At 35.5% G+C, this 144,179-nt stretch overlaps 1 protein-coding gene across 1 annotated transcript; it reads right to left on the reverse strand.

Moving 5' to 3' along the window:
- Positions 1–24,662: 24,662 nt before the first annotated feature.
- On the reverse strand, positions 24,663–114,381 carry PCDH11X (protocadherin 11 X-linked). The gene is given in 5 exon segments (XM_081794158.1): positions 24,663–26,210; positions 30,226–32,479; positions 32,481–32,734; positions 100,513–101,096; positions 114,289–114,381. Coding segments are annotated over 4 exon segments (3,093 nt in total). The 5' UTR covers positions 101,053–101,096; positions 114,289–114,381; the 3' UTR covers positions 24,663–26,165.
- Positions 114,382–144,179: the final 29,798 nt, after the last annotated feature.

Consider the following 144,179-nt stretch of genomic DNA (forward strand, 5'->3'; position numbering starts at 1 on the left):
TATATCATGGATATTAAAATTAAATAAAGTGTCAATGCAAAATAAAGAGGATTATTTTAATGGATTTTTATATGCATATCATTAGACCAACTGAGTAGAAGTTGAATATTACTGAAGGTAAACATATTAGCATTTTTTTTGTGAAAAAGTAAAATCTATACTGGAATCTGGATAGGAAAAGAAATTAACTATTTTAAAGATTTTATTTTAATTCCAGTTATCATATAGTGTTATATTAGTATCAGGTGTAAAATATAGTAATTCAACAATTCTATAGATGACCCAGTTCTCATCACAACAAATGCACTCTTGGATTCCCATCACCTATTTCACCAATCGCCCACACACCTCCCCATTGGTAAGTATAAGTTTGTTCTATATAATTAGAGACATGTTTCTTGGTTTCTCTCTCTCTATCTCCCTCTCTATCTCTCTCTCTCTCTTCTCTCTCTGCTTTCCCTTTCCTCATTTGTTTTGTTAAATTTCTCACATTATTGAAATCATATAGTATTTGTCTTTCTTTGATTGACTTGTTTCACTTAGCATAAAACTCTCTAGCTTCATCCATGTCCTTGCAAATGGCAATATTTCATTCTTTTTTACGGATTTATATATATATGTACATATACTACATATATACATACATATGTATATATACACTATACATATATATGTGTACATATATATATATATATATATACATACACATACACTACCATATATGCACATACACTATATATGTGTGTATATATATACACACACATATATACATACATGTATATATACATACACTACTTTTTCTTTATTCATCTATCAGTGTAAACTTGAACTGCTTCCATAATTTGGCTATTGAAAATAATGCTGCTATAAACATAAGGATTACTGTTCTTGTGTTCTTTGGGAAAATACCCAGTCGTGCAATCACTGGATCATAAGGTAGTTATTTTTAACTTTTAGGGAAAATTCCCTACTCTTTTCCATAATGGCAGCATCAATGTGAATTCCCAACAAAAGTGCTTACTCTTTTCTCCACATCCTCAACACCTGTTGTTTCTTGTGTGGTTGATTTTAGCCATTTTGACAGATGAGAGGTGATATCTCATGGTAGTTTTGATTTGTATTTCCCTGATAATGAGTGATGTTGAGCATCTTTTCATGTGTCTGTTGGTCATTTCTAAGTCTTCTTTGGAAAAATGTTCATGTGTTCTGACCATTTTTAACTGGATTATCTGTTTTTTGGGTGTTGAGTTTGTATGTTCTTTATATATTTTGGGTAATAACCTTTATCAGATATGTTATATGCAAATATTTTCCCCCGTTGCATAGGCTATCTTTTGTTTTGTTGATTGTTTCCTTCGTTGTGCAGAAGCTTATTTTTTAAACGTAGTCCCAATAGTTTATCTTTGCTTTGGTTTCCCATGCCTCAAGAGACCTCTCTAGAAAAATGTTGCTACAGTGAATATCAGAGAAGTTACTGCCTGTGTTCTCTTCTAGGACTTCTATGGTTCAGATCTCACATTTAGGGCTTTACTATAAAGTGAATTTATTTTTATTTATGGTGTAAGAAAGTGCTCCAGATTCATTCTTTTGCTTGTTGCTGTCCACAGTTTTCCCAACACCATTTGTTGAAGAGACTATCTTTTTCCCATTGAATATCCTTTCCTGCTTTGTCAAAGATTAATTGACCATATAATTGTGGGTTTATTTCTGAGTTTTCTATTATGTTCCATTGGTCTATGTGTCTTTTTTTTTGCAAGTATCATACAATTTTGATTACCACAGCATTGTCATATCACTCGACACCTGGCATTGTATTACCCCCAGGTTTGCTTTCCATTTTCAAAATGGCTTTGGATATTTTGGGGTCTTTTGTGATTTCATACAAATTTCAGGATTGTCTTCTCTGGTCATGCAAAAAAAGTTGTTGATATTTTGATGGGTATTGCATTATGTATAGATTACTGTGGGTAGTATAGACATTTAAACAATATTTTTCTTCCAATCCATAAGCATGGTATATTTTTCCATTTCTTTGTGTCATCTATTTTTTTCATAAGTGTTTTATGGTTTTGAGAATACAGTTCTTTTATCTCTTTGATTAGGTTTATTCCTAGGTATCTTATTATTTTTGGTCCATTTGTAAATGGGACATTTCTTATTTTCCTTTTCTGTTGCATTATTATAGGAGCGTAGAAAAGCAACAGATTTTTGCACATTGATTTTGTATCCTGTGACTGTATTGCATTGGTGTATCAGTTCCAGGAATTTTTGGTGGAATCTTTGGGTTTTGGAAATATAGTATCATGCCACCTGAAAATAGTGAAATTTTTACTTTTTCCTTAATAATTTGGATGTCTTTTATTTCTTTTTGTTATTGGATTGCTGTGGCCTGGACTTCTAGTATTATGTTGAATACAAGTGGTGAGATTAGATATCCTTTGTCTTATTCCTGACCTTAGGGGAAAAGCTCTCAGGTTTTTTTTTTTTTTTTCCATTAAGGATGATGTTAGTTTTGGGTTTTTCATACATGTTTTTTTATTATGTTGAGGCATGTTAAATCTAACCTTACTTTGTTGAGGATTTTTATCATGAATTGATGTTGTACTTTTTCAAATGTTTTATCTTCATCTATGAAAATGATCAGATGGTTCTTATACTGTCTCTTATTGATGCTATGTATCATGTTGATTGATTTGTGAATATTGAACCACACTTGCAACCCAGGAATAAATTCCACTTGATTGTGGTGTATGATTTTTTTAATGTATTGTTGAATTCTGTGTGCTAGAATTTTTTGAGGATTCTTGCATCAATATTCATCAATGATATTGGTCTGTAGTTTTCTTTTTGTGTGGGGTCTGGTTTAGGTATCAAGGTAATGCTGGCCTCATAGAATTAATTTGGAAGTTGTCCTTCCTTTTCTATTTTTTAGAATACTTTGAGAATAATAGGTATTAACTCTTCTTTAAGTGTTTAGTAGAATTTTTCTATGAAGCCATACAGCATGGACTTTTGCTTTTTGGGAGTTTTTGATTACTGATTCAATTTCCCTGTGTGTAGTGGGTCTGTTAAAATTTTCTATTTCTTCACGTTTCAGCTTTGGTAGGTTATATATGTCTAGGAATTTATCCACTTCTTCTTGGTTGTCCAATTTGTTGGCATGTAGTTTTTCATAATATTCTCTTACAATTGTTTGTATTTTTGTAGTGTTGGTCTTTCCTCCTCTCTCATTTGTAATTTTATTTATTTGAGCCCTTTCTCTTTTTCTTGATAATTCAAGCTAGAGGTTTATCAATTTTATTGACTTTTGAAAGAACGAATTCCTGGTTTCATTGGTCTGTTCTATTTTTTTTTTTTTTATTTTTAGTTAGTATACCATTTATTTTGGTTCTAATCTTTATTATTTCCTTTCTTCTGCTGGTTTTATGTTTTATTTGTTCTTTTTATAGCTTCTTTAGATGTCACATTAGGCCATTTATTTGAGAGTTTTCTTGCTTCTTGAAGTAGGCCTGTATTGCTATAAGCTTCCCTCTTAGAGTTGTTTTTGCTGCACCCCAAAGGTTTGGAACCTTGTGTTTTCATTTTCATTTGTTTCCATGTACTTTTTTATTTCTTCTTTTATTTCCTTATTGAACCCTTCATTGTTTAATAGCATGTTATTTAAGTTCCAATTATTTGTGGCCTTTCCAGATTTTTTCCTTGTGGTTGATTTCTAGTTTCCTAGCACTGTGTTTGGAAAAGATGCATGGTATGCCTTTGATCTTGAATATTTTTTGAGGTCTGCCTTGTGACCTAATATGTGATCTACTCTGGACAATGTTTTGTGTGCACTTGAAAAGAATATGTATTCTGCTGTTTTTGGAGAGAATGCTCTGAACATTTTTGTTAATCCATCTGTTTCAGTGTGTCATTCAAAACCATTGTTTCCTTGTTGATTTTCTGTTTAGATGATCTGTCCATTGATGTTACTGGGGTGTTAAAGTCCCCTGCTATTATACTTTTATCATTTAGTAGTCTTATTTTTATTGTTAGCTATTTTATGTATTCGGGTTCTTCTATGTTGAGTGCACAAATATTAAAAATTGTTGTATCTTCTTGTTGGATTGTCCCCTTTATTATTATGTATTGTCCTATTTTGTTACTTGTTACACTCTTTTTTAAAGTTAGTTTGTCCAAGAGTACCTGACTGGCTCAGTAAGTAGTGCATGTGACTCTTGATCTCGGGGTTGTTAAGTTCCAGCCCCACATCGGGTGTAGAGATTATTTAAAAATACAATATAAAAAAATGAATTCTAGCTTCTCCAAAATAAGTATTGCTACTCTAGCCTTCATTTCACATCCATTTGCATTATAGATATTTCTCTATCCCTTCGTATTCAATCTGGAATTGTCTTTCAATGTAAAACGAGTATCTTGTAGGCAGCATATAGATTGGTCTTGTTTTTTAATCCATTCTGTCACCCTATATCTTTTGATTGGAGCTTTTAGTCTATCTACATTGATAGTAATTATTGACAGATAAATATTTATTACCATCTTGTAACTTGTTTTGCGACTTACATCGGAAGGTTTTCTCTGGACCTTTCTTGTCCTTCTCTCTTTTATTGTTCATTTTTTAACGGATATATGGATTTCTATCTCTTTATTCTTTGCATATTTATTACTATTTTTTCATTTATGGTTACAATTAGGTTTGTTTATACCCTGTTCTTCATACAGTAGTCTATATTTAGTTGGTGGTTGATTAAGTTTGAACCCATTCTTCACTCCTTATCCTCATGCATTTTACATATAAGTTGTCATATATTACATTTTTTTTTTGTTTTGTGAGTTCCTGGATTATTTCTTATAGAAATATTCATTTTTACTGCTTTTGTGTTTCTTACTTTCCTACTGTCACTTTTGGTGTTTCTTTTCCACTAAAAGAATCCCCTTAATATTTCTCGTGGGCCTTATTTAGTGCTCATGAACTCCTTTATATTTTGTTGTCTGGGAAACTCTTATCGTCTCTTTATGTTCTGAATGATAACACTACTAGATAGAGTATTCTTGGCTGCAGATTTTTTCCATTCAGTACTTTGAATATATCATGCCACTTCCTTCTAACTGAGAAAGATTCTGCTGCCAAATCTCCTGATAGGCTTATGTGGTTTCCCTTGTATGTTAATGTCTTTTGTCTTGCTGCTTTAATTGTTTATCAAAACATTTTGCCAATTTAATTATAATTTCTCTTGATGTGGGTCTGCTTTTGTTGATTGTTTTGGGGTTTTTATGTGCCTTTTGAATCGGTCATGTTTCCTTCTCCAGATTAGGGAAGTTCTCAGCTGTTATTTCCTCTGACCTCTTTCTCTCTTGTCTTTTTCTGGGACTCCTATAATATCAATGTTATTATGTTTGATCAAGTCACTTATCTCCTTAAATCTATTCTCGTTTTCTATAATTCTTTTTTCTTCTTTGTTCTTTTTTTTATATATATATGAAATTTATTGTCAAATTGGTTTCCATACAACACCCAGTGCTCATCCCAAAAGGTGCCCTCCTCAATACCCATCACTCACCCTCCCCTTCCTCCCACCCCCCATCAACCCTCAGTTTGTTCTCAGTTTTTAACAGTCTCTTATGCTTTGGCTCTCTCCCACTCTAACCTCTTTTTTTTTTTTCCTTCCCCTCCCCCATGGGTTTCTGTTAAGTTTCTCAGGATCCACATAAGAGTGAAACCATATGGTATCTGTCTTTCTCTGAATGGCTTATTTCACTTAGCATCACACTCTCCAGTTCCATCCACGTTACTACAAAAGGCCATATTTCATTCTTTCTCATTACCACGTGGTACTCCATTGTGTATATAAACCACAATTTCTTTATCCATTCATCAGTTGATGGACATTTAGGCTCTTTCCATAATTTGGCTATGGTTGAGAGTGCTGCTATAAACATTGGGGTACAAGTGCCCCTATGCATCAGTACTCCTGTATCCCTTGGATAAATTCCTAGCAGTGCTATTGCTGGGTCATAGGGTAGGTCTATTTTTAATTTTCTGAGGAACCTCCACACTGCTTTCCAGAGCGGCTGCACCAATTTGCATTCTCACTAACAGTGCAAGAGGGTTCCCGTTTCTCCACATCCTCTCCAGCATCTATAGTTTCCTGGTTTGTTCATTTTGGCCACTCTGACTGGCGTGAGGTGATATCTGAGTGTGGTTTTGATTTGTATTCCCCTGATAAGGAGCGACGTTGAGCATCTTTTCATGTGCCTGTTGGCCATCCGGATGTCTTCTTTAGAGAAGTGTCTATTCATGTTTTCTGCCCATTTCTTCACTGGGTTATTTGTTTTTCGGGTGTGGAGTTTGGTGAGCTCTTTATAGATTTTGGATACTAGCCCTTTGTCCGATATGTCATTTGCAAATATCTTTTCCCATTCCATTGGTTGCCTTTTAGTTTTGTTGGTTGTTTCCTTTGCTGTGCAGAAGCTTTTTATCTTCATAAGGTCCCAGTAATTCACTTTTGCTTTTAATTCCCTTGGCTTTGGGGATGTGTCGAGTAAGAGATTGCTACGGCTGAGGTCAGAGAGGTCTTTTCCTGCTTTCTCCTCTAAGGTTTTGATGGTTCTTGATATTTTCAAATACTCTGTCTTCTAGGTCATTAAGTTATTTTCCACTTCCTTTATCCTGCTGTTTATTGTTTCAAGTGTGTTGTTAATCTTGTTTATTGCTCTCTTCATCTCTTATTTGCTCTTTCTTATTTCTGTGTTAAGAGTTTCATTGATATTCTCACCTCTTTTCTCAAGTTCAGTGAATATCCTCATGATCAATGTTTTAAATATTCCATCAATCAGGTTACTTATGTCTGTTTCTATTTTCTTTCTAACCATGGCTTTGTCCTGTTCTTTCATTTGGGGCAAATTTCTCTGTCTTCTCATTTTGTCTAAGTCTGTGTGATAAGAAAATAAGTTACATTGTGGCACCTGGATTGCTCAGTCAGTTGAGTATCTGAGTCATGATTTCATCTCAGATCATGATCTTGTGGTTCACTGGTTTGAGCCCCACATCAGGCTCTGTGCTGACAGTGAACAGGCTGCTTGGGATTCTCTTTCTCCTTCTATCAAAATAAATAAACTTTAAAAAAAAATTCAGCTACATCTCCTGTTCTTGAAGGTAATGGCCTCATAAAGGAGAGATCCTTTAGTGCCCTGATGTGTAGTGTGGCCTATTTCCTTGGACCTGGCACTTAAGGGGGTATCTCCAATGTGTATTGCATGTCCTCTGCTGTTGTGCCCTGGTTGCTGTATCTTTCCAGCCAGTCATCTACAGAGGATCTCTTTGTCTGTTGTGGGCAGTGTTTGGACCATGGCCTGAATGTAGTGAGTTTTCACTACATATTCTCTGGTCTGCTTTGGAAATGAGGTCTGTCACCACTTCTGCTGTAACTGAGACTCTGCAAAACTACCGAGTCAGGAAACAAGGTGTTGGAAGGGATTTTGGCAGGTCTTCTGGGCAAGAGGGCCCACTGCTCTAGGATTGATTCAAGAGTGACTGGGAATGGTAGTTCCACAAGAGGACAGGGGAGGATTGGTGTAAGCAAATTAAGTAGGGGGTGTCAGTACTGAGCTGTTTCCCATAAGTGGCCCTGTGTTTATGCTAAAGGACAGGGGATGGAAATGGTGCCTACCAGTTCCATTGTTCCCAGAGTGATCTCTACATGAATGTTGCCTGTCTGGGACACATTCTGAGATGAGCAAATAACCTCCCCACTATGTGCCCCAGCACTTTTCAGGTCAGTTTCCACACCATATACGTCCGGGTTATTTGCCCTGCCTTCTCTCCAAGAGCAGCACAAATTCCCTCTGAGCTTTAGGCACCCAAACCTGCTGACCTTTAAAACATTGGGCTTAAGCCCTTTTGTTTGCAAAAACTCACGAAATCTGGCCCCTCTCACTTTCCAATTGGTATGGAGATTTGTCTTCCCCTGTGGTATTCTCTGTTGCTAATCTGACTCTTGCCCTTCTGTGCCACAGGGACTCCCTCCCTACCACAGCAGCCAGGATCCATTTCTCTCCCAAGCCACATTTCTGCACTTTTTACCTTTTATGATGTGGTCTATTCTCTACCTTTAATTGTGGAGTTTATTCTTCAGTCTTCAGAACAATTTCTGGGGGTAGCTAGGATGATTTGAGTGTCAGGGATAAGGCAAGCTTAAGGTCCTCCTACTCTGTTGCCATCTTCCCCCAGGTCTCATATTTGACTTTTTAATGTATAATTTAATGTTACTAGACTGATGATAATTCATAAAACAGGGAAATTTTATGAATAGAAGTACTGCAGATATATTAGAGGCAAAATAATTTGATTAAAAGTAAATAACACATGAGTACATATTCAGAATACACTGAATACAACAAAAGATTAAACAAAAGATGATGTGTAGCATGATACAAGGGATAAATGATGATTATAGTTTGGAAGTGAGACAAGAGTTTAAAAGGAGGGAGAATAGCATTGCAAATGTAGATGTATAAACTTTGAACAAGTTGTCTTTTGGTTGAAGTTTATCACATTTTTTTTCTATTAGAATTTGACAAACACAAATGTATACATTGTGTTTATACATACACTAACTCATTTTAATCTCACTATACTAGAATAACTTAAAAATCAAATTAAAATAATTTTTCCTCTAGACACACAATTAGGTACACAATTAGGTACACATTGGTATGTCTATCTTCCAATTATCACACCTAAAAGTCCTTAATTTTACATTCCTGTTTATTTCTATTGATGGTGTGTCTTTTGAAATAAATGTGTGTATAGACCTATATACAGCTAAAATATATATATATAAAGTTTAATTGTATCTCTTTGTGGAATTTTGTTATTAAATGCCATTACCCTTAATTCAGATAATTATAACTTTATATATAATGTCAAATTATTTGATCTTATGTAAAATGGAAAAATTATATTTTTCTGTAGTATTAGATAAAGTCTCTGTCTTTATGAAGTTAAATAATTTTGTCACTTATACAATAGGTTCCCAAATTTAAATTCTAATTCGCATCCAGATGTTTTGGTATCAGGTAAACAAAACCATGATATCTATCTAGAAGAGAACTGTGTGTCCTCTCTTGAATAACTGTATTTATGTAAAAAATGTTACTATTTATTATGAACAGTACAAATAATGTATACAGTTTTCTACAAAAAGTACTGAATACCTACTTCAGAAGAAAAAAATTAATAATGAACTATAATCTCTAATTTAGGAGCTTATATGTTAATTTTCCAGAGTACATGCAATTCAATTATTTCTGTTTTTCCCCCACTTTAAATATGAGACTAGCTCTGTGTTTACATACCAAAAGATTTGTTTAAAATTTAATTACCTCGGCCCTGAGGAGGAAGATGGCGGCGTAGAGGACGCTAGGTTCACCACGCTCTGCTGTTCACTTAGATTCCACCCATATCTGCCTACATAACCCAGAAAACCACTAGAAGACTAGCAGAATGGACTCTCTGGAGCCAAGCATAGACAAGAGACCTGCGGAAGAGGGTAGGAACGGTGGAGAGGTGGTGCATGCTACATGGACTGGCGGTAGGGAAACGGGTGGTGGAGGGGCAGCCCACCTGGCATGGCAGAGCCCCCGAGTCTGACTTGCAAAAGCTGAGGGGCTAGTTGGAGTGTGTTCTGACAGCCAGCAGGACTTAACATCTGGAATGTTGGAATGAATATGTCAACAGCTCTGCTCGGAGAGCGGGAGGGTGAGAAGACAATGGGAGGGAGAGGTGTTGAGCCCGGAGGACAGAGCTCAGCTCGGCGGGGAACAAAGGCACTGGGAAGCACCATATCCCTTGCCCAACCACCAGCCAAAATCCTAAAGGGAGCCAGTTTCTGTCAGGGAACTTGCTTGCACCATGCAAACACCCAACGCTGTGCTTCTGTGGATCCATCCCTGGGACTGGTCAGCCTGCCTCCCTCCCGGTGTTGCAGGGCCCCTCCCGCAGGGGACTACCAACCACAAAGCGAGTTAAGCCTGCCCCTTCTACCCCTGTGCACCTTGCAGATCCACCCTAGCTAATACGCCAGATCCCATTGAAGCAGCACCACAAGCCTGGCAGTGTGAAAGTAGCCCAGACAGGGGCCACACCACTCTCCTGCCCCTAGGAGATGGGAAGATAAGGTACACACCAGTCTGACTGTGGCCCTAGCGGTGGGCTGGGGGCAGATATCAGGTCTGACTGCAGACCCGCCCACCAACACAAGTTACTCCAGACAGCACAGGGGAAGAGCCCTGCAGTTCTGTGCCACTCCAGGGACTATCCAAAATGACAACAGAATTCTCCTCAAAAGAAACTCCAGGAAGCAGCTACAGCTAACGAACAGATCAAAAATGATTTAAGCAATGTTACAGAAAATGAATTTAAAATAATAGTCATAATTAATCGCTGGGCTTGAAAAAAGTATAGAGGACAGCAGAGAATCTCTTGCTAAAGAGATCAAGGGACTAAGAAACAGAAGAGCTAAAAAATGCTATAAATGAGCTGCAAAATAAAATGGAGGTGACCACAGCTCGGATTGAAGAAGCAGAGGAGAGAGTAGGTGAATTAGAAGATAAAATTATGGAAAAAGAGGAAGCTGAGAAAAAGAGAGATAAAAAAAAAATCCAGGAGTATGAGGGGAGAATCAGAGAACATAGTGATGCAGTCTAACGGAACAAGACATGTATCATAGGAATGCCAGAAGACGAAGAGAGAGAGAGTGTGGCTGAAGGTGTACTTGAACAAATCATAGCTGAGAACTTCCCTGATCTGGGGAAGGAAAAAGTCACTGAAATCCAAGAGGCACAGAGAACTCCCTTCAGACATAACTTGAATAGATATTCCGCATGACATATCATAGTGAAACCAGCAAAATACAAGGATAAAGAGAAAATTCTGAAAGCAGCTAGGGATAAACATGCTCTAACTTATAAAGGGAGACCAATAAGACTAGTGACGGATCTCTCTACTGAAACTTGGCAGGCCAGAAAGGAATGGCAGGAAATCTTCAATGTGATGAAGAGAAAAAAATATACAGCTGAGAATCCTTTATCCAGCAAGTCTGTAATTTAGAATAGAAGGAAAGATAAAGGTCTTCCAGAACAAACAAAAATAAGGGAATTCATCACCATGAAACGAGACCAACAAGAGAACCTAAGGGGGATTCTGTGAGTGACATGTTGCAAGGACCACAAAGTACCAGAGAGATCACTACAAGCATGAAACCTACAGACATCACAATGACTCTAAACCCATATCTTTCTAGAATAACACTGAATGTAAATGGACTACAAGCTCTGACCAAAAGACATAGGGTATCACAATGGATAAAAAAACAAGACCCATCAATTTGCTGTCTACAAGAGACTCATTTTAGACCTGAGGACAACTTCAGGTTGAAAGTGAGAGGATGGAGAAATATCTATCATGCTACTGGAAGTCAAAAGAATGCTGGAGCAGCCATACTTATATAAGACAAACTAGACTTTCAATTAAAGGCTGTAACAAAAGATGAAGAAGGGCATTATATAATAATTACAGGGTCTATCCATCAGGAAGAGCTAACAAATATAAATGTCCATGCGCCAAATACAGGAGCCCCCAAATACATAAAACAATTACTCACAAACATAAGCAACCTTATTGATAAGAATGTGGTAATTGCAGGGAACTTTAATGCTCCACTTACAACGATGGATAGATCATCTAGACACACAGTCAATAAAGAAACAAGGGCCCTGAATGATACATTGGATCAGATGGACTTGAGAGATAGATTTCGAACTCTGCATCCCAAAACAACATCCCAATATTTTCTTCTCAAATGCACATGGAACATTCTCCAAGATAGATCACATACTGGGTCACAAAACAGCCCTTCATAAGTATACAAGAATTGAAATCATACCATGCATACTTTCAGACCACAATGCTATGAAGCTTGAAATCAACCACAGGAAAAAGTCTGGAAAACCTCCAAAAGCATGGAGGTTAAAGAACACCCCACTAAAGAATGAATCAGTCAAACAGAAAATTAGAGAAGAAATTAAGAAATATATGGAAACAAATGAAAATGAAAATACAACAATCCAAACGCTTTGGGATGCAGCGGAGGCAGTCCTGAGAGGAAAATACATTGCAATCCAGGCCTATCTCAAGAAACAAGAAAAATCCCAAATACAAAATCTAACAGCCCACCTAAAGGAACTAGGAGCAGAACAGCAAAGACAGCCTAAACCCAGCAGAAGAAAAGAAATAATAAAGATCAGAGCAGAAAGAAAAAATATAAAATCTAAAAAAACCTGCAGAGCTGATCAATGAAACCAAGAGTTGATTTTTTGAAAAAAATAAACAAAATTGACAAACCTCTAGCTAGGCTTCTCAAAAAAAAAAAAAAAAAGGGAGATGTCACTAATAGATAAAATCATGAATGAAAATGAATTATGACAACCAATCCCTCAGAATTACAAGAAATTATCAGGGAATAGTATGAAAAATTATATGCCAATAAACTGGACAACCTGGAAGAAATGGACAAATCCTAAACACCCACACACTTCCAAAACTCAAACAGGAATAAATAGAAAGCTTGAGCAGACCCATAACCAGAAAAGAAATTGAGTCAGTTATCAAACATCTCCCAACAAAAAAGAGTCCAGGACCAGATGGCTTCCCAGGGGAATTCTACCAGATATTTAAAACAGAGATAGTATCTCTCCTTTTCACGCTGTCCAAAAAATAGAAAAGGAAGGAAAACTTCCAGACTCATTCGATGAAGCCAGCATTACCTTGATTCCTAAACCAGACAGAGACCCAGTAAAAAAAGAGAACTACAGGCCAATATCCCTGATGAATATGGAGCAAAAATTCTCAATAAGATACTAGCAAATCGAATTCAATAGCATATAAAAAGAATTATTCACCATGATCAAGTGGGATTCATACCTGGGCTGCAGTGCTGGTTCAACATTCACAAATCAATGTGATACATCACATTACCAAAGAAAAGATAAGAACCATATGATCCTGTCAATACATGCAGAAAAAGCATTTGACAGCATTCATCCTCCTTTCCTAATAAAAATCCTTGAGAAGTGGGGATAGAAGGAACATACTTAAAGATCGTAAAAGACAATTATGAAAAGCCCACAGCTAACATCATCCTCAACGGGGAAAAACTGAGAGCTTTTTCCCTGAGATCAGGAACACGACAGGGATGTCCACTCTCATCGCTGTTGTTTAACGTAGTGTTGGAAGTGCTAGCATCAGCAATCAGACAACAAAAGGAAATCAAAGGTATCAAGATTGGCAAAGATGAAGTTAAGCTTTCAATTTTTTGCAGATGACATGATATTATACATGGAAAATCCGATAGACTCCACCAAAATTCTGCTAGAACTGAGACATGAATTCAGCAAAGTCGCAGGATACAAAATCAATGTACAGAAATCAGTTGCATTCTTATACACTAATAATGAAGCAACAGAAAGACAAATAAAGAAACTGATCCCATTCACAATTGCACCAAGAAGCATAAAATACCTAGGAATAAGTCTAACCAAAGATGGAAAAGATCTGTATGCTGAAAACTACAGAAAGTTTATGATGGAAATTGAAGAAGATATAAAGCAACTGAAAAACATTCTCTGCTCATTGGAAGAATAAATATTGTTAAAATGTCAATACTGCCTAAAGCTACATACACATTCAATGCAATCTCAATCAAAATTGCACCAGCATACTTCTCGAAGCTAGAACAAGCAATCCTAAAATTTGTATGGAACCACAAAAGGCCCCTAAAAGCCAAAGAAATTTTTAAGAAGACCAAAGCAGGAGACATCACAATCCCAGACTTTAGCCTCTACTACAAAGCTATAATCATCAAGACAGCATAGTATTGGCACAAAAACAGACACATATTCCAATGGAATAGAATAGAAACCCCAGAACTAGACCCACAAAAGTATGGCCAACTCATCTTTGACAAAGCAGGAAAGAACATCCAATGGAAAAAAGACAGTCTCTTTAACAAATGGTGCTGAGAGATCTGGACACCAACATGCAGAAGGATGAAACTAGACCACTTTCTTACACCATTCACAAAAATAAACTCAAAATGCATAAAGGACCTGAATGTGAGACAGGAAACCATCAAAACCCTGGAGGAGAAAGCAGGAAAAAACCTCTCTGACCTCAGCAGCAACAATTTCTTACTTGACACATCTCCAAAAGCAAGGGAATTAAAAGCAAAAATGAACTATTGGGACCTTATGAAGATAAAAAGCTTCTGCACTGCAAAGGAAACAGTCAACAAAACTAAAAGGCAACCAATGGAATGGGAAAAGATATTTGCAAATGACATATCAGACAAAGGGCTAATATCCAAAATCTATAAAGAGCTCATCAATCTCCACACCTGAAAACAGATAATCCAGTGAAGAAATGGGAAGAAAACATGAATAGACATTTCTCTAATGAAGACATCCAGGTGGCCAACAGGCACATGAAAAGATGCTCGTCGCTCCTCATCAGGGAAATACAAATCAAAACCACACTCAGATATCACCTCACGCCAGTCAGAGTGGCTAAAATGAACAAATCAGGAGACTATAGATGCTGGAGAGGATGTAGAGAAACGGAACACTCTTGCAGTGTTGGTGGGAATGCAAACTGGTGCAGCCACTCTGGAAAACAGTGTGGAGGTTCCTCAAAAAATTAAAAATAGACCTACCCTATTACCCAGCAATAGCACTGCTAGGAATTTACCCAAGGGATACAGGAGTGCTGATGCATAGGAGCACTTTTACCCCAATGTGTATAGCAGCAGTTTCAACAATAACCAAATTATGGAAAGAGCCTAAATGTCTTTCAACTGACAAATGGGGAAAGAAATTTTGGTTTATATACACAATGGAATACTACATGGCAATGAGAGTGAATGAAATTTGGCCTTTTGTAGCAACGTGGGTGGAATTCAAGAGTGTCATGCTAAGTGAAATAAGTCATGTAGAGAAAGACAGATACCATATGTTTTCACTCTTATGTGGATCCTGAGAAACTTAACAGAAGACCCTGGGGGAGGGTCAGAAAAAAAAAAGCGTTTAGAGAGGGAGAGAGCCAAAGCATAAGAGACTCTTAAAACTGAGAACAACCTGAGGGTTGATGGGGTGTGGGTGATGGCTATTGAGGAGGGCGCCTTTTGGGATGAGCACCGGGTGTTGTATGGAAACCAATTTGACAATAAATTTCATATTTAAAAAAAAAGAAAAATTTTAATTACCTCAAATTTGTGACACTGAACTACTCTTTGAGCTGCATGTTTTAATTACAGAAATATTTTTGTGTAAGGAGACAGTGTTTTTAATTAATTCTGTTTATTTTTAATGTATTCTTATAATGGTAGTCTCCATTAATTTTTAAATGGAGGTTAGAATTGACATGTAATAAAACAAGTAAATACACTCTAAAATCCATTTTTTTGATTGTGGAAAATGATATTTTTCACCATAGTTGCATATTCCTTGACTTCTACCTACCACCAAATAGAGTAAAATAGTATTACTTAACCTTTTTATCTAATTGTGTAACTACTGAAAGCATTATTTTATTATCTCCTGTTTCTTTCCAAGTATTAAGACAAAAATGTGGAAGTCTTTTTTTATTAATTGTATTTCAAAAAGAATAGCATTTCTATGAACTACATCAACGAATAATAAATACAATGCTCCAGAATAAGGGTAAGAGTGCAAATAACTCTAAAATGTCCACTGAAATACTTATTTTTCATTATTACGTCATTTTGAATATCTGAAACCTAATGCAATGTTATTTTTTCACTTGACAACAAAAATTTTACTCCCACATGGATAGTACCTGTGTATATGTGTATAATAGAATATAATTAATCACTTAAAAATGGTAGTTTAAAACAATTTTAATCAATGGTCTCTAGAATATGAAAAAGGTAAGAGCTGATTATGTTGATAATTTTTGCAAGTGATTAAATAACTTGGTTAATTGTTCTAAGGGAACTTTTCGCAGAAATTTAGATGGCATTATTTTTAACTAAACTGCTTTTTCATCAAACTGAGTATTTTCAGTGAGGGGAGGTATGTCTTGTGGTGGAGATATGTAGTATGCTCTGTATTACACTATCAACTAACCAAATTGAACTAGTACGTAAATTTGTCCAGTGATGCATTTATAAAAATAAATAATATACATAATAAATAAGTCAACTGCTACTATATGTAAAAAAATCCTGCATGTATAGTTTATAATAAAAAATAAAATAATTCTGTAATTTTAAAGTGCACCACTTCCAAAGGTTATAGATCCTTTAAACAAAATTACTAAGTAAGTTATAAAGAAAAACTTATTAATATAGCTTCAAATAAAAGAAATAATTAAAAAATTATTCACTTAAACCCATCTACAATTTTCTTTTTCTATGATGAATGTGTACTCTATGTGCAATAAAAATAAAAGCTTTTGACTAACCTAGAATTTTATAAGTCTATTCCTAATTCTAAATACCGCATGAAACCACAGGAATAATGTGGAAACAACGTTAATACATGAACAAATAAATTGCACAATACTTCTTTTCTAAATATTAATTATATACAACATATACAGCTTTATATTATCACAGCACCTTTGAATATGTTAGAAACTTAAATCTAAATAATTTTTAAAATATACAAAAAATAAGCTACAAAAAATATAAGACAACTTGTCTATTACAGATGACCATCTATGTGAAGCATTTAGTGTGGGGATTAATTTAATATTATATTTCTTAATATCTATTCGTCCTGTATCATTTCTGTGGAGATCAGGCTTCATATCACACTTAGGTAGATACACAATTACAAAATCTAATTAAAATGTGTTGATTGCAGGCAACAAAATAATAAAAGGAGGCAGTATTATTTCGTATTGAAACAAAAATATTAATAGTGTACAAAATAGTGTTTTACTGGTTGAATGAATTGACATTTAGTTTTTAGAAATTATTCTGCAGTATGTACATTCACATTGATAATGTGCACAGAGCAGTCAACAGAGTAAACAAAAGATGCGTACATAAGAGATTAATTAGTTAATAGAATCTCATTATTTTCTATTTTTTAACATTTAAATCACTTAAATAAAAATAATCTAATCAATGTAGAGGCTTGAATATACTACTTATAAAAACTTATCTTTTTTATTTTTATTTTTTACTTTTAGAAAGAAAGGGTATGAGGCAAGGAGGGGCAGAGGGAGAAAGAGAGAGAATCCTAAGAAGGCTCCATGCTCAGTGTGGAATGTGACTGGGACTCAATCCCATGACTCTGGGATTATGACCTGAGCTGAAATCAAGAGTTCGATACTCAACTGAACATCCCAGGTACCCCCAAAACTTCTACATTCAAAGTAAAATGGAATGTATTTTACCATATTTTTCAATTTATCCACTATGAATTCTAATCAAAAGAAAACGATGGAGGGCAGGAAGATGGTGGTGGAGTAGGAGAACCCTAGCTTCTTCTTGTCCCGCAAACACAAATGGATATCTAAACACTCTAGAAATCGACCTGAAGGCTGACAGAACAAAGTGCACAACTAGAGAGAGAAGGCCATATTGAGGAAGGCAGAGACTTAGACAAAATGCAAAGATAGGAAATTTATGCAAAATAAAAGAACAAGATACGGCCACAGCCAGAGATCTAAGCAAAACAGATATAAGTAACATGTCTCATGGAGAATTTAAAGAAACACCATAAGGATACTCACTGGACTTGAGAAAACAATAGAAAACATCAGTGAGACCCTTACCAGAGATGAGTTAAAAAAAGAATCAATCAGAGATGAAGAATGCAATAAATGAGATTGGGAAAAGACTTGATGCAATGAAAAGCAGGGTGGAAGAGGAAGAGGAATTAATTAGTGACCTAGAAGAAAAAAAAATAATGGAACAACATGAAGCTGAACAAAACACAGAAAGAATTATGTAACATGAGAATAGACTTAGGTAACAGTGACTCAATCAAGGTAACAACATTTGTATTGTAGGAGACCCAGAAGAAGAAGAGAGAGAAAAGGGGAAGAAAATTTATTTAAAGAAGTAATGGCTCAAAACTCCCATAATCTGGAGAAGGAAACTGACATCCAGATCCGGAGAACTCTCATAAAAATCAACAAAAACAGTCAAACACTAAGATATATTGTAATTAAAAAAGTAAAATATAGTGATAAAGAAAAAAATCTTAAGAGTAGCAAGATAAAAGTAGTTGTTAACATACAAAGGAAAACCCATAAGGCTTGCTGGAGATTTCTCAATAGAAACTTGTCAAGCAGAGGAAGTGGCATGATATATTCCAAATGCTGAATGGAAAAAAAAAAAAAGCTGCCGCAAAAAATACGCTATCCAGCAAGGCTATCATTCATAATAGAAGGAGAGATACAGAGTTTCCCAAAGAAACACAAACTACAGAAATTCATGACCACTAAAACAGCCCTACAAGAAATATCAAAGAGGCTATTTGAAAGTAAGGATGTGACCAAAATAACAAAGAGAAGAAAGGATCAGAGGAAATACCCAGAAACAATGACAAAGCAAGTGATAAAATTGCACTAAATACATTATCAGTAATTACTTTGAATGTGAATGGATTAAATACTCCAATAAAAAGATAGAATGTCAGAATGGATAAAAGATGACCCATCTATACAGTCTAGCAGAGACTCATTTTACAACTAAAGACACTTGCAGATAAAAGTGAGTGGATGTCACAAGAAATCTAGAGAAACAATAATTGTATTGGACAAATAGGCTTTATTTATTTTTGAGAGAGAAAGAGAAAGCACAAGCAGGAGCAAGGCAGGGGTGGGGAGACAGAGGGTCTGAAGTAGGCTCTGTGCTGACAGCAGACTATATTGGGCAAAATAGGCTTTAAAAGAAAGACTAACAAAAGACAAAGAAGGAACTATATCATAATAAAGGGGGTAATTCAAAAAGAAGATGTAACAATTGTAAGATTTATGCACCCAATATGGAGGCAACCAAATATATAAACCATTTAATAACAAACATAAATAAACATATTGATAATAATATAATAATAACAGGAGACTTTAATACCCCACTTACATCAATGGACACATAATCTAAACAGAAAATCAGCATGAAAACAATGGCTTTGAATGACACACTGAACCAGATGGACTTAACAGATATATTCAGAACATTTCTCCCTAAAACAGCAGAACACACATTCTTTTCAAGTGCACAGGAGACAATCTCCAGAACAAATCACATACTAGGTTACAAATTAGGACTCAACAAATACAAAAAGACTGAAGTCATACCATGCACCTTTTGTAACCACAATGCTATGACAGTATAAGCCAACCACAAGAAAACATCTAGAAAGACCATGCATACCTGGAGGGTAAACAATATGTTACTAAACAATGAATGGGTTAACCAGGAAATAAAAGAAGAAATTTAAAAGTACATGAAAAGAATTAAAATGAAAACATAAGAGTCCCAAACCTTTGGGATACAACAAAAGTTGCCCTAAGAGGGAAGATTATACAAATACAAGGCTAACTCAAGAAGCAAGAAAAATCTCACATATATCCTACACATAAAAGAGTTAGGAAAACAACAGCAAACAAACCCAAAACCAAGAGAAGGAAGGAAATAATAAAGTTTAGAGCTGAAATAAGTGACATAGAAATAAACAAAAAACAATAGAACAGATCAATGAAACCAGGAGTTGGTTTTTGAAAAAAATTAATAAAATTGATAAACCCTTATCCAGACTTATCAGAAAGAAAAAAAAGGACCCAAATAAATAAAATCACAAATTAGAGGAGAAATAACATTGAACCACAGAAATAAGAAGGATTATAAGAGAATATTTTGAAAAACTACATGCCAACAAATTTGACAAACTGAATAAAATGGACCAATTCCTAGAAACATAAACTTCCAAAACTTCCTAATTCAGAAATAAATAGAATACTTTAATAGATTGATAATCAGGAAAGAAATTGAATCAGTATTCAAAAAAAAAAACTCTCAAGAAACAAAAGTCTAGGGCCAGAGGGCTTCTCAAGCAAATTCTGCCAAACATTTAAAGAATTAATGCCTTTTTTACTCAAATGATTTCAAAAACAGAAAAGGAAGTAAACTTCCAAATTCATTCTATGAGGCCAGCATTACCCTGATAACAAAACCAGATAAAGACTCCACTAATAAAGAGAACTGCAGGCCAATATCCCTGAGGAACATGGATGTAAAAGTTCTCAATAAAATACAGCAAACTGAATCCAACTTTACATTGTAAAAAATCACTCACCATGATCAAGTCAGATTCTGGGTTTGTAAGGGTGGATCAATTTTGCAAATCAACCAACATGAAAGACATGAATGAAAGAATGAATAAAAGAATGAATGAAAGAAAAAGCATTTGACAAAGTACAACATTTATTCATGTTAAAAACCCTCAACAATGTAAGTTTAGAGGGAACAAACCTGAACATAATAAAGACCATATATGAAAAACCTGTATTTAATATCATCCTGAATGGGGAAAAACTGAGAACTTTTCCTCTATGGTCAAGAAAAAGGCAGGAATGTTCACTCTCAACACTGTATTTAACAAAGCTATTGGAAGTCCTAGCCACAGTAATTAGTGAACAATAAGAAAGGGCATCCAAATTGGTATGGAAAAAGTATAACTTTCACTATTCACAGATGACATAATACTCTATATAGAAAACCCGAAAGTCTCCACCACAAAAATGCTAGAACTAATAAATGATTCAGGAAAGTTGAAGGATACAAAATCAATGTACAGAAATATGTTGTATTTCTACACACCAACAATGAAGCAGTAGGAGAAATTAATGAATCAATCCCATTTGCATTTGCACCCAAAACAATAAAATATGTAGGAATAAACCTATCCAAAGAGGTGAAAGATCTGCACTCTGAAAAATACAACACAGTCATGAAAGAAATTGAAGATAACACACACACACACACACACACACACACACACACACACACACAACCTGGAAAGACATTCCATGCTCATGGATAGGTAGAACACATTAAAATGCCTATACTCATCTGGTGGCTCAGCTGGTTAAGCGTTTGACTTCGGCTCAGGTCATGATCTCACAGTGGGCGAGTTCAAGCCCCACGTTAGGTTCTGTACTAACAGCTCAGAGCCTGGAGACTGATTCAGATTCTGTGTCTCCCTCTCTCTCTGCCCCATCTCTGCTCATGCTCTCTCTCTCTCTCTCTCTCTCGCTCTCGCTCTCGCTCTCGCTCTCTCTGTCTCTCAAAACTAAATAAACATTAAAAAAATTTAAAAAAATGCCTATACTACCCAAAACAATCCACACATTTAATGCAATCCCTATCAAAATACCAACAGCATTTTTCACAGAAATAGAAAAAAACAATCCTAAAATTTCCATGGAAACACAAAAGACGCTGAATATCCAGAGGAACCTTCAAAAATACAAACAAAACTGGAGGCATCATAATTCTTGGCTTCAAGTTATATTACAAAACTCTAGTGATCATAACAGTATTGTATTGGTACAAAAACAAACACATAGGTCAATAGAACACAATAGAAAACCCAGAAATGAATCCACAACTATATGGTCAACTAGTCTTCAAGAAAGCAGGAAAGAATATCTAAGGGGAAAGACAGTGTCTTCAGCAAATTGTGTTGGGAAAACTGGGCAGCAAGATTCAAAATAATGAACCTTGACCACTTTCTTACACCATTCACAAAAATAAATTCAAAAATGGATTAAAGACCTAAATGTGTGACCTGACACAATAAAAATGCTAGAGGAGAACACAGGCAATAACCCTTTTGACTTTGGCTCTAGCAACTTTTTCTAGATATGTCTCCTGAGGCAAGGGAAACAAAAGCAAAAACAAACTATTTGGAATTCATCAAAAAAACCCAACAAACTTCTGCATAACAGTGGAAACAATAAACAAAACTGAAAGACAACCTATGTAATGGGGGAAGATATTTTCAAATGACATATCTGATAAAGGTTAGTATCCAAAATATATAAAGAACTTATACAACTCAACCCCCCAAAACCAAATAATCCAATTAAAAAATGGGAAGAAGACATGAATAGACATATTTCCAAAGAAGACATACACATGGCCAATAGATACATGAAAAGATGCTCGACATCATGGATCATCAGGGAAATACAAATTAAAAATACAATGAGATATCACCTCATACCTGTCAGAATGGCTAACATTAACAACATAAAAATCAACAGGTGTTGGCAAGGTTGTGGAGAAAAAGGAAACTTTCTTGCACTTTTGGTGGGATGTAAACTGGTGCAGCTACTCTGGAAAACAGTATGGGGAAACCTCAGAAAGTTAAAAATACAACTACCCTATGATCCAGCAATTCCCTACAAGGTATTTATCCAAATAATGCAAAAATACTAATTCAAAAGGATACATGCACCCATTGTTTATATAGCAGCATTATCTACAATAGCCAAACTATGGAAACAGGCCAAGTGTCCATTGACTGATGAATAGATAAAAAAGAGGGGATGTATACACAACACATACACACACACACACACATACACACACACATACACACCACACACTGGAATATTACTCAGCCATAAAGAAGAATTAAATCTTACCAGTGCAATAGCATGGATAGAGCTAGAGATTATTATTCTAACCTAAATAAGTCAGTCAGGATATCATTAATATGTAGAATTTAAGAGACAAAACAAGGATTAAAGAGGAAAAAATAGTGGGATAGAGAGGCAAACAAATATACACACTCCTATCTATAGAGAACAAACTGATGGTTACCATATGAGAGGTTGGTGAAGGGATGAATTAAATAGGTGATGGGAGTTAAAGAGTGAACTTATCCTAATGATCACTGGGTGTTTTATGGACATGTTTAATCAATATATTGTACACCTGAGACTAATATTACACTGTATGTTAACTAAATGGAATTTAAATAATTTAAGGAAAATAATTATTTTTGAGTGCTTGTAGGAGTGAAGGTACATAGTACATTGTAGTCCATCAATTAGACAGTCTACTGATGATTCAATATACTAAGTTCACTAGACGTTTCTTTATGATGACCAGTCTTAAGATTTGCTTTCCTTCTTTCTCTATTTAGTGACAAAAATAAAAACCAGAAAGATCAACAAGGACATTTCACTGGGAATATTCCAAGAGTCAATTAATGCAAACCCAAGAAATGGGAAGTATCTTAGACATGATAAGCTAAAAATATAATCATAACAATAATTAAATTAAAAATGCCACCAAATCAACTGATAAAAAAAGAACCAAAATAAGGAAATACATGTTTTTGTTCTCTCTGGCTTTTGTGGAAAACTAGTTTCAATGCTGTGCATATTGTTCTAAAATGTTAATATTTTCTCAAGTATATACAAAGAGCAGGTCAAGTATAGTTAATAGTCAAAAGGAGAATTCATAATCATCTATGGCCCATGTATAAATATGGTTATGCCTCAAACATCTGGTATATATATGTTAATGTTTAAGCCTCAAAGAATAAGAAAATCAATTTAGAGTTCTTTTTTCACAAAAGTTATGTTATGAAAGTGTCAAATCACTGTATTGTACACATGAAACCAATATCACACTATGTTAACTATGTGGAATTTGAATAAAAACTTTTTAAAAAGTTGTATTCTGAGAAATGAAGTTACTTACAGCTTTAAAAATAAAATTTCTATTTTTATATTCTGCAAAGATGACATCCATAAAACTATTGAAGTAGTCTTATAGAGATTCTGGGTAACTATTTCAAGACATTTTCATCTTTGTATATACAAACGTGTGATAAAGAGTATTTCTAATTACAGTCATGAAAGAAAGGATCACTGGAGCTGAAGAAAAATGAGGTATTCTTACTTAGCTCCTTCCTTAGGTGAGACCAGGTGGTCTTGACAGAAGCATTTAAAATGTATTTATATAATAAGTACATGTGCCAATGGTCATAAAGCCACAGTTATTTATTATAGAACACTTGAAGTACTGATTCATTTTTTGGGGCACCATCGTTTTATTCAAAATTAAATCAAGACTATGAATTTTTGAAGCTCTTAATTTTAGTACACCTTGGTACCTGCAAGGCACTGACTCTAGTGCTATAAGTTGGTTCAATTTTGAAATTCTTTGAAATGATTTGAATTATATGTTTTTGTTTGCCTATTTGTATGTTTTTTAGAGAGAGAGAAAGAGAATGGGGGAGACAAGTGGGGGAGGAGAGAGAGAGAGAGAGAGAGAGAGAGAGAGAGAGAGAGAATCTTAAGTAGGCTCCATTCTCAGTGGGGACTCGACATGGGGCTCAATACCATGACCCTGGGATCATGACCTGATCCAAAATCAAGAGTCAGGCACTCAACTGACTGAGCCACCCAGACACCCCTGAATTAAATGTTTCATTCATCAGGAAGAAATGAGAGCAGAATTATAAAATGATTATATATGAATAACTTTCACAAAGGTAAGTTTTAATTTTAAGTATTTTTCTATAAGAGTTATTGATAAGTATGGAATACAATATTGTAATTTACATGACATTTTCATTACCAGTAAAATAGTTACATTCACAGTCATAAGTAATGTTTAAAAATTTAGATAATAATTATGTCAATGAGATTGACATCATTGGAGGTATAAAAGATTCTGTATTGAGTAAATAGGAACACTAGATTTTAACAGAAGCTTGTTTAAAATATTACCTATATATCAAATATCTAAGAATTGTACTAACATTAAATGCTAAATAGAGCACAAACCTCTTCTAAATGTGTTTACATCAAAAAACACTTCAAATAATACATTAATTTAATGTACATAAATAATAAACCAAATCCTACTCACACTTTGCAAGGTAAAATGACACACAAGGAAGCATTTGAATGAAAATCCAGGAAGCATCTGCTGTGTTATGATTATAAAGATCCTTTATACTCCCTTTTGTCCCAAGAAATCACTTAAAAATATGTTAAGAGCATCAGTATGTCGTAAGTAACTTAAAGAATATCACAGAAAATTGGGACATGTCATTCTTTCTTCAATAAAATTTAAGATACCCCCAATTCAAAGCAGTTAGTCCTTTGTGTAGTAAACGAATTAATTGACATACTGAGAAAAACTGGTTAATTTTAAAGGACAAATTATTCAAAGCTATGAAATGTATTCAGTAATTTAATGCCGGAGAAATAAAATAAATGTCATTGTTTAGGTGTGACTCATGTGCCTTATATTTTCCTAGGTAGTTTAACAATTGAGATAAAAACTTTTTAAATATCCTATCTAAATCTTTGTTTCTACTCTCATATGACTAGAGTTATATCAGGGAGTATAAAAAAGTTTACATTCTACTTTCAAAATATCAAGAATTAAAAATAAATTCTCCTTTTAATAAATACAAACAGAAAAAAAATTTTTCAGTATTTAAAGAAAAAGGAAACATAATTACAACAAAATAATTTTGTAATAATTAAAGTGGAACAACATGATTGCAATCAACCTAAAAACCCAATAAGATTATTTAATATCATCCAAATTTTAAGCAGAGTGATAGGTAGGTAATTATAATTATTTTTCAGCAACACTATATTAGTGAATTTTTTTAGAAAAAGTAAAGTTTTTTCTTGTTTGTTTTTGGTCTTTAAAAATTCTCTTTCCCTGGATACCTTTCCTTTCAGATAGGGCAAGTAATTCCATGTTTCATGATACATTAGCCATCAGTTTCTACAAAACAGCATTGTATTACATTATTGCTGTTGACATTTAGAGTAAGTAAATGGAGAAACACCTTGATAAAACTTTTATTACACTGCACTGTTGCTTCCACAAATTTTAAATTTTTATGACAAGATTACAGTTAAAGTAAGCATAAGGTTCATTGGAACATCATTTTTAAGATATCTTTGTTTTGCTTGCCTTTAATAATGGGAAATTCAGATTACAAAATCAATGATCTTGGCCAATTTTGAAACCATAAATTATTGGAGTTTTTTGGAAGAGGAATGGAATTATGTTGTTCCAATAAAGTTATATCTCACTGCAGATTTCAATAGTTGATATCCTGGAATCAGTCTAGGACAAGAAAAATAACAAGTTATCAAAATCAGATGGCTATGTTCTAGGAGCCTTAGTTGCCAAGCATGCTAAATACTTAAAATTCACATTAATAAAATATAGATGCATAAAATCAAAGTTATTAAATTAACAAATAGCACCAATTCTATTCCAAGCTAACTTAGACTCTTGCTATCATTTTGAATCCATGTATAATACCTACAAGTGGTTACATCCATGAATTATCTTATAACTATCTAAATCTTCCACCATTCTTTTTACATCATTCCTAAAACAGAAATTGGTTAGAATTTGTTTAATAAAGTACCTCAAGTACATGTCTAAGACAGTGACTTAAAAAATGGTATTTTAATTTTTATTCTCCTCTATTTTTCAAGTGTATATTGTCTTCACGATATTTTAATGTAATAAGTATTCTAAGCAAGGATTTCTTTTATATGACAATTATCAAAATTTATTCTAAATTGGTTATACTTAATGTTTTCTAGTCATACCAATGAAATGCTATCTGTATGCTCTGAAAGATGTTAGTTGAAGGTAAACTGTAAAATGATCTTTTAAATTTCATGTTTTTCATTTCTGCTACAATATATACAAAAATGCCTTTCAGAATATATGTAAATATTTATACTAAAGAAGAGTATCATATTTCAAAGTAATAAATGGTTTTATAAAAAAGATACATTTCTTATGAATGTTCTATAATTTTTCAGAACATCTGAGTGGAAAAATTATAGAAAATATTTTATTCCTTTTTGAAAACATGAAATTTCTGGTAAATCTCCTTATATTTTACAGTCTACTACAACCATCTCATTTCTTTACTTTCATTTTCTACTAGGGAAATAGCTAAATGTGAATATCACCCTAAAGTCTCCTTTTGAAAATATATTTTCCACTTTGTTTAAAATTAATTGGAACATTTTTGCCTTCTGCTAACAATATTTTATTTCATTGTCATAATTTCCTTAAGGAAATTGAATGAGTTCTTGTTCTTTTGGTTGACACTTTTCCCCACTTTATGTGATATTTCTTTAAAAAGAAGACATCTATTGTACTTGAAGTTTTAAATATATTAGTTCTTTTTCAGTACTTATTTAGCATTCTGCAACATCAGTAAATGCCTAACTTGGCATTAATCAGAAATTGAAGAATGTATATAGAAAGAATGAAAATTATTGCAAATTTAGCACAAAAATATAAGAATTCAAAATGTTTTAATATCATATTACTCTGCCTAAGTTCGTCAGTTAATGTCCAGCAGATATTTAGTAATTTAGTAATGTCAACCAAAGACAGAAAATATATAATTTGTCTATTTTTTAAGATGTGAAAAAATAGAATAAGCCATCAGATAATTCATTGATTGTAAGATGGTCCATTTAGTTAATAAAATCTAGTGATAAACAGGAATTAGCATTTACTTTTTGTATTTTGCCTATCTCATGAAGTTATTTGTCCTGTTAAGATCTCTTAACTAAATAAAAGAAAATGGCATTTTGGAAAAAGTTATTAATTTAACTTTTTAAGAATTACAAAATATCAAAAAATAAAAATAAAAGAAAGATGATATTTGGAAAATATTTCAATTTTTTTCTTCATCAATCATCTATCCCATTGCTTACTGCATGTTCGTATTCTCAAATAAAATAAGTCTAGCTCATAAAACATCTCTAGGCCTTCAAAAACCATTGAAACAAGAATTCACTCTTTTAACAAACTTCATGAGACAATCTATTAAAAGTGATAATCTGCAAATGTAATTCAAAAACCCCACCCTCTGTATTTACACATTTTTAAATGAGTCACAAATTTAGTTCTGGGAAAAGTGCTATTAATATACACAATACACACACACACACACACACACACACAAGATACACAACACACAATGTGTTCTTCATAAAAGATAATTTTCTGTTATTTTTGTTGAGGAGAATGTTTATAAAATACAATAATAGCAATAAAATTATAAAACAATAGCACTTTTATGCATGATTAAATAGAAACCAAAGTATACTTTGAGGAGATGTTGGGCGTCTGTTGTGTTTTTTAGTCATCTAAAATTCACCTAGGTAGGAAAAGATGGGGCTCATTTGAACTGTAGAAGTAAACACTACCAGTAAAACCAAAGCATAACAAACTCTGTACACAGAGAATAGGGTACTATTTTACTGTCTTAATATCATAATTATGGACCTATTGTAACAAAAATGCACCCACAACTGGATTAGTATCTTAGCTTCACTGTGTGATAAAGAAAGATTAATGTTATTGTGTAATTTAACTATCTGTATTCTTGAAAGACCTCGATTCTTAAAAACATTTCCTAAAGTATGGTGAATTATTATTATCTTTGTTATTTTGAATTCTGATAGTCTTCTTTATTATCTCAAACTTTGGTGAAAAGAAACCCATTTTGACTTTCAAATTACAAACATTTTATCAAGACTGAATAGGTTTTCAAAAGCCTTTATTTACTGAAACTGAGACAAAGACCTTTTTAAAAGTAGCACATAGAAGACAATAAAATCAACATGTGACATGATTTCCAAAGTAAAAAGTGTAAATTCTATGGCTTGAATTTATTAAGGAAGTAACCATACTTAAATCATTCAATTTACTTATGAATTTCTAGATACATTAGTAGTCATTTCTCACAGAGTACAGATAACTCACTGTGTAAGCTCTTGTTTTCTTAAGTTTATTGGATTTTAAATTATTATACATACTCCAATTATTATATATATGCCATTGTCTTAATAGGCCAATACTTTCCTTCAGGCCCATTAAAGAAAGCAGACATATTTCATTTTCCAAAAGTAATTATCTTTTAAGAATGTCTCCTGAAGGGCTTTCAATACCTTGTACAAATATGCAAATACTTAAATGGATATCCAAGATAGAGATCTCATATATATTCCATTTTCTGGCTTGAATATGAGAACGAGTAGCACGTCTTTATCTAATCCCATTCTTGTTACATAGTGTAAAGATTTTATGAAACAACATAATGTTTGTTTCCTAATCTAAACATAACATCCTCTTTTCATTGTGGGAGTTTGGGAGCATAGTGAATAGGGAGAATATATTGATGCTATTTTAGTATCTTGAGCACATTTTCCCAAGTGAAGCTAGGATTCCAAATACCATTAAGTACTAAGACCTTCTTATCAGATTCTAAAAAGCTTTACTGTGATGTGTCTAACACTGATTGTTCTGATCCTCATACACAAAATAGTACAGAAGACAGTGCCAGGATCCTTTATTTTAGAGTCTTTCCAGTATATTCTCTAGCATGAAGTGTCATACTCCCATTTGCAAACAATATTGTCTCTGTTATAATCATCATTCTGCCCCCACTTTCTTTTTTTAATTTTATTTTTTATCTTTTTAAAATTTACATCCAAATTAGTTAGCATATAGTGAAACAATGATTTCAGGAGTAGATTCCTTAATGCCCTTTACTCATTTAGCCCATCTCCCCTCTCACAACTCCTCCAGCAACCCTCAGTTTGTTCTCCAGATTTAGGAGTCTCTTCTGTTTTGTCCCCTTCCCTGTTTTTATATTGTTTTTGTTTCCCTTCCCTTATGTTCATCTGTCTCTTAAAGTCCTCATATTAGTGGAGTCATATGATTTTTGTCTTTGTCTGACTAATTTCACTTAGCATAATACCCTCCAGTTCCATCCATGTAGTTGCAAATGGCAAGATTTCATTCTTTTTGATTGCTGAGTAATACTCCATTGTGTGTGTGTGTGTGTGTGTGTGTGTGTGTGTGTGTGTATACACACACACACACCACATTTTCTTTATCTGCCCCCACTTTCTTACTATCAGGAGTCATTTTATCTGATTTTCTACCAAGCATAAAATGAAACTATATATCTATTTGGATACTTCTGCCAAATAATATTTTGACTGTTGGAATCAATATATTCTATTTCAAATGAAAATAATTTTAAAAATTTAAATAAAGTTAGAAAAGTTAGTTAGAAACTTGGATTAACTACCGGTCTGGTGTGTATAGACGCAGGAGTCTTGAAAGTTGTCACTGAATAGCTGTATTCAGAAACACTGTAAGGATCAGAACTGCTGGAGGAACACTTGGAGATGGAATCACAAGCCACAAAAGTGTTATCAAGAGGCAGTTCATGGATGATGTGGTGCTTCAAATTCAGGGGAGTTTCAGGCTGGATCTGGAAGGCAGGCTGTGGAGAGGCAGATTTGTAATGCCAGGCCAAATCAGGGATGTCAGGCTTGAAGGTAGTAGGTATAGTGCCCCAATTGTACTTGCCCATGGTTTGTTCTTCCAGTTGAATGGGAACGTCTAGTGTGGCACTGTTTCCATCATTCTCAGCATCATCTGCCTTAGTTTCTTCAATAGTGACAAAGTTAAGCAGCAAGTTATTAGGGGCATGCTTCCTCTTCTTCTTTTTCTTCTTCTTCTTCCTCTTCTTCTTCATCATCATCATTATCATCTGCTTGTTTTCTGGGTTTGGAGTAACCCATTCAGAATTCTGCTTGTTTTTCTGAGAAGTCTTAAGGTGTGGTGATTGGCAGCATCTTACTATAGCAGTAATGAAAATAACAATGATGACAGTTATGGTGCCAGCAATAATAGCAACCATGATCTTGACATAGTCACTGGTTGGTGAGGATGCATCAGTTGTCTTAGTATTTGGGGTCACTGGTGTTTCAATGTTTTTGTGTACCAGTTCATGAATCAGTGTAGCATTGGTCACTGACTCATTCACAAATAGATTAACAATTACAACATTGAAGAGAGAATCAGGTTGTCCTAAGTCCTTAGCTTTGACTACCAGTCTGTGTAAACCAAGGTCTGTAACAACACATTTCTCCTTCAGTGTTATGTTGCCTGTTGTTTGGTCAATTATAAATAGACCTTTTGTGTTTCCTCCTACAATATTGTAATGAAGCTCTGCATTCATGCCAGTGTCATTGTCAATAGCAACTACTGTGAAGACCACTGTGCCTGGATTAGTGGATGGTAGAACCAATTCATAGGAGTTGTTGGAAGAAGGGACAACAAAAACTGGTTTGTTGTCATTGACATCAATCACATTTATTGTCACTTTGGCAGTTGAAGAATGTGATACCTTACCACCATCCTCAGCCTTTACATAGAAAGTATAAGATTCTTGCTTTTCTCTGTCAAATGAAATATTTGGTCGGATAACACCAGTTTGTGGATCAATGGTGAAGTCATCATTCACATCTAAAATAGAGAGGGTGACTGCAGAATTTTCTCCATAATCAGGATCAGTTACAGTGATTAGTCCTACTGTGCCATGTCTTGGAAGGTTTTCTGGGACATAGAAGTTGTACTCATTGTGAGTAAAAATTGGACTGTTATCATTCTGATCAAGAATGGTCACTAAGACTGTGGCATTGGTCATGAAGGATGGTATCCCATTATCTTTTGCCAGAACTGTGAAGGAATATTTTTCTTGTTTCTCTCTATCTAGTTTCTTCCCTGCAGTTAGAATGCCTGTACGATGATCCAGGTTGAATTCAGATGGAGCATCAACACCTAGGAGATAATTGATTTCAGCATTGTGCCCACTGTCTGCATCCACTGCACTTATTTTTGTCAACTTGGTGCCAGGAGAGTTATTCTCAGCAACAGAAAGACTTATATAAGGCTGGATGAAAACTGGAGCATTGTCATTTTCATCTTTGACTTTGACAAGGAGCATGGATGATTGATTCAAAGGAGGTTTTCCAGCATCTACAGCTAGCAATTTAATGGCGTATTCTCTTGTGGACTCATAGTCAAGATATGCAGCAGTCTCCAGGAGGAACTGATTACTGAACACTGGCCTTAATCTGAAAGGGACTTCATGATCTGTGAAGCATGTCACCCTGCCATTATGGTCAGCATCTTTATCTGTCACAGTTATGAGAGCAATTTTGGTGTTAAGTGGAGCATTTTCTGAAAGAATCACAGTACCATTGATTGGATTAATGATGTATCTTATGTCAATTGATGGGACATTGTCATTGATATCTGTAACATTTACTAGAACCATTGCTCTTGCTGGCATCAATCCACCATCACTTGCCAAAACCTGTAACTTATGGTTTGGTGATTCTTCCCTATCCAGTGGTTCTTTGATTGTGATAAGTCCGGTGATGTTGTTCAGGTGAAATAGTTTCTTGGCGATGTTGGAGACTAGATTGCTGAAATAGAAGTGAATCTTGGCATTTTCACCTATGTCGGCATCTGTGACATGGAGTTGTGTTACCTACAGGAGCATTTTCTGGTATACTGATTTCAATCTCATTCTCCTTGAATACTGGGTGGTTGTCATTTGTGTCAGCAACATTTATTTGCAAAATAGCAGTACTGGATCTTTGAGGAAAGCCACCATCTTCAACCTTTACTTTCATTACATATGTATCCTTCTCTTCTCTATCTAACTTCTTTTGAACAATTAGCTGTGGCGTCTTGTCTCCTTCTGGTGTTTCAATGACATCAAGCCGAAACATACTTTGACCCTAGAAAACATACAATGAAATGTATTTAACTTATGTTATATAATGAGACCAGCTTTCAAATTATTAAAGTCACATGACATAGGATCAGCTCAGAAATAGGTGCCAGAAGACTTATATTCTAAGTCCCAACTCTGTCTATAACTAGTATTGTGACCACAAGCAAGTTGCTTAACATCTCCAGGCATTTTTAAAATTAGACAGTTGTGCTATAAGTTGTTCTGAGAGTTTTTCAGTTCATAGCATTTTATGGCAATAAATGTAATTCACTTATGTAAAGTATTAAAATCTTCAAAAGGAAAAACTATAAAAGGTTGTCAGTGTTTCACATGGTGAATGAAGTTATAAGTGAATTAATCATGGTTACTCCAAATGTTATTCCAAAAATAACAATCAAGTATAAAGTATTCATCCAAGACAAGAACATACATCTAAAAGTACAGCTAAAACCTTTGATAGAAGGAGAAAATACACAAAGTCTGATAGGAATAAAACTTTGTGTAAAATACACAATATTTCCATTTGTTTCTATAGAAACAGGTATTAAAAATAAAATGTTATTGGAAATTAACAACACAATGTTATTTAATTAACTTTATTATTTTTTAATGAGAAAGCACAATGGACTGAAAATCACGTGTCAACATTTCAATTTGGAAATTATAGCTTGGAACAGCACCTATTTTCTCTGTATGTCCATAGAGTCAGAATATGGGAACGTTTAAAAAACAGTCTTCTCTGGTTCTGGCTACCTCTTAACCTCAAAAGAGGAAATGTGAGTAATATAAAATTGTGAAATATTTAATGTGCATGACCTGTCTTAAGGGCTGCTTATCACTACATGAAGAATCTCATATTCTGAACAAGTTTTTTAAATACTCAAATATCCTAATTTTGATAAAGTCCAATTTATCAATTTTTTAAATCTCTTCCCTGAACTACAATAAAATGAGCCCTACACAGATAAATAGTTATTTTGCTAAATGATTGAGTAGTACTGCTGATTGGCTCTCAGGGGTAGTCCTATCCAGCTATTTGTAGCATTTTGACAGAAATGAGTAAGACGAAAAGGTACTGGAGGCTGTGAAGAAAAGATCAGAAGAGGACCTTAAGATTCTTATTATGTGGGTAATTTACAAATGTTTACAAACACACATACACACACACATAACTCAATATCATTTTTAATTCTTCAATAGAATTGTTTAACACAAAAGTTGCTGGCATGTGGCAGGGGTCAGTTATTGATCTTTCATTTATGTGCTCTGCAAACAAAGAACAGGTTAATATATGAGGGTTTTGTTTCATAATTTTGTCATAACAGTGTATAAAATATGATCCTAAATGTTAGAAACTAATGAATGATATTAGGTTTCCAGGGGCGACTAGAATATATAGTAAAATTATATGATTATATTTTTTAATTACCAAAGTGCTGTAATTGTCTCCATATAATTGTGTACAATACTAAATATATCTATCTTCTACCTTTTGAACTGCTTGAAGATATTTCTGCAATTTTTTTCTTTTGTGCTTAGATTTACTTACATTTTTATTCAAATACAGAAACATAATATATATTGTTGGAAGAATTAGATGTTCATTATTAAATTTAAGGTGGCCATTCAGAATTGGTATCAGTTTGGGTCCTCTTTGCTGCCATCTTTTTCTCTCTTTTATCTGCTTTAATGAATTAAAAAAATAATAGGAGGTAACTGATGTGTATTGGTCATCTTGTTTTTAATTCAAACAACTATAATGAACATTTTATTAATATTTTATTCATATAAACCAATAAACAACCTACCTTTCGTTTGAATGAAGTGTTTAACAATGGAAACATTTTTCATGTCATATCAATTTACAAGTGTGAAAATTATCAAACTGAAATCTATTCTTATACTGCATATTTTAAGAAAAAATATAATTTTATGACAATAATGTCAAATGCAAATACAATATTTACTATTATAATTTTATCTAAATAAACTCAGTTATTAAAGATAATTTTATTTTTGTAAAGGTATTTGAAAAAAATTTAAGAAGGTTCAAACCTAAAATGTGTTATTTATGAGTAGAAAAAAGTTTCTAAATTGCACGTCATAAAAATCCATGGCACTTAATACTATTTTGCTAACTATTGTCAAACTTCAATATTTAGTGGTAAATACAGTCACAACCTTCTTCTAGGCATTGGGGATATGGTAGTGAGTAATCATAGTTTATAAATGTAACAAAAATTAAGTTCTACCTAAAATGAGAAAAAAACTGATGACAATCTAAGTATTTAATGTTATTTATACTAACAGATTTATATTAACTACAGAATAATTACATTTTTAATAAAAGCTATAGAAGGAGAATATAAAGTATTATTAAAGGTTATATAAGTGAAAACTAGCATATATAATATAGAAAGAACAAGAAAACACTATGTTAGAAATAATAAATAAATACACTTAAGTTTTTTTAAATTTTTTTAATGTTTAGTTTATTTTTGAGAGACAGAGAGAGACAGCATGAGCGGGAGAGGGCAGAGAGAGAGAGAGAGAGAGAGAGGGAGACCCAGAATATGAAGCAAGCTCCAGGCTCCGAGCTGTCAGCACAGAGCCCAACTCAGGGCTGGAACTCAAGAGCCATGAGATCATGACCTGAGCCGAAGTTGGACGCTCAACCAACTGAGCCACCCAGGTGCCACTTAAGCTTTTAGTTTAAGAACCAATTATCCAATTTATGACTATAATACATCTGGGAAAAATGTACTAGTTTTAATTTTTAATTTTACATATTTACGTTTGTGCAGTGTGTGCCATTTGTTTAGAGTTTAATCTTATGCCTTGGCTTGAATTTTGAATTAACCTTTGCTTTCTCAAGCAAATGAAGGCAAAAATGTATAGGTTGAAAATCTAAGAATAACGTCTTTGTTGTCTTTTAATTATTTATATGAAGTGACAGGAATGTTAAAATATTTTTTTTTAATTTCAAGGTGATAAGAGAATATACATGCCAGGTAATGAGCAATGTCCATATTGCCCTTCTGCCTTCTACAACTATTCTTTCCAATATGGTAGTGATTAGCCAAAGTATTTATTTATTTATTTATTTTTTGAATTTCACTTTCAAATATTTTTATTTATTTTTTTTATTTACATCCAAATTAGTTAGCATATAGTGCAACGATGATTTCAAGAGTAGATTCCTTAGTGCCCCTTACCATTTAGCCCATCCCCCCTCCCACAACTCCTCCAGTAACCCTCAGTTTGTTCTCCAGATTTATGAGTCTCTTCTGTTTTGTCCCCCTCCCTGTTTTTATATTATTTTTTCCCTTTCCTTGTGTTCATCTGTTTTGTCTCTTAAAGTCCTCATATTAGTGAAGTCATATGATTTTGTCTTTCTCTGACTAATTTCACTTAGCCTAATAGCCACAAGTCTTTAAATATATTTTTTAATTAATTAATATTAGATAAAATCTAAATATCAATCCCTCAATCTCACTAGCCACATTTTAAGTTTTCATAGCCATATGTAAGTAGTGGTTACTTCATTGGACAGCACAGATATAGAAAATTTACATTATTGCATGAAGTTCTATTAGAATGTACTGTTCTAAGAAGTTATAATGTTTTTTTTTAACAAAAATTTATGCTCAGGTGATTGTATATGCATCTCCCCCAGATATTTATAGCTCTACAAATACTTTGCTGATTTACATATTTAAATTTCATGCTGTCCAAGTAATTGACAAATATTTGGCCAGATATTGAAGTTTGGTGCCAAAATATGGTGCTAATATGAGCTTACTATCATTATTGAGTGAGTATTCAAAGGCTGTTCCTCTACCTTGTCTCCTTCAGGATTAGATAATGACTAACACACGGACCCATTACTACTGCTACCTTGATGGTATTTATTGAATTGAGACTCATACCCATGTGAGCAATGAAAAAGCTGAAGACTTTCACCATATCTTAGACCATGACCTGAGAACAGTGTGATAAGTAAAAACGCCAAATAAAGATGTATAGATAATTATCGTACTAACATTAACAGAGATATATTTTATGCACAAAAAAAGTAAAAACTTTGGGATAACTTACTTGTATTATCTTGAATTCCAAACCTAATTAAAATTATTTCCCCTTGTTTACAGGGACAAATTCTCCCAAGTGTTCTCCTTTTGGTGAGAACACTAAATATCATTCATATGTGTTTTTCTCATTAATTTACTTAAAGCTTAATAAATATAAAAGAGGAGTGTCTGACTGTCTCAGGCAGTTAAGTGTCCAACTTTAGCTCAGTGAGTTAAGTGTCCAACTTCAACCATGATCACATGGCTCATGGGTTCATGCCCCACTTCGGGCTCTGTGCTGACAGCACTGAACCTTCCTGGAATTTTCTGTCTCCCTCTATCTCTGCCCCTCTACCTCCCCCTTCTCTCTCAAAATAAACAAACTTAAAATTTTTTCTTTAACACAATATAAAGAAAAAAACTGAGGCAAAATATAAAATACTCCATTAAAATTTTTTCACTATTATTTTATAAAACAACTATTTTTTTTTTCTGTTTGGGATATAATAAGCTAAAGTTTCAATCTCTGGTAAAAATTCACAAAGTATTAGTAAACCTTCATTTTCAGAAGAAATGATGACAAGTTTTGTGAGGTAAGTGTCCAGTGCATTATTTATAAAATTTAAAACTCTACATCTGTTAAACATACATATGTACAAATAATAAAAATTTAAAAACAATCGCAGAGGAGAAAACAGCATATTATATGAATTGAATGAAACACATCATATGTTGATTTGGATTTTCATATCTTTTTTTTAATGTTTTATTTATTTTTGAGACAGAGAGAGACAGAGCATGAGCAGGGGAGGGGCAGAGAGACACGGAGACACAGAACCCAAAGCAGGCTCCAGGCTCTGAGCTGTCAGCACAGAGCCCAAAGTGGGGCTCGAACTCACAAACCATGAGATCATGACCTGAGTCAAAGTCATATGCTTAACCAACTCAGCCACCCAGGCTCCCCAGATTCTCAGATCTTAAATGAAATTGAAATCAAGTACCCAAAACTGCCAATTCCAGTTCAAGTTTAAAAAAATGTGGACAAAATCCTCCAGGAGAAAACAGGCAGCAATTTCTTTGACCTAAGCTGCAGCAACTTCTTACTAGACATGACTCTGGAGGCAAGGGAAACAAAGGCAAACAAACAAACAAACTATTGCAACCTCATTAAGATAAAAAGCTTCTGCACAGGGAATGAAACAATCAGCAAAACTAAAAGTCGGCATACAGAATTGGATAAAGAGTTAGTATCTAAAATCTATAAAGGACTTATCAAACTCAACACTCCCAAAAAACAAATAATCCAGCGAAGAAATGGGCAGAAGACATGAATAGACACCTTTCCAAAGAAGACATCCAGATGGCTAACAGACATGTGAAAAGATGCTCAATATCACTCATAATAAGGGAAATACAAATCAAAACCACAATGAGTACCACCTCACACTTGTCAGAATGACCAAAATTAACAACTCAGGATATAACAGATGTTGGCAAGGATGCAGAGAAAGGGGAAGCCTTTTTCACTGTTGGTGGGAATGCAAACTGGTGCAATCACTCTGGAAAGGTAGAGGTTCTTCAAAAAATTAAAAATAAAACTACTCTAAGAATCAGCAATTGCACTAGTAGGTATTTATCCAAAGGATACAAAAATGATGATTCAAAAGTGCACATTCACCACAATGTTTATATCAGCTTTATCAACAGTAGCCAAAGTCTGGAAATACCCAAAATGTCCATCAACTGATGAATGGATAAAGAAAATGTGGTATATATACACAATGGAATATGACTCGTGATCAAAAACAATGAAATCTTGCCATTTGCAACAACATGGATTGAACTAGAGCATGGTATGCTAAGCAATATAAGTATGTCAGAGAAAGACAAATATAGAATTTCACTCATATGTGTAATTTAAGAAGGAAAACAGATGAACATAGCAGAAGGGAAGAAAAAAATAGGTAAAAACAGAAAGGAAGGTAAACCATAAAAGACTCTTAAATACAGATAACAAACTGAGGGTTGCTGGAGGGGAGGTGGGGGGGATGGGCTAAATGGCGATGGGCATTAAGAAGGGCACTTGTCCAGATGAGCACTGAGTGTTACATGTAAGTGATGAATCACTGCGTTCTACTTTTGAAACCAATAGTACATGGTATGTTAACTAATTTGAATTTAAATAACTATTTTTTTAATTAAGGACTTTTTAATAACTTCATGTAATGTGAAAGGCTTAAAATTATTTGTTACTAATATTTCTTCCTAAATTCAAAAATAAGCTTTGAGTTTGCAAATGCAGGATGACTGCTAAAATTTGCAAGATGTTAATCTCATCTGATATTTAATTCTTTAATTCTTTTAATTCTTTTATGCATTTAATTATTTAATTCTTAACAGGGATTTGTAAAACCAAAGAAGAAAATGTGGATAGGAAACTTCAAGGGGAAGTATACATGCTTTTGAAATAAATGAATAAAATATATTTTTTGCCTAATTAAAAGCTATATTTTTGTCTATTGTTCCAGAAAAGAACTAACCAAACTATTGTACTAAAATTTAAAATTTTTGACATATTCATGTGCAAGACACCACTTCCTTGGTGTTGGAAGGCAATAACACGGGACTTCCAGAGTAAGAGATGTGGTGCACTTGTCAGAAAATGCATACAGTGCCAGTAAGTACAAAAAGAAGACCCTTCTGCAATGTTGGTGGGAATGCAAGCTGGCAAGCCTACTCTGGAAAACAGTATGGAGATTCCTAAAAAAAAAAAACAAAAAAAAAAAAACAAAAAAAAACTAAAACTAGAACAAACCTATAATTCAGCAATCACACTATTAGGTATTTACCCAAAGAATGCAAACACACTAATTAAAAGGAATACATGCACCTCACCTTTATAGAGGCATTATATACAACAGACAAATTCTGGAAAGAGCCCAGCTGTCCTCTGACTGATGAGTGGACAGAGAAGATGTGGTATTAGACAATGAAATATTACTCAGCCATAAAAATAAAGGATGAAATCTTGCCACTTGCAATGACGTGGATGGAGCCAGACAGTATTATGCTACACAAAATAAGTCATTCAGAGAAAAATACCACATGATTTCAGTCATATGTAAAATCAAAGAAACAATGCAATGATAGGGAAACAGAGACAAAGAAATAAATCAAGAAACAGACTCTTAACTATGGAGATCGAACCTACAGTTACCAGAGGGGAAGTGGGTAAATGATGGGGTTAAAAACGTGGAGGGGATTAAGGAGTGCACTTGTGATAAGCACCAGGTGATGTACGTGTTAAATCACAAAATTGTACACCTAAAATTAATATAACACTGCATGTTAACTAACTGTAATTTAAATTAAAATTTAAAAAATAAAAAAAAAAAATAGTTCCGAAGAAACTGTATTCTAACACTGATTAAATAAAAGATGCTTTAGATCAAGGAATATTGAGGGAAAGACTAAAAGTTTATTTCCGAACTTTACCACTACATTATTTATCCAAAGCTAACAATATTTTTAAAAACCAGTATTTTTCATACTCTTACTGATACATCTTTGGGCAAGAGAAATACAAGGACATAGTTTTAAATGGATAAAACCACAAAGATATAGCTATTTTAGAAAACAGTAGGGAAATAAATTTAATATTTTCAAAACAAATACAATGGTAACTATAGTAGATGTACTTTAATTCGATTAAAATGACTTGGTTTGCTATAGGTTGCCTAGAATTAATATTCAATATTGCAGTATTATTTATATTTTATGCTCTATTTTCTAGAACATTAAATGTATTACCTGTAAAATGACCTGGCTGTTAGTCACATGTTTCACAATAAGTCGCCAAGATCCTCTTTACTATAAAGCTATATTATGGAAAGGAGAGCCATGTGTTTTAGAAAACATCCACTCTCTTTGGAAGAAATGAACTTACATTAAAATGTTAATAACAGTGATAATAATTTTGGCAAAGCTATGCACAGGGTTTAAGACATTACACATTTTTTTAATATTATTTACTGAAATTTAGCAAAACCTCCTTAGTAGACTAAGGATATTTGTAACATAAGTTTCTTCTTATATAATTTTTTTCTCTATTTCATCAGATTACAACACTAGGAGTAGTCTGTTTCTTTTTCCTCTTTAAAAAAATGTAAGCACTCAGGGAAAGGAAAGAAAATACATGACAGTTTGAAAAATAAGAATATCCACAAAAATCAGTCAAGGGATTCACAAAATAAAAGATGTACACATAGTGTCATATATACCTAAAAAGTGGGGATGAGAAAAGTAAAGAATGGGGTCAAACTTAAGTGAACATAAACTTAATATAGACTATTATATGCAGAAGATGTTATATACAAATCTAATGGTAGTCACAAATAAAAAATCAGTAATAGATAAAGCAAAGAATAAAAAGGAAGGAAAACAAATATATCACTAAAGAAAATAAGAAAAATATGAAAGAGAGCAAGAGAAAAAAGGATCAGAGAAAATTATAGAAACAATTTCAAAACAAGTAACAAGATGTCAATATATACATACCTATCAAGAATGACTTTGAATGTAAATGGATTAAATGTTCCAATAAAAAGATATATGGTGATGGAATGGATAAAATACAAGACCCATCTATATGCTGCCTACAAGAGACTCATTTCAGACCTAAAGATGCCTGCAGATTGAAAAATAAAGGATGAAGAAATATTTATCATACAAATAGATGTTAAAAGTAAACCAGGATATGGGTGCCTGGTTGGCTTGATTTTAGCTCAGGTCATGATCCCAGGTCATGGGATGCAGCCCTACATCAGGCTGTGCACTGAGCATGTAGCTGCTTGAGACTCTCTCCCCACTCTTTCTGCCCATCTCCTATGCTGGCACTCTCTTATATATATCTAAAAAAAAAATAGTAAGCCAGGAGAGCAAAACTTATAACTGAAAAAATAGAGTTTAAAACAAAACCTGTAGAGAAACAAAAAACAGTACTATATACTACTACTACTATTACTACTACTACTACTAATAGTAATAAAGGACAAAACTCAACAAGAAAATAAAACAATTGTAAATATTTATGCATCCAACAAGGAAGCACCCAAATACACAGAACAGTTAATAACAAACATAAAGGAACAAATTGATAGTAATATAATTACAGTATGTGCCTTTAACACCCCACTTACATCAATGGAAAGATCATCCATGCAGAAAATCAACAAGCAAACAGTGGCATTGAATGATACACTGGACCAGATGGATTTAACAGATATATTCAGGACACCCAATCATAAAGCAACAGAATACATATTTTTTCAAGTGGGCATGGAACATTCTTTCGAATAGATCACAAATTAGGCAACAAGACAAGTCTGAACAAATTCAAAAACATTGATGTTATACCATGCATCTTTTCTCATCACAATGCAATGAAACTAAAAATCAATAACAAGAATAAATATGAAAAGACCACAGATAGATGAAAATTAAATAACATACTACTAAACACAGAAAGGGTCAACTATAAAATAAAAGAAGAAACTAAAAAGTACATGGAGAAAACCGAAAATGAAAACGCCGTGGTCGTAAAACTCTGGGATGTAGCAAAAGCAGCTCTAAGAGGGAAGTTTATGGAAATACAGGCCTACCTCAAGAACCTAAACTTACAACAAAAGGAGGTAGAAAAACAACAACAAGCAAAGCCTAAACCCAGCAGAAGAAAGGAAACAATAAATATTAAAGCAGAAATAAACTAGGTAGAAAAAAAAAATAGAACTGATCTATAAAACCAGGAGCCGGTTTCTTAAAAAAAAACAACAAAATTTATAAACATCTAGGCAGACACATCAAAACAAATTTTAAAACGAGAGAGGGAGGGGTTCAAGATCTAGGAATCTAGGAGCATCATGGAAGCTCTCAGCTTGTCTTGTGCCTGAATCACAGCTAGATCAGCATCAAACCATTTTGCACATCTAGAAAACTGATCCTAGGATTAACACAGCAATCTACACAACCTGAGCCGCAGATCTTGGCAGATACACAGCACAGAGAGATGACCTGGGGGGAGAGAAAAGCCATGGATGAAACGGAGCTGTTTTTGTGGAGAGAGGACAAAGAAAGGGGGGGGGGAGTGTGGCACATAGGGAGTGTGCAGGAAAAGCACTCATCCCAAAAGTAGCTGGAGAGAAAGAGACAGAGTAAAAACACTCACAAGGGACTGAACAAGAAATCTGTTCCCCAAAACTACTGATAGGGAGAAAGGAGAGTGTTTCAATACCATTAGGATTCAATAAACAGTAGAGCACAGAGTCTAAAACTCTGGAGCCCAATGCCAGATGGTGTTCTGGTGAGGAAATAGGGTGAATCTCCAGGAGCAGGCAGTGGGGTCTGAGGCATCCATATGCCACATGAGGAGAAGCAGTTCCCCTGCTTGGATAGCATTTGGTAGAGGCTTACAGTCTCCCTACAGAAAAATGTCCAAGCAGACCTGAGAGAGCAGACATGTTTGCTGGCATTGGGATAAAGACACCAGAGTATGTTGAAACCTGGCACTGTCTGCCACTGCACGATCACATGAACACTTTCTGGGACAAGTCAGTACATGGCCATTGCTCAACAAGACAATCTCCCAGAGAGCTGGAGTGGATCCAAGCCCCGGGGTTCTCTGGAGTGGGGGGTTTTGAACCACAGTCCCATCTGAGATAAAAATCTGGGGTCAGGTGCCACCTGGGAGGCTGATGGTGTGGACATAGACAGGATAGAGGCAAGGAGTGAACCAGAAGCATGAGACAAAGGAGGGGTGCTTGAATTCAGGAGGGTGAGAGTGCAAAATTCCCATGCCAGGGACTAGGAAGCTGGGTGAGGTAATTTCTAACCCTCCCTCACGCACATGTGCATGCTCACAGCACCAAGCCACCACATTGAGACAAACAGAGCCACCTAGTGGAGAAAGAAGCATATACACTAAGCCCTGCCCAATTGTACTTTCCAAGCACATCCCTTAGAAGATAGCACAAATCTCTCATCTGGCTTAAGTACAGACTACAGAGTACTTCATAGTTAGAGTTCTAGGGGAAACTGGATGTAACTTCATTTGGGTTTCATTCTGTTTGTTGGTTAATTTGTTTTTCTTTTCTGTCCTTACTTTTCTCCTTTCTTTTATTTTTCAATAAAATTTTATTACAAAAAGAGAAAAAATTGTATTTATTTTTTTCAAAAGAATTTTTTAATGTTTTAAATATTTTTTACTGTTTCTATTTTTTAACTTTTTATTCTATTTCACTTTATTTGATTTTATTATATACATTTTTTAATTTTTAATTTTTTTCTTACTTTCTTCTTTTCTTTCCTTGTTTTACCATTTTCTCTACTCTATCAAGCTTCTTTCATTGAGCAGACCAAAACACACCTAAGATATAGCTTCCTTTATTTCATTTTCTGTTTTGTTTTTAATTTTTTTTTAATTTTTACTTTATATTTTGTTAATATTTTCTTCATCCAAAATGAAAAAAATGAAGGAATGCACCTCAAAAAAGAACACAATAAATGACAGCACGGGGCTTAATCAACACAAATATAAGCAAGTTCTGAAGAAGAATTTAGAACCACAATAATAAGAATACAAGCTGGGGTTGAAAAAAGCATAAAACCCCTTTTTGTGGAGATAAAAGAAGCAAATTCTAATAATGACGAAATTGAAAATGCTACGACTGAGATGCAATCTCGAATGGATTCCATGGCAGCAAGGATGGACGAAGCAGAGGAGTGAATCAGCAATACTGAAGACAACATTATGGAGACTAATTAAGCAGGAAAAGAGGGAAACAAAGGCAGGGGAGCATGATACAAGACTTAGAGAATTCAGTGACTTATTAAAAAGGAATAACATTCAAATGATGGGAGTCCCAGAAGATGACGAGAGAGAAAAGGGGACATATGGGTAATGTGAGCAAATTACAGAGGAAAACTTTCTGAATTCGTGGGAGGACATAGTTATCAAAATCAAAGAAGCACAGAAAACTCCCATTAGATTCAACAAAAACCGATCATCACCAAGGCATATCATACTGAAATTCACAAGATAAATAGGCGAAGAAAGAAAGATCTGTGAACAGATCAAGTTCACAACAGACCTATCCACAGAAACTTGTCAGGCAAGAAAGCACTGGCAGGATGTATTCAACATGCAGAATCAGAAAAATATGCAGTCAACAATTCTTTATCCAGCAAGGGTGTCATTCAAAAGGAAGGAGAGATAAAGGGTTTTCCAGACAAGTAAAAACAAAAGGAGTTTGTGACCACTAAACTGGCCCTACAAAAAAATTTTAAGGGAGACTATATCAGTGCAGAAAAGATGAAACAAAACAAAAGAGACCATAGGCAACAAAGACTTGAAAGGTTGGGAGAACATCACAGAAACTCCAACTGTACAAGCAACACAATGGCACTAAATTCATATCTTCAGTACTCACTCTAAATGTCAATGGACTAAATGTTCCAATCAAAACATATAGGGTATCAGAATGGATTAGAAAACAAGGCTCATCTATATGCTGCTTATGAGAGACACATTTTAGACTGAAAGAAATCTGCAGAGAGAAAATAAGAGGATGGAGAATAATCTATCATGATAACGGTCTTCAAAAGAAAGCTGGAGTAGCATACCTATATCAGACAAACCAGATTTTATTAAAAAAGACCATATCTAGAGACTAAGAAGGGCATTATATCATAATTAAGGGGTCTATCCATCAAGAAGATCTAACAGTTGTAAAGGTTTATGCCTCCTATGTGAAGCACCCAAATATATAAATCACAAACATAAACTCATTGATAATAATACCAAAATAATAGGAGACTTCAAAACCCCACTTACAGCAATAAATAGATCATTTACACATAAAATCAACAAGGAAATAATGGCTTTGAATGACACACTGAATGGGATAAACTTAACAGATATATTCAGAACATTCCATCCTAAAGCAGCAGAATACACATTCTTCTCCAGTGCACAAGGAACACTCTCCAGATTAGATCACATATTGAAATACAAATCAGCCTTCAAAAAGTACAAAATGATCGTGATCATACCTTGAATATATTCAGTCCACAATGTTATGAAACTCAAAAGCAACCGTAAAACAAAATTTGGAAAGATCATAAATACCTGGAGATTAAAGAGCATCATACTAAAGAGTGAATGGGTTAACCAAGAAATTAAAGAGGAGATTAAAAAGTAAATGGAGGCCAAAGAAAATTAAAATACAATAGACCAAAACATCTGGGATGCAGCAAAGGTGGTCATTAGAGAGAAGTTTATGGCTTTCCCCATTGAGGATGATATTAGTGTTGGGTCTTTCATATATGGCTTTTATGTTTTGAGTTATGATCCTTCTATTCCTACTTTCTTGAGGGTTTTTATCAAGAAAGGAAGCTGTATTTTGTCAAAGGCTTTCTCTGCATCTATTGAGAGGATCATGTGGTTCTTGTCCTTTCTTTTATTGATGTGATGAATCACATTGATTATTTTGTGGATATTGAACCACCCCTGCATCCCAAATATAAATCACACTTGGTCGTGGTGAATAATTTTCTTAATGTATTGTTGGATACAGTTGGCTAATATCTTGAGGATTTTTGCTTCCATGTTCATCAGGGAAATTGGTCAATAGCTCTCCTTTTTAGTGGGCTCTCTGTCTAGTTTTGGAATCAAGGTAATGCTGGCCTCATAGAAAGAATTTGGAAGTTTTCCTTCCATTTCTATTTTTTGTAACACCTTCAAGAGAATAGGTGTTAACTCTTCCTTAAATGTTTGGTAGATTTCCCCTGGACTCTACCCTGGACTCTTGTTTTTGGGAGATTTTTGATTACTCATTCGATTTCCTTACTGGTTATGGGTCTGTTCTAATTTTCTATTTCTTCCTCTTTCAGTTTTGGTAGTTTATATGTTTGTAGGAATTTATCCATTTCTTTTAGATTGCCCTTTATATTGGCATATAATTACTCATAATGTTCTCTTATTACTGTTTTTATTTCTGCTGTGTTGGTTGTGATCACTCCTCTTTGATTTTTTATTTTATTTATTTGGGTTCCTTTCCTTTTTCCTTTTGATCATACTGGCTAGTGGTTTATCAATTTTGTTAATTCTTTGAAAGAAATATCTTCTGCTTTCATTGATCTATTCTACTGTTTTTTGTTTTGTTTTGTTTTGTTTTGTTTTGTTTTGTTTTGATAGCATTGATTTCTGCTCTAATCTTTATTATTTCCTCTCTTCTGCTGGTTTGAGGTTTTATATACTGTTCTTTTTCCAACTCTTTGAGGTGTAAGATTAGGTTTTATATCTGAGATCTTTCTTCCTTCATTAGGAAGGCCTGGATTGCTCTATACCTCCCTCTTATAATCACCTTTGCTATTTCCCAGAGGTTTGGGGCTGTGGTGTTATCATTTTCATTGGCTTCCAGGTACTTTTTAATTTCCTCTTTAATTTCTTGGTTAATCCATTCATTCTTTAGTAGGACGTTCTTTAGTGTCTAAGTATTTATTATCTTTATAAATTTTTTCTTGTTGTTGATTTTGAGTTTCATAGTGTTGTGGTCTGAAAATATGCATGGTATGATCTCTATCTTTTTGTACTTGTTGAGGGCTAATTTGTGTCCCAGTATGTGATCTATTCTGGAGAACGTTCCATATGCACTGGAGAAGAATGTGTATTCTGCCGCTTTAGGATGGAATTTTCTGAATATATCTGTTAAGTACATCTGGTCCAGTGTGTCATTCAAAACCATTGATTCCTTGTTGATGTTCCGTTTAGATGATGTAAGTAAAGTGTTGAAGTCCCCTACTATTATGGTATTATTATCAATGAGTTTCTTTATGTTTGTGATTGATTTATATATTTGGGTGTTTCACATTTGGAACAAAAATGTTTACAATTCTCAAGTCTTCATGGTGGATAGACCCCTTAATTATGATATAATGCCCTTCTTCATCGCTTGTTACAGTCTTTATCTTAAAATCTAGATTTTCTGATATACGTATGGCTACTCCAGCTTTCTTTTGTTGACCATTAGCATGATAGATGGTTCATCCACTTACTTTCAATCTGAAGGTGACTTTAGGTCTAAAGTGGGTCTCATAAACAGCATGTAGAATGATGTTGTTTTCTTGTCCATTCTGTTACCCTATGTCTTTAGATTGGAACATTTCATCCATTGACATTTAGAGTGAGTACTAAGATATATGAATTTATTGCCATTATGTTCCTTGTAGAGTTGGAGTTTCTGGTGGTGTTCTCTGGTCCCTTCTAGTCTTTGTTGCTTTTGGTCTTTTTTTTTTTCATCTTTTCTCCCCTCAGAGATGCACCCTTAAAATTTCTTGCAGGGCTGGTTTAGTGGTCATGAACTCCTTTATTTTTTGTTTGTCTGGGAAACCTTTCATCTCTCCTTCTATTTTGAATGACAGCCTTGCTGGATAAAGAATTCTTGGCTGCATATTTTTCCAATTCATCACATTGAATATATCCTGCCACTCCTTTCTGGTCTGCCAAGTTTCTGTGGATAGCTCTGCTGCACACCTGGTGTGTCTTCCCTTGCAGATTAAGGACTGTTCCCTTGCTGATTTCATGATTCTTTTCTTGTCTGAGTATTTTGTGAATTTGATATGATATGCCTTGTTGATGGTCGGCTTTGGTTGAATCTAATGGGGATCGTCTGTGCTTCCTGGATTTTGTTGTCTGTGTCTTTCCCCAGATTAGGAAATGTTTCTGCTATTATTTGCTCACATAACCTTTATACCACTTTTTCTCTTTCTTCATCTTCTGGGACCCTTATGATTCTGATGTTGTTCCTTTTTAATGGGTCACTGATTTCCCTAATTCTTAAATTGTGCTCTATTGCCTTAGTCTCCCTCTTTTTTTCTGCTTCATTATTCTCCATAAGTTTGTCCTCTCTATTGCTGATTTGCTGCTCTACCTTATCCATCCTTGCCACTGTGGCACTATTCAAGATTGCAGCTCAGTTATAGCATTTTTTGTTTCATCCTGACTAGCTTTTACTTCTTTTATCTCCACAGAGAGGGATTCTAAACTATTTTTGACCGTAGCTAGTATTCTTATTATTGTGATTCTAAATTATTGCTCAGACAGCTTGCTTGTATCTGTGGGGATTAAGTCCCTGGATGTTATTTCTTCCTGCTCTTACTTTTGGGGTGAATTCCTTCATTTCATCATTTTGAAGGAAGAAAAGGAATTAAGAAAATAAAAACAAATAACAACTAAAATTTAAAACAACACACACACACACACACACACACACACACACACAAGAATGAAATACATCATGGTAGATCCTAGTTGTGTTTTGGTCTTGTTGTTGAAGGGAACTTGATATATTAGAGAAAAAAGGAAAGAAAAAAATGGAAAACGTTTGAAAACTTGAAAAAAATGAATGCAATGAAATAGAATAAAATGAAATGATGGAAGTAAAGTAGAATTTGAAAAAAATTACAAAAAAATAAAATATACAGCAGAGAAGGAAATTAAAGAAAATATTTTTAATAAAAATTGAAACTAAAAATATTTTTTTCTTTCTGCATTACAGAAAATTAATAGAAACGAAAAAGTGACCAAAAAAAGAGAAAATTGAATAGATGGACCAGCAAACAGACTGAAATACATTTGAATTTACATCGTTTTCCCCTAGATGTCAAACTGAAGTAATTTATAGTCCATAAACTAGGCAGGCAGAGAGATTTGTGATGTAGCTAAAGAGAAAGACTGGCCCATTGGGTGGCGCTTAGTGTAATGGCTCCATTCTCCACCAAGTGGTGCTGCTTAGCTTACTAGAGTGGACTGTTTTGGCACTTGTAGGTGCATGTGTGCATGTGCAGGAGGGGTGAAAATGGCGTCACACGGCTACCAAGTCTCTAATATTGGAACTCTGTTCTCCCTGATCAGCAATTGATCACTCGTCCTTTGTCTCTGGCTTCTGTCCACTCCCTGCTTTTACACTGCCCATGACCAAGTTGTCAGACTTCCAGGTGGCACCTCCCTCCTGAGTTTTATCTCAGTTACACCTGTGTTTCCCAACCCCTCACTTCTGAGGGACTGCAGCTTTGTACCGCTCAGATCTTCTGCGGGAGGGTCTCACTGAGCAATGGCCAGGTGTCGGTTGTACCCAGGAATAATGGCAGGGCCATGCTGCTGCTGATGCCCAGAAATTGTGGCTGGGTAGCAGCCTGCTCCAGAAAAAGTTTGCGTGATCATGTACCAGCAGTGTATCAGGGATTATGGAAAATCTCAACACACATCTGGCACCAGGCTTTACCCTTAATGACCTTGTTCTAAAACCAGTGAATGTTGCTGTTATTTGGGTTCTGCTGGCACCTTTGCCTGTGGGGTAGGTGGGGCTGCACAGCCTCTAACAAATGTCCTCTCAGTAGGGGAACCGCCTCTCACCTGTGGCCTGAGTACCCATAGACCTCACTCTGCTCCTGGGGATTCACCTTTCCCACCAGAGCACCACTAGATATCAAGCTGCAGAGTTTCAGACTCTGTGCTCCCCCTGTTTATAGAGTCTTAGTGGAATATAAGCCCTCTCTTTTATCTTTTCTACCTTTTTAGTTCAGTCTCTGTGGCTGTTTCCTCTTTTCCACTTTCTCTCCAGCTGCTTTTGGGGAGGGGTGCTTTTCGTATACTCTCCCCCCATCTCTGTCCTCTCTCCGCAAGCAAAAACTGCTCTCTGCCCACCATGGCTTCTCTCTCCCCCAGTTCACCTCTCCACACCATGTACCTGCTGAGTTCTGTCATTCAGGTTGTGCAGATTTTTGTGTTAATCTTCAAATCAGTTTTCTAGGTGTGCAGGATGGTTTAGTGTTGATCTGGCTGTATTTTATGGATGTGAGATGTAAAAAAAAATGCTCTTCCACCATCTTGGCTCCTCCAAGGGAAGTTTATAGCAATTGAGGCTTTCCTAAAGAAGGAAGAAAAGTCTCAAATACAAAACCAAAGCTTACACCTTAAACAGCTGGAGAAAGAACAACAAATAAAGCCCAAATCCAGCAGAAGACAGAAAATAATAAAGATTAGAGCAGAAATCAAGGAAAGCAAAATAAAAAACAGTAGAACAGATCAATGAAAACAGGAGCTGGTTATTGAAAAGAATTAACAAAATTGATAAACATCTAGCCAGATTGATAAAAAAGAAAAAAGAAAGGACCCAAATAAATAAAATCATGAATAAATGAGGAGAGATCACAAGCAATGCCACAAAAGCACAAACAATAATAAAAGAATATTATGAGCAATTATATGCCAACAAATTGGACAATCTGGAAGAAAGGGACAAATTCCTACAAACATATAAACTACCAAAACTGAAACAGGAAAAAAAAGAAAATTTTAACAGACCCATTATTAGTAAAGAAATTGAAACAGTAATGAAAATCTTCCAACAAACAAGAGTCCCATGCTGGATGTCTTTCCAGGGGAATTCTACCAAACAGTTAAAGAAGAGTTAACACCTATTCTTTTGAAGCTGTTCAAAAAAATAGAAATGGAATAAAACTTCCAAACTCATTTTAGAAGGTCAGCATTACCTTGATTTCAAAACCAGACAAAGACCCCAACAAAAAGAAAATTGCAGACCAATTTCCCTGATGAACATGGATGCAAAAATTTTCAACAAGGTACTAGCAAAACAGATCCAACAATTAAGAGAATTAAAAGAATTATTCACCATGATCAAGTGGGATTTATTGCTAGGATGCAGGTGTGGTTCAGTATCCACAAATCTATCAATGTGATACATCACATTAATAAAATAAAGGACAATAACCCCATGATCTTCTCAATAGATGCAAAGAAAACATTTGACAAATAACAGCATCATATTTTGTTAAAAACCCTCAAGAAAGTAGGGATAGAAGGATCATATCTCAAGATCATAAAAGCCACATACAAAAGCTTCACCTCTAATATCATCCTCAATGTGGAAAAAGTGAGAGCTTTTGCCCTAAGGTCAGGAACATGACAAGAATGTCCACTCTCACTACTGTTATTTAGCATAGTGTTGGAAGTCCTAGCCTCAGCAATCAGACAACACAAAGAAATTTAAAAAAAAAACATCTAAATCAACAAGGAGGAAATCAAACTTTCACTCTTGTCAGGTGACATGGTACTTTTTGTGCAAAACTCAAAAGACTCCACCAAAAGCCTGATAGAACTGATCCATGAGTTCAGCAAAGTCACTGTTGATATAAAATCAATATACAGAATGGCTGTGTTTCTGTACATCAATAATGAAGCAGCAGAAAGAGAAATCAAGGAATTGATCACATTTACAATTGCACCAAAAATCATGAAATACCAGGAAATAAACCTAACCAAAGAGGTGAAAAATCTATACACTGAAAATATGTAGAAAAGTCATGAAATAAATTGAAGAAGACATAAAGAAATGCAGAAACCTTCCATGCTCATGGATCAGAAGAACAAATATTGTAAAATGTCGATACTACCCAAAGCCATCTATATATTCAATGAAATCCCTATCAAATAACACCAACATTCTTCACACACCTAGAATGAACAATCCTAAAATCTGTATGGAACCAGAAAAGATCCAGAATAGCCAAAGCGATCCTGAGAAAAGATAGCCAAAACTGAAGGCATCACAATTACGGACTTTAAGCTCTATTCATTAAGAAAGTATGGTGCTGGCACAAAAACAGACACATACATCAATGGAAAAGAATATAGAACCCAGAAGTTGACCCACAAAGGCATGGCCAGCTAATCTTTGACAAAGCAGGAAAGAATATCAAATGGAAAAAAAAGATGGTCTGCTCAGCAAATGGTGTTGAGAAACTGGAAAGAAACATGCAGAGAAATGAATCTGGACCACTTTCTTAAACCATACACAAAAATAAACTCAAAATGGATGAAAGAGCTAAATGTAAGACAGGAAGTCATCAAAATCTTAGAGGATAAAACAGGCAACAACCTCTTTTCCTAGGCCTAGGCCACAGCAATTTCTTACTTGACATATCTCTGGAGGCAATGGAATCAAAAGCAAAAATGAACTATTGGACTTCATCAAGATACAAAGCTTCTGCAAAGTGAAGGAAACAATCAGCAAAACTGAAATGCAACCGACAGAATTGGAGAAGATATTTGTAAATGACATATCAGATAAAGGGTTAGTGTCCAAAATCTCTAAAAAACTTATCAAACTCAACACACAGAGAATAAATAATCCAGTGAAGAAACATGCAGAAGACATGAAACACTTTTCCAAGAAGACATCCAGATGGCCAACAGGTACATGAAAAATGCTCAACATCATTCATCATAAGGGAAATACAAATCAAAACCACAATGAGATACCACCTCACATTTGTCAGAATGGCTAAAATTAACAACTCAGGTAATGACGGGTTGGCAATGATGTGGAGAAAGAGGAACACTTTGTACTGCTGGTGGGAATGGAAACTGGTACAGTCACTATGGAAAACAGTATGGAGGTTCCTAAAAATTTAAAAAAAAGAACTATCTTATGACCCAGAAATTTCACTACTAGGTATTCATCCAAAGGATACAGGTGTGCTGTTTTGAAGGGGCACATGGACCCCAATATTTATAGCAGCACAATCGACAATAGCTAAAGTATGGAAAGAGACCAAACGTCCATTGACTGCTGAATGGATAAAGATGTGTTATATATAAATATATAAAGGGATATTACTCAATGATCAAAATAACGAAATATCTCCATTTGCAACAATGTACTAGTACTAGAGTGTATTATGCTAAGCGAAATAAATCAGTCAGAGAAAGAAAAATATCATAGAACTTCACTCACATGTGGAATTTAAGATACAATACAAAACAGATGAACATAAAGGAAGGGAAGCAAAAATAACATAAAATCAGAGAGGAGGACAAACCATAAGAGACTCTTAAATATAGAGAACAAATTGAAGGTTGCCAGAGGGGTTTTGGGTGGGGGGGATGGGATAAATGGGCAAAGGGCATTAAGGAGAACTCTTGTTGAGATGAGCACTGGGTGTTATATGTAAGTGATGAATCACTAAATTCTATTCCTGAAATCATTATTATACTATATGTTAACTAACTTTGATGTAAATTTAAAAAATTATAATAAGAATAAAAACAGAGAAAGAGGGAAACATGAAGAAAAGGAGAGAAATGACTTAAATAGAAAAATCTCCAATGAAATAGGAGAAATGACACCAGAGAAATACAAACAATTGTGAAAGAATATTATGGAAAAGTATATGCCAACAAATAGAACAACATGGAGGGAATGAATAAATACCTGGAAACATGTAACTTACCAAAACTGAAGCAGGAAAACAGAATATTTTAACAGACAGATTATTAGCAAGGAAATTGAATCAGTAGTAAAAAATTTCCCAAGAAAAGAGAAGTCCAGGACCAGACAGCTTCACAGGTGAATTCTACTAAACATTTAAAGAGAGTTAATACCTATTCTTCTCAAACTATTTCAAAAAATAGAAGAGGAAGAAAAAAAAACTTGTACATTTATTGTATGAGGCCAGTGTCACACTGATGCAAAACCAGATAAAGACACCACAAAAAAAGAGAAGCACAGTTTCATCTCTGATGAACATAAATGCAAAAATCCTCAACAAAATACTAGCAAGCCAAATCTAAAAATACATTAGAAAAGTATTCAGCAGGATGAAGTGGGGTTTATTCATGGATTGCAAGCCTGGTTCTAGACTTGCAAATCAATCAACATTATACCTGACATGCACAATAGAAGGAAAAAGTATATAATCCTTTTAATAGATGCAGTAAAAGCACTTGACAAAGTAAAACATCCATTTTGATAAAAACTCTCAACAAAGTGGTTTTATAGGGAATATACCTCAACATAATAAAGACCATATTAAAAAAACACACAGTTAATATCATCCTTACTGAGGAAAACCTAAGAGCTTTCCCTCTATGGTCAGGAAAAAGACAGTAATCTCACTCTCCCCACTTTTATTCAACAAAGGACTGGAAGTCCTAGCCACAGCAATAAGAGAACAAAAAGAAACAAAAAGCATCCAAATTGGTAAGGAAGAAGTAACATTTTTGCTATTTACAAATGACATGATGCTATATATAGGAAACCCCAAAGATTCAATCAAAAAAACTATTAGAACTGATGAATGAATTCAGTAAATTTGAGGGATAGAAAATTAATGTACAGAAATCTGTTGGCATTTCTATACACCAATGATGAAGCAGCAGAAAGTGAAGTTAAGAAAACAATCACATTTTCAATTGCTTCCCCCATAATAAAGTACCTAGGAATAAACTTAACCAATAGGGGAAAGACATGTACTGTGAATGCTATAAAACACTGGTGAAAAGAAAGAAAAAAAAAAGAAATTGAATAAGATACAAAGAAGTGGAAAAATATTCCATGCTCATGGACTGGAAGAACAAAGCAATCCAAAGCAATACTACCCAAAGCCATCTACACATTTAATGCCATCCCTATCAAAATCCCAACAGCATTTTTCACATGGGAACACGCAATCCTAAAATTTGTATGGAACCACATAAGAACCCCAACAGCCAAAGCAATCTTGAAAAAGAAATACTAACTGGAGGTATCACAATTATAAACTTCAACTTATTCTAACAAGACTGCATTAATGAAAATATGGTACTGGCACAAAAACAGACACATAGGTCAATATAACAGAGGAGAAATAAATCCACACTTATATGGTCAGTGTATCTTTGACAAAGTAGGAAATAATATGCAATGAGAAAATGACAGCCTCTTAAACAAGTTGTGCTGGGAAATCTGGACAGTGACATTCAAAAGAATGAAATTGGACCACTACCTTACACCATATACAAAAAAAAAATTAAAAACGGATTAAAGACCTAAATGAGAGAACTGAAACCATAATAATCCTAGAAGAGACCATATTCCATAATTCTCTGATATCCACTGTAACAACATTTTTCCAGATATGTCTCCTGAGGCAAGGGGAAAATAACAAAAATACATTATTTGGAGTACATAAAAAGAAAAACATGCTCATTTAAGGAAACAATAAAATTAAAAGGCAACCTATTGAATGGGAGAAGATATTTGCAAAGGATATATGTAATAAAAGGTTATAGTTTCCAAAATATATGAAGAGCTAATACAATTCGACAACCAAAAAAAACAAATAATCCAATTAAAAATGGGAAGAAGACATGAATAGACATGTCTTCAAAGAAGATATACAGATGGCCAAGAGACACATGGAAAGATGCTCAACATCACTCATCAGCAGGGAAATGCAAATCAAAACTACAGTGAGATATCACTTCACACTTATCAGTATGGATAAAATCAAAAACAGAAGAGGGGCACCTGGGTGTCTCAGTTGGTTAAGAATCTAACTCTTGATTTCAGCTCAGGTCCTGATCTCATGGTCCCTGAGTTCGAGCCCCACATCCTCCTCCCCGCTGACAGTGCACAGCCTGCTTGGGATTCTCTCACTCTCCCTCTTACTCTCTGCCCCTCCTTCCCCCATTCTCAAAAATAAACTTAAAAAATAAAAACAAAAAATAACAAGTTTTGGTGAGGATGTGGAGAAAAAGGAATTCCCTTACAATGTTAGTAGGAATGCAAAGTGGTGCAGTCATTGTAGAGAACAGTATGGCAGTTCCTCAAAAAGTTAGAAATAAATACCTTATGATTAAGTAATCACACTGTTGAGTATTTACCCCCAAAATACAAAACAAACACACACACACAAGCTAATACACACACACACACACACACACACACACACACACACACACAGACGCAATGTAATACTATCCAGCCATAAAAGATGAAATCTTGCCATTTGCAACATGGATGAAGCTACAGAGTATAATGCTAAGCACAATAAGTCAGATACAGATAAATACCATATGATTTCACTCACGCGTGGAATTTAAGAAACCAAACAAACAAAAGAGAGAGAGAGAGAGAGAGAGAGGCCAAGAAACAGACTCTTAACTGTAGAGAACTGGTGGGTACTAGAGTGCAAATGTCTGGCCGTATGGGAAAAATAGTTGATGGGGATTAATGAGTGCACTTGTGATGGCACTGGGTGATGTATGAAATTGTTGAATCACTATATGGTGTATTTGAAAGTAATATAACACTGCATGTTAACTATATTGGGATTAAAATTAAAACTTAAAAAAAAGTAGGCACTCAGGAAGGTTCTTGAAAACGATAGTATTTTTATATCAAGTTCTATCTTAAAGTGTACTTCTCCCTTCGGGATTTTTTGATGGTATACAATAAATAATATTTCCTTTTTTATGCCCATGAGTCACTGCCAATGTATTGTGTCCCTATCTGGGACAATAATCAAACAACTTAAGTATATTATTTGGAATAAACACTCAAATTGAAATGTTTTCAAGTGTTAACTTAAATTCATGTTATGAGCAAGAACAAACACATTTAATTGAATATATGACAGTGGTTATAACCATGAGAACTGATGGATATTGGAACAAATACATTCATCAGGTGTCCACTTTTCCAATCCGTTATTCTCTTAGTTTTTCAAAACCAGATTTTGGTTTCAGACAAGGAGAACACTTCTCCAAAACCATTGAAAAAGGAAAATTTTAAACAAATGATAGAATATGAGATATACATGTGAAATAAAAGACATAATCTAATTTACTTTATTAACTCATTAGAAGGAAAGCAAACACTTTTTATGAGTATGTATAATAAAGATTCTCTTTCTTACTAGTTCCATTTGCTGTTTGCTTGCTCTCCCTCTCTGTCTCTCTGCAGTTTCTACACTTGCAAAGACTAAGCAAGTCTTATAACATAGAAAAGCTCTTTAATACTTGTCAAGTATTTAAAATAGAAATTAGACTTGAGGGGCACTTGGGTGACTCAGTCAGTAAAGTTTCTGACTTTGGCTCAGACCTTGATCTCACAGTCCATGAGTTTGAGCCCCTGATCGGCTCTGTGCTGACAGCTCAGAGCCTGGAACCAAGTTCGGATTCTGTGTCTCCCTCTTTCTACCCCTCACCTTGTTCTCTCTCTCTCTCTCTCTCTCTCTGTCTTCCTCTCTCAAACTAAATAAACATTTTTAAAGAAAATAAAAAAAAGAATTTGACTTGATCCCAGAGGTTTTAATGTTTTACATTTCATTTGAAAGTACTTTCATTGGATCCTGGGAAGATGGCAGCATAGGAGGACGCTAGGCTCACCACGCGTCCTGCTGATCACTAAGATTCCACCTACACCTGCCTAAATAACCCAGAAAACCGCCAGAAGACTAGAGGAATGGAGTCTCTGGAGCCAAGTGCAGACAAGAGGACCACGGAAGAGGGTAGGAAGGGCGGCAAGGCGGTGCGCGCTACACAGACTGGCGGGAGGGAGCCAAGGTGGAGGGGCAGCCTGCCGGCCAAGCAGAGCCCCCGAGTCTGGCTTGCAAAAGCAGAGGGGTTGGAGGAGTGTGTTCCGACAGCGAGCGGGACTTAACATCTGTAAGGTTATAAATTAACAGCTCTGCTCCGAGAGTGGGAAGGCTGAAGAACAACAGGAGGGAGAGTTGTTGAGTCCCGGGACGACACAGCTCAGATAGGAAGGGAACAAAGGCGCTCGGCAGCGCCATCTCCATTGCCCATCCCCCAGCCAAAATCCCAAAGGGAACCAGTTCCTGCCAGGGAACTTGCTTGCACCCCGTAAACACTCAATGCTGTGCTTCTGCAGATCCATCCCTCCAGCGGGTCTGACTCCCTCCCGGTGCCACAAGGCCCCTCCCGAAGGGGATCTCTGAAGGAAAAGTGAGCTGAGCCTGCCCCTCCCGCCCCTGTGCAACTGCCGATCCACCCCAGCTAATACGCCAGATCCCCAGCACCACAAGCCTGGCAGTGTGCAAGTAGCCCAGCCGGGCCACGCCACCCCACAGTGAGTCCCACACTTAGGAAAGGGGAAGAGAAGGAACACACCAGTCTGACTGTAGCCCTAGCGGTGGGCTGGGGGCGGACATCAGGTCTGACTACGGCACTGACCACCAATGCAAGTTATTCAAGACAGCAAAGGGGAAGTGCCCCGCAGTCCTGCACCACTCCAGGGACTATCCAAAATGACCAAACTGAAGAATTCCCCTCAGAAAAACGTCCAGGAAATAACAACAGCTAACAAACTGATCAAAAATGATTTAAACAATATAACAGAAAGTGAATTTAGAATAATAGTCATAAAATTCATCGCTGGGCTTGAAAACAGTATAAAGAACAGCAGAGAATCTATTGCTACAGAGATCAAGGGACTAAGGAAGAGCCAGGAGGAGCTAAAAAATGCTATCAATGAACTGCAAAATAAAATGGAGACAACTACAGCTCGGATTGAAGAGGCAGAGGAGAGAATAGGTGAACTAGGAGATAAAATTATGGAAAAAGAAGAAGCTGAGAAAAAGAGAGATAAAAAAAATCCAGGAGTATGAGGGGAAAATTAGAGAACTAAGTGATGCACTAAAGAGAATAATCTACGTATAATTGGTATTCCAGAGGAGGAAGAGAGAGGGAAAGGTGCTGAAGGTGTACTTGAAGAAATAATAGCTGAGAACTTCCCAGATCTGGGGAAGGAAAAAAGCATTGAAATCCAAGAGGCACAGAGAACTCCCTTCAGATGTAACTTTAATTGATCTTCTGCACAACATATCATAGTGAAATTGGCAAAATACAAGGATAAAGAGAAAATTCTGAAAGCAGCTAGGGATAAACGTGCTCTAACATATAAAGGGAGACCTATAAGACTCGTGACCGATCTCTCTACTGAAACTTGGCAAGCCAGAAATGAATGGCAGGAGATCTTCAATGTGATGAACAGAAAAAAATATGCAGCCGAGAATCCTTTATCCAGCAAGTGTGTCATTTAGAATAGAAGGAGAGATAAAGGTCTTCCCAAACAAACAAAAACTGAAGGAATTCATCATCACTAAACCAGCCCTACAAGATTCCTAAGGGGGATCCTGTGAGACAAAGTACCAGAGACATCGCTACAAGCATGAAACCTACAGACATCACAATGATTCTAAACCCATATCTTTCTAGAATAACACTGAATGTAAATGGACTAAATGGGCCAACCAAAAGACATAGGGTATCAGAATGGATAAAAAGAAAAGACCCATCAATTTGCTGTCTACAAGAGACTCATTTTAGATCTGAGGACACCTTCAGATTGAGAGTGAGGGGATGAGAACTATTTATCCTGACACTGGAAGTCAAAAGAAAGCTGGAGTAGCCATACTTATATCAGACAAACTAGACTTTAAATTAAAGGCTGTAACAAAATATGAAGAAGGGCATTATATAATAATCACAGGGTCTATCCATCAGGAAGGGCTACCAATTATAAATGTCTATGCACAGAATACAGAAGCCCCCAAATATATAAAACAAGTAATCACAAACATAAGCAACCTTATTGATAAGAATGTGGTAATTGCAGGGGACTTTAACACTCCACTTACAGAAATGGATAGATCATAGAGACACATGGTCAATAAAGAAACAAGGGCCCTGAATGATACATTGGATCAGATGGACTTGACAGATATATTTAGAACTCTTCATCCCAAAGCAACAGAATATACTTTCATCTCGAGTGCACATGGAACATTCTCCAAGATAGATCACATACTGGGTCACAAAACAGTCCTTCATAAGTATACAAGAATTGAAATCATACCATGCATACTTTCAGACCACAATGCTATGAAGCTTGAAATCAACCACAGGAAAAAGTCTGGAAAACCTCCAAAAGCATGGAGGTTAAAGAACACCCTACTAAAGAATGAGTGGGTCAACCAGGCAATTAGACAAGAAATTAAAAAATATATGGAAACAAATGAAAATGAAAATACAACATTCCAAACGCTTTGGGATGCAGCGAAGGCAGTCCTGAGAGGAAAATACATTGCAATCCAGGCCTATGTCAAGAAACAAGAAAAATCCCAAATACAAAATCTAACAGCACACCTAAAGGAAATAGAAGCGGAACAGCAAAGACAGCCTAAATCTAGCAGAAGAAGAGAAATAATAAAGATCAGAGCAGAAATAAAAAATACAGAATCTAAAAAAACTGTAGAGCAGATCAATGAAACCAAGAATTGGTTTTTTGAAAAAAAAAAACAAAATTGACAAACCTCTAGCCAGGCTTCTCAAAAAGAAAGGGGAGTTGACCCAAATAGATAACATCATTAATGAAAATGGAATTATTGCAACCAATCCCTCAGAGATACAAACAATTATCAGGGAATACTATGAAAAAATATATGCCAACAAACTGTACAACCTGGAAGAAATGGACAAATTCCTAAACACCCACACTCTTCCAAAATTCAATCAGGAGGAAAGAGAAAGCTTGAATAGACCCATAACCAACGAAGAAATTGAATCAGTCATCAAAAATCTCCCAACAAATAAGAGTCCAGGACCAGATGGCTTCCCAGGGGAGTTCTACCAGACGTTTAAAGCATGGATAATACCTATCCTTCTCAAGCTATTCCAAGAAATAGGGAAGCAAAATTTCCAGACTCATTCTATGAAGCCAGTATTACTTTGATTCCTAAACCAGACAGAGACCCAGTAAAAAAAGAGAACTACAGGCCAATATCCCTGATGAATATGGATGCAAAAATTCTCAATAAGATACTAGCAAATCGAATTCAACAGCATATAAAAAGAATTATTCACCATGATCAAGTGGGATTCATTCCTGGGATGCAGGGCTGGTTCAACATTCGCAAATCAATCAACGTGATACATCACATTAATGAAAGAAAAGATAAGAACCATATGATCCTGTCAAACGATGCAGAAAAGGCCTTTGACATAATTCAGCACCCTTTCTTAATAAAAACCCTTGAGAAAGTCGCGATAGACGGAACATACTTAAAGATCATAAAAGCCATTTATGAAAAGCCCACAGCTAACATCATCCTCAACGGGGAAAAACTGAGAGCTTTTTCCCTGAGATCAGGAACACGACAGGGATGTCCACTCTTACCTCTGTTGTTTAACATAGTGCTGGAAGTTCTAGCATCAGCAATCAGACAACAAAAGGAAATCAAAGGCATCAAAATTGGCAAAGATGAAGTCAAGCTTTCACTTTTTGCAGATGACATGATATTAGACATGGAAAATCCGATAGACTCCACCAGAAGTCTGCTAGAACTGATACATGAATTTAGCAAAGTTGCAGGATACAAAATCAATGTATAGAAATCAGTTGCATTCTTATACACTAATAATGAAGCAACAGAAAGACAAAGAAACTGATCCCGTTCACAATTGCACCAAGAAGCATAAAATACCTAGGAGTAAATCTAACCAAAGATGTAAAAGATCTGTATGCTGAAAACATAGAAATATTATGAAGGAAATTGAAGAAGATATAAAGAAATGGAAAAACATTCCGTGCTCACGGATTGGAAGAATAAATATTGTCAAAATGTCAATACTACCCAGAGCTATCTACACATTCAATGCAATCCCAATCAAAATTGCAACAGCATTCTTCTCGAAACTAGAAGAAGCAATCCTAAAATTCTTATGGAACCGCAAAAGGCCCTGAATAGCCAAAGTAATTTTGAAGAAGATCAAAGGAGGAGGCATCACAATCCCAGACTTTAGCCTCAACTACAAAGCTGTAATCATCAAGACAGCATGGTATTGGCACAAAAACAGACACATACACCAATGGAATAGAATAGAAACCCCAGAACTAGACCCACAAAAGTATGGCCAACTAATCTTTGACAAAACAGGAAAGAATATCCAATGGAAAAAAGACAGTCTCTTTAACAAATGGTGCTGGGAGAACTGAACAGCAACATGCAGAAATTTGAAACTAGACCACTCTCTCACACCATTCAAAAAAAAAAAAAAAAAAAACAAACAAACTCAAAATGGATAAAGGACCTGAATGTGAGACAGGAAACCATCAAAACCCTAGAGGAGAAAGCAGGAAAAGACCTCTCTGACCTCAGCCGCAGCAGTTTCTTACTTGACACATCCCCAAAGGCAACGGAATTAAAAGCAAAAATGAACTACTGGGACCTTATGAAGATAAAAAGCTTCTGCACAGCAAAGGAAACAACCAACAAAACTAAAAGGCAACCAACGGAATGGGAAACGATATTTGCAAATGACATATCAGACAAAGGGCTAGTATCCAAAATCTATAAAGAGCTCACCAAACTCCACACCCGAAAAACAGATAACCCAGTGAAGAAATGGGCAGAAAACATGAATAGACACTTCTCTAAAGAAGACATCTGGATGGCCAACAGGCACATGAAAAGATGTTCAACGTCGCTCCTTATCAGGGGAATACAAATCAAAACCACACTCAGATATCACCTCATGCCAGAGTGGCCAAAATGAACAAATCAGGATACTATAGGTGCTGGAGAGGATGTGGAGAAATGGGAACCCTCTTGCACTGTTGGTGGGAATGCAAATTGGTGCAGCCGCTCTGGAAAACAGTGTGGATGTTTCTCAAAAAATTAAAAATAGACCTACCCTATGACCCAGCAATAGCACTGCTAGGAATTTATCCAAGGGATACAGGAGTACTGATGCGTAGGGGCACTTTTACCCCAATGTTTATAGCAGCACTCTCAACAATAGCCAAATTATGGAAAGAGCCTAAATGTCCATCAACTGATGAATGGATAAAGAAGTTGTGGTTTATATACACAATGGAGTACTGCGTGGCAATGAGAAAGAATGAAATATGGCCCTTTGTAGCAACGTGGATGGAACTGGAGAGTGTTATTGTAAGTGAAATAAGCCATACAGAGAAAGACAGATACCATATGTTTTCACTCTTATGTGGATCCTGAGAAACTTAACAGAAACCCATGGGGGAGGGGAAGGAAAAAAAAGAGGTTAGAGTGGAAGAGAGCCAAAGCATAAGAGACTCTTAAAAACTGAGAACAAACTGAGGGTTGATGGGGGTGGGAGGGAGGGGAGGGTGGGTGATGGGTATTGAGGAGTGCACCTTTTGGGTTGAGCGCTGGGTGTTGTATGGAAACCAATTTGACAATAAAATTCATATATTGAAAAAAATAATAAAAAAATAAAGAAAAGAAAGTACTTTATGGAATACATTTTCAAGTATGTGATTTTTATCACGGTTTTGTTTTTTTTGTTTGTTTGTTTGTTTTTGTTTTTTGAGAGATAGAGAGAAAATTGAAAGAGAGCAAGAGTGGCCAAGGGGCCCTAGGAGAGGGAGAGAGAGAATCTTAATCAGACTTCATGCCCATTGTTGTGCTCAATCTCCCAACTCTGGAATCAATGAACTGAGCTGAAATCAAGAGTTGGTCGCTTAACTGATTGAAACACCCAGGTGCCCCAATCAGTAATTGTTTTAACTGAAAAGACATGCATTTGTTGACGGTTTTCTTTCATGTGCAAAAGCTTTTTTATTTTAATATTTTATTTTAAATATTTTTAAATATTTTAAATAATATAAAAAGTTATTTATACAAATATAAAAATTAATATAACGCTTTATTTTAATTTTTGTATTTTAATATCCCTATAGTTTAATATCCCTATATTTTTTTATTTAATATCCCTATAGTTTCTTTTGGCTTTTCTGTCCCTTGCATTAGGAGACAAATTTAGAAAAATGTTGCTATGGCTGATGTCATAGAAATTATTGCTTATGTTCTTTTCTATGCTTTTTATGGTTTCAGGTCTCATATTTAGCTCTTTAATATATTTTTAGCTTATTTTTGTTTTTGGTGTTAGAAAACAGTCCAGTTTTTGTTGTTGTTGTTGTTGTATGTAGTTGTCCAGTTTACCCAGTACAATTTATTGAAGAAACTGTATTTTCCCCATTGTATATTTTTGCCTACTCTGTCATAGATTGACCATATAAGCGTGAGTTTATTTCTAGTCTCTGTCTTGAGTTCTATCGATCTATGTGTCTATTTTTGTGTCAATGCCATATGGTTTTGATTACTACAGCTTGGTAGTATATTTGAAATAAAAAAGGTAACCTAATGAATGGGAGAATATATTTGCAAACGTTATATTTGATAAGGGGTTAATTTACAAAATATATAGACATTATACAACTCAATATCAAAAAAACCCAAAATGACTAAAAAATGGGTAGATCTGAATAGACATTTTTCAAAAGAAGACAAACAGATGACCACAGATGCATAAAAAATGCTGAACATCACTCATCATTAGGGAAGTCCAAATAAAAACCACAATGAGATACCAGTCACACCTGTGAGGATGGCTAAAATGAAAAACAAGAGGATGTCTGGTTGGCTCAGTCGGTTATGCATCCTACTTTGGCTCAGGTCAATATCTAGCAGTTAGTGTGTCAAGCCCTGCATTGGTCTTTATGCTGACGGCTGGGAGCCTGGAGCCTGCTTCTGATTGTGTGTCTCCATTTCTGCCCTTACCCCACTCACACTCAGTCTCTGTCTCTCTCAAAAATACACAATAAAAAAAAAACACGAAACAGGTGTTGGCAAGGATGTTGAGAAAGGGGAACATTCTTGCACTATTGGTGAGAATGGAAATTCATGCAGCCACTTTGGAAAAAAATATGGAGGTTCTTTAAAAAGTTAAAAATACAACTCCCCTACAATCCAGCAATTGTACTATTGGGTATTTACCCAAAAAATACAAAACTACTAATTCAAAGGGATACATGCACCCCGATGTTTAGAGCTGCATTGTCTACAATAGCCAAATCATAGAAACAAACCAAGTGTCCATCAACTGTTGAATGGGTAAAGAAGATGTTGTACATATATACAATGGAATAGTACTCAGCCATAAAAAAGACTGCAATCTTGCCATTTGCAAGGACATGGATGGAACTAGAGAACATTATGCTAAGCACATTAGTCAGTCAGAGAAAGACATACCATATTATTTAACTCATATGTGGAACTTAAGAAGGAAAGAAACAAACAAACAAAAAACAAATGAGCAAAGGGGAAAAAAAGAGAGAGAGAGGCAAACCAAGAAACAGATTCTTAACTATAGAGAACAAACTGATGGTTATTAGAAGGGAGGTGGGTGGGGGAATGGGTTAAACAGGTGATGGGGTTTAAGGACTGTGCTTGTTGTGATGAGCAAAAGGTATTTTATGGATGTGTTGAATCACTATATTGTACACCTGAAATTAATATTACACTGTATGTTACCTGGAATTTCAATAAAAAATAAAAAATAAAACAAAAACTAGTTTTGACAAAGATATGGATTAAAGGGAGCTCTTGTACACTATTGGTGAGAATGTAAATTGGTGCAGCCACTACAGAAAACAGTATGGAGGTTCTTCAAAAAATTAAAAATAGAAATATCATAGGATCCAATAATTTCATGACTGGGTATTTACCCCCCCAAAATGAGAATGCTAATTTGTAAAGATACATACACTCCTATATTTATTGCAGCAATACTTACAATAGCCAAGATATATATGCAACCCAAGTGTTCATTGGTAGTTGAATGGATAGAGATAATGTGGTGCATATTCATGCTCTCTCTTTCTCTTTCTCTGTCTCACACTCACACACACACACACACACACACACACACACACACACAAATATTACACAGCCATAAAAAGTGATGAGATCTTGCCATTTGTGACAACATGGATGAACCTATAAGATATTATGCTCAGTGAAATAGGTCATACAGAGAAAGGCAAATACATATTTTACTCATATGTGGAATGTAAAAAACAAAACACTTGCTGCATCCCAAAGGTTTTGGACCATCGTGTTTTCATTTTCATTTGTTTCCATGTAATTTTTTATTTTTCCTTTTTTTTTTGTCAATGTTTACTGATTTATTTCGAGAGAGAGAGAGAGAGTGTGTCTGCCCAAGCGTGGGAGGGGCAGAGACTGAAGGAGAGAGAGAATCCCAAGCAGGCTCCATGCTGTCAGCACAGAGCCTGACTTGGGGCCAGATCTCACCAACTGTTAGATTATGACCTGAGCTGAAAGCAAGAGTTGGATGCTTAACAGATTGAGCCACCCAGGTGCCTTCTTTATTTCTTTAATTTCTTGGTTAACTCATTCAGTCTTTAGTAGGATGTTCTTTACCTTCCATGTATTAGTGTTCTTTCCAAATTTTTTCTTGTGGTAACTTCAGGTTCCATAGCATTGTGGTCAGGAAATATGCATGGTATGACTTCAATTTTTTTGTATTTGTTGAGGCCTGATTTGTGACTCAGCATGTGTTCTCTTCTGGGAAATGTCCCATGTGCACTCTAAAAGAATGTCTATTCTGGTGCTTTAGAATGAAATGTTCTGAAGTTTTCTGTTAACTCCATCTGGTCCAGTGTGTCATTCAAAGCCATTGTTTCCTTGTTGATTTTCTGCTTAATCTGTCTGTTACTATAAGTACGGTGTTAATGCCCCCTAGTATAACTGTAGAATTATCAATGACTTTCTTTATTTTTCTTATTGTTTTATGTATTTAGTTACCCTCACATTGGCGTCATAAATATGTATAATTGTTAGATCTTCTTGGTGGATAAACCCCTTTATTGTGATCTAGTGCCCTTCTTTGCCTCAGTTTGCAATCTTTGGTTTATCATCTAGTTTATCTAAGTATGGTTACTCTGGTTTTCTCTTGTCATCCATTAGCATGGTAAATGTTTCTCCACCCCCCACTTTTAATCTTTAGGTGTCTTTAGGTCTAAAATGAGCCTCATATAGGCAGCATACAGATGAGTCTTTTATATATATATATATATATATGTACATATATATATACATATATATATGTACATATATATACACACATACATATACATATATATAATCTACATACATAAAATATAATATATATGTATATATATACACATATAATCTCTCTCTAAATATATATTATATATTTATATATATAAATATATACAGATATATCTATATATATATTATATATCTATATATATATTATATCTATATCTATATCTATATATATATTATATCTATATATCTATCTATATATATATATTATATATATATATATATAAAATCTCCATCCTGTATCTTGTATATATAGATGTATCCATTTATATTCCATGTAATGTATCCATTACATTACATCCACTTAGTCTATTTACATTCAAAGTGATTATTGATAGATATGAATTTAGTGCCATTTTATTACCTGTTACTTCATTGTTTCAGGAGATTTTCTGTTACTTTATAGTCCTTGTCACTTTTTATCTTTCTTTCCCACTCCAGGGTTCCCCTTTAATATTTCTTGCAGGTCTGGTTTAGGGGGCACTAACCCCTTTAGTTTTTATTTGTCTAGGAAATTCATTATCTCTCTTTCTATTCTGCGTGATAGCCTTGCTGGATAAAATATTCTTGGTTGCACAGTTTTCCCATTCAGCATGTTAAATGTATCATGTCGCTCCCTCCTGGCCTGCCTACTTTAGGCAGATAGGTCTGCTGCTAACCTTATTAGTCTTCCCTTATAAGTTAGTAATTTCTTTTCTGTTGCTGATTTTAGGATTTTTTTTTCTTTACCTTTGTATTTTGAAATTTTTACTTCAGTATGTCTTGGTGCCGGCCTGTTTTTGTTGACTTTGATGGGAGTTCTCTATGCCTCCTGGATTTGGATGTCTGTTTACTTCTCCAGATTAGTGAAGTTTTCAGCTATAATTTGCTCAAATAAACTTTTTGTCCCTTTTCCTCTCTTCTTCTGTGATTCCTATGATACAATGGTATCATGCTTTATGGAGATGCTGAGTTCTATACATCTACATTAGTGATCCAAGATTTTTCTTTCCCTCTTCTTTTTAGTTTCATTATTTTCCATAATTTTATCTTCTATATCACTTACTCTTTCCTTCTTCCATCCTTGTGGTCATTACATTCAGTCAGTTTTGTATCCTGGTTATAGCGTGTTAATTGAAGCCTGTCTAATTTTTAGTTTTTGTAATAAGTCTGCAGTAAGGGACTCTCTGGTGTCTTCTATGCTTTTGTCAAACCAGCTAGGATGCTTATGATGGTTGTTTTAAATTCTCGATCAGGCATATCGTTTATATCTCTTCTAATTAGATCCATGGCTATGACCTTTTTCTTTCTTTTGGGATGAATTCCCCCATCTTGGCACTTTGTCTAGGTCTCTGTCTTTTTCTGTGTGCAAAGAAAACCTGCTCCTGAGAGTAATGGCTTTATTAAGAAGTCACATACTATCCAGGGTCTGGTGCTTAAGGAAATATTTCTTAGGTATGCTGTGTGCACTCTTCTGCTGTGTTTTGGCTGCTTTTCCCCCTAATTCTCTAAAGACTTTCTCTTTGCCTTCAGTGGGAATTGTTTCGACCTTGTCTAGAGTGTGGTGAGTTTTAACTAGGTGTCTTCCAGTCTGCTTGTTAAAAGAGGCCAGACCCTATTTCTACTATAGCTGAAGATTTGCAGCACTCTATGGTCAGTAGAAATTAGGTGCGGTGGGTTTGTGCTGGTCTTCTGGGGGAGGTGTCCATTGCTCTGACACTCAGGCACACTTGCTCTACTAAGGAAGCACCTGCAGAGTACATGGGGGTGGGGCTTGGTGTAAGCAGTGGAGGACCCCACTTGTTAGTACTGTTATGCTCACTGAAGTTGGCCCATGCTCATGGATAGGGAAGAAACATGGCACCAGCTCTCTCCTTTATCCCTGGAGAGGGAAGTTCATGCCCACTGTTGTCTGGAAAGCCTTCATGGCAGAGTGGACTATCTCCTTTCATGTGTCCTAGGAGTCCTTAAGATCCCTGCCTTCACCCAGGCTGTGTCCATGTCATCTGCCTACCAATCAGCAGAGTGCACCTGTGTTTTATCTCAGGCATGCTGGCTGAGTTTCAAAACTCCAAACTTTAGGGACCCAGGGCAATGTAGATCCATGCTTGTCTTCTGGGGGAGGGTCTCACTGCACTGGAGCCAGTGCTTGTTTGTCACAGGAGGGGAGTCTCACCAACATGCAGGAACTTGAAGTTTAGAATAAAGCATAGCAAAAAGCCAGTGTGCAGGTTAGCTGCCCTCTGTAAGTGTCTCTGCCCCTATGTTAAGGAATAGGGCAGCAATATGGCACTTGCTGACTCTTTTGTCCCTTGAGAGGCAATGCTATCTCTCCCAGATACACAAGAAGAGTGAAACGTCTCTCCCAGTGCATCCTAGGGGATCACCAGATGATACTGTCTGCTCCCAGGCCTCTACCCTCCTTCACAGGATCACTGCTGCACCTGCCAACCTCTGCATTATCCACAGCACGAACATCTAAAATTTCAATGTTTGAGCTCCATTGTTTATGAAAACACAATAATCAGCCCCTCACTTTTTCCCAGTCAATGATTTTGGGGAAGTGTTTTTCTTGTGCAATCTTCTGTTCACTGCTGTCTGTCACCCTTTCACTGTCTCTCCACTCTCTTCATGATCAGGACTCCCTCCTCTCCACAGCACCCATGATTCTTTTCTCCCCCAAATCACATCTCTGTACCTCCTACCTTTCGCAATGTGGCCTCTTGTCTCCTTTTAGCTGTGCAGTTTGTTCTTTCAGTCCTCAGTTTGTTCTGAGGACTGAGAGAAATCATTCTGATTTGATATTTATCTAGCTTTGTTCATGGGATGAAGCAAGGAGAGGGTCCTCCTATAACTCTGACATCTTAACTTCCACGAACCTAGACTTTGAAGTCATGTTTTGCTTGTTGAATTCTAATTGTAATAATTCTAATAATATTACAAGTTCTCAAAAATTTGACCTTGAGGTATATATTTTTGAAATATAGTAAAAGCTTATCAATTATAGTAAACTGGTAAATATCTAGTAAGTACTGATTTTAGCTTCAGAAAAATACATTTTTCTCTGATCAAAATTGTTTATGATTTTTGGCAAACTTCCAAGAGGTGGAAGAAGAACACTTAATATAAAGTCAAGGAACCTGATAATAAGCAAGTTGCATTTCACAACATCATTATTCTAAAATCAACCACTAGATTATTAAACTACCTGAACACTAAACCACATTTTGTATTTAACTTGATTCGTGTTATCACCAGAATTATTTAGGAATTGTAGCAGCAATTGCTATTAAATCTATTAACTAAATACTTCAATTTAATTCAATTATTTTTATTAGGGACTATGTTAAATTATTCAAGTAATTTCTAAGAATTAAAGGCAAATTTCAAAATAAAAGTACCTGAAATGTGTTTACTAATCAATTGAATTCCTTCAATTTTCATAAATAATGTGATATAAAGGATAAGTAATCCTGATATGCACAATTGGCTTTCAATATAGAATTCTTCATCATATCTAGTTCAATGAAGCAATCCATGTTGAAGATGTTTCAGGAAAACCTTTAAATGTATCTTTAGGAAATGATTAACTCTACTAGAATAAGACATGGGAACTTAAATTACCATCAGAATATACATTGTTTATATACAGATTAGACAAATACAGATGTAGACATAGATATATAATTATATTTTCTGATGGTGACTTATGCTCCCATGTTTATATTTTTAAAATATATTTATATGTGTACATGTATGTATATATATTTATAAATATATGTAAAATATATGTATATGTATGTATGTGTGTATCTATCTTTCCATATATCCATCTATCCATCTATCTATATGCAATCTCCAAAACCCTGAGTGAAAAACCCAGGCAAATCCATAAATAAAATGAAAACATATGACCCCAATATAATTAACTGATTATTGGTGACATCATATTTTTTACGTTAGTGAATTAGTGAATTAATAAACAAACAATAACAGAGTACAAATTTGGTACTGTATCAATGGTATCAATTATTCTCAAAGTAGTATAATGAAGAAAAATGTAAACTGTTCTGTTTAAAAGTATTTATGAAGAATATGTTAATACAGGTAAAGTCACCATTCTTCTACAGAAACCACTGAAGGCTCTTGATCTACAAAGTAATTCTTATTTTGGAAAGATGCTCAAGAGGTTCTGTAGCTCATTCTGTCTTTAGACTATACTTAAATTACCTCTAGATAAATAGCTATTTAAGAAAAACTGTAGAAAAGGAGAAACTGGGTAAGATATTTAGCTTCTTGAAAACTTAGTTGTTTAGAACCTTAGCCAGAAGTCTAATACCTCCTACTTTTTATAATTCAGTGCATGGAAACAACATAGAGGTGATCTTCACATATTTAAATATTAAGGAAATATATCCAAAATAAAATAATTTTAATGTAATTATGTATGTTTCCCTGCCATTATCTTACATATTTAGTTTTAAGAAACATTATATGAGGGGAACAATGCCAACTTAGAAAAGGATTCACCCATACATAAATTTGATGTTACCATGCCTGCTGTAAGATAATTCAGAGGCTAATCATTTCCCAGTTGAGCTAACACATCCTGAAAGTTGTTTAGCTAAAATAAATGAAGAGTTCAGCTTAAGTTTGTGCAATAGTTGACTACATCAATATTATGCAAGAAGTAGCATCTCTGTGGCTCAAGGTAGTCCAGACCTTCAGTAAGAAGAGAGAATGTATACTTGCAAAGAAGGAGCTAGTCTAGATGTTTTGAGTTTTATATATTGTGACTATATATTTTAATTGCCCATGTTTAATTATTAAGAAAGGTCCCTTTTGTGTTCAGAAGTTGTCCTTATTTGGAGGATAAATTATACAGTCATGTTCTTTAAATACAACACAAAGAGAAAACCGCATGAGAATAAAATAGAGATTAAAAAACACACAAAGTTACATACAAGCCATACAAAGATAATCCTTTCTTTAATCTACAAGTTGAATCTGAACTCTACATGTCAAACATTTGTGCACTGTTCCTGTGGAAATCATTGGAGAAAGGAACATTTAAAATAACTACAAATATGGCCTAAGCAATCATCAAAATAAGTAGTTTTCTTTTTTCAGTTTTTACTTAAATTCCAGTTTGTTAACATAGTGTGTAATTTTACTTTCAGGTGTACAATATAGTGATTCAACACTTCCATATAACACCTGGTGCTCATCACAAGTACATTATTTAATCCCCATCACCTATTTAACATATCCACCCAGGCACCTCCCCTGTGGTAACCATCAGTTTTCTCTATAGTCAAGAGTCTGTTTCTTTGTTTACACAGTTATATTTTAAAACAACACTGATAACTGCAACTAGGAAAACAAATCCAGTTATTTGTACAACAGAAATTTCTAAACATGTGTGAAAGCATAGAGATTTGCATTCAGTTATTTGTGATAAAAAAAGCAATTTAAAAATATTTATTTTTTAATGCTTTATTTATTTTTGAGAGAGAGAGAAAGAAACAGAGTACGAGCAGGGGAGGGGCAGAAAGAAAGGGAGACACAGAATCCACAAAACAGGCTCCAGGCTCTGAGCTGTCAGCACAGAGCCCGACATGGGGCTAGAACCCAGAAACATGAGATCATTACCTGAGCTGAAGTCAGATGCTTGGCTGACTGAGCCACCCAGACACCCTAAAAAAATCTTTCAATATCACACTAGCAGACAACACAAAAGCTATTGTCAGTAAAAAGAATTTGTGATAAATCATTGTGGCAGTGCACTACAAATATGCGTGAATCACCTATCACTAACTCATTGGAGCAATTACAAATTTAAGAAAGCTTAACAGCTGTAGCAGATAAAACAATTGTCAAGGAACTGTGTAGCAAAGCATGGAGATACTTTGGAATAATTCCTGAGGTTATGTAAGGCAATAGTTCACGTTTACTTATGTAATGTAAGACATGTTTTATGTAATGTAAGACATGATGCCTTAAGATCCAAAAAATACACAAGTAATTGCTTCACCAAATCCAGAGTTGTCTGGCAATATCAGATTTTTTTTGGTACAATGATAATTTACAGCCATCAATACCCAAATAAGGTCAACCACTATTTTGTGGGGTATGTAGAATATTATCTCAGATAGGAGTTAATATTTTGCCTCATACAGTTACCAATTTATATTAAAAAAGATCAAACATAGTTGAAATTTACTATTTAAAAAACATCCAAAAAAACAAGTGGAGAAAAATTATAAAGTACTTTAAACTAGGTAAATTTTGATAGTATAATTATATTTGTGTAGACAAATATACCTCCAGAAGTCATATCTATTTGATAAATAATTAAAAAATCTGATTTCTAAGAGAGTAATTAAAACCTCATTTTTATTAATATGGTTATTTTACATGTAAACTGGTTTTCTATATAAAGCTTCTAGCTTTATAAAAATTGGTACATTATTTAATTTAGATATTTGATTTTAAGCATTGTTTGAAGGACTAAAGCAAAACTCCAGGCACCTGAATATGCCTGAAAATTCATGGTGTGATTTCTGGAAAAAAACTGATTTTAGAGAAGTGTTTAGAATCATAAAAGCTGCAAATGTTTAAGCTAGGTGAGCTTATGTAGAAGCCAGCCAACAATATTCCAATTAAGTACCATATATATTTCCCCAATGAGGAAATTATTTTTTCCAGTACCATGAATACTTCTAGTAAAACATACATTTCTATGCCATTTTAATGGTTTCCTTAAAAGGCTTAAAAATGATAGAAAGGTCACCACTAGTTTTTCAATTTAGAGAGTTCTAGACTGGGTTTGGAATCTAGAATAATGGTGTATTTGAGAAGTGACATGGTGCTGAACGACATGGTATGGCTATCTGTAGCTTATCCACTAGGAATCACTTTTTTGAAAGTAAAATCAAAAGGTTTAAATGTCTCTTGAAACAGGCAAAATTTGTTAAATACTCAAATCCTCAGAAAAAAATGATGTGACACCACTAAATGAAGTAGAGAATGTAACAATCATCAGAATGTTAAATATTTTTTAATGTTTATTTATTTCTGAGACAGAGAGAGACAGAGCATGAGTGGGAGAGGGGCAGAGAGAGAGGGAGACACAGAATCAGAAGCAGGCTCCTGGCTCTGAGCTGTCAGCACAAAGCCCGATGCAGGGCTCAAATTCACAAACTGTGAGATCATGACCTGCGCCAGAGTCGGTCGCTCAACCGATTGAGCCACCCAGGTGCCCCATCATCAGAATTTTATACTTTTTGTGTGTTCAGTCAACAAAGGTAGCCTTCATTTCATGTTTGCTTATTGAAATATATTTAAATTGGCTTGACTACATTAACTAATAATGATGATGATTAATATTAATATTCAGTAGTTTGTAATGATGATTTGTATTTTCCAGCTTTTTGATAGCTATATGCAGTCTCATATTCATCCATATAATGATGAATTCCATGATTTAAAGCACTATGTTTGAATACAAACAATCTATACAGTTCTTTACTTCTGAATTTATTTATAATAAATTAGATTGTTTTTAATTTTTTTTTTTTTTTATTTTTTAAAATTTTTTTTTTTTTCAACGTTTATTTATTTTTGGGACAGAGAGAGACAGAGCATGAACGGGGGAGGGACAGAGAGAGGGAGACACAGAATCGGAAACAGGCTCCAGGCTCTGAGCCATCAGCCCAGAGCCTGACGCGGGGCTCGAACTCACGGACCGTGAGATCGTGACCTGGCTGAAGTCGGACGCTTAACCGACTGCGCCACCCAGGCGCCCCAGTTTTTAATTTTTTTAAATTATTGTGTCCCTGGATTGTGTAAGGTATCAATTTATTCTTCAGTTAATCATTTACTGAATTATTTTCATTACTGACAGCAAAGCTCTTCCTTGTCTCTGGTCAAGATATTTTATTTTTTTATTTTTTAATATAAAATTATACATTTATTTTAGTGTGTATCACACCTCTTTATGGGTCTCAATTTGTACTCTTTGACATCTACTGAGACTTATGTCCAGTTACAGGTCTAGAAGCAAGGGGAGATAATGTAAGAAAGTCCTGGAGAGGATCAGAAGATTTTTGTGAGGGAACCTGGATGGCTCAGTTGGTTGAGTGTCTTACTATTGCATTTCGCTCAGGTCATGATTTCAGGGTCGTGTGATTGAGCCCTGCATTGGGCTCCATGCTGGCCATGGAGCTTGATTAAGATTCTCTCTCTCCCTCTGCCCCTCTCCCTGTATGTTTTATTTTTATTTATTTATTTTTAATATGAAATTTATTTTCAAATTGGTTTAGGAGGGCATCTCTTGGGATGAGCACTGGGTGTTGTATGGCCAAGATATTTTAAATGGATGCTTTTAACCAAACTCCTGTCCTCAGAGAATATGTTAGCCACCTCTTAAGCTAGAAAATATAGAAAAATCCATGAAAGCCTGGTTCTAGCAAATATCCTGTTTGAAAAATGATATTTAAAATATTAGGTTAGAAAAATTAAAAATAAAAAATTCAAATTTTATATTGCAAATCTCTCTAACAGAATCCCCTGCAGAAAGAACCATGATTGACTTACAGGAAAAGAAATACAAAATGGAAAACCTTTTTTATTATTAAAAAAGAAAAGACAGGACAGGGAATTTTGTATTTTTAAATGGCATATGAATGAGATGTAAATAAAGCAATGTCAGATGGTAAAAGCTGTATATGAGAAGATATTCACATTAGCAGTATAATAGTCATATGGGGAGCCAGGAGTAGACAAGGACAAATGAAGAAAAAGACTTTTGATTCAAGATATACGCTGAAGAAGACAAATAGAAGTTTGTTTTAAAATGAACTAGATCAAAAGTAAGTGTGAAACCAATGGCATTGATTGAGAAGGAGAATAATACTGGCATATTTTTTATCTGTGTACATACAAAAATATGCATTATAAATAAGTTCAAGATGTAAAATAATCTTTTTAAAGGGTAAAAAGCATATTCTCAGAAAAAATTGGGGAAGTCTACAATTAAACTATAGAGCAAAACCAATAAATAGTGTTTATGGAATACTTTTCTTTGAGGCCCTCAGCAAATTTTATATACCTTTATTATTTTTAATTTTTATAATATCTCTTCTTGTTTGATAAGGGTAGTTTTAAATTCTTCCATTATATGAAAGGAACTGATCTAGTCATGATCTCACGGTTTGTGAGTTTGAGCCCCACGTCTGGCTCTGAGATGATGGCTCAGAGCCTGAAACCTGCTTTGGATTCTGTGTCTCCCCTCTCTCTGCTCTTGCCCCACTCATGCTCTGTCGTTTCTCTCTCAAAAATAAAATAAAATATTAAAAAAATAAAATATAACTAATGTTTTTCTTCCTTAATATAATTGGTGTAAAAATATACTCATTATATGCCTGTTATTAAGTTATTAAGTTGCTTAGGGATCATGTTTATTATTCAAACATATTTTTATCCCTTAAGTCTTTGTACACTAGGCATTCATTAAGTGTATGTTAAATTTATATGACTGGGGGAATGTTTTGCGTGATGGCAGGGTAGGAGGATGCTGGGCTCACCTTGTCCTGCTGATCACTTAGATTCCACACAAATCTGCCTAAATAACCCAGAAAACCACCAGAAGACTAGCAGAACGGACTCTCTGGAGCCAAGTGTAGACAAGAGTTACACGGAAGAGGGTAGGAGGGGCAAACAGGCGGTGCATGCTACACTAACTGGCAGGAGAGAGACAGAGCAGTGGAGGGGCAGCCCACCTGGCAAGGCAAAATCCCTGAGTCTGGCTTGCAAAAGCAGAAGGGGTAGACTGCACGAGTTCTAACAGCCAGCGGGACTTAATATCTGGAATGTTATAAGTCAACAGCTCTACTCTGAGAGCAGGAAGGCAAGAGGACAGCAGGAGGGAGAGGTGTTGAGCCCTGGATGACAGGCGTCAACTCGGCAGGGAACAAAGGTGCTGGCCAGTGCCATCTCCCTCTCCCATTCCCCAGCCAAAATCCCAAAGAGAACCAGTTCCCATCTCTGAACATGCTTGCACTGTGCAAACACCAAATGCTGTGCTTCTGTGGATCCATCCCTCTGATGGGTCTGCCTCCCTCTGGGTGCTGCAGGGCCCCTCCCGCAGGGGACCACCTATAGCAAAGCAAGCTAAGCCTGCCCCTCCCACCCCTGTGCACCTTGTGGATCCACCCCGGCTAATATGCCAGATCTCATCAAAGCAGCACCACAAGCTTGGTAGTGTGCAAAGCAGCCCAGACAGGGGCCACACCACTCCACAGTGAGTCCTGCCCCTGGGAGAGGGGAAGATAAGGTACATACCAGTCTGACTATGGCCCCAGCAGTGGGCTGGGGGAAGACATCAGGTCAACTGTGGACCTTCCCACCAACAAAAGTTAATCCAGACAGCACAGAGGAAGTGCTCTGAAGTTTGGCGCGATGCAGGGAATATCTAAAATGATAAAACGAAAGAATTTTCCTCAAAAGAAACTCCAGAAGTAGCGACAGCTAATGAATTGATCAAAAATGATTTAAGCAATATAAAGGAACAAGAATTTAGAATAATAGTCATAAACTTAATTGCTAGGCTTGAAAAAAGCATAGAGAACAGAAGAGAATCTATTGCTACAGAGATCAAGGGACTAAACTAGTCACGAGGAGCTAAAAATGCTATAAATGAGGTGCAGAATAAAATGGAGGCGGCCACAGCTCAGATTGAAGAGTCAGAGGAGAGAATAGTGAACTAGAAGATAAAATTATAGAAAAAGAGGAAGCTGAGAAAAAGAGAGATAAAAAATCCAGGAAATGAGGGAAGAATTAGAGAATTAAGTGATGCGATGAAACACAATAATATATGTATAATAGGGATTCCAGAGGAGGAAGAGAGAGAAATAGGTGCTGAAGGTGTACTTGAACAAATCATAGCTGATAACTTCCCTGAACTGGGGAAGAAAAAAGGCATTGAAATCCAAGAGGAACAGAGAAGTCTCTCCAGACGTAACGTGAATCCATCTTCTGCATGACACATCATAGTGAAACTGGCAAAATACAAGGATAAAGAGAATTTTGAAAGCAGCTAGGGATAAATGTGCTCTAACATATAACGGGAGACTGATAAGGTTCGTGACAGATCTCTCTACTGAAACTTGGCAGGCCAGAAAAGAATGGCATGAAATCTTCAATGTGATGAACAGAAAAAATATGCAGCTGAGAATCTTTTATCCAGCAAGTGTGTCATTTAGAATAGAAGGAGAGATAAAGTTCTTCCCAAACAAAAACTGAAGGAATTCATCACCACTAAACCAGCCCAACAAGAGATCTTAAGGGAGATTCTGTGAGTGAAATGTTGCGAGGACCACAAAGTACCAGAGACATCACTACAAGCATGAAACCTACAGACATCACAATGGCTCTAAACCCATATCTTTCTATAATAACACTGAATGTAAATGGACTAAATGTACCAACCAAAAGACATAGGGTATTAGAATGGATAGAAAAACAAGACCCATCCATTTGCTTTCTGCAAGAGACGCATTTTAGACCAGAGGAAACCTTCAGATTGCAAGTGAGGGGATGGAGAACTATCTGTCATGCTACTGGAAGTCAAAAGAAAGCTGGAGTACACATACATATATCAGACAAACTAGACTTTAAATTAAAGGCTGTAACAAGAGATGAAGAAGGGCATTATATAATAATTACAGGGTCTATCCATCAGGAAGAGCTAACAATTATAAATGTCTATCCGCCGAATACTGGAGCCCCAAAATATATAAAACAAGTAATCACAAGCATAAGCAACCTTATTGATAAGAATGTAATAAATTCAGGGGACTTTAATACCCCACTTACAACAATGGATAGATCATCTAGACAGAGGATCAATAAGGAAAGAAGGGCCGTGAATGACACATTGGATCAGATGGACTTGACAAATATATTTAGAACTCTGCATCCCAAAGCAACAGAATATACTTTCTTCTCAAGTGAACATGGCACATTCTCCAAGATAGATCACATACTGGGCCACAAAACAGCCCTTAATAAGTATAAAAGAATTGAGATCATACCATGCACACTTTCAAACCACAATGCTATGAAGCTTGAAATCAACCACAGGAAAAAGTCTAGAAAACCTCCAAATGCATGGAGGTTAAAGAACACCCTACTAAAGAATGAGTGGGTCAACCAGGCAATTAGAGAAGAAATTTAAAAATACATGGAAACAAACGAAAATGAAAATACAAGAATTCAAATGCTTTGGGATGCAGCAAAGGCAGTCCTGAGAGGAAAATACATTGCAGTCCAGACCTATCTCAAGAAACAAGGAAAAGCCCAAATACAAAATCTAACAGCACACCTAAAGGAAATAGAAGCAGAACAGCAAAGGCAGCCTAAACCCAGCAGAAGAAGAGGAATAATAAAGATCAGACCATAAATAAACAATATAGAATCTAAAAAACTGTAGAGCAGATCAATGAAACCAAGAGTTGTTTTTTTGAAAAAATAAACAAGGTTGATAAACCTCTAGCCAGGCTTCTCAAAAAGAAAAGGGAGATGACCGAAATAGATAAAAACCTGAATGAAAATGCAATTCTTACAACCAATCCCTCAGAAATACAACCAATTATCAGGGAATACTATGAAAAATTATATGCCAACAAACTGGACAACCTGGAAGAAATGGACAAATTCCTAAGCATCCACCAACTTCCAAAACTCAAATAGGAAGAAATAGAAAACTTGAACAGATGCATAAGCAGCAAAGAAATTGAATCAGTTATCAAAATTCTCCAAACAAATAAGAGTCCAGGACCAGCGGGCTTCCCTGAGGAATGCTACCAGACTTTTAAAGCAGAGATAATACCTATCCTTCTCACACTGTTCAAAAAATAGAAAGGGAAGGAAAACTTCCAGACTCATGCTATGAATCCAGCATTACTTTGATTCCTAAACCAGACAGAGACCCAGATAAAAAAGAGAACTACAGACCAATATCCCTGATGAATATGGATGCAAAAATTGTCAACAAGATACAAGTAAATCGAATTCAACAGCATATAAAAAGAATTATTCACCATGATCAAGTGGGATTCATTCCTGGGCTGGAGGGCTGGTTCAACATTCGCAAATCAAAAAGTGTGATACATCACATTAATAAAAGAAAAGGTAAGAACCACATGATCTTGTCAATTGATTCAGAAAAAGCGTCTGTCAAAATTCAGCATCTTTTCTTAATAAAAACCCTCAGGAAAGTCAGAATAGAAGGAACATACTTAAACATCATAAAAGCCATTTATGAAAAGCCCACAGCTAATATCATCTTCAATGGGGAAAACCTGAGAGGTTTCCCCCTGAGATCAGGAACACGGCAGGGATGTCCACTCTCACCGCTGTTGTTTAACATAGTGTTGTTCTAGCATCAGCAATCAGACAACAAAAGGAAATCAAAGGCATCAAAATTGGCAAAGATGAAGTCAAGCTTTCACTTTTTGCAGATGACATGATATTATACAGGGAAAACACGATAGACTCCACCAAAAGTCTGTTAGAACTGATACATGAATTCAGCAAAGTCACAGAATACAAAAATAATTTACGGAAATCAGTTGCATTCTTATAGACTAACAATGAAGCAACAGAAAGACAAAGAAAGAAACTGATGCCATTCACAATTGCACCAAGATGCATACAATGCCTTGGAATAAACCTAACCAAAGATGTAGAAGATCTGTATGCTGAAAACCATAGAAAGCTTATGAAGGGGATTGAAGAAGATATAAAGAAGTGGGAAAACATTCTGTGCTCATAGATTGGAAGAGTAAATATTGTTAAAATGTCAATACTACCCAAAGCTATCTATACATTCAATGCAATCCCAATCAAAATTACACCTGTATTCTTCTCGAAGCTAGAACAAGCAATCCTAAAACTTGCATGGAATCACACAGACCCCTCAGAGCCAAAGTAATTTTTAAGAAGAAGACCAAAGAAGGAAGCATTACAATCCCAGACATTAGACACTACTACAAAGCTGTAATCATCAAGACAGCATGGTATTGGCACATAAAACAGACACATAGACCAATGGAATAACATAGAGACTCCAGAATTGGACCCACAAAAGTATGGCCAACTAATCTTTGACAAAGCAGGAAAGAATATCCAATGGAAAAAAGACAGTCTCTTTAACAAATGGTGCTGGGAGAACGGGACAGCAACATGCAGAAGGATGAAACTAGACCACCTTCCTACACCATTCACAAAAATAAACTCAAAATGGATAAAGGAGCTTAATGTGAGACAAGAAACCATCAAAACCCTAGAGGAGAAAGCAGGAAAAAAACCCTCTGACCTCTGCCACAATAATTTCTTACTTGACACATCCCCAAAGGCAAGGGAATTAAAAGCAAAAATGAACTATTGGGACCTTATGAAGATAAAAAGCTTCTGCACAGCAAAGTAAACAACCAACAAAACTAAAAGGCCACCAACGGAATGGGAAAAGATATTTGCAAATGACATATGGGACAAAGAGCTAGCATCCAAAATCTATAAAGAGCTCACTAAACTCCACACCTGAAAAACAAATAATCCAGTGAAGAAACGGGCAGAAAACATGAATAGACACTTCTCTAAAGAAGACATCCAGATGGCCAACAGGCACATGAAAAGATGTTCAACGTCGCTCCTCATCAGGGAAATACAAATCAAAACCACACTCAGATATCACCTCACGCCAGTCAGAGTGGCCAAAATGAACACATCAGGAGACTATAGATGCTGGAGAGGATGTGGAGAAACGGGAACCCTCTTGCACTGTTGGTGGGAATGCAAATTGGTGTAGCCACTCTGGAAAACAGTGTGGAGGTTCCTCAGAAAATTAAAAACAGACCTTCCTTATGACCCAGCAATAGCACTGCTAGGAATTTACCCAAGGGATACAGTAGTACTGATGTGTAGGGGCACTTGTACCCCAATGTTGATAGCAGCACTCTCAACAATAGCCAAACTATGGAAAGAGCCTAAATGTCCATCAACTGATGAATGGATAAAGAAATTGTGGTTTATATACACAATGGAGTACCACATGGCAATGAGAAAGAACGAAATATGGCCCTTTGTAGCAACGTGGATGGAACTGGAGAGTGTGATGCTAAGTGAAATAAGCCATACAGAGAAAGACAGTTACCATATGTTTTCACTCTTATGTGGATCCTGAGAAACTTAACAGAAACCCATGGGGGAGGGGAAGGGAAAAAAAAAGAGGTTAGAGTGGGAGAGAGTCAAAGCATAAGAGACTCTTAAAAACTGAGAACAAACTGAGGGTTTATGGGGGGTGGGAGGGAGTGGAAGGTGGGTGATGGGTTGAGGAGGGCACCTATAGGGATGAATACTGAGTGTTGTATGGAAACCAATTTCACAACAAATTTCATATTAAAAAAAGAATGGTTTTCCTATTTGTATTTAAAAAAATAAAAAAATAAATCTATATGACTGGAATTAGGCTAAGATATTAGCAGACAGTTGCTGTTACAACTAAGAGAATATTCAGCAGATCAGCTTTCTGCTCTGCAGAATTCTACTTCATTACATTGGAGAAGCTTGAAATAATGGACTTCTGTATTCAAAATAAACATGAATATCAGAAATGGTCATGAAAATATCCTCCACAAATACAATTTCTGATTAAATGAGTTCTCAAGGACAAATGTAAATTAGGTTAGATAATCCAAAACATCATTTCATAATATTCATTTTTTTTTTTTTAATTTTAGAGCATGTGAGAGACAGAGCAAGGGACAGGAGAAAAAGGGGAGAGAGAGAGGGAGAGGGAGAGAGAGAGAGAGAGAGAGAGAACCTAAATCAGGCTTCATGCTCAGCACCAAGCCCAATACAGTGCTCAGTCCTAGGACCTTGGGATCATGACCTGACCCAAAATCAAGAGTCAGATAATCAACCAACTGAGCTACCCAGGAGCAACTACAGTGTTCAAATTTTAAAACTCCTTTTTTTTTAGTGAAACAAATTTAAAATTACTTTTTTAAAAATGTATTTTATTTGTATTTCCTATTATATAATTTTGTACTATTTTTCTTAGTTTACCTGTATGTATAGAGATGTGTACATGTAGCCATTAAAATATAATACTAGTACATATTCTTTCAATGTATTAAAAAAAAGCAATAGGTTTCTTTTTACTTGTTACCTAGAATTACCTCTTATATTTCACAGCAAATTAAAAATATATGAGCAACTATAGTTTCATCAGTTTATTTGCTACAATACACATATATGTGTGTGAGTACATGTGGATATTCTATTGTGATTCACTGAGCTTTCTGGTAATGAGTATTTAACATTTTATAGATAAAACACATTATCACATATTTCATAATAATTTCTGCAAACAAAAGACCAATGTAAAATGGCCATTTCAAAAACAGTTAAGAAAATTAAGCGTCTGTGTTTTATAAATAAATTGAACATAATACTTTCCTTCTCCTGATAACTTCTACATGTATGCAGAACTAAAAGATTCTTCAATAAAAATATACTAAAATTTATACTGTGGCAAAAGCAATTTATTTAACCTATTATGCTACTGAATTATTTATTCACAATTTTTATTGATTTTATGAAGATGACTATAAACTGATAACTGCAAAGGGAAAAAATAATGTCTTTAGTATTTGATTTTTGAAGTGAGAACTATTTTTCATGTGCTTTTTATGTTTTTTGCTGAAGAATAATTTCTTAAATAATTGGTCCAAATTTACATAAAAACATAAAGCTTTATAAAAGCATAAAACTATTGTGAACTATTATAAGAGCATAAAACTATTATTTTATATATAAAACTAAAATCGGAAAGTTTCCCACAAAATGACCTTATTGCTTTTTTTTTTTTTTTTTTTAACGTTTATTTATTTTTGAGACAGAGAGAGACACAGCATGAACAGGGGAGGGGCAGAGAGAGAGGGAGACACAGAATCGGAAGCAGGCTCCAGACTCTGAGCCATCAGCCCAGAGCCCGACGCGGGGCTTGAACTCGCGGACCACGAGATCGTGACCTGAGCTGAAGTCGGACGCTTAACCGACTGAGCCACCCAGGCGCCCCAGACCTTATTGCTTTTATCATCATTTCTAATTCAAAAACTTCATCAATCCATCAACTTTTTTTGGTCTAAGATTGAATGAAAGCTCATACTTCATTTCAGTACGAGGAGGCCTTCAATACACAAAGTGTTGTTATATAGTCTATATAAAGCAGTGTAGAAAAAATATAATTTATGTGAAACCAACTATCCACACTGGGGTATTTATTATCTTAGATTGTTATCACTAAGCATAATAATGGAAGCCAAACATATCTGTGTAACCAAACCTCTTATTTTCATTAAAGAGTTCTATGCCACATAATTTTGTCTTGTGTAAATATATAATTATAGTAACTTTCAAGTCATTGCCTTTGGCAGGAAGAAAATTAAGTATCAAGTAGGATTTTGTTTAGATACAGTGAAAAATGGAAAAACAGAACATTAAGTAGGCACCTAATAATAATCAACATAAAATTTAGCACCATTTCTTTCAGTTAGTTGGTATTAAAAAGTCAAGGGGCAGTATATGAGTGAATTAATCAGAATAGGAAACCCATTTTCTCTTCATAGTTTCAATTATAAATTCAAGAGTTGAGCTATCTCAAATATCCTACATATATAGGTTCCGTGTAGCACTATTGATAACAGGAGTATATAATGAAAGGTATTAGTGGACTATGAATATTAATCAGGATTATAGTAATAGTAACTGAAATCAAAATGTACTTAATTCTTGGTGAAAGGGAAAAATCTGCAGCCAAGAATACTCTATCCAGCAAGGCTTTCATTCAGAATAGGGGCTTAAAGCTCCAGGACTCAGTCACTATCATTCAGAGCAGAAGGAGAGATAGTTTCCAAAATAAAAGCTAAAGGAATTCATGTTCACTAAACCCAGCCCTACAACTGTTATGGAGGACTGGGTGAGTGGAAAACAAACACAATGAGTAAGAGTAAGAAAAATAAGAAGCACAAAAGCAAAATAAATAAATAAATAAATAAATAATAAAGTATACCTGTAAAAATCAATCAAGAAGACCACAAATTAAAGATTATAAAATATGATGCCAAATATCAGAAATGTGGAGGGGAGAGCAGTAAAGATTGGGTCAAAATGTAAGCAGCCATCAACTTAATATAGACTATTAAATGCAGAAGATGTTATATATAAGCCTCATATTAACCACAAATCAAAAAGCAGTAATAGATAAGCAAAGAATAAAGAGAAAGATATCCAAGTATATCACTAAAAAAACTCCAAGAAACTATGAAAGAGAGCAAGAGGGAAAAGGATCAGACAAAATGTATAGAAACAACCATAAAACAAGTAACAAAATAGCAGTAAATACATACCTATCAATAATTATGTTGAATGTAAATAGAATAAACACTCCCATCAAAAGACATAGGGTGAAAAAAAGACGTAAGATAACAGAGAGGATAAAAAAACAAGACCCATCTATATGCTGCCTACAAGAGACTCATGCAAGACCAAAAGTCATCTGCAGATTGAAACTGAAGGGATGAAGAAATATTTATCATACAAACAGATGTTAAAAGAAAGCCAGGGTAGCATTATTCATATAAAAATATTTTAAAACAAAGACTATAAGAAATGAAGAAGAAGGGCACTATATCATAATAAGTGGGACAATACAACAAGAGGATATAACAATTGTAAATATTTATGCACCTGATATTGTGGCACCCAAATATGTGAAAGTTAATAACAAACATAAAGGAATAATAGATAACAATATAATAATAGTAGGGGACTTTAACACCCCACTTACTGGGATGAACAAATCATCTAAACAGATAATCAAAAAGGAACAGAAGCTTTGAATGACGTACCAAACAGATGGATTTAACAGATATATTGAGAACATTCCATCCTAAAACAGCAGAATTCACATTCTTTTCAAGTGCACATAGAACTTTCTCCAGAGTAGATCACATATTGGGCCACAAAACAAACCTCAAAAAGATCGAAGTCACACCATGCATTTTTCTGATCAAAACACTATGAAACTTGAACTTAACCATAAGAAAAAATCTGGAAAGACCAAAAACACATGTTACATTACAATTAATGGGTTAACCAAGAAATCAAAGAAGTCAAAAGGTAGATGGAAACAATCAAAAATGAAACACAAAGGTCGAAAACCTTTGGGATACAGCAAAGGCAGTTCTAATAGGGACATATATAGCAATAGAGGCCTACCTCAAGAAGCGAGAAAAATCTCAAATAAACAACCTAAACTTACATCTGTAGAAGCTAATAAAAGAATAACAGCAACAAAAAAAAGTCAAAACAGCAAAAGGAAGGAAATAATAAAAATTAGAACAGAAATAAATCATATACAAACTAAAACAAAACTGGAACAGATCAATGAAATCACGAGCTATTCTTTTAAAAAAATTAATAATCGATAAACCTCTACCCAGAGTTGTGAAAAACAAAAGAGAAATTACCCAAATAAAGAAACATCACAAGTGAGAGGGGAGAAACAACTACTACCACAGAAATTCAACAGTTGTAAAGAATATTATAAAAAATTACATGCCATCAAATAGGCAAACTAGAAAAAAATGGATAAATTACAGAAATATATAACCTATCAAAACAGATGCTGGAAGAAAATTTGAACAGACTGGTTACCAGCAAGGAAAATGAATCAGTAATAATAATAATAATAATAATAATAATAATAAAATCCCAACATACTAACGTCCAGGACCAGACCACTTCACAGGTGAACTCTACCAAACATTTAAAGAGTTAATACCTATTCTTCTCAAACTATTTCAAAGAATAGAAGAAGAAGGAAAACTTCCAAATTCATTCTATGAAGCCAATATCACCCTGACAGCAAATCCAGATAAAGACACCACACAAAAATATAAGTACAGGGCAATATTTCTGATGAACAAAAACGCAAAAAATCCTCAACAAAATACCAGTAAACTAAATCCAAAAATATGTTTAAGAAATTATGCACCATGATCAAGTGGGATTTATTCCCAGGATGCAAGAGTGGTTCAATATTTGCAAATCTATCAATGTAATAAATCACATCAATAAAAGAAAGGATAAAAACCATATTATAATGTCAATAAATACAAAAAAATTTTGAAAAATTACAACATCCACTCATGATAAAAGTCAACAAATTAGTTTTAGAGGAAACATACCTCAACATAATAAAGGCCACATATGAAAAACCCACAGTCAATGTCATACTTAATGGGGAAAAATCTGAGAGCTTTCCCCCTAAGGTCAGGAACAAGACCAGGATTTCTACTCATATGACTTTTATTCAATATAGTACTGGAAGTGCTAGCCACAGCAATCAGACAACAAAGAGAAGTAAAAGACATCCAAATTGGCAAGGAAGGAGTGAAACTTTCACTGTTTGCTAATGGCATGATACTGTATGTAGAAAACTCAAGACCAAAGAAAAACTACTACAACTGATACTGAATTCAGTGAAGTCCTGATACAAAATTAGTGTACAGAAATTGGTATCATTTCTATACACTAATAATGAAGCAGCAGAGAGAGAAATTAGGAAAATAATTGAATTTACAATTGCAACAAAAATAATAAGATACCTAGGAATAAAATTAACCAGAAGTGAACAACCTGTACTCTGAAAACTATAAAATATTGATTAAAGAAATTCAAGATGGCACAAAGAAATGGAAAGACATTCCATTATCATGTATTAGAAGAACAATTATTGGGGCACCTGGATAGCTCAGTTGGTTGAGCTCCCGACTTTGGTTCAGGTCATGATCTTACAGTCAGTGAGTTCGAGCCCCGCGTCGGGCTCTGTGCTGACAGCTCAGAGCCTGAAGCCTGTTTCAGATTCTGTCTCTCTCTCTCTCTCTGACCCTCTCTTGTTCATGCTCTCTCTCTGTATCAAAAATAAATAAACGTTAAAAAAATTAAAAAAAAACAATTATTGCTAAAATGTCTACACTACACAAAGCAATCTACAGATTTAATGCAATCCCTTTGTAGAATTTAAGAAACAAAACAAATGAACCTAGCATAAAAAAAAGAGGAAAACAAAAAACAGACTCTTAACCACAGAGAACCAGAGGCGAGGAGGGTGAGGGAATCGGTTAAAGAGGTGATGGGGATCAAGGAGGGCATTTGTTGTGATGAGCACTGAATGTTGTATGTAAGTGTGGAATCACTAAATTCTACACCTGAAACTAATATTGCACAGTATGTTAACTAACTAGAATTTAAATAAAAACTTGAGAAAAAATAATGCAAATACTATCAAAATGCCAACAGCATTTTTCAAGAACTAGAACAAATTCTATTATAATCCTTAACTTTCTATGGAACCATAAAGGACCCCAAATAGCCAGAGCAATGTTGCAAAAGAAAAGCAAAACTGGAGGTATCACAATTACAGACTTCAATGTTGTTGTAATCAAAACTGTATGATACTGGCACAAAAATAGACTCATAGATAAATAGAACAGAATAGCAATACCAGAAATAAACCCACAATTATATGCCCAATTCAACTTTGACAAAGCTGGAAATGATATCCGATGGGAAAGACAGTCTCTTCAACAAATGGTGTTGGAAAAACTGGTTAGCTACTTGCAAAACAATGAAACTGGACTATTGTCTTACACTATACACAAAAGTAAATTTAAAATGGATTAAAGACCTAAATGTGAGCATTGAAACCATAAAAATCCTGGAAGACAGCACAGGCAGTAATGTTTCTGACATAGGCTGTAGCAACATTTTTTATATATGTTTCCTGAGACAAGGGAGGGAAAAGCAAAAATTAACTATTGGGACTACGTCAAAATAAAAAGCTTCTGCACAGCAAAATAAACAATCAACAAACTAAAAAGCAACCTACTGAATGGGAAAAGATATTTAGTCAAAGATATATCCAATAGTTAGTATCCAAAATATATAAAGACCTTAAAAAACTCAACACTAAAAAACAAATAATCCAATTGAAAATAGGCAGAAGACCTGAACAGACATTTCTCCAAAGAAGATATAGAGATGGCCAACAGACACCTGCAAAGATGCTCAACATCACTCATCATGAGGGAAATGCAAATTGAACTACAGTGAGTATCACTTCACACTTATCAGTATGGCTGAAATAACATAAGAAACAACAACTTTTGGCAAGGATGTGGAAAAAAAAGGAATTTCTGGCATTGTTGGTGGGAATGTAACTGGTGCAACCACTGTGGAGAACAGTATGCAAGTTCCTCAAAAAGTTAGAACTAGAATTACCCTATGATACAGTAATCACACTACTGAGTATTTACCCCCAAAATATAAAACACTAATTCAGTGTCATATATGCACCTCTATTCTTATAGCAGCATTACTTACAATAGTCAAATTATGGAAGCAGCCCAAGTGTCTGTGGGTAGATGCCTGTATAAAGAAGATGTGATGTGTGTATGTGTGTATATATATATATATATATATATACACACATACACACACACCAGAATATATACACAATACATACACATGTATATATACACATATACGTACAATGGAATACTATTCAGCCATAAAAACGATGAAATCTTGCCATTTGCAACAACCTGGATAGAGCTAGAGTATAATGCTATGCAATATAAGTCAGAGAAAGATAAATATCATATTATTTCACTCATATATTGAATTTAAGAAACGAAACAAACAAGCAGAGAAAGAGAGAGTGCACGAGGAACTAAGAAACAGACTCTTAACTATAGAGAACAAACTGATGGGTACCAGAGGGGAAGGGGATGGAAGTATGGGTAAAGTAGGTAATGGGGATTAAGGAGTGCACATTCACCATAAGCACTAGGTGATATATGGAATTGTTGAATCTGTATATTGTACACCTGAAACTAATATAACACTGTATGTTGACTATACTGGAATCAAAATAAAATAAAATTTTTAAGAAAATTTTCTAAAATGTTACTTCATCCTATTAGTGCCAAGCACTTATTTTAATAAGAACGGAGAACATTAATAAAGATCTATTTATGAATAAAATAAGTTTATATTTTCATTTTTCCCACTGGAGGTGCATTTTGATAATAACCTCAAGTTTTCAGGAACCTAATAGTCATTAGCATTTGATTTTTCATCTCTTTTGCTTTTCAGCATAGACCAAAAATGTTAATCTACACATCATATAAATCAGAGAATATAAAATTGAGTTATCTTAAAGTTGAAAGCATAAACTTCTAGTTAAAATTTCATCTTATAGTTGAAAAAAATGAAGAAATCATTATATTCAAACTCCTCTGATCCTCTTAGAGGCAACTATGCTTTCTAAGACAAACACGTTATTTATTATAGACTGAAAGTTCTGCCTCCAATAACATTAGTGTATCTTTACTCACTGCACCTGATACTAACTGCACACCACTTTGAGCTATGGTTACATAAGATAAAGTAATAGTAGTTCCTTCAGAAAAATAAAGTTTGTTTGCTTTTTGTCTCCAGGATATATTATTCAATGCTTCATTCTTAGCAATTTAATTCAAGATTACTAAATCTCTTTGTAGAAGAGTTTTTCACAATTTGGATTTTCTAAACCCAGATTTCAAAACATATCTAACTTTAACCATAAGTCCAAACTCATAGCCAATAGGAAAGATATTTAGTTCTCACTTAGTTTTAAAATTAAAGACCAAATAGTTGTATCTTTTTAAAAAATAAAATAGAAATAAGTGCCCAAATCCTTATTATGTGAAAAGACTAGCCCAAATTAAATTTTCTTTGAAGGGTGATTGAAAAGATAAAGATGCTTTATGAAATGGGCAAAATGGGTGAAGATTTCAACTAAGACCACTAATCTGAGAAAAACTTGATATTCATGCTCTGTCAGCACAAACTGTCAACCTTTGAAACACTGCCACACCTGTCTCAAGGGAAGCAATCAACACACTGTCACTAGACTAGTATAGAAACATTATTGATACATGCAAAGGAAGATGGAAATCTGAAGCAGAAAATGAAGACATATGTAATATGATTACACAAACTAAATTACCCTGAGTTCCAACCATAAGAAGAAGCAGGTCTCTGTAGTTTACATCTATACCTTGATTCAGATTGGGTACATGAAATTTATTTCTATTTGTGAAAAATTGGTTTCCCTGTCAACAAGGCTTAGAATGTGAAAAAAAAGACTGTATAAATAACAGGCCATCATAATAATAATAAGATTAAATAAGATTAAAATTAAAGAGATACTGTAATAACTTATTCCTGGTGAACAGCTTCAAATGCTTCAAGAGCTCAATTGCATATATATATATATATATATATATATATATATATATATATAATATATGGTGCATATATTATATTATATATGGTGTATACAGATATATAAATATCTGCATCTAACTATATATATATATAATATATATATACAATATATATATACACGTAAATATATATATACAATACATATATATACATATATATATACACATATTACATATATATATATATAATAATTCCAGCCTTGGAATTGTTTCATACTTGCTAAATTTTCTAACAAGACCATTAAAAGGGAGATTAATTTTAATTATATAATTGTTATAATTATAGAGTATATATAATTATAATATATATATTATATATACCACATATAATATATAATAAAATATTTTAAAGTATATTATTTAATAACATTTAATAAAGCGATATATTTATGATATATATAAAATAAAATATATTTTAATACATAAAAGTGTATATACACACATAAATAAAAGTGTATATATGTACTTATATACATATGTAATTGTATATATAGATATATATAATTATAAATATTTAGCATAGGCAGTTGAAATTAAGGGAAATTATACTAAAATATGACGGGGAATTCACATTCTAGCATAACTTTACTTGAAACAAGGAAAAGTGAAGATTTTGTTTCTGGATGTTTTAAGTAGCAACCAACATCAGACATTTTTAATGAATATTTTTTTTTTCTTTAGAACGTATCCTAATCTCTTAAAAAGTTGAAAAAAAAAAAAAAACCTTGCCAGGGTCACACAGATAAGGTTTATTGTAACATAATTTTCTTTGTACTAAGCAGAATCACATGGAGGTTATCACTTCATTATTTCATTTTCACTTTCTCCTTTTTTTTATTTCTTTCTATTTTCTTCTTCCTCCCTTCTTACATCATGAACTTGTTGTGATCTCCATCCTCAAGATTATCTATCTATCTGTCAATTAAATCTAAGAGTCAGAGACCTTATTCTGGACCCCAACTTTATCATTTACTAGTGATATGATCATAAGCAAAATAAAATTATTACTCTAAAATGCATTTCCAGGGCGGCTGAGTGGCTCAGTGGGTTGGGCGTCAGACTTCGGCTCAGGTCATGATCTCACGGTCCGTGAGTTTGAGCCCCGCGTCAGGCTCTGTGCTGATAGCTCGGAGCCTGGAGCCTGTTTCGGATTCTGTGTCTCCCTCTCTCTCTGACCTTCCCCCATTCATGCTCTGTCTCAAAAATGAATAAATGTTAAAAAAAATTTAAAAAATATAAAATAAATTTCCAAGTATTAAAAATGTGGAATAACATTTTCCTTGTTTATACCAAAGCAATCTAATATAACAAAAATGCAAAAAATAAGGTAAAGTATTTATAAATTAAATTTTTGAAGATAAATATTCTGTTTTATATTATTTTATATTATATACATTTTTGGTGCATCTATTTATTTTTATTTTAGAAAGAGAGAGATCATGAGTGAGGGAGAGGAGCAGAGGGAGAAATAGAGAATCTTAAGCAGGCTCCACACTCAGTGTGGGACCCAACAAGGGCCCAATCCCAAAAATCTGGGATCATGACTTGAGGCAAAATAAAAAATTGGACACTCAATAGACTGAGCCACCCAGGCATCCCAACATTTTTGATACATGATTTATTAATCATTTCCACCACTGCCTTTATTTTCACTTAATATAGAACTGTCAACAGTGGGACCCCTTTATGTGTACACTGACCTATTTTTCCCTAATTTTTTCCCTATATCTCCCCCTCCCCTCACATTTTGTTCTCCGAACTTTACATATACATTTTATATGTCCCTAGTTAGAATAAACTATGATTTTGCTAGTCTTGTCTATTCAACAAATATATAACAAATTAATATTAATTAAATTCTCATCCTCTTCAGCAGAAGTTATTATTATGGTTGGCTTACTTGCTTTTAAAGTGTAACATTTATTAAAGTTTATGGATGAATCATAATATATTTATTTTCTTTAATTTTATTTAATCTCTCCATCTCCTCAGCATACTTACTACTTTCATGACAAGACCTTTCTGTAAGTCAAAGTATATCCAATTCAAGAAGCACTGAAAACTCCTGTTAAATTCAAGCAAACCTTGTCATCACCAAGACATATAGTCAAATTCATAAAATACACATACAAGGAAAGAATCCTGAGAGCATCAAGGGAAAAGAAAGTCCTTAATCTACCATGGTAGACAGATCAGAATCACAGGAGATCTTTCCACAGAAACATGGAAGATCAGAAGGAAATGACAGGATATATTCAACAGGCTGAATGGGAAAAATAAGCAGACAAGAATACTTTATCTAGTGAGGTTGTCATTCAGAATAGAAGGAGAGATAAAGAGATTCCTAGACAAACAAAAAAGTAAAGGAGTTTGTCACCACTAAAGTGGCCCTGCAAGAAATATTAAAGGGGATTCACTGGGGGGGAGAAAAAGACCAAAGCAACAAACACTAAAAGGAACAGAACACCACTAGAAACAACACTTTTACAAGTAACAAAATGGCACTAAATTCATATCTTTCAATAATCACTCTGAATGTAAATAAACTAAATGTTCCAGTAAAAAGACATAGGGTATAACAATGGATTAAACAAAGAAACAAACAAACAACAACAAAAAAACAAGACCCATCTATATGTTGCCTGCAAGAGACTCACAAATATCATATGATTACATTAATCTGTAGAATTTAAGAAAAAAACATATGAACATAAGGGAATGAGAAGGAAAATAATAAGGTAAAAACAGAGAGGCAGGCAAATCATAAAAGACTCTGACATATAGAGAACAAACTGAGGGATGCTGGTGGGGAAGTGGGGGTGATGGGCTAAATGAGTGATGGGCATTAAAGAGGGCACTTGTTGGGATGAGCACTGGGTCTTATATGTAAGTTATGAATCACTAAATTCTACTTATGAAATCATACTAAACTACATTAACTAACTTTAATTTGAATAAATTTAAAAAAAAGAGACTCACTTTAGACCAAAATACACCAACATATTGAAAGTGAGGGGTGGAGAAATATTTATCATGCAAATGGATGTTAGAAAAAACACAGTAGCAACATTTATATCAGACAAACTAGATTTTAAAACAAAGACTGTAACAAGAAATGAAGAAGGACATTATATCATAATTAAGGGGCCTATTGATCAAGAAGACCTAACAATTATAAATATTTATGCCCTCCACTTAAAACAAATAAATATATAAATGAGTTTAAAACAAACATAAAGGAACTCATTGATAATAATACAATAATAATAGGAGACTTAAACACCCCCACTTACTGCAATGGAAAGATAATCTTAGCAGAAAATCAACGACGAAACAATGACATTGAATGACATACTGAGCAAGACAAACTTAACATATATTCAGAACATTTCCTCCAAAAGCAGCAGAATACACATTCTTTTTGAGTGCACATAGTGAATTCTCCAGAATATATCACATACTGTGTCACAAATCAGCCTTCACCAAATATAAAAAAGATAAAGATCATACCATGCATATTTTCAGACCGCAACACTATGAAACTTGAAGTCAACCACAAGAAAAAACTTGGAAAGATCAGAAATACATGGAGGTTAAAGAACACCCTACTAAAGAAGGACTGGGATAACCAGGAAATTAAAAAAGGAATTAAAAAGTACATAGAAGGAAATGAAAATGAAAACACGGCATTCTAAAACCTTTGGGATGGAGGAAAGGCAGTCCTAAGAGGGAAGCATGTTGCAATACAGGGCTACTCAAGAAGCAAGGAAAATCTCAAACTGGTGGGGAAGTTACACATAGCCTTACACATAAAGGAACTAGAAAAGGAACAACAAATATTGCCAAAATGCAGCACAAGAAGGGAAACAGTAAAGATTAGAGCAGAAATAAATGATATAGAAACAAAAAGTCAGTAGGACAGAACAACAAAACTAAAACCTGGTACTATGAAAAAATTAATAACATTGATAAATCCCAGCCAAAGAGAAAGGACCTAAATAAATTAAATTTTGAATGAAAAAAAGACATCACAACCACCACAGGAATATAAATAATCACAAAAGATTATTAAAGATATATGAATTTTTTTTTGTCAAAATTCTGGGCAATCTGGAAGAAATGGACAAACTACCAGAAACAGACAACCAACCAAAACTGAAACAGGAAGAAATAGAAAATTTTAACAGACCCGTATCCAGCAAAGAAATTGAATCAGTAATCAAAAATCCCCCCCACCCCCAACACACACATAAACAAAAAAAGACCAGGGCCAGATGGCTTCCCAGGAGAATTCTACCAGGTATTTAAAGAAGAATTAATATCTATTCTTCTGAAATTATTCCAAAAAATAGGAATGAGGGGTCCCTGGTTGGCTCAGTAGGTTATGTGTCCAATTCTTGATTTCAGCTCAGGTCATGATCTCATGGTCTTGAGATAGGGCCCCGTGTTGGACTCTGCAATGACAGCATGGGGCCTGCTTAGGATTCTCTCTTTCCCTCTCTCTCTTCCCCTCCCCGCTCATGTTCACGTCCTCTCTCTCTCTCTCTCTATCTCTATCTCTCTCTCTATCTCTATCATCTCTATCTCTATCTCAAAATAAATAAATAAACTTAAAAAAATAGAAATGGAAGGGAAACTTCCAAACTCCTTCTATGAGGTTAACATTACCTTGATTCCAAAACCAGACAAAGACCCCACTACAAAGGAAAATTACAGGCCAATATCCCTCATGAACATGGATGCAAAAATTCTTAACAAGATAATGGCAAATAGAATTCAACAGTACATTAAAAGAATTATTCACCTTGATCAATTGTAATTTATCCCTGTGCTGCAGGGAAGGTTCAATATTCACAAATCAATCACCACGATCCACCACATGAATAAAATAAAGGAAAAGAACCATATGATCCTCTCAAAAGAGGCAGAAAATGCATTTGACAAAACACAGCATCCATTCTTTATAAAAAAAAAACCTTCAACAAAGTAGGGATAGACAGAATATACCTCAATATCATAGAGGCCATATTAGAAAGACCCAAAGTTAATATCATCCTCAATGGGGAAAAACTGAGAGCTTTTCATCTATGGTCAGGAACAAAGCAGGGATGTCCACTCACCATTATTGTTTTACATAATACTGTAAGTCTTAGACTTAGAAATCAGATAACAAAAATAAATAAAGGGCATCCAAATCAGCAAGGAAGAAATAAAATTTTCACTATTTGCAGATGGTATGATATTCTACGTAGAAAACCCAAAAGACTCCACCAAAAATTTCTAGAACTGATAAATGAATTGAGCAAAGTCATATGATATAAAATCAATGTGCAGAAATCTGTTTCATTTCTGTACACCAACAATGAAGCAGTAGAAAAAGAAATAAAAGATTCTATCACATTTACAAATGCACCAAAAAACATAAGATACCTAGAAATAAACGTGACCAAAGTGGGAAAATATCTGTAGTCTGAATATTATAGAACACTTATGAAAGAAATTGAAGATGGCACAAAGAAATGGAAAAACATTCCATGCTCCTGGATCAGAAGACAAACGTTAAAATGTCTATACTAACCAAAGTAATCTACACATTTGATGCAATCCCTACCAAAAAAGCATCAGTGTTTTTCACAGAGCTAGAGCAAACAATCTGAGGATTTGTATGGAACCACAAAATACCCTGAATAGCCAAAGTAATCGAAAAAAAATAAAAGCAAACATGGAGGCATCACAATTTTGAACCTCAAGGTATATTATAAAGCTTTAATCATCTAGACAGTATGGTACTGACAAAAAAACAAACAGATATAGACAGAATAGATAACACAGAAATGGACCCACAACTATATAGTCAACTAATCTTCAACAAAGCAGGAAAGAACATCCAATGGAAAAAAAAAAGCCTCTTCAACCAATGGTGTTGGGAAACCTGGACAGTTACATGAAGAAGAATGAAACTGAACCACTTTCTTACACCATACACAAAAATAAATTCAGAATGGATGAAAGACCTAAATGTGAGACAGGAAAACACCAAAATCCTAGAGGAGAACACGGGAAGCAACCTCTTTGACCTTGGCCGTAGCAGCTTTTTACTAGACATGTTGCTGGAGGCAAGGGAAACAAAAGCAGAAATAAACTATTGGGACTTGATCAAGATAAAAAGCGTCTGCACAGTGAAAGAAAGGATCAACAAAACTAAAAGGCAGCCTACAAAATGGGAGAAGATATTTGCAAATGACATATCAGATAAAGGTTAATATCCAAAATCTCTGTAGAACTTATAAAACTCAACACACACAAAAACCAAATAATCCAGTTAATAAATGGACAGTAGATATGAATAGACATTTTTTTCAATTAAAACATAAATATGGCTAACTGACACATGAAAAGATGCTCTATATCACTCATCATCAGGGGAATACAAATTAAAAACAATATGAGATACCACATCACACTTGTCAGAATGGCTAAAATTAACAACCCAGGACACAACAGGTGTTGGCGAGGATGTGGAGAAAGAGGAATCTTCTTGCATTGTTGATAGGAATGCAAACTGGTGCAGCTACTCTGGAAAACAGTAGGCAGATTCCTCAAATGTTAACAATAGAACTATCCTGTAACACAGCAATTGCACTACTAAGTATTTAACTAAAGGATACAAAATACTGAATCGAACTGGCACATATAAACCCCAATGTTTATAGCAGCATTATCAATAATAGCCAAATTATGGCAAGAACTCAAATGTCCACTGACTGATGAATAAAGAAGTAGTGTATATGTAGAATGGAATATTACTCAGCTATCAAAAATAATGAAAGCTTGCCATTTGAAACAGTTATTTTAAAACATCTCCAAAAATCTTCTGTATGTGTATCTACTTTCTACTGCATGTTTATTATCCCAATTCCGCCTGTGACATTTACATTGTTGTCTTCATATTATGACCAAGGAAACTAGAAGTCAGAAAAATTAAGCCGGAGGTGGCATATCTAGTCAGCAGTAAGCACAAAATTGTGATCTATATCTTTCTGACTCCAGCATATTTTTCCATTTCATCAGATAAGGAGATACCATTACAGAAGGCTTACCTATAAGTGCTCATTTATAAATATTCTACCCCTTATCTTTTACTTCTTATACTCACACACAAATATGCATTTCAGTTGAATTCACTCAAGAGATCTTTAGCCTTTGATTTTTGAATATATTCATAAACAAATATATCTTTACAACACATCAGCATCAGCTGAGCAGGTTTACAATATATCTCTTTCAGGCCAAAACCTTCAGATGATATACATCAAAATAATCTTTGTATTTTTAGAATATTTTGTAACACTGGCCATTATGTTAAATCATAATCTTGTAGCGAATAGTCAGAAAATGTTTATAAAACTTTAAAAATACCTTGATCAATCTATATTAATTCTACACATTTTTTTCCACACATTTTCCAAAATCATTCAAGTGCATTGAAACTATTTCACATACCCAAATCTGAGTTTCTTATTATCCTATGTATTCTATAGATAATTAAAAAGAATCACCTGTTCACTTGTTAAACAAGACCCCTCTGCACATATTCCAAATACCAATTATTACACCTATTCTTCTCTCTGTCTTCCCTACCCCAAGACCCAAGTCAAGCCAAAACAGGTACTTCAGATAAACTGAAACTTTTTGGCTAAAAATCTTACTTACCTTTTATAGCAAATGAGTGTTCTGTGTTTTCAAATAATTAGAACAAAATGAAAATATTTAACATTAGCAGCACATTGGCTAAAATTTAATCTCATTCTGATGACTCAAGCGATGCTTAAAGATATTTCCTTGACGGGAAATCATCATTAAAACTATTATTCTGTATATGTGCAGAAACGTTAGTAATAAAAAATGTTCTATTCACCCCTCAAATAAATGTATTTGGCATCTTGTCTAATGGCAAGATAAAGCTTTCTATCTAAAATGACCACTGAGTAAAAGTGATAGATTTATGCATTTATTCTTAATGTTTAAATTTGTTTGTTTAGGTCCACTTCGTGGCAGAGTCATGATTAGACAAATTAAAAGTAAGGTATTAGGTAGTTTACTGATTTTTAAGTAGCAGGGTTGAGCTCCTTATCTGACTCCTATAATAGATTGTTAAAGGAAACATGAACAACCGCTTGAAAATAAATGTACATAAAGTAAAAATTCATAAACCACCTGCAATTGCAATCACTGCATTGAAGAATTTCCTCCACTATGCTTGAACTCTAATAAAATTGTGTTTACTCAATTTTGGCTTTCTCAAAATTTGAAGTATACTAAGATATTTTTTCCTTTTAAAAATGAATTTTCTTTAAAAAAGTGTTTTTAAAACACACCTTAATCAGTTGGTAGTTTTGAACTCCATTTATTCCTATGTCAGGATCAATATCTGCTGGGAGAGCATACCGAGAGTTTATAGCCGAGTTCTCCGGAATTGATATATTGATGACTGTTGCTGGGAATAATGGTGCGTTATCATTTATGTCTTCTAACAGAAAACGTATCTTAACCAGTCTAAATATTTCATCTGGCAAAACGGCAACCTCCACTTCATAAAAGCAACGGGTTTCCACCAGGATATCAGCACATAATTTCTCACGATCAATGCGAGTTCCAGCAGTGAAGATCTCACCAGTGCCCTCTTCAATTCGAATCAGGGGCACATCTCCAGTCTTGTACACTAGCTTAAACTGCATAGGAGATGTGAGGGACTTCTCTGGAATCAGTGACAAGTTGAGTTCTTTCAGCAAGTCACCTATCAGAACATTTCCTGGCATTTCTTCTCGGACTGTGTAGTTTTTCTCCTGGGCGTCAGACTGAAACACGACGCATGCTAACAGGACTGCAAATATATACGTCCCAGACAGCAAGTCCATAGCAAGAACAATTGTGATGTTTCTCTGTATCAACACACGGATAGCTGTCAAAGAGAAATGGGGAAAAAAAGGAGAGAGAGCGAAGAGGAAGAAAAAGAAGAAATTATTAAAGCCAACCATTAAAAGTGTGTTAACTAAATGCTCAGTTTTAAAATCATTAAATTAAAATATTATTACAATTGACACTATTAAATAATATTATACATTTTTTTCATTAAGGCAAATTATACAACATACCTATAGTAATTAAAAGACTCAGTATTTATTAACGTGGTCATCATTGATAAAAATATGTAAAAGATATAATATGCCAAGATAGATAAAGGTAATAAAAATAATTTAAAACACTGAATTCAATACTTAAGGGACAGTAAGGTATATCTTTTGCCAATAACAAAAATACAGTCATTATGTATTATTATAATATGGTTTTCAAATGTAATTCTTCTATTGGTAATAAATGTTTTATGCAATATTCCATGTGTTCATCTCTGTACATCAAAAAAAAATCAATCTATGTGAAAAGAAATCAAGAATCATAACATATGAAGGATTCAGGAAGTTTGGATTAAAGAAGTAAAATCCTGAGATAGAGGAGGGGGTTGATGTGACAAATGGTTATAAATGAGAAGAACTACCATGTGAAAATGAGATTCAAGTTTCCTTTCTTTGGATGAGAGGAATAAGACTAGGTAATAACTACAAGGAGGCAATTTTCAACCCAACATAAACAATTGCCTATTAAATTATTCTGTGGGGAAAAAACAGTTTTCAGATGATAGTGAGAAGTTAGCTAATCAGCTTAGATATACATGTTTATGATTTGGTAGATAACATCCAAACATTCAATGGAAGAAACTGACTAGAAGATATTCTAACTTTCAGAATTTATGTTTATAGATTGAAAGTAGATCATATTAAAATGGGTTTTCATGGGGGGCCTGGGTGGCTTCAAGTCAGTTAAGCATCCAACTTTGCCTCAGGTCATGATCTAGCAGTCTGTGAGTTTGAACTCCATGTCAGCCTCTGTGCTGACAGCTCAGAGCCTGAAGCCTGCTCCAGATTTTGTGTCTCCTTCTCTCAAAAATAAACGTAACAAAAACGTCTGTCTGATTGATTTTTCCCCCTTGCTTATTATTTTTCACTTATTGAAATTTGCCAAATTATTTCAGGTCTCTAGTTCTTCTGACAATATTCAATAACAAATTTTTATTTCCTCATAACTTGCAATTTTTTCTTCAGTTTCCTTTATTAATTCTCAATTTGGTTTGTTTGATACAGTATCAATTTGGCATACTATCTTTTAATATCTTGTGTCAAGAAACATTTTAATGTGCTTCTGGATGTTATTTATAGATAATCTATTAATATAAACAAAGTAAAATTTGTATCATGCTGCACTAAATGCTATCAGATGTTATAATTTTACAATTAAATAGGAATTAATGCAGCTATCAGATGTTATAATTTTACAATTAAATAGGAATTAATGCAGCTATCAATGCATTCAAAATTTTTAAAAGATCAGCTGACAGATGGTCATTTAAAAATCCATAACAGAAAATTATTTTTTCATTACAGAAAATTATTAATGCACATAGGTATCTAATTAAGGAAGTTCTCAATATTTATTGATAATTGATAACATTAACAAAATTCTAGTAATGGTTCTAAATACAGGAAGACTCATGAAATGATAGATATAAATAAATTTGTTATAAATATTATGGTCTGATTATGTCAATGTATTATATTAAATAATTTTTCCACTGTATAGCTGTGCATCTGCAGTTTTAAAAAAATATGCACTTGGACAGGTCAGAAGACACAAAAGTGAGAAAAAAAGAAACCTTCCTATTTGCAATCATTAATAGAATAAATGTATTTGTTGCAACAACTGAAATAGTTTAGGTCAACCAATAAATGAACCAGATATACTTGAAACATTTCATTTAAAAATTCTTATCACAGAAGTAAAAACATATATATTATGAATCCACCCACTTTCCTGTGTTGAGAAGTTCATGCCATTTATAAAACATTTTAATAGTGAGTAATGCTGTACTGAAGACATTCTCTAGCCTAATAAATACAAAAAGACTATTGCCTAGGGTATTTTTAGCCTATTTGTTCAACGATGAACATTGGGATTAAATAATGTAATAAAACGTTTTACAAGATTTAATTTCTTATGAAATATTGGCTCTATATAAAAATACCCATTTGTACTTGCTGTGTTAATATGCACAAATATACTTGTACAAACATTAGGAATATAGGACGTATAAAATGCTTCAATGTCTATGTGTGTGGTTTTGTAAGTACTATGCAAACATAAGCAGAAATAAAAATAGGACAGTGACAATTGGAATTAAAACTACTACTCTCTTCTTATTTTACCCTTAAGCATTACACATTATTACAACTGACAGAAGAATACTACAGACCATTTTTTAAAACATTGTATGCATGTTGCAACATCTCTACACAAAAGGAGGAATTAAGAAAGTGACCTAATTCCAAGCAGTCCTCTTCTGCCAACCCATTGTAAATCTGTTCCACTCTTTCTTTAATAACATCATAAAATAAAACTTTTTAATATGTGTTTTTCAATTGAAATTCTATCAGGGGTTTTAAAAACTGGAAAGTATTGAGAAAGAGGACAATGACATTTCTAAAACTTAAGCAAATAGCCATATTGCAAGCATAGAGAATATATTTACCCTCTTTCATAAAGGTTTAGTGACTTATTAAAAATATTTATTAAGTTTTTAAAACAAAATGTGTCAGGCACTGTTCTGAGCACTGAGAATAAATCAGTGAACAAAACAGACAAAAATCTCTGTCCTTGCAGAGTTTATCTTTCATAATTTAACTATTTCAGAATGTCTTTAATTCAGGGTTCAATGAATAACAAACTCAACTCTGCCTCTATCAGGATATAAACATGCATAATTAAATAACCTCAATCTCCAGATTTTTATTCCAACCCCTTACACTTACCACTTGAAAATGTATTCGAATCTTTAAGATTAAAAAGGTTTTCCTTTAAAATGCTGAGTTTGCTTCTTTGACCAGTACAGAAATTTAGTTACTAAACATGGATATAAAAACTCACTGCTTAGTTTTATGGAAGCATGATGAATTTAAATCAGACATTCAAGGAAGATTTTTCTACATACATACCTTTACTTGACTCTAATTTTCTCTCTCTCATGAACAAACGATAAGATAACCTTAAATTTCTTTACCATTTTCTGACATCCCACTCCTACTATAGTCTTAGTTTGAAAACTTATAAGGGATACATAATTAAAACAGATAGAGATAATTAAAATTTTCTATAAGTTATAGCAGTGCCAATGCTATTTAAGTGATATTTTGTGTATGTAATGCCTAGCGGTTGCATAAGCAACAGTCATAGAGGGACAGAATCATGACAATCAGAGAAAGAAAAAAGCAGAAACAAAATAAGCAACTCTGAAATTTTAAGATATGAAAAAAATGCAAATTCATTTTATATGTATGTGTTGTCATTCTAAAAAGTAAGTAGATAAAGGAACTAAGTCTCTACTCAATTCTAGAGATTTCAAACCACAAAAGTAATGTTCAAATAGTTTGTCAAAAGTATTCCAAGGCATAATTTCCCTCACATATTGTTACATTTTCTTTCATTATAGTACTGTTTTTAATTTCTGAAAAAACTAATTCTATATGAATGAGTGGGTTGCAGACTACAATAACAAATTGCTAAAAATAGTACAAATTTGGGTATTATATGAAAATATGAAATCTTGCCCATGATCTTAACTTCACTTGGCTCCAATCACTCTAATTACTTTAATGTCTCCTGAAGTCAAAAATACACCATTAATCAACCATGAGGTATCATATGGTTACTTCTGTTTTCTTGTTCTCATGCAGCCAAAGCTTCTTTCACAGACTGGGGAAATAATAAGGTAGATTTTAAAGCTGGCAGGAAGCAATCTAAGACATTGCAAAAAAAGGTAACCACATCTGGAAAAAGACAAACTAGAGCAACTGATAAGCTCACACTTTCAAAGGGACTGACCACAGGTAGAATGGAATAGGTGCATTGGCTGTTGTGCTTGACATGAATATTTTCTATGTATTCTGAAACATGAAGTGCCAAACAAAAGATTTAATAAGGTATGGTAATTTTATAAAATTAGTATTTTATTTTATTTTTATTCCAGAAAGTACTCATTTATTGCATTTCTTTTTTGTATAAGTCTAATTTTCACATTTGTGTCTAATCTTCTTCAAAAAGTGGATTCCATCAATATTGCTTCCTTCTTTATGATGTTTATGTTTTGTTGACTCATTCTAACACTTCACAAAAGTTGTTGCAGTATTTTCTATCAAATATGTTAATAATCAATGCTTAAGCAGCATTTGCAAGAAAATTTATGATGGTTGCTTTTCCACATAAAACCAATTATCTTGATTTTTGATATATGACTTAGAGAGCATTCAAAAAATGGCTTTACAAATTAATCAAGTAAGAGATATATTCTATATGGCAAAAATATAATGCTCATCCATCATCACATATCCTTTTATCACCTTGGGGTGAATTTAACTATAATTATTTCAATACCTATTATTTTAATATATTTGCTCCATAAGTATCACATTATCATAATAATAAATCTTAAATTCATTAAGGTTAAGAGGATAATATCCATTTATTGTAACATTCTAACAGTCCACCTAAGGAACTAGAAAAGGATAAGCAAATAAAGTCTAAAACCAGAAGAGAAACAATAAAGATTAGAGCAGAAATAAACAATATAGAAACAAACAAACAAAAAACAGAACAGATCAATGAAACTAAGAGCTGGTTCTTTGACTGAATTAACAACATTGATAAATGCCTAGCCAGACTTATCAAAAAAGATAAATACCCCAAATAAAATCATTAATTAAAGAAGATTGGTAGCAACCAACACTACAGAAATACGAACACTTATTAGAGAATACTATGAAAAATTATATGCCAACAAACTGGACAATCTGGGAAAAATGGACAAATTCCTACATACTCACACACTACCAAAGCTCAAACGGGAAGAAATAGAAAACTTGAAAAGACCCATAACCCGCAAAGAAATTGAATCATTAATTAAAAATTTCCCATCAAACAAGAGTCCTGAGCCAGATGGCTTCCAAGGGGAAATTCTACCAGACATTTAAAGAAGAGTTAATACTTATTCTTCTCAAACTGTTTCAAAAAAGAAGAAGAAGAAGAAGAAGAAGAAGAAGAAGAAGAAGAAGAAATGGAAGGAGAGCTTCCAAACCCATTCTATGCAGCCAGCATTACCTTCATCTCAAAAGAAGACAAAGACCCCAATAAAAAGGAGAGTTGTCCTGAGAAGCCGGATATCCCTGAGAAATATCCCTGAGAAACTGGATGCAAAATTTTGGACAAGAAAATAGCAAATCAAATTCAACAGCACATTAAAATAATTATTCACCGGGGCCCCTGGGTGGCTCAGTGGGTTAAACGGCCGACTTCGGCCCAGGTCATGATCTCGCGGTCCGTGAGTTCGAGCCCCGCGTCGGGCTCTGTGCTGACGGCTCAGAGCCTGGAGCCTGTTTCAGATTCTGCGTCTCCCTCTCTCTGACCCTCCCCCGTTCATGCTCTGTCTCTCTCTGTCTCAGAAATAAATAAACGTAAAAAAAAAAAAAAAAAAAAATTATTCACCATGATCAAGTGGGACTTGTTTCTGGGTTGCAGGGCTGGTTCAATATTCACAAATCAGTCAAGGTGATACACCATATTAATAAAAGAAAGGATAAAAATCATATGATCCTCTAAATAGATGCAGAAAAAGCATTTGTCAAATATACAGCATCCTTTCTTGGTAAAAACCCTCAAGAAAGTAGGGATGGAAAGAACATACCTCAACAATATAAAGGTCATATACAAAAGACCCATAGCTAATATCACCCTCAATGGGAAAAAATTGAGAGCTTTCCCCTAAAGTCAGGAACACAACAGGGATGTCCACTCTCACTGCTGTTGTTCAACATAGTACTAGAAGTCTTAGCCTCAGCAATCAGACAACAAAGAAGAAAAGGCATATAAATTGAAAAGGAAGAAGTCAAAGTTTGACTCTTCACAGATGTTATGATACTCTACATGAAGGCCAAAGACTCCAACAAAACACTGCTATAACTAATATAGCTGAATTCATCAAAGTCACAGGATATAAAATTAACATACAGAAATTAGTCGTATTTCTATACACCAATAATGAAGCAGCAGAAATCAATGAAGAGATCCCATTTACAACTGCCCCCAAAACTATATGATTCCTAGGAATAAACCTAAACAAACAAAGAAGTAAAAGATCTGTATGTTGAAGACTATAGAAAGCTTATGAAAGAAAATAGAAGACAGAAATGGGAAAACATTCCATGCCCATGGATTGGAAGAACAAATATTGTTAAAATGTCCATATTACCAAAAGCAATCTACACATTCAATGCAATCCTCATCAAAATAACACCAGCATTCTTCACAGAGCTAGAAAAAATTATTCTAAAGTTTGTATGGAATAATAAAAGACCCCAAAAAGCTAAACTAATGTTGAAAAAGAAAACCAAACCTGGAGGCATCACAATACCAGACTTCAAGCTGTATTACAAAGCAGTAATCATCAGGACAGTATGGTACTAGCACAAAAACAGACACATAGATCAATGCAATAGAATACAGAACCCAGAAATGGACCACACATTTATGGCCACCTAATCTTTGTCAAAGCAGGAGAGAATATCCAATGGAAAAAAGACAGTATCTTCAGCAAATGGTTCTGGGGAGGCTGGAGAGCAACATGCAGAAGAATGAAACTGGACCACTTTTTTACACCATACACAAAAACAAATTCAAATGGATCAAAGACCTAATTATGAAACAGGAAACATTCAAAACCCCACAGGAGAAAATAGGCAGCAACCTTTCTGACATCGGCTGTGGCAACTTCTTACTAGACATGTCTCTTGAGGCAACGGAAACAAAAACAAAAATGAACTATTGGGACCTCATCAAGATAAAAAGCTTCTGCACAGAGAAGAAACAATTGATAAAATTAAAAGGCAACTGACCGAAAGGTAGAAAATATTTACAAATGACATATTGGATAAAGGGTTAGTATCCAAGATCTATAAAAAACTTATCAAACTCAATACCCAAAATCAAATAATTCAGCGAAGAAATGGGAAGAAGACATATACTTTTCCAAAGGCATCCATATGGCTAACAGTCACATAAAAGGATGCTCAACATCAGTCATCACCAAGGAAATACAAATTAAAACTACAATGAGATACCGCCTCATACTTCTCAGAAAGGCTAAAATTAACAGTTCAGGAAAGAACAGATTTTGGCTAGGATGCGGAAAAGTGAAACATTTGCCCTGTTGGTAAGAATACAAACTGGTGAAGCCACTCTGGAAAACAGTATGATAGTTCCTCAAAAAACTAAAAGTAAACTACCCTATGACTCAGCAATTTCTGTAGTAGGTATTTATCCAAAGTATGCAAAAATGCTGATTTGAATGGACACATGCACACCAATGTTTAAAGCAGTGCTGTCAACCATAGCCAAATTATGGAAGAAGCCCAATGTCCATCAACTGATGAATGGATAAAGAAGATGTGTATACATACAATGGAATATTAGTCACCAAAAAGGATGAAATATTGCCATTTGCAATAATGTGGATTGAACTAGAGTGTATTATGCTAAGCAAAATAAGTCAGAGAAAGACAAATACCATACAATTTCATTCATATGTGGAATTTAAGAAACAAAACAGATGAACTTAGGTGACGGGAAGGAAAAATAAGATAACAACAGAGATCTTAATGACTTATTTTAGTGTGACACTGCTCTAAATATAATACATGTAACTAATGAATATTATTGTTGTTAATATAATGATTCTACAATTAAAGCCTTAAGATATTTGAAATTTGTTTTTGAGATGTTACCACAAATACTGATTTTCAAAATACACATACACATACTTATATTTATGTATATGTATGTATACATAATGTATATCTGAAATATACAATATCTAGATCAATAGTCAAGTATCTAGTTTAAATTCCCAGAAGAACATATGGTACAACTACATTTTGAAGATAAACAGAGTTTGGGGCTGTAAAATTTCATCTTCTATGTATTATTTCTTTATCTGGGGAGAAAGGGGGAATAAAAGTCTGCAAAGTAACTACTACATTTAAATATGCTGTTATAAGAATTTTAAAAATAAATCAAATGAGTAGAAATAAAATGGTTGGTGAAAGAAACTTAAATCTACTATCTTTTATAGTCACAAAAAGTCTCTCTTAGAATAAAGTTTGGTATATTCATCATTTTCCAATATATCACGAATGAACACTGCAACTTCTAGGAGTAATGACAATAAGTGATTTTATCAGTATTTTTGTCACTTCAGTTTTCTTAATGGAAATTATGTACTTTTCTTTGCCATTTTTCTGCATTACATTAACATTGTTTAAGCTGTCAAAGAACATCATTTGTGATGACTACTGTTAACAACACTGCTGCCAATTTAAGAAGTGTAAAATTTCCACTACTTAGGAAATAGTAGGCTTTATCAGTAACCTCACTATCAATATGTGGTTGAAGAAAATCTAAGAAATTCGATAGTTCTCCACTCAGGCTATTTGAACTCTTGCTTCCAAGATTATGTATGCCTTGTTAAATTACTGAAAGTCATAATCCTATTAAAATAAAATATAAAGGAAATAAAGTTCCATGTTTATACAAATTACGAAAATACCTTGAGACATTCAGCACTTAGATTCATCTTAATACAACTTCTAAAGTATATAATCAATTATTAAAATAATAGTTGTTGCCATTTTATTGAGTTCTTATTGCATGCCAAACACTCTGCTAAGTATATTTAATACAACAATCTTGTGATATAGGTACTGTTATTCTTACTTCCATTTAAATATGAGGACATGAGGCTCTAAGACTTCAAGTAATTTGCACAAGTTCTCAGAGCTATTAAAGTATGCACCTAGAATTTTGAAAGCAGATTTATCTGGCTCCTAAACTTAAGCTCTTAACTACGAACACAGATACTTTATGTAAGACAAAAGATGTTTATGTGTTCACTTATACTAAGACAAACAAAACCTAGCAATGTCTTGGAATCAAACCTAAACTGAGATTATGTTCAAGGGGATCACCCAGTAAAGAGTTAATCTGTATGAAAATGTAACTTTAGGAAAAATGGGGAAGGTACTTGCTGGGAAATAATTATGTTAATTTAATTTTTTCTTAGAAATCAAATTTTCTTAATTTTCTCATAATGAGATAAGCAATTACATGGAGGTTTCATCCAATATGTTTCTTTTTTTTTTTTCCAGGTTATTTCTCTTTAATATTTATTATGAAATACTTAAAAATCATGAAACGATTACATAGAATAGTATAATGATCACCCTTGTATACCACCCAGCTTTATAAAGTTTTCCACATTCCATGAATGTTTTACTTCACTCTTACTTATTTTCATGCAGAAAAAATTATGTGGCAGAAAAGGATGATCTTGTCAGTGTAGATAACAGGGCAAGTTTGTTCATCTTTACCTCTTTTCTTTCTACAGTTATAATGGGAGGCACAGATTCCATTCACAGCGGTATCCATGGCATGATGCGTGTTAACACGTGTAGCTGGAGAGGCCAAGCCTAGAAAACTCACAAGAGCGGTGAAGGGTGATAGTTTTCCCCAAATGGCCTCAAAAGGTGGGCAAGGTGCTCACCAGTAGGTGTGTAGTTGGAGGACAAATGGTCTTGCATTAGGACCACCATCTGTGAAGACATGTGGAACATAAACCCGAGGGTAGGCTTAGCCCACAGGTACCAAAATTTGCCACCTGTGGGAAGTGGTGAGCAGAATTTACTAATCCAACTTTCTTGGGCTTTGTGATGTAGATCTCTACCTCCTGATTTGGGCCTAAGTGGTCAGCTAGGTGTTGGATTCCATATAGGTAGTTAAGGTTGCACCACAAAGATGACAAGAGTGCTTGCAGAGTTTAGGGATCTGCATTGTCCTTGTTAGGGTTTCAGATGTTTTGGGAAAGTAAATAATAGGGCCTTCAGGTTCCAGGCTCAGGCCAAGGACAACAGACTGGAGGAACAAGAGAGGTTTCAGGAGGGGCAGACACAACAAGGTCCAACAGGCTTTGGTAGATATGTCTCTTACTGCTTAAGAGTTCAGCTCTTATGTATCTTAGATATACTCATTCCATAGTTACCTGTATTTCTTTCCTGTTCAATTAAAAAAAAAATCTCATTTATGTCCAAAACACTTATGAGAATGTTTAAACCTACTTCACGGATCCAGGAAATGGTGGCTGGTGAATACTAAAAATAAAGCAGAAAGGCTCAAGCAAGGTTTCAATGGCAGAATCCAAGGAGTTTAAGGGATTTCTAAACTTGGCCAAAGGCTTTCCTGATTTTCTTTTTTTTTTATTTTTTTTTATTTTTTAATATATGAAATTTACTGTCAAATTGGTTTCCATACAACACCCAGTGCTCATCCCAAAAGGTGCCCTCCTCAATACACATCACCCACCCTGCCCTCCCTCCCACCCTGCCCTCCCTCCCACCCCCCATCAACCCTCAGTTTGTTCTCAGTTTTTAACAGTCTCTTATGCTTTGGCTCTCTCCCACTCTAACCTCTTTTTTTTTTTTTTTTCCCTTCCCCTCCCCCATGGGTTTCTGTTATGTTTCTCAGGGTCCACATAAGAGTGAAACCATATGGTATCTGTCTTTCTCTGTATGGCTTATTTCACTTAGCATCACACTCTCCAGTTCCATCCATGTTGCTACAAAAGGCCATATTTCATTTTTTCTCATAGATGCACACTTCTTAACTCCACAGTGGGGCATCAGGACCTTCACACCTTTCCTTACTTAGTCTGTGTGAAGCTCTTCCAACTCTGCTTCCTGGCTGGCCATTGCCTTGGAATGTTTATTTTTCAAAGCCAGAGAAACACCTTCTTTATGAATCTTTTCTCAATCTCTTAGCAAAATTAATCTTTTCCTACATTATGCTCAATGCAAACATTCATCACATTGTATCATACATTTGTAAGAGTCTCCTGGCTCACAGAGGCATCAAGCCACTTTTTCATATTCTCTTTTGTATTCCTGGTGCCTAGTACATTGTTTGGCACAGTAGGTGACTAATTAATGTTTGTGGATTATTTGGTGAATAAATAATCAGATGATACTTGCTTTAAAATATGTGAAGCAAGGGGCGCCTGGGTGGCTCAGTTGGTTGAGGGTCCAACTGGCTCAACTCATGATCCCCCATGGGTTTGAGCTGGCAAGGGGCTCTGTGCTGACAGCTCAGAGCCTGGAACCTGTTTCAGATTCTGTGTCTACCTCTCTCTCTCTCTCTCTGCCCCTCCCCTGTTTGAGCTTGCTCTCTCTCTCTCTCTCTCTGAAAAATAAATAAATAACCATTAAAAATGAAATAACTTACATTAAATATGTGAAGCAAAATTACTGGAGAAAATTAGATTTCAAATTTTTATGCTGTAAATAATTTCCCATAATACTAATAGAAAATGTGGCAACCAAACATATTTTGTCAAAGTAGGTTAAAGCCAGTGGTTAATGTAAAGTCTCCTTGTCAGTGTGGCTCCCCTCCTGCCTCCAGAAACTTATAAATCCTGGATAAAGGCTGTTGTGGACTGATTGCACAGAGAAAGGAGAATTTTATGCTTTCTAAGTCCCCTACCAGATTTCTTCCTGCCACCAGCATTCTGGAAGCTCTCTATTAGGAATTTCTATCTTGCAAAAAACATAAAGTTTTGGATACCAAGAGAATAAATAGTGTGAAACTTGGAATCTATTCTGCCATGGATCCCAGCTGCCAAAACCCAACATTACTTGGGCGTCCATCAGAATTGCATTCTGGTGATTTGAAGAAAGAAGAAGAAGAAGAAGAAGAAGAAGAAGAAGAAGAAGAAGAAGAAGAAGAAGAAGAAGGAGGAGGAGGAGGAGGAGGAGGAGGAGAAGGGGGAAGGGAGGAGGAGGGGAAGGGTAAGGAAGGAGAAGGAAGAGAAGGAGAAGAGGAAGAAGAAGACTCCTTTCAACCCTCAGCAAATATTTGAACTCTAGAAAATGAATGTGTGTTTATGACTGGTCTGAGTTTCCTTCCCATTCCTGTAATTCAAACGCACAGCAACTGTGCGTTTCCAAACTATAAGTTTGCTGCCTTTTCTGATATACCACGTAAGGGAAGCCTTCCATCAAAGGGAACAAGAAAACAAAACCCTAGATTCACAAAACATAAGAATTATTTGCTCCTGCTCCCATTCCCCCAAATTTTCCACCTGCCTCAAAACCAAAATACAGTAGGTAAGCGGTTTGTTTTAATCCGCTATATTTCCTTTGGGAAATTGTAATTTCCTTGGGAAGGTAAACAGTTCTGAGACCCAATCGCCTGCATTTGTCCTATGTCCCCTCCCTCTTGCCCAGTGCAACCTTCTCTACTTGAGCACTGTGGTCCTTCTCCCATAACTAAAGAAAGGATTGTTGGCAATCAGGGGAAATGGATAAGACTCCAATTCAGGAAAGCCGGTGGATTACTCCTTAAAACGAAAAAAGGAAACTCAGAAAGGAAGCTTCCTTCTTGAAAATCCTATTCCCGAATATTCTGAATTTGGCGCGCCGATATCCATAAGTGACTGTGCAGCATGGTGCATGGTGGCCTCTCCTCCCCCGCAGCAGCAACTAGAACCTTTCTTTTCACAACTCCCAAGTTCCAGTCATCTCTTTCAGTTAAGGGTATTCCTCATTCAGCGCCACCGCCTTTGATTGACCCACTCCTCCTCCACCGCAGCATTTCTTTGCGGAGAGGAACCTCTTAGCTTTCTAGGGAGCTTGCTGGGTTGCATGAGAAAAGACAGCCACGGGATTTTAAAGACGCCCGTCTTCACATCCCCTTTCCTTTTCACCCAAGAAGGAGAAAAAACAGCGGGAATTTAACACTGGTAACTACTATTATTTTATCCGAAGAACGTGCCCTCCAAAATGCCACTAAATAAGTAAATTCACAGTTAATAGTGAAGATATAAACTGAAAGGGGGAGAGAACAGGGGTGGGGGAGCGGAAAGAAAAGTTTAGGAGCGCGGGAAGACCCTAAACCTGTGGTTGATCCTGAGGTTCAAAACCAGCTGCATCTTGGCCCGCAAAAGTCTCCCTGGCCTCCCAGGTCTCCGCGCGCCTCTTGGTAGCTTGTGAGCAAGGAGGGGCCGAGAGCTGGAGCGCCGCGGCAAGGAGGCTTAAAGCAAGCGACAGCGGCTGCGCACCGGGAGCGCGCGGGGCAGGGCTGCTTGCGTTCCCGACCCGGGCTACCTGCTCAGCCTACTCCAGGCCTGCCTTGCCTCTCCTGGGTTGACATCATTGCCAGAGGTGGGGGTGGGGGCTGCCCCTGCAAAGGCTACTGGAGAAAAAGGTTCTTGGGCCTCGCTAGCGGAGGCGCTCCCTTACCGCTAGGCACGAGCAGCGCGGTGGCAGTTGTGGCTGGACTCCCCCGCGCGAGCTGCGCAAGGCAATTCTTAATTTACCAGAGGGAGAAAAAGGTATCTTTAGACCTTAGCGTGTCTATCTCTTGGTTCATTTATCAAATCTGCCCGCACATCGACCGCTCTTTCTCGGTTGAACCAGACAAAGGCAGGGAAGGGGGAAACGTCTACAAAAACTATTACTTCTGGGGCGCCTGGGTGGCTCAGTCGGTTAAGCGGCTGACTTCGGCTCAGGTCATGATCTCGCGGTCCGTGAGTTCGAGCCCCGCGTCGGGCTCTGTGCTGACAGCTCAGAGCCTGGAGCCTGTTTCGGATTCTGTGTCTCCCTTTCTCTCTGACCCTCCCCCGTTCATGCTCTGTCTCTCTCTGTCTCCAAAATAAATAAACGTTAAAAAAAATATTTAAAAAAAAAAAAAAAAAAAACTATTACTTCTACCTGCTTCCAAATGCCACCCCTCCCATCAATCTACGCAGGCGAAAGGGCAGCTCTGAGGCTTAGATTTCCCGCCCTGATCTTGCGAGTTTGTTTCAAACAAGATTACCAGTGGAATTCCATCCAGTCGTTACCAAGTTCAGAAGGTGCCTGCAAGTACCCTCGCCTCCCCCCGCCCCTTTTTTTGAGTCACACCTGTTTTAAACCTTTTATGGGAGGAAGAATCGCTTTAGTTATAAAGCGCCACTACCTTCTATGTTGTGCAGAATTCTCTGCACTCTCCTCTGGTTGTTTCCTTGTTGCAGCGCTTAGGAGCACCCAAGCGTCTCCTTTAACACCATCGCCCCCTCCCCATATTTTCTCTCCACTTCCCTGCTTATCCCGATTTTTAAACACTATCTTCTACGTATTTTCCTTCGTACAGCTATTGTGCTAGGTTTACCTGCCACCGTGAGATATTTGCACACAGGGACCTCGTTTCGTTTTGTTCTTCTTATTTAATTTTATTTATGCTTTTGACCTAGCCCTTCTTCTCTTCTTTGATCTTTGCCTTGTGGGTTTGTGCCGCAATGGCGCAAGTTTCGATTCCCAGCCCCCAGCCAACATTTTGGAAGGGCACTCCACTGGGAGATGCTAGGGGGAGGGCCCTCCTACAGACGTGTGTGCACACGCTTTGTACACACGCACCCGGGCGCCTGGCACCCAAAACTGCATAGGCGGCCAAAGTGGCAACACCCGGAATAATTCATTACGGAAATGGAGAGGCATTTTCAGTTGAACTTTAAACGTCTTTCCTTAGAGGAGGAAAGGAAGTGGTTCCCACTATACACTCCTGGAAAGAGACCTCCCCTCCCCCTTATTTTGCAAGGAGAGGAAGTCAATTTGTGGCCAAGCGCTCATACGTAAGTGTCTCCAACCAACCGAAGACACACTGCCTCTCTGCTCTTCTAAAGTCTCTAAAGAACAGGACCCATTTGCGGCTATGAGCTTTTAAAAAGTAACCTTTTTCTGATGATGTCTTTATTGAGGCATTCGTTTTCAAAAAAGGGGGATGTTTATGACTACGCGCTTAAAAAAACAATTCCTTTGTGGAGAGATGAACTGTTTTTCGGTTGTATCCTATTAAACGTCATTCATTTATGGACGAGGTAAGGTTTTGTTTTGTTTTCTTTTCTTTTTTCTTCTTTTTTTGGATAAGGGAGTAAAAGTCATTTCTTTAGTTAAAGAGGAACCCTTTTGAGTTTGGCTACACTTTCTTTCTTTCTTCTTCTTCTTCTTCTTCTTCTTCTTCTTCTTCTTCTTCTTCTTTCCTTGAGGAAAGGATGGTGTTTTTCGGCTACGCGATTATAAGTAATTCAAAGCTAGGCAGAATTTTCCACCTACTATCTCAACATTCAGCAGGTGCTGGCTGAGCAGAGGTCCATAAGTAGGGCGGGAAGAAAAGGCAGGGAGGCCAGCGCCAGGCATAATGGTCCTGGGGGACCCTGTGCACTCTGTGGCGCGCTGCGATATCCTTCACTCCGCGCCAAGATTCGGGTCCCCAAGGGTTAGAACCAGCCTGGCAGGGATCCAAACCCCGAGCCCCCAGAGATACGAGCACAGCAGCTTGGCTGTAGGAGGTCTGAGCCCGATTCTGGGCTTCCAGGCATTGCCTCTCAGCTCTGGCAGCTCAACCTGGCTAGCCAGAGTCCCGGGTGTGATCTTTTCTCAGCACTTGCCCCAATCATAGAATTTCTCTCAGCCTCGCTTAAGCTGGCTGTATCCATTAAAGTGAAAATACCTTTTTACAGGGCCAATGTCGGGGAAATTCATGAGCGGACACTTTTCTGACAGAAGTGAGAGTTTTCGCAAAGTAACCAAGCCAAGCCAAGCAGTGACAGTGCCAGGAATATATGCTATCTGCGCTCACCTCTTTTTTTTTGTCCTTTCTCTGACCTCCAACAGATTGGGGAAGGGGGAAGGGAAGACACCAGAAGCATCTCTAAAACCACTCTTGTTATAGTCTAGACTCCAGGAGTGGACAGCAGGAAACCTCCGCGCACTAAGTGTGGTACTCACGCCTCACAGGCCGCACTTCATTTCATTCTGGCACCCGGGGCCGTTACTTACCCAGTGAAAGAAGCCTCTAGAGTAGAATGAGGTGGTAAGTAAAAAAGGGAAAAGGCTTCCTCCAGCTCCACGGAGACGGTGATTGCTGTAGCGGGCTCTACCGCCACAGCTTACAATCCGTGGAGCAGCTGGAGTCGTGGAGGCTGTCTCTACGACTGTTCACAAAGCCGGGGTTTCCTGGGCTGCCTGTGTCGCCGCTGCTAAAGTCACCCCTCGCACTGTTTAGGCTGCTTTCTGCTTTGTCGTGCCGGTTTCTGCGCGTAGCTCGGGCTCATGGCTCCTGTTGCCCTGACTGTTCACCGTCTGCACTGAGCCTGTGCCAAGCCAGCCCTTTTCAAAGGCGAGGGGGAGGGACTAGATAGAGGGGAAGAAGGGGGAAGGAAAGGGGGTGAGTGAGTGGAGGGCGGGGATGGGGGGGAGAAGTAAACCAGTGCCCGGGACGCCTGCTGGGAGGGGATGGCGCAACACCTACGGCTGGGTACCCCCGTCGGTTCCCCACTCTCTGCACCCCACATCTCTCGCAGCTCCAGGAACCCTTTCCCACACACACCCCTGGCTGACGGGGAATGGGGGAGAAGGGCGGGGGCGAGATGGAGGCAATCTTATGAAGTTACTGTTTGCCGCCCCGCGAAGGCAGCACAATGTACGCTGGCTGCACGCTCACGTGCTAGACCCGGGCTGGGGAAAACGTTCTACTTTCTGGCTGCGAGTTTTGCAGAGTAAAAAATAGGGCATGCATTGCTCCTTTCGGTCCTCCACTCGCTTATGTCTTGGCTTTCTTTTAAGCTTAACTCACTCACATTATCTTACAGAAGTTTTATTTCATTTTTGTTATGTGTGCTTTTCTCCCGATCCGCCTGAATGCCCGGACTCCAGCTAGAGAACAAGCTTCCAGAAGCACCATTTTCTCATACAAAGGATACTTAAGGAAAACTAGTGGAAGTTGGGACAGGAGCCGGGCCAAATCGAAGTTGGAGCCAATAGACTGTGTCTGCATATTTCATACTCAACTGTGAGCCACTTTCAGTACCTCGCTTGCCTTTCAGATTGATAGTCTGGGGGTGGCAGAGAGGGGAATAAAGAGGAAAATCTAGTATTTGTCTACTCCAGATAGCAAGTATGTATGCGAATAAGCACGTCTCGGGCTTTAGGCTGCTTTAGCGAGGTCCAGCACTTCGCTGCCTGGGACCCAGCAGCATTGCGGGTGCAGACATTCCTGAGGTAGGAAAGGATGCAAGAGAGGGAGGAACCTAGCCCTACGCCCGCAAGACTGGTGCTTGCCAGCATGCTCAGGCTGACTAGTCAGTGACCCCAGGGTGGGCATAGACGTGCCAGGTCTCCCAAGAACACTAAAGCCTGGGGAGGCAGTTTGGCTGGCCTATGGCTCTGACGGGTCGTGGATATCTAGAAACAGGTCTAATTTTCCTGTCCCTGTCATGAGATTAAAAGCTAATAGCAACAACCAAAACCATCCCAGCTGGTCCTCTCTGATTTTTACTCCAAAAAGCAAGTCCTTCAATGTACCCAGAGGCCAAACAATGAACCAGGTGAATTTCTAAATTCCTCTTTAGAAAGGTGTAGGGTTTTAGGGGAAAAATCCATTTTCCATGCTCAATCAAGAGAAAAATTTATCTTTCTAGTGCTCTGCTTTGTTTGAGGAGGAGGCTGTCTTTTCTGAAATAAGAGAAAAAAGCAGATAATGTTTTTGGGTGCCAAGAGCACAGTATTCATTTTTATTTTTGTCTACTGAATGAAAGGGGGAATGCATCTGTGTAAGGTAGAACATCAAGAAGGAAAATAAAATTGCTAATTATCATGAGTTGATTTTCTCTAATAGCTTTTTTTGTGGAAAGTTTTTGTTTTTGTTTTTGTTTTTGTTTTTAATGGAAGGGAAAATCTTTACAACTTATTTCCCTAGTATGTCCATCTCCATCTTCATAACTGCCTTCATTCCAAGTTCTGATATATTTTAAAGATTAGCACTTTGGTTCAAATAATTCTCACATCACTTACCTTTTCTTTTTTTTTTTTTTAACATGTAAAGTTTCCATTGAGAGCGTCATTACCACTGCAGTTCAGTCTGATCTTCATGAAAGAGGACACACTGAAATACTTACTATTACATTTTACTCCTCTTGTAACTCTGCTTTCATAATTCACAGTATCCAGCATATGCACTGTCCTCTTCTTGGTAGCTAGGAAAATATCTTGGAGATGAAATCAGAAGCTGTCAAATGGTTACAGTTCTGATATGTGGTTTGCACTTCTGGATAAGACTGTGCCATAGAGAATGGCAGGAACTCAATGAAAATAAAATCACTGATTAATCCAGGACAGTGTGGCAAAGCCATGCCATGGAGTCACTCTCAGAGCACTGATAATCATTTATAACATCTACTTTAGACACTAATTAACTGATTTCTTAAAATCTCCATCTAAATTCAATGCACAGGATAGACCTATTCAGTGAGTATTATGAAATATTTAGTTATCATCCTGACAGATTCAAGAGATTAATATTATTGTCTACATTTTACAGTTCCTGAAACTGAAGTTCATAGAGGACAGATAATTTGCACAAGACCATGGAGGTGAAGAGTAACAGACTCTGGATTTCCATTCAGAGTGTCTTAACTCCTAAATTCAGCTACATGGTTGCTTTGTAGTTAATCTGTATTATTCTATAATATACAGCACAGCATTTAGTTTCAAGTGTATAGTCCAATAGAAAATTATCTCTGTAGAGTAGAAACATTACTTACAGACCAAGGAGACTACCAGTTGAACTAAGTAAACCAGAAAATCATCTGCAAATTTTAGTTTGCTGATAAGACTGACAGAAATCCACATCTGAAAATAATGAAAATGTTTCCCATTTCTCTTTTCCTGTGTTCTGTCTGATGGTGGCATAAATGACCAATGGAATAACCAAAAGCCAGGACACCTGGCAAAAGCTCTCCTCTTAGTGTTCTAACTCTAAAAGGACTGATGGGGACTCAGCTGGATTTGTGTACAAAGAGCAGGACTCCTTCACTGAATGCCTTTTATGTACCATCAGTCCTATTAATCCTCAAAAACATTCTGTGACATAGCTATTATTAGCTTCATTTTCTTTTTCTTTTTAAGAAATGAGGAAACAGATGGGGCACCTGGGTGGCTCAGTCGGTTAATGGTCCGACTTCCGCTGAGGTCATGATCTTCCGGTTTGTGAGTTGGAGCCCCGCATTGGGCTCTGTGCTGACAGCTCAAAACCTGGATCCTGCTTAGATTCTGTGTCTCCTTCTCTCTCTGCCCCTCCCCCACTTGTGTTCTGTCTCTCTCTATAAAAATATATAAATAAAAAAAATAAAATAAAAAGAAATGAGGAAACAGATTCAAAGAGACTAGATAAAATGCCCAAGGTTCTAAAGGTATAAATTATAGGTTGGGAAATTCAAACCCATGTCATTTCCACTCTACTATGCTGACCCTCTGCATATGGTCCTCCAATTGTGTGGCTACAAGTTTTCAGAATTTGCTTTACATTAAAAGTTATATAATTAACAAAAACCCTCAAAAGTTAAAAGGGAACTGTGTGAATTTGGTTTCTGGAGAAAATGGCATGAAGGAGCAATGACATATATTGCATTTTGTTTGTTCAGTCTTCCAGTTTGGAACTTAATACAGGGTTCTGCTAAAATCAGAAAAGGGAAATTATGGTAATGTGTACCCTATAAACATGGAAGTATGTCTAATTTATGAAGATTAATCTATGAAGCCATTATATAATTATAGAATAGATCCCAGAAGAGATTTCAAATACTTCAGTGGATAAGGATGTTTATCAGGCTGGTAAGAATTGATGAAAACTGAGAAAGTGTTAATGTGCAGAGGGGTTGATCAGTCAGGGAGACCTAGTATATAAAAAAAAAAAGTCAAAGAGATGAGCATTGGTAGCTCTTTTTCATGTTCATTTTCATCTCACTAGTGAAACCACCAGTATGAGATTGATGAAGGAAATAAAATATTTTTAGGTTTCAATTGCCCTTACATTGAAATACCCCTTATCAAGCAGTCTGATTGCAATTTGCCTTACCATGTACTCTGCAGAGAGAATGCACTGGTCATACAGATAGATGAGAACAGGTACTTTGCATCATTTGATAGTTATCTTGCATAAAATCCCATTCATCTTTGTGTTGTCCACAACTTGCACTGTACATTGTATATAAATATTACAATCAATAAATCATTGTTATTGACTAAGTAGGCGTGTATGTGGTCATAAAAATGTAAGACTGGATAAATTACATTATGATATTTTTCAGTATTCAATATTAACCATCATTGGGGTGCCTGGGTGGCTCAGTCGGTTAAACATCTGACTTGGTTTGGCTCATGTCATGATCTCATGGCTGGTGAGTTGGAGCCCCTGCATTGGGCTCCCTGCTGGCAGTGCAGAGCTTGTTTGGGATTCTCTGTCTCTTCCTGTCTCTGCCCCTCCCCCACTCCTACTCTATTTCTGTCTCTAGATAAATAAACTTAAAAACAAAATATTAACCATCAGCAACAACTGCAGTTAGGAGGAGGCAGTGATGCCCAGTGGTTCAGAAAAGAACTTTGGTGTTAGACCAAATTTGGAGTTCTGGCTCTGGCATTTTCTTCCTTTCTTTTTTAATATTTATTTATTTATTTTGAGAGGGGCAGGGAGGGACAGAGAGAGGAGAGAACCCCAAGCAGGTTCTGAGTTGTCATCTTGGAGCCCCCCGACCCCCTCCCCCCCCCTCACCCGCGCGGAGCTCACCTCAGGAACCTGTGACCTGAACTGAAACTAAGAATAGGATGCTTAGCCACCTAAGCCACCCAAGCACCCCTGGCTCTCACATTTTCTAGGTGTGTGGCTGTGGGCAAATTAATCTCTAGACCTGTATTGTGAAGTAAGATAGACCCTAGTCCAGCGCCTGAGTGGCTCACTAAGTTAAGCGGTTAAGCAGCCATCTCTTGATTTTGGCTCAGGTCATAATCTCACAATTCATGTGGTTGAGTGGCCCAGTGGGGCTCTGTGCTGACAGTGTGGAGTTTACTTGGGATTCTCTCTCTCCCTGTCTCTGTGCCGCTCCCCCAATTGTGTGTGTGTGTGCTCTCTGTCTCTCTCAAACTTAATAAACATTAAAAAAAGATAGACACTAGCCACAGGAGACTAGTGAGCACTTGCAGTGTGTCTAATCCAAATTGAGATGTGCTGTGAGTATAAAATACACACCCTATTTTGAAGACTTAGCACATGCACAGACACACATGTATTTAAAATATATCATTAATATTTTTATTTTTATTTTTTATCATTAATATTTTATATAAACTGTATGATGAAGTGATAACAGTTTGACTAATTGGTTAATCATATTACTAAAAAATAATTTCACCTGTTTACTTTCAATATTTTAAATGTAGCTGCTAGAAAATTTTAAATTACATATGACACTTGAATTATATATATTTTACAATGAGCTATCCTAAAAAGTTTCAATTTTGTTATCTAAAAATGGAGATGGGACACCTGGGTGGTTCAGTCGGTTAAGTAAGCATCCGACTTTGGTTCAGGTCATGATCTCATAGTTTTGGTCCATGAATTCGAGCCCTGCATCGGGCTCTGTACTGACAACTCAGAGATTGGAGCCTGCTTCTGATTCTGTCTCTCCCTCTCTCTCTGCTCCTTCCCCGCTCACATTTTCTCTTTCTTTCAAAAATAAACATTAAAAAGTTTTAAATGGGGATACAACCTCATTTTCCTCAAATTATTGACTAATATTTAAATAAGATAATGCACCTGAAATTCTTAGCACAGTGTCTGACATTAAGTTAAAAAGTTATCACTCTCCAAGAGTTAGTAAATAAAGATGTTAAGTAAAATTTAAAAATAATTAATGTTTATTTTTGAGAGAGAGACAGAGTGCAAGCTGGGAACGAGCAGAGAGAGGAGACACAGAATCCGAAGCAGGCTCCAGGCTCTGAGCTGTCAGCACAGAGCCCAATGTGGGGCTCAAATTCAGACTGCGATATCATGACCTGAGTGGAAGTCAGACGCTTAACCGACTGAGCCACCCAGGTGCCCCTTAAGTAAATTAAAAAAAAAAAAAAAAAAAAAAAAAAAGAAACTTAAACCCTATTGGATTAGGGACTACCTCAGGAGAAAACTTTAGTTAAGAATTAATTTTATTTATGTATTTATTTATTTATTTATGTATTTATGTATTTATTTATTTTAAGTTATTATTTTGATTCCAGTTAGTTAACATATAGTGTAATATTAGTTTCAGGTGTAAATATAGTGATTCTACACTTCCATACAAGACCTGATACTCATCACAACAATTACTATTATTACATTTTATCCCAAGTGAAATCATTCTACTTCTCTTTCTTAGAACAACAGATATACATGTGTGCTTCTGGGAGGAGGAACAATATTGTGACACATAAAAGTGATAATGTGTATGGAAGTGCCTTGAAGAGTTAAAAGAACTTTCTCAATTCCAAACATTTTTACTATCATAATTTGTACAGACACTTTGACATTTAATTGGTGGATATTTCTAGCATTGAGGCATTCAAGTCACAAATGAAAATGAGGCTGAAATGGTGCAGGTACACAGAGGCAAATGAATTTATCCAGAAGCTAAAGTTACAGGAATGGGAGAAAACTTGGTATTTAACCAAAGATCTATGTTTTCAGTAGTTTAACTACAGAAATACCATACCTGGCTGATAATAGAATGCATTGTGCCACTAGAAACACTAGAGAGTGCTGTTAGTGAGAGCTTAGAAGGATGTATTAAGTCCTCCAACATCATTTACCTTCTACATCACTGTAGATGAGGAGACTTTGTGAAGGGTGTACCTGTGAAAGGAAACTAGCATTTCTCCATTCCCTCTTGTACATGACTTGGAAGGTTTTGTTTTATTTTGGTTTTTCTTGTTTTATTTTGTTTTGTTTTGTTTTAGTGCCAGGACTAGCCTTACAACATTATCAAAATAATAAAATGTTAGAAATTTGCTATAATGCTTGGGCAAATAATTGGGAAAAGTTTTCAATGATTCCCTACTCTGAGAAAAAAAAAAGCCCAAGGAGGGGTTGATGAGAAATTCCCAAGAAAGGGCTTTCAATGAAGGAAAGATTTCAACAGGAATTCCTGACCACTCTAACAACCTCTGTAATTAAATAGGGGTAGGGAAAATGCTTGGTAATCATGCCATATAAGACTCTCTCTCTCTCTCTCTCTCTTTCAGCTTGAATAGCTACCGACGCTTGCCGTGGACAGAAACTACAGCTGAAATTCTCTCATAAAAGCCTGGGAATGATGGCCTCATATGTATAGCTGAACTTTTACTGAAGCACTGAGCTCTGATTAGTGCAATTGAGTAAAGGTATGTAGTGTTGTTTTCAGGGGTGCTGTTCTTACTAAAGAATCTGTTTCTCCTACTGTAGTCTTTTTTCTGCAGATGAGTAGTTGCAAACTGTACCGGATGAGGTTTTTCATCAGTGTGTTATTTACCTGTAATGTTATGAAAGGACATGGGCAGGGAAAATTGTATCTTAAAAGCATGGCAAGATCATAATACTATTAATGGATTCTGTCCTTGTTTCCCAAGGACAGGCTTTAGCTTGAGTTATTCAGATGTTGCTTGGTGAGGTGAAAGAGTCAAAGAGGTTTTGGTTGCTGAGGAAACAAGAATTATTTTTTGTTATTTCTTTTAACATGGAGATTGAGTTTATTTTTTTCTTATTCTATCCAAACTTCTATGTTATCTCTTTTCAAGAAATAGGGGTCAGCTACTGCTCTAAATTTAGGTAGTACACACACATAAGAAAATAATAATATAATTTCTCCAAAGCAATAGATTAAGATTGATAACAATATACATTTTTAATTTTTTATGTTTATTTATTTTTGAGGTGGGGGTAGAGGCAAAGAGAGAGAGACACACAGAATCTGAAGCACAGATACTGACGTGGGGCTCGAACTCATGAGCTGCGAGATCATGACCTGAGCCGAAGTTGGACATTTAACTTATTGAGCCAACCAGACACCCCTAAAAATATACATTTTTAAAGAGTCCTGGGCTAATTGCTTACCACTCAGAGCCTTCTTTATTTTTAGGCCTCTTTATTTCTATTATAAGGTATGACTATGAGCTAAGTAGACTTAACTTTTGTGTAGTTTGTGAAATCAGTTATATTTCTTGATGTATGATAACAAATATACTGCGTATTCCATTGAAAGATGTAGAAAACCACTTTACTTTTTGTTTTTTAAACAACCATGGTTGTGGTTTAATCAACATAGCTTTTAATAAATGGCTACTTTGAGTCATTTTTCATTGACTAGAGTACTGCAGATACCTCATTTTAAATGGTTAAATATATGTTTAGATAATCAACATAGGATTTCTGCTTTCTTTTAAGATTGAATAGTTTTTATTTTATCATTACTGAAAATTAGCTGAATGTCAGTTTCTATAATTGGATAAAATATAAAAGCCAAGAATTTTTCTCATTTGCCAAGACACAGCTGTTCTTCACTATTCCTTTTATATTTTCTTTCACGTAAAAGGAAGATCAGTGATTCATTTTACTTTCATGTAAAAAAATGTCTTGAAATTTTCAATTAATTGTTCTTTGTTGATGGAGTTCTAAATAAAGTGAAACCACAGATGCAATTTGGTACACTATTGATTTTTAATTAAGATTTTATTTTTAAGTAATCTCTACACCTAACATGGGACTTAAATTCACAACCCTGAGATCAAGTGTTGCATGCTCTACCAACTGAGTCAACCAGATGTCCTAGCACACTGTTGATTCTATTGTGCTTATCTGACAGGCTACATAGTGAAGGAAGAGTGTTTGAAGCATAGAAGGGTTATCATACAACATAGTATAACACAAAATTGGCAATGAAAATAATGTATTGTTCCTGTATTCCTTCTACTGTGAATGTTGTTATTATCAGTAGGCTCCATCTTTTCTAGTTCTGTTACTGTTCTTCAAAGCACTAAAAGGAGCTTTACTTTCAAACTGAATTTAATTCTGTCATATCAAAGAATCCTTTAAAAATCTCCACCATGTCAACTAAGGAGTTTTCAGATTCAGTGTCCTTTCAGACCAGGTGTCTTGAGGTGAATCTAACAAATACAAGTCTTATTCCAAGTCTAATTCTAGTGATCTAATTTGTACAATTAGCCATCTACCTTAGTTATCTGATTGACACCACTATTACCACTAGTACATACTGCTAGTACCAGTGTGGAGGTTCTGATCCTCACTTGGAGCATTGCCTAGTTTAAACTCGTCCATTTCACTGGTGCTCTAGGTTCAGTATCAATGAAATATTACCTGCTTGGCTGAGGGTCATGATCCCAACAGGACAGCCTTCTAGACTTTCCTTTAAATACCAAATAACTTATGACTCCAGCCTCACATTTCATGTATTACATTCTTGGACCATTTATTCTACAGAAGATGCTGAAGTGGCTAGGCTATGTTGGTAAGGCTTTGTAATTCATCACAACAAGTAATGATATGTTAATCAAAGATGTTTATAATTTTTGAACAGTGCAACTGAATTACTTAACACATACACTTCCATTCCCATCAGTTATAAATTATTCTCCCAAAGTAACCATAGGAATGTAACAGTCAGAATAATTTCAATAAAATATCTAAAAAATGTGAAATTAACTTTTTTCATAAACTTGTTAAATGACAGGTTTCCAAATGTTCTATGAATTATTAAAATTACTTCTGTTTTTGTATAAGGATTACTTGTGGTGAGAGGCCTAAATGGTTCTGAAAAGGCAACAATATTTTAAAAATGCATTTACAAGAGAAGGTGTGTGGTAACTTTGAGGTGTGTATCAACTGGTGACATAGACAATGAAATGTATATTTTCAAAGTTAGTCAAGGTCCTCAAGAATTATATACTTACATTAAAAGTTTTAACTGTATCTGTCATTTTTATAAACTAACATTTATGGAGAATTAAATGATGCTATAGTTTGTACCAAATCTATTTTTAACTCTGTGCCATTCTAGTCTCTTTTTCTTCAAAAGTCTTTCTGGGTTAATAATGCTTAAAAGTTATATAACTTAAAACTTTTTCTGAACTATAGTGCCTGCTTCTTATACTTTACAGAACTGTGACATGAGATGCAGCCTAGACTTGTAAATTGTCAGATAAACAATATCTTTATTGTAACATTAGATTTGCTTTACCAAGAAGCTCTAAATTATAGTCCAGTAAACTCTTAAAATTAACTTGGCTTATTCAACTAATAATAAATTAAAAGAGATCCAAAAACTAGAAGATAAGTCTTTTGTCTTAAAGGTATGTGTGAGAATTAGTAACCTGGATTGGGTCTTTAGGAGGAGGAGAAGGAAAAAGGGTATGAAGAACAGGCAACCTTGGGATCCTGAGGAAGGGAAGGCAATACAGTGGAAAAACAACTCAGGAGGCCAGAGGACAAAAATGGTGTGTGTGCTGTGGCTAAGGTCCTCTAGGGGGCAGGAGGGGAACATGTTAGACTTGGGGGAGGTAGGGGTGCTGTCCAGATGGGAAACAGGTTTATTTAGAGTAGGACCACCTGTGTCTTCGTATGCAATATATGTGGTTAGTTTGCAGTGGGAGCTTATGAAGAGTTAATTCAACCAGGGAACCCTTTTCAAATAGTATAAAAAATACTGCTAAGCAGTTTTAAAAGCATCTCTCTGGACTCTTCAAACTTGTCTGCCCATAATGATGAGCTAATCCTATTGCATATAGCTATGTTATACTACTGACATTCATGTTACCCTTTATGTACTGCTTCCCAGAACAGACCAGACTCCATTACAAAACTGGGGATAGGAAGAGCGATATATGGACAAAAGAATGAAAGAAAAGCAGTCACTGAGGGAAAAGAAAATCGGAGGTAAGGATAGCTGTATTATTCACCCACTTATTTGTTAGTTCATTTACTCATGAATAACCAAATATTTAATGAAAAACTATATATTCAAGACGCCTAAAATTCATTCCTTAAATAGCCTTTCCATCTCACCTGTATTTTATAGATCTAGATAGTGAGTTATATAATGTTGAGTACAATATATATATATATATATATATATATATATATATATATATGTGTATATATATGTATGTATATATATTATATTATTTATTATATACTAATTATATATTCATTATATATTTATTATATATTATATTATGTTATATTATATTATATTATATTATATTATATTATATTATATTATATTGAGGGAGGCAGGGAAAAGGGATTTATAATATCAATTTATTTGCAGAAAATAAATATCCTTTTCTACTCTATCTCCATTATAACTTACATCATTCCTGAGGAGCCATTTGCCCTCACATACATTGCAAAAGTAAAATGAATCCCATATTGGGGTGCCTGGGTGGCTCAGTTGGTTAAGCATTCATCTCTTGATTTTGGCTCAGATCATGATCTCATGGTTTGTGAGATCGAGCCCTGCGTTGGTCTCTATGCTGACAGTGCAGAGCCTGCTTGGGATTCTTTGTCTTCCTCTCTCTCTCTGCCCCTCCCCTTGGTTCTCTCTCTCTCTCAAAAATAAACATTAAAAAAATGAATATACTTTATATAACAACAATGGCATGAGATGTAGTCTCTATGTGTGTGTATACATAAATATGTATACATAGATAAAATGATAGATTTATGGATATCGGGATATAGATATAGATATAGATATAGATATAGATATAGATATAGATGTGTAGTTTTGAAACAGTATGTTGTCGCAATGTAGATCATTTGAACAGCCACACAGTGATCAAATGACTGATACAAACAGAGGCAGATCTACTATAAAGCTAATGAAATTTAAGCTTAAGACACCTCACTTGTATAGACCTTAGAAGAGGTCTGAAAATCATTGTCATATGAAGGAATAATCAAATGATATGCAGCCAAAAAATGTTGGAAAGAAGTATTCTAGACATATCAAGCAGTTTGTTAACACACATATACTATTCTCTTGGATTTTTCAATGTTTGTGATATCAGCTTTTATAAATTTGTCCTTTGTTGTGATTATTTTTTCTCTATAAATTAATATTTTTAAACCAAATTATATTATTAATTTTGTATCATTTTGTTAAAGAGAACCCCTATGTATAAGTTTAAGACTCCACAATACCATGACTTGCTCCCTATTTATCCATGTCAAAAAACCTCCCTTTTATTTTTCCCAAGTAATTAAAAATATTCTTAAAAGTGAAATTTAAATTATAGGCTTGAGTCTTTTACTAAGTGCATTAATTTAGACCTACAAAATAACTTCAATTTTTAATTCTGAATTTTTTAAGTTTATTGATTTATTTTGAGAGAGAGAGAGAGAAAGTAGGGGAGGGGCAGAGAGGGGGGGCGGAGAGAGAGAATCCCAAGCAGGCTCTGCAGCTCCAGCATAATGCCCTATACAGGGTTCGAACCCATGAACCACGAGATCATGACCTGAGCTGGAACCAAGAATTGGACGCTTAACCGACTGATCCACCGAAGCGCCCATAATTCTGAAAAATTTTTAATCATTTCTGTAGCTATCTAGAATATGATTGTTGACCACATCTGCAACTAAGTGGAACATTGAAGCAAAACATTTATACACATGAGGAAGATATTTTGGTCTTTTAATTAAGGGACAAAAAGCATGCAATCTGTACAATATGGAGCTCAGTAAAGTAGGAGTGTCCATTATCATCTTGGAAATCATAGAATTTGCTCAAGTTTTGGGTTTTGGGTCATAAGACATTTTTCTTGTCACATAATCATCTGTCATGTTTAAAGGATATATGAAATTCCTGAGAAATCAAATAAAATGGAATTTTATATTGAACATAAGATAGGAAAGTATCAAATCAATCTTTCTTTCAAGTTCTATGATGACAATACTCCTTAGGATTAGATTTTCCTCTACTTTCAACTGCTAAATATGTTACATTTCACAAATAAAGAACATTAGTCAAACCTTAAAACTTTTCTTCAAGATAAGTTGTCACTGTTATTTTTAAATGACAAAATACTGGAAGCAATGCTGCAATTTTATCTACTCCAATTGAAATTCTGTACCATAATTTACAATCTGCTCTAAGAAGAAAAATGGAATTATAATTTAAATTCACTTTAATAAGGTGGATGAGATTATTTTATGAAATAAAAAGTAATTATATTTTAGCAGATAATAATAGCCCATGAATCTATGAATTGCCTTTATGTTTGTTGTAATACTTCACATTGTATTTTTCAGTTAAAAAGGTTGATACTTGTATAAGAGAAAGAAAAACTTGAAATTGATTTGTTAAAATGGACCTTTAGTTAAAATGTGATTAGATCTTGAGTTTTATCCCTTGGGAGAGTTTAAGTAAATTATGTGTTTAGAAGTATGGTTAAGGATGTTAATTAATAATGATGAACAGGCATGCTGCCCACATATGCATATGATCCTGCTTGCTTCTTAAAAAAAAAAAAAAGCAACAGTGATGTATTCCCTTTATCACAAAAAAAAGACATTTGTTAGAGAGTTGGTTAATGACAAAGGGCATAGTGGGAAACAAAATATGTTTTCTGTACAAAATTAGCTGCCCCATATGTGACTCAAATCCATGTCTTTGGACTCAGTTGGTATTTTCTAAATTGAAAGTGCTCTTGTTATACTAATGAACCTCAAAATAATGAAAAATACTAAGTTAAAAGAATAAGCTTCTTTAACTTGTTAAAATGAATGCAGACTATTAAACAAGGATGCCAAACACGTACTAACGCTTGGAATCACAATGGCAATAGGGAGAAAAAAATGTCATTCTCTATTTTCTTCCTGATATTTGTTCATACATGTAGAGAATGCCATAAGTTAACATTTGGTAGTATACTTGCCAAATGCTGATAATACTAATAACTGTAAAAGATGATAGAGGGACTCAAGAAAAAAAGAATATAAAGATCAGAAGTGCTGGATATTGCTAAAATACTATGTATGCATGTTCACACACACACACACACACACACACACACACACACACACAAATGGAAACCTAAGAAGTCTAGTAAGTTATCTATTCTGAAATATTTGGTGCTGAATCAGAGGCTATGCACCACCAAATCTAGTATTGGGGAATCAACAAATCTAAAGTGGGCAATTAATTTGAGTCTTTGATCATTCAAGTGATCTTAAGACCCAGTGCAAGACGACTAAGCAGATCCATCAGTTTGCTTATTAAGCTGCCTTAAGGATTCATTTAGACAACCATATGTCCCTTGCAAATACTTAATGGCTAAGTGATACCTTTACTTAGGATAATTTTTTCTAAATTGTGTTCCTTGGATTTGTAATTAATATTAGCTTTAAAGGCTCGGAGATATATTGCAGCAAAGTTCAACGTGTTCTAACCCAGAATTTCCCCAATTAATTGCCTGTGCATTTTTTCTTTTCTTTTTAACAGTGACATCTACTATTGTTCTCACCCACTTTTGAGACATGGTACTTTTATTACTGCTGAGAAAGAATATGAAAGAATAGATGAAAATTACTTACATATTGAAGAAATACAACAAGAGAGAAACTGAGGCCCAATTATGTTTGGAATTACTCCTTTATGTCTCTAAATTTCACATTTTTTAATTTTAATGTATAAAATTACACAATATTATATTTTATTTAAAAAATAACGTTTATTCCTTTTTGAGAGACAGAGAGAGACAGAGAATAAGCAGGTGTGGGGCGGAGGGAGAGGCAGACACAGAATCCTAAGCAGGCTCCAGGCTCTGAACTGTCAGCACAGATCCCGGCATGTGGCTCGAACCCACGAACTGTGAGAGGAAGTCAGATGCCCAACCAACCTGAGCCACCCAGGCGCCCCATACAATATTATATTTTAAATGATTAAATCAATTTATAGATTTAAGTAGCAATTCTTTAAGGTATAGACATTTGGACTAGAGAGGCTTTACTATGCACCAAAACATGAATACAAGAGAAGCAATATCAGTTACTTGGTCAAAGTACAATTTCTGCTAAATTACATTCTGCTAAATTAAAATGCCCTTATAGCATCCACTACATATAGTTTTCTTTCACTCATGCCTCAAATCTATGTTATGTTGTCTTATGTTATTTTGTTGCTAAGGAGAGCCCTTGAGATGACTGATACACTGGTTTGACAAGTGACTGTAGATGATAGTCATAGCATAAATGAAACTCACTTTACTTGATCCTAAGTTCTTTGTTAATTGTCTTTATTTGGTTAAGAGATTAACACTTTTTATAGTCAAGAGATCAACTCATTGATCTCTCATAGACCAATTTCAAATTATAGATTATTGGCATGCTAGGTGATTATGGTGTGACATATCAATTTAGGCTGTTGACAGTCAACCATGGACACTAAACCACATATTTATTTTTATTTACTTTTATATTTTCAATATTTATTTTTGACAGAGAGAGAAACAGGATTCGAGTGGAGAGGGGCAGGGATAGAGGAACATGCAAAATCTGAAGCAAGCTCCAGGCTCTGAGCTTTCATCACAGAGGCAGATGCATGGCTTGAACTTACGAACCATGAGATCGTGACCTGAGCTGAAGGCAGAAGCTTAATATACTGAGCCATCCAGGCACTCTTAAAGCCTCACATTTAAATCACTGTTTCCTTTGGTTAGATTAAAAAATGATGTTCAACATATTAGATGTTGAAAGTAAAACTTACTTTTATTACTTTTATTAAATTCTCCGCAGGAAATAATATACGTAATAGATCAATGATGTTTGCAATTTAATTCTGTTTATCAGAGTCCTTTTTGAAAAATAGTAAAGGAATTTATAATACTTTGTCATTTCTAACTTTGTCATTTCTATTTTTTAATATAATTTATTGTCAAATTGGTTTACATACAACACCCAGTGCTCATCCCAACAAGTGCCATCCTCAATGCCCATCACCCACTTTCCCCTCTCCGCCATCCCCCATCAACCCTCATTTGTTCTCAGTACTTAAGAGTCTCATGGTTTTCCCTCCCCCTTCTCTGTAACTTTTTTCCCTTCCCCTCCCTCATGGCCTTCTGTTAAGTTTCTCAAGATCCACATATGAGTGAAAACACATGGGATCTGTATTTCTCTGAACTGACTTATTTCACTTAGCATAATACCCTCCAGTTCCATCCACATTGCTGCAAATGGCCAGATTTCATTCTTACTCATTGCCAAATAGTTTTCCATTGTATATATAAACCACATCTTCTTTATCCATTCTTCACTTGATGGACAGTTAGGCTCTTTCCATAATTTGGATATTGTTGAAAGTGCTGCTATAAACATTGGGGTACAAGTGCCTCTATACATCATCACTCCTGTATCCCTTGGGTAAATTCCTAGCAGTGCTATTGCTGGGTCATAGAGTAGTTCTATTTTAATGTTTTTGAGTAACCTCCACACTGTTTTCCAGAGAAGCTGCACCAGTTTGTATTCCCACCAACAGTGCAAGAGGGTTCCCGTTTCTCCACATCCTCTCCAGCATCTATAGTCTCCTGATTTTTTCATTTTAGCCACTCTGACCGGCATGAGGAGGTATCTCAGTGTGGTTTTGATTTGTAATTCCCTAATGATGAGGGACATTGAGCATCTTCTCATGTGTCTGTTGGCCATCTGGATGTCTTCTTTAGAAAAGTGTCTATTCATGTCTGCAGCCCATTCTTCACTGAATTATATGTTTTTCAGATGTAGAGTTTGGTGAGTTCTTTATAGATTTTGGATAATAGCCCTTTGTCCGATATGTCATTTGCAAATATCTTTTCCCATTCCAATGGTTGCCTTCTAGTTTTGCTGAGTGGTTCCTTTGCAGTGCAGAAGCTTTTTATCTTAATGAGGTCCCAATAGTTAATTTCTGCTTTTTTTTTTTAAATTTTTTTTTTCAACGTTTTTTATTTATTTTTGGGACAGAGAGAGACAGAGCATGAAGGGGGGAGGGGCAGAGAGAGAGGGAGACACAGAATCGGAAACAGGCTCCAGGCTCCGAGCCATCAGTCCAGAGCCTGACGCGGGGCTCGAACTCACGGACCGCGAGATCGTGACCTGGCTGAAGTCGGACGCTTAACCGACTGCGCCACCCAGGCGCCCCTAATTTCTGCTTTTAATTCTCTTGCCTTTGGAGATATCTCGAGTAGGAAATCGCTTTAGTTGAGGTCAAAGAGGTTGTTTCCTGCTTTCTTACCTAGAGTTTTGATGGTTTCCTGTCTCAAATTCAGGTCCTTCATTTTGAGTTTATGTTGTGAATGGTGTAAGAAAGTGGTCCAGTTTCATTCTTCTGCATGTTGTTGTCCAGTTCTCCCAGCACCATTTGTTAAAGAGACTCTCTTTTTTCCACTGGATACTCTTTCCGGCCTTGTCAAAGATTAGTTGGCCATACATTTGGGGGCCAGTTCTGAGGTCTCTCTTCTATTCCATTGGTGTATGTGTCTGTTTTTGTGCTAATACCATGATGTCTTGATGATTACAGCTTTGTAGTAGAGGCTAAAGTGTGGGATCGTGAAGCCTCCCGCTTTGGTTTTCTTCTTCAATATTACTTTGGCTATTTGGGGTCTTTTGTGTTCCCATACAAATTTTAGGATTGTTTGTTCTAGCTTCAAGAAGAATGCTTGTGCCATTTTGATTGGGATTGCATTAATGTGTAGATTGCTTTGGGTACTATTGACATATTAACAATATTTATTCTTCTAATTCATGAGCATGAAATATTTTTCCATTTCTTTGTGTCTTCTTCAATTTCATTCATAAGCTTTCTATAGTTTTCAGCATACAGACCCTTCATCTTTGGTTAGGTTTATTCCGAAGGTGTTTTATGCTTCTTGGTACAATTGTGAATGGGATCAGTTACTTTATTTCTCTTTGTGTTGCTTCATTATTGGTGTATAAAAATGCATCTGATTTCTGTCCATTAATTTTGTATCCTGTGACTTTGCTGCACTCATGTAACAGTTCCAGCAGACTTTTGGTGGAGTCTGTCAGGTTTTCCATGTAGAGTATCATGTCGTCTGTGAAAAGTGAAAGTTTAACTTCATCTTTGCCAATTTTGATGCCTTTTATTTCCTTTTGTTGTCTGATTGCTGATGCTAGCACTTCCAACACTATGTTAAACAACAATGGTGACAGTGGACAACCCTGTTGTGTTCCTGATCTCAGGGGGAAACCTCTCAGTTTTTCCCCCTTGTGGATGATATTAGGTGTGGGCTTTTCATAAAAGGCTTTTATGATGTTTAAATATATTCCTTCTATCCCGACTTTCTCGAGCGTTTTCATCAAAATAGGATGCTGTATTTTGTCAAGTGTCTTTTCTGCATCTATTGACAGAATCATGTGGTACTTATCTTCTCTTTTATTAATGTGATGTATCACAGTTATTGATTTTCAAATATTGACCCAGCCCTGCAGCCCAGGAATAAATCCCCCTTGATCATGGATCTTGTTTTTTTTTTTTTTTTTTTTAATCCATTCTTATATCCTATGTCTTTTGATTGGAGCATTTAGTACATTTACATTTAGTGTTAATATTGAAAGATATAGGTTTAGAGTCATTGTGATATCTGTAGGTTTTATGCGTGTAGTGTTTTCTCTGGTACTTTGTGGTCCTTGCAACATTTCACTCACAGAGTCCTCCTGAGGATCTCTTGTAAGGCTGGTTTACTGGTGACAAATTCTTTCAGGTTTGTTTGTTTGGGAAAACCTTTATCTGTCCTTCTATTGTGAATTACAGGCTTACTGGGTAGAGGATTCTCGGCTGCATATTTTTTCTGTTCATCACATTGAAGATTTCTTGCCATTCCTCTCTGGCCTGTCAAGTTTCAGTAAGTAGGTCTGCTACTACTCTTATGTGTCTACTTTTGTATGTTAAGGCCTGTTTATGCCTAGCTGCTTTAAAAATTCTCTCTTTATCCTTGTTTTATGCCAGTTTCACTATGATATGTTATGCAGCAGATCCATTCAAGTTATGTCTGAAGGGAGTTCTCTGTGCCTCTTGGATTTCAATGTCTGTTTCCTTCCCCAGATCAGAGAAGTTCTCAACTATGATTTGTTCAAGTATACCTTCAACCCGTTTCTCTCTCTTCTTCTGGAATTCCTATGATACAGTTATTGTTCTGTTCGATTGAATCACTTAGTTCTCTAATTCTCCCCTCATATTCCTGGATTTTTTTATCTCTCTTTTTTGCAGCTTCCTCTTTTTCCATAATTTTATCTTCTCATTCACCTATTCTACTCTGTCTCTTCAATCTGTGCTGTGGTTGCCTCCATTTTATTTTGCATCTCATTTATAGAATTTTTAATTCATCATGACTATTTTTTCTTCTGTGGTATCTGCAGTATTAGATTCTCTTCTGTCTTCTATACCTTTTTCAAGTCCAGTCATTAATCTTATGACTATTATTCTGAATTCTTTTTCAGTTATGTTGCTTATATCCGTTTTGATAAATTCTTTAGCTGTCACTTATTCCTGGAATTTCTTTTGAGGAAAATTTTTCCATCTCATCATTTTGGCTAGTTTTCTGTCCCTTATGAGTTTTAAAAGCTTGTTATGTGCTCTGCACCTGTGAGCACTGCTTTATTAAAGTGGGGTCATACACTGTCCAGGGCCTGGCCCTTCAGGAGGTGTTTTTCAGAGAGTGTTACTTGCTCTCTATTGTTGTGATTTTGGTTATTTTATTTCTCTACTCATAGGGATGTTTTGGACTCTCCATAAGGTATGCTTTGACTTATTCTTTGAAGTAGCCCTGGAGAGGAAAACAAACAGACAAATAGGAAACAAAAACACGCAAACACACTGACAAATAAAACAAACAAAGGGAAAAAAACACAAACAAACAAACAAAAAATCCAAAAGTAAAAAACCAGAAACACCAGCTACAAGTAAAGTACAGGGTGGAGGCAGTGCTGAGGGAAGAACCCATAAAAAGAGAGAAATGACAGGGGCGGCAACAAAGAGAAAATAAACATTGACCAGGCAGAGAAGCTAAATGACTTAATCCAGAGAGAGAGAAAGGAAAATAAAGAAGGAGGCGGGGAAAAAGAAATGAAGATAAAGTTACCCAGACAGAGAAACTATAGGGCTTGATTATTCCAGAGAGAGAGAAAGGAAAGTAAGGAAAGAGGTGTAGAACATGTATCAAGAGAATGGATTAAATATGTCTGTTTAAACAAACCAAAAACCAGAGTAACCAGCCTAGAGGAGGGAAGAGATAAGAAGGAGAAAAGGAAGGGAAAATATACCTAAATAACGAGAAAAGTTCTGGAGTTAATCCAGGCTATGCAGCAGTGTTGCTTTGGAGGACAGGGCCATCTGGTTCCATGGCATCTATCCTGCTCCATTAGATATGCAGTTACCAGGTGCAGGGGGGCGTGGCTTGGTGTAAGCTGGTCCAGCCTCCACTGTGAGCCCCATGGACTGATTCCTGAGGCCCCACCTTGATGGGGGGGCAGAAAATGGCAATCCCCCAGACTATTCTCCATGGACCTGGTGGACTCCATTCAATTCATCCTCACTGTGCCGGGGTCACAAACAGGGTGGTCCTTCTCACTCTGCTGACTTCCCTGCCCCAGCACTTGGCTAGGATTCAAACTGCTGCTCTGTGTGCTCCAGCACTGGGGAAGCACCTCTCTGTACAGCCTGATATGTGGTACCAACTGGTTTTGTCTGTACTGCAGTACTTCAGGGAGGACCACCTTCTGTTGTGGACTGAGCCCCTGACCTAGCCACCAAGTTCGGGGGTGGTGGACTCAGGAAGGCTTTGTTTTTAACGTTTATTTATTTTGAGACACATAGAGATACAGAGCTCAAGTGAGAACGGGGTAGAGAGAGAGGGAGACAAAAATCTGGAGCACGCTTCAGGCTCTGAGCTGTTAGCACAGAGCCAGACATGGGGCTCAAACTCACAAACTGCAAGAACATGACATGAGCTGAAGTCAGATGCTTAACTGACTGAGCCACCCAGGTGCCCCTTATTTTTCTTTTTAAACACTGTTTTGGCTGTATGGAGTCCTTTGTTTCTTGATTCAAATTTTAGATTTGTTCTAGCTGTGTGAAAAATGCTGTTGGTATTTTGAAAGTGTTTGCACTAACTGTGTAGATTACTTTGGGTTTTATCAACATTTTAACAATCTTAATTTTTCCAATCCATGAGCATAGAATATTTTTCAATTTCTTTGTGTCATCTTTAATTTTTTTCATCAGTTTTTTTTAATAGTTTTTACAGTACAAGTCTTTCATCTATTTGGTTCGGGTTATTCCTAGGTATCTTATTATTGTGTGTGCAATTGTAAATGGGATTGTTTTCTTAATTTTACTTTCTGCTGCTTCCTTATTGGTGTAGAAGCAAGCAACAGATGTGTGTACATTCATTTTGTATCCTGAAACTTTTGGGAATCTGTTAATAACTTCTAGCAGTTTTTTTGATGGATTCTTTAGGACTTTCTATTTAGTGTATCATGTCATGTGCAAATACTGAGATTTTTACTTCTGCCTTACGAATTTGGATTCTTTTTGTTCCTTTTTATTGTATTCTGAATATTCTGGCTAGGACTTCCAGTAATAAGTTGAATGAAATTGGTTTGAGTGAACATTCTTGTCTTGTTCCTGAACATAGGGGGATATTGCACTGTTCTTGTTTTTATTTTTTTTCCCCCTTTAGGATGATCTTATCTGTGGGCTTTTCATATACAGCCTCTATTATGTTTCTCTAAACTTAAAGTGTTTAGAGATTTCATCATGAATGGGTGTTGTTGTTTGTCAAGTGCTTTTTTGGCATCACTTGTAATCATCATATGATTCTTATGTTTTGTTGTATTGATGTTATGTATCACATTGACTGATTTGCAAATATTGGACCATGCTTTCAATCGTGAAATAAATCCCACAAGATCATTGTGAATAAAAATGTAAATCCATTGTTGAATTCATTTTGCTAATATTTTTATATTAGCAAGATCATCATATATAGATTTTGGGGTATTTACAGCAATAGCACTGCTAGGAATTTACCCAAGGGATACAGGAGTACTGATGCATAGGGGCACTTGTACCCCAATGTTTATAGCAGCACTCTCAACAATAGCCAAATTATGGAAAGAGCCTAAATGTCCATCAACTGATGAATGGATAAAGAAATTGTGGTTTATATACACAATGGAGTACTATGTGGCAATGAGAAAGAATGAAATATGGCCCTTTGTAGCAACATGGATGGAACTGGAGAGTGTGATGCTAAGTGCAATAAGCCATACAGAGAAAGACAGATACCATATGTTTTCACTCTTAGGTGGATCCTGAGAAACTTAACAGACACCCATGGAGGAAGGGAAGGAAAAAAAAAAAAGGAAGTTAGAGTGGGAGAGAGCCAAAGCATAAGAGACTCTTAAAAACTGAGAACAAACTGAGGGTTGATGGGGGGTGGGAGGGAGGGGAGGGTGGGTGATGGGTCTTGAGGAGGGCACCTTTTGGGATGAGCACTGGGTGTTGTATGGAAACCAATTTGACAATAAACTTCATATATTGAAAAAAAATATTCCTAGTCATACATTAGAAATAGGTCAAAACTAGAATTAAATGTCTTGTAAAAAATAAAATAAAATAAAATCTAGCTTTTCTGTTATAAGTATGGCTACCCCAACTTTCTTTTGATGACCATTAGCATCATAGATTGTTCTGCATCCCCTTACTTTCAATATGCATGTGTCTTTTGATCTAAAATATGTCTCTTGTAGGCAGCATCTAGATGGCTGTTATCATCTTATCCATTATGATACCCTATATCCTTTGATTGGAGCATTTAGCCCACTGACAGAGAGAATACTCAAAGATATTAATTTAGTTCCATTGTGTTGTCTTGAGTTGGAGTTTCTGGTGATGTTCTCTAGGTCTTTCTAGTGTTTGTTGCTTTTGGTCATTTTGTTTTTGTTTTTGTTTTTGTTTTTTTTGTCTTTTCTACACTCAAAGAGTGCCCCCTTACAATTTCTTGCAGGGCTGGTTTAGTGTTCATAAACTCCCTTCGTTTTTGTTTGTCTGGGAAACTCTATATCTCTCCTTGTATTTTGAATGACAACATTGCTGGATAAAGAATTCTTGACTGCATAATTTTCTGATGCAGCATCTTGAATATATTTTGCCACTCCTTTCTGGTCTGCCATCTTTCTGTGGCTGGGTCTGCCATGAACCTGATCTGTTTTCCCTTATGGGTTTAGGACATTTTTCCCTTGCTGTTTTCATAACTCTTTCCGTGTCTGTGTATTTTGTGAATTTGACTATTAATTGCCTTGGTGATGTCGGTTTTTCTTGAATCTAACGGGAGTTCTTTGTGCTTCTTGGATTTTGATGTCTGTGCCTTTCCCCAGATTAAGAAAGTTTTCTGCTATAATTTGCTCACATAACCCCTCTGCCCCTTTTTCACTCTCTTCATCTTCTGGGACTCATCATTCAGATGCTATTCCTTTTTAATAAGTCACTGAGTTCTCTGATTCTTTCTGATTCTTGCATCTTGTTCTTTTGCCTTATTTTCACTCTTTTTTCTGTTTCCTTATTCTCCATAGTTTTGTCTTCTATATCACTGATCCACTTCTTTCTAGTGTCCATCCCTGCCTGACATCTATTCAATATTGCATCTTGGTTATAGAATTTTCAGTTTCATCCAGACTAAATTTTACTTCTTTTTTCTCTACAGAAAGGAATTCTATGCTTTTTTCTTCCCTAGCTAGTATTCTTGTTATTGTGGTTCTAAATTCTAGTTCAGACATCTTGCTCATGTCTGTGTTTATTAAGCATCTGGCGGTCATTTCTTCCTGTTTTTTCTTTTGGGGTGATTTCCTTCATTTATTCATTGTGGAGGAAGATAAAAATTAATAAAATTAAAAAATTAAAATTAAAAAAATTAAAAGCAAAATAAAAGACCAAATAAAAGAAGCTAAATCCTAGTTGTGTTTGGGCCTGCTTGTTGAATGAAGTTTGATAAAATGGAGAAGACATGTTATGAAAAGAAAAAAAAAAAAAGATAAGAAAGGTAAGAAAAAATTACAATTAAAAAATATCTATAATAAAATAGAATAAAATGACATAAAGAAAATGAAATAGAATAAAAAAATAAAAAATAAAGGATAAAAAAGAATATAAAACAAATTTTTGTCTTTCTGTATCCAATAAAGAGGAAAAAAGAAAACAATTTAATTAAAAGCAGAAGTAAAGAACAAATAAATGAACCATCAAACAGAATGAAACTGTAATGAAGTTATATCTAATTTCCTATAGAACTCAAACTATGAATTCCTCTGTAGTCTGTACAGTAAGCAGGTGGAGTGACTTGTGTTGGATGTCTAGGGGATGTGCTTGGAGGGTGCAGTTGGGTAACCACTTGGTGTAACCACTCTATTCTCCACTAGGTGACACTGCTTAGCTTACTGGGGTGGATCAGTGTGGCAGGCATGTGCTTCCGTGAGTCTGTGTGGGAGAGGTGGGAATGAGGACTAACTACCTAGTCTCTGGCACAGGAACTTTATGATCTCACTGACCAGCTATCAAGCACCCCTACTTTGTCTCATGCCTCCCTCCACTCTCACCTCTACTGTGTCAGTGTCCAAGCTGTCTGCCTGCCAGACAACACCTCCCTCCAGAGTTTTATCTCAGATGGGGTTGTGTTTTGAAACCCACCACTTAAGAGATCCCTGAGGCTTTGACCTCTACCGACTCTCTGGGAAAGGGTCTTGCTAAGCAATGGCTGGGTGCTGACTTGCCCCAGATAATATTCATGCAATCACACAGTGGCAGCAGTTCAGAGATTATGGCAAACCACAACACACAGCCAGTGACAGGTTTTTCCACACTCTGGCGTCTTTTTCACAATACCAGCAAACATGTCTGCTCTCAAGGGTTCACTGAGACTTTTGCCTGTAGGGAGGCCACATGGCCTCTACAAAATGCACTCCAAGCAGGGGAACCACTTCTGCCCGTTTGGCATAGGTAGTCCTCAGACACCGCTGCCTGCTTCTGGGGATTCACCTTACTTCCTCACCAGAACACCGCCAGTCACTGAGCTCAGAAACTTCAGACTCTTCATTCCACTGTTTATAGAATCCTGGTGGTATTGAAAACCTCTCCTTTCTTCCTGCCCATGGTTTTTGGGGAACAAATTTTTTTCAAGTCCCCTGCAAGTGTTTTTACCCTTTCTCTCTCTTTCTCTCCATGTACTTTCAGGAGGAGTTCTTTTATTGCACAATCCTGATGTGATGCACTCTACCCACCCCCCCCACTGCTTTCTCTTTCTCTGTCCTGTCTCAACAAAAACAGATCCATACCCTCAGAGGCTTTCTCTCCCCAGTTCACCTGTCTGCACTTGGTTTTGTGGCTCAAGTTATGTAGATTTTTGTGTTAATCCTCAGATTAATTTCCTAGGTGTTCAAAATGGTTTGGTGCTCATCTAGCTGCATTTCAAGGATGAAGCAAGTTCAGGGTCTCCATGCTCCTCCTGATTCCTCTGGTATGTGGTTCCTGCAAGCCTGGGATTTTGACATGAACTGGCATGACCTGTTCTCCCCCCATGGGCAGGGCTGGGGATCTGAAGTTTCATATAAAGTTTTTTTTTTATACACTGGGTACATTTAGTTTATTTCTTTTTTCATATCAGGTGACCTTTGAATTGTCATAATACTATTTCTTGAGATGAATATATTCTAGTGAAGTATACTTTGTATTTTAAAATCAATTCTATAACATTTTGAGAGTCATACAATTTATATGCCAGAACATTAATCAGAATCCCTGTTTAATTAGAGCTGCTAGATTAACAGAAATAATTAGCATTCATGTAAGATTTTTTTGAAGGGTATTCTTACACATTTCATTCTTTTATTAGGTATTCCTACATATCCTATGGAATGTAGAAATTTTAGTATTTGTATTTTTATATGAAATTTATTGTCAAGTTGGTTTCCATACAATACCCAGTGCTCATCCCAAAAGGTGCCCTCCTCAATACCCATCACTACCCGCCCCTCCCTCCCACACCACATCAACCAAGTATCTGTATTTTAAAAATGAGGTAACTGAGGCTTGGTGAAGGTATTATGAAAGGAAATAGGATTCAAACTAGAATTTATATGTAATCTTATATATTATTTTATTTGAATGAGCAGAGTTCACTGAAATTTCCTAGATCGTTGGTTGGTGTATTTACACTGTATCATATGCACAAGGAGTTTCACAAGCTGTTGCATTGTTTTCTGTAACTTCATATATTGCAAATACCAGCTTTTAAATCATTTCCCATAATTATTAAGAATAATGATACTATATACTTACAAGATATTAGATTATTCCAAAAGAATATATTTTGAAATGTTTTATAATAAAATAAAGTTGGTAGTATGTAGCTTTGAAGTTTATTCTAATAGTCATGACATTGAATTTAAAAATCAGTATATATGGGAGAGAAAATAGTTGTATGAGTGTGTTTGCAAGATATTACAAACATTGTGGACAGTTGTCAAGTGAAAGCTTCATATTTGCTTATTCCAATATAAACTTCAGTTATATTTACCTTGTCTCCCTTCCCTTAAGTCCCATTAACTTCACCACAAGTTTTTCTACATTAGTTGCTCTGACTGTTCTTTAGAAAACACTATATTATGCTTCTCTTTATTTTCCATTGATTTGTTCATCTGACTGCCTTAAAGCAAGAGTGTATAAAACATAGAAAATTTTCATGAAGTCAGCAAGGTTGTTAGGTGTTCTAAGTATAATTTTCTCTTCTGCGGTATCCCCTCATTTGTCATCTTTATATTGGTGCCATTTTTTTTGTAAATAAATCCTATACATAAGTATCAGAAATCCTCTGTGTAGCTCTTAGTTTCAACCATCTAGATTTACCAT

This window comes from Panthera onca, chromosome X (genome assembly GCF_046562875.1).
Source record: "Panthera onca isolate mPanOnc1 chromosome X, mPanOnc1 haplotype 2, whole genome shotgun sequence".
Classification (NCBI taxonomy): domain Eukaryota; kingdom Metazoa; phylum Chordata; class Mammalia; order Carnivora; family Felidae; genus Panthera; species Panthera onca.